We start from the raw sequence: 143,506 nt of genomic DNA, 5'->3' as shown, positions 1-143,506 counted from the left end.
TTCTGATTATTTGGCTGTATGCCTATGTAATACCTTTTACTTAAAATGCCCAAAACAAACATCTGATAACACTTCAGTTGAAAATAGATAATGTGTATGATAAATGTTTGAGGCATACATACCCAAATACAAAACGTTTTACACCGAACAAAAATAAACACAATATACAAATTCAAAGATTTCACTGAGTTAGTTGTTCCGTTCCTCAATAAGAAAACCACAATGTCTGGAAGGATGTACCACAAAAGTGTATTTTGAACTAAAATATCTAGGCACAACAGAGCAGGTGACTAGAGCCACTACCATACTCACAGGAAACAAGATCCCAGAAGAGTCCCCAATTTGTTACATTTCCCAGTAAGAAATCCAAATAATGTCTCAAAACAGAAAGGGTAACAAACAAAGAGTCATTAACAACCAAAACAAGTGATTTTAGGAGGGTTTCTGAAAGACACTCATAGACGTGTCCACTGAAAGTTCACTAGCAACAACTGGAGCGTAAAAGACACCACGAGTGCCCACTAAATTTGTCAAACAAAGGAAAAACCCCACACACCTATGGACAGGAAGAAGACCAAAACCAGGGAAGCTCAGATAAAGGATTGTTGGTCTAGGGCGCACCAACTGAACCCCCCCACATCGCACTGGGCCAGCCAGTCTTAAATATCACCTTGGCCAGCACAGGTGAAACACCTTCCAACTAATGAGACGGACAAGCCAGCACAGGTGTGACACATACTGACTAACGAAGTGACACCAATCAGTGTGTCCGACATGTCAACGTGCTAAAACTCCAACCTCAAAACATAAATGGAAAAAACTAAACCTGTAACACAGTTCTTATAATGAAATCAGTCAATTGAAATAAATTCATTAAATCAAATGTATTTATATAGCCCTTTGTACATCAGCTGATATCTCAAAGTGCTGTACAGAAACATTAGGCCTTAATCTATGGATGTCACATGACTGGGAATACAGATATGCATCTGTTGGTCACGGATATCTTTTTTTTTAAAGGGGAGTGGATCAGAAAACCAGTCAGTATTTGGTGTGACCACCATTTGCCTCATGCTGTGTATCTCCTTCGCATAGAGTTGATCTGGCTGTTGAGTGTGTCCTGTGGAATGTTGTCCCACTCCTCTTCAATGGATCTGAGAAGTTGCTGGATATTGGCAGGAACTGGAACACACTGTCGTACATGTCATTCCAAAGCCTCCCAAACATGCTCAATAGGTGACATGTCTAGTGAATATGCAGGCCATGGAAGAACTGGGACATTTTCAGCTTCCAGGACTTGTGTACAAAAGATCCTTGCTACATGCATTATTATGCTGAAACATGAGGTGATGGTGGTGGATGAATGGCACGACAATGGGCCTCAGGATCTCGTCACGTTATATCTGTGCATTCACATTTCCATTGATAAATTGTGTTTGTTGTCCACAGCTTATGTCTGCCCATACCACTGCCAGCATTGGGGCACTCTATTCACACTGCTCACCTACACGAAACCTGTCATCTGCCCAGTACAGTTGAAACCAGGATTCACCTGTAAAGAGCACACTTCTCCAGCGTGACAGTGGCCATCGAAGGTGAGCATTTGCCCAGTGAAGTCGGTTACACCTCCAAATTGCAGTCAGGTCAGACCCTGGTGAGTACGACGAACACACAGATGAGCTTGTGCAGAAATGACTTGGTTGTGCAAACCCATTTTCATCAGCTGTCCGGGTGAGTGGTCACAGACGATCCCGCAGGTGAAGAAGCCGGATGTCGATGTCCTGGGTTGGTGTGGTTACACATGATCTGCGGTTGTGAGGCCAGTTAGACATACAGCCAAATTCTCTAAAATTACATTGGAGGCAGCTTATGGTAGAGAAATTAACATTCAATTCTCAGGCAACAGCTCTGGTGAACATTCCTGCAGTCAGTATGCCAATTGCATGTTCTTCCTCAAAACTTGAGACATCTGTGGCATTGTGTTGTGTGACAAAACTGCACATTTTAGTGGCCTGTGTAATGATCATGCTGTTTAATCAGCTTCTTGATATCCCACACCTGTCAGGTGGATGGATAATCTTGGCAATGTTCAAATGTGTGCTCCAAATGTGAGAGAAATAAGCTTTTGTCATATGGAATATTTCTGGGATCTTTTATTTAGGCCCATAAAAAATGGAACCAACACTTTACAATTTGGTTCAGTGTATTTAGGATGTTTGAGGGAGTGACTCACGTCACACTAAAAGCCCTTATTGCTTTATAAAGGTTTCATTCAGTCTCCCCATGATCTTAAGTGATTAACATGAACAAGCCTGTCAGATGGACTTTGCTGTCAGTATTACTGGAAAAGTTATAAAAGCGAAAAGTTCATACTCCCTTTCCCATCATGAGCTGTATAAGACTTTGCAATAACCATGAATTGGGGCAAAGGAATGCATGGTTGAGTTGACTCGCAGATAGTGGCACCTATACAAAACGTCCCAAAAACTTTGTCCAAGACCAGATTAAGGTGCTGTTCAGAGCAAAGGTTCAAACTAAAAATTAAGGTACAGATGGAATGTTACATTATCTCAACTGTTTCTGCAAACTATGTAGAAATTAGAACAACCAATTATCTGGATTGTCTCAACTGCTTGATATTCAGTGAGTTGTATGAAATGCAACACTGCTGAAACAAATGTAGATCCATTAGTCGATTTGTAATCACATTTATTAAATGACAGAACATAAAACAAACGGGACTTTGTTTTAAAAAAAACAAAGACATATGCATAACTTCATTACTACACAAGTCAGCTGTTGGTAACTTCAACTGCTTCACAGCAGTAGACTATCATGGTGGAGTACTGTGAAATGAATTATTCAGAATGTATTTGGCACAGCAAGTGGTGAGCATAACTTGATCTCTCATGGCAATACTGTACTGTATGAAAGGGTCTTACACAGAAGACACCTTTTGTCCAGTCACTTATACCCTATACATCGAAGAAGTTAAGATTTGTCTACCACACTGAAACAATAAATGCACAAATTCATACAAAATGAAGTGACTGTAAAAAAAATACACGCAACAGGCCCCAGGGAAGCCTAGGAGTTTCCTAACATGGCAAGCCCAGGGTCAGTCTCCGATTCTGGGCAGGCCTCCAGTCGAGCGAGCCTGTTCTGCTCCAAGGCGATGGCCTCCGCTGAGTGTTTGCATTTCTCTGATCCACACTGGCAGGTGAAGTATTTACTCTTTATGTCCCAGAAGCGGTCTCCATAATCAAACCTGTTTACACAGAAAGAGCATTGATACAATTCTCAGCCTGGAATTACAATGCATGTTAATATCACAATCCTAGTGGAATAAACAATATACTCAGGCCATTTTATTTCTGGTGCAAGAGAAGTGATACACGGAATAGATGCTACGGTTACTGAAAAAGTGGTGCCAAATCATGTTTTAACTTTCCTAAGGCAGTATCAAAGTCACTCCACTGGGCTTCCATTTTGTGTCTGGCGCTCAGATCTACAGTGTGTGTGCGGTGCAGCCTCTCACCCTAGTTCCTGTCCTGTGAGGATGTCTCTGGAACTGAAGAAAGCGATGCGGGGGAAGCGCAGGTCCTGGTGTAGCATGAATACACGCACGGGGATGATGTTAGGGTCGCACAGGTGGTTTATGAAGCGGCTGATGTTACCGTAGTAACGGGCATCGATGCAGTACACCTCCCCATCCTTTAGAGGGAAGGAGAGAGAGATGTATTAAGGTGCATAGGAATATCAGTGTAGTCCATTTTTTTAAACTTCTGTGTCTAAATGACGGTAAAGTCCACACCGGTTGTATTTGGCGCATGTGACAAATCAAATTTGAAATATTTTATTGTTTGTGTAATCCTATGAGAGAAAAAAAACAGATGAGGTACCTTATTGTCCAGGTCAAAGAGGTAGGAGTCATCTTCTCTTACATCTGCCTCTGCATCAGAGATGAGTTCTCCAACATATCTGTGTGGAGAGAAATGTTACTTACATTCATCAACAAGCCAATTAATTAATTAATTGACAAACTGTCAAAACATTAAATTAGCCAATCATACTGTTGGAGCCAAAATCCAATTTTCTTTGTGCTATATTTATTGTTTTGCTCCATTTAGAAACATTTTTGAATATAAGTATACATATTGCATTACAAATGAATGAGTATGGTTGATGAACACGTTTTTTTGGTTTTCATGGGTATTTAAAAGCATTATGGAGCCTTTTTCCCTTTCATGTTCCCCTTCCCTTTACCTATTTAGGTTTTTGGCAGTAGGAGTCAACTTGGCCTCACGTATGGCAGTACTTACAGTTTTTTGACTGCTACGCAAATAGTTGGAACTAAGAAAGCTGTTATTAGTCTATACTTTGTTTACCATTTAAATGGAATATAGCCTATGAAATTACCTTTGTATGGAAAATAAAATGTATGCTCGTTTTTACACTATCGGAGCATACCTGTGGCCTAAAGGCAAGTTTGGAATTGGATTACGAATTGCCTTTATACACACATTTTCTTTGAATAACCAAACGCACACACTTACTCGCAGATGAAGCTACCTTGGGGAATGTCCTGTAGAGCCCGTACTCCCCATCCCATCTTCTCTGTCCGGTACAACTGTAGACGCACCCTGAGAGTGAGAGAACGTATACAAGTGATATTGTACCAGGACACAGACCAGAGTAAGATTAGCATTTTAGTCATTTAGCAAACGCCGTTATCCAGAGTGGCTTACAGTAGTGAGTGCATTCATATTTCTTACCCCCGTGGGAATCACACACAACCCTAGCATTGCAAGCACCATGCTCTACCAACTGAGCCACACAGGACAATGTAAGACGTCAAACACCACCGTCATAAAGACTGACAAGATAAATCAAAGTATGTGTTTGAGTAAGAGATGAGGGTAGTCATACAGTGCCTTCAGTATTCATACCCCTGGAATTATTCCACATTCTGCTGTGCTACAGACTGAATTCAAAACTTATTAAATTGATTTCTCACCCATCAACACCCCATAATGACAGTGAAAATACAGTTTTAGAAATTGTAGCAAACTCATTCAATTATATACAGAAATATCTAATTTATATACAGTGTAGTAAAACGCCAAATGGATCTACCTCCTGGTCCTCTACCCCTGTCTTACCCACCAAGGGTAGAGACAGAGATGACCTCGCCTACTGAATTACCGGATTGGGCAAAGCCACCAGAAGACGACTCAAGCCAACCAACTATTGAACCTGACTGGTGTCAGGAAGAATCACCCTCTGCCTCAATTGACACCTCTGAATGGGAACAGCTGATAGACTCATTGCTGATAGAGTAAGGGCACTGTCATAACCAGAGGCCCATATATGCACTGAAAGAAAAGTATTTCCTCATTGTTGCTAGAGTAATAGGCTCTGTCATAACCAGAGGCCCATATATGCACTGTAAGAAAAGTATTTCCTGTTGTAAGATATGTCATCACCCTCTCTGCTCTGAGGGAACGGGAGGAGCAGTGGATCGGGTGCAGAGAATCAAAAGGTATATAAAGAGACATTTGCCATTACTTTGGCGCTGACTTCTTGAATTCTGAATTCATTTAGACAACCATTTGACTTCGGGTAAATTGACACCTGACTCAAATTACTTAAAAGATTCTGAGTTGTTGGATCTGAGAAGTGACTCTCCGATATACCGTTTAACTATCGATCAGCTGTTTTGTCGCTTTGCGCCAGGTACGTGGGTGCTGATGCAAATATATCCAGAGAGTTCTCTGTAGCCTCTCGATTGAGCTCAGCATCTCGACCTCGTTGCGAGTCACTGACACTGCGGTAGTTCAACGGGGTTGAGAGGCACTCTAGTCTTCAAGGTTATCCCTTGCTTTCTCTTATGGATGTCTGAATTGACCCTGTGGTTTTGCGCCAGGTACGTGGGTGCTGATGCAAATATATCCAGAGAGTTCTCTGTAGCCTCTCGATTGAGCTCAGTATCGCGACCTCGTTGCGGACACAGACTTTTTCGATATTCCATTTGGGGCAGGGAATCACCAGCGGGTTCTCTCATCCAGTCCAAACTTGAATCTCTCAATTTAGTAAAGCACTGACTCCAAGTCAACCTCTCAGCCAGTAGAGGGGAGTCGCTACTAACTCAATTCTAAAAGAACTCTGACCGATTGAAACTCTGCTCCTGATCTTGTGGGTCTCCTCGTCATCTCTCAAAGGTAATTAAATAACTATTATAAGTATTTAATATAGAGATAAGTGTTGTCATTGTACCAGGCATTTTATAAGAGCATTAAGTCAATTGCATGTTCTTGATTAACGCTGTGTGTGACCGAGTAACAAATTCTGTATTTTGAAGTGTGTTTGATTGTAAAAGACAAAAAACAGAGTGTTTTCAAAAATAAACGGTAGTCTTATTTTGTCTCGAGCAAAAGGTTCTCTCAAAGACAGTTAACGGCACGGGAGATAACAACTCTGACACTCGCTACCGGGACACTGGAAACGGGGATCAATGCTCTATGACAGAATGAGTTACTATTAAAAGACAAAGAGGAAGGTGTGTCCAGTAGTGATTCATTTAATTGTCTTATCGATCTAAGTTTTATTTTCCAAGCGATACATAGCCGACGGGCAGAGTAGTGAGACTAAGTTGACTAAAGGTCTTCACACTTTAAACTAGATACATCACAGAGGGGAAACACTCAACCACAGGGAAATCATATAGAGACTGGTAGGACTAGTGCTTAATAATAACTCAAGGACCAATTAGTGGTGAAGCAAAGAGTCTAGAGGATAAAGGTGGGGTTCACACATCCCAGCTAGAGCTAGACCGTTGAGAGTGACAAGGCAAAAGACCTCTCTACGCGGACAACGCTTCGATATAGAAAGAGAGGCAGGGCTACGCGAGCGGTCCTGGTTATACCGAGATAACCTGAAGTATCTATAGTGCCCTGTCCAATCCAGGGAACGGGACGCTAACCACCTCTAGCAACCCCGCTGCCGGCCAAGGGGCGGGGCTGAAGGTTTCGTATCGCGACAACAGTACCAGTCAAAAGTTGACACCTACTCCATTCAAGGGTTTTTCTTTATTTGTATCATTTTCTACATTGTAGAATAATAGTGAAGACGCATGAAATAACACATGGAATCATGTAACCAAAAAAATATATATTTTATGAGATTCTTCAAAGCAGCTTTTCACACGCTTGGCATTCTCTCAACCAGCTTCATGAGGTAGTCACATGGAATGCATTTCAATTAACAGGTGTGCCTTAACTTCGTGTGGGGGGCAGGATTTTCGTTTTTGGCAAAAAATACGTACCCATTTGAAACTGCCGATTTCTCAGGCCCAGAAACTAGAATATGCAAACAATTGTCAGTTTAGGATAGAAAACACTAAAGTTTCCAAAACTGTCAAAATATTGTCTGTGAGTATAACATATCTGATATTGCAGGCGAAAACCTGAGGAAAATCAAACCCGGAAGTGCTGTTTTTCCCGAAAGCTCTCTGTTCCATTGGGATGCCTTGCCTCCATTTAAAGGGATATCAACCATATTCCTTTTCCTACGGCTTCCTCAAGGTGTCAAGTCTTTAGACATAGTTTCAGGCTTTTATATTGAAAAATGAGCGAGAAAGATTACTTCGCGTCAGTGGATAGCTGGGTGTTCGCAGAGTTTTGCTTGTGCAACAGAGTGGGGCTCCCATTGTCTCTCCCTCTCCTATTGAAAAAGTGACAGTCCGGGTTGATATATTATCGATTATATATTTTAAAAACAACCTGAGGATTGATTATAAAAAACATTTGACATGTTTCTGTGGACATTAAGGATACTATTTGGAATTTTAGTCTGCGATGTCGTGACCGCTTGAGCCTGTTGATTTCTGAACATAACGCGCCAAACAAATGGAGGTATTTTGGATATAAAAATAATCTTTATGGAACAAAAGGAACATTTGTGTAACTGGGAGTCTCGTGAGCGCAAACATCTGAAGATAAAAGGTAAGCGATTTAATCTATTGCTTTTCTGACTTTCGTGACCAATCTACTTGGCTGCTTAGTGTTTAATATTGTCTGAGAGAGATGTTCTTACATAAAACACTTATGCTTTCTCCGAAAAGCTTTATCGAAATCTGACACGCCAGGTGGTGTGCTAAACAAGCTAAACTGTGTTTTGCTATATTGCACTTGTGATTTCATGAAAATTAAATATTTTAAGTAATTTAATTAGAATTTGGCGCGCTGCAATTCAGCGGGTGTTGATGAAAATGATCCCGCTAAAGGGATGGGTGCGTCAAGAAGTTAAAAGTACATTTGTGGAATTTCTTTCCTTAATGCGTTTGAGCAAATCAGTTGTGTTGTGACAAGGGGGGTGGGTATACAGAAGATAGTCCATATTATTATGGCAAGAAAAGCTCAAATAACCAAAGAAAAACTACAGCATCATTACTTTAACACATGAAGGTCAGTCAATGTGGAGCATTAAGAACTTTGAACATTTCTTCAAGTGCAGTCGCAAAAACCATCAAGTGCTGTGTTGAAACTGGCTCTCATGAGGACCGCCAGAGGAAAGAAAGACCCAGAGTTACCTCTGCTCCAGAGGATAAATTCATTAGCGTTAACTGCACCTCAGATTCCAGCCCAAATAAATGCTTCAGAGTTCAAGTAACAGACACCTCTCAACAACTGTTCAGAGGAGACTGCATGAATCAGGCCTTCATGGTCAAATTGCTGAAAAGAAACCACTACCAAAGGACACCAATAAGAAGAAGAGACTTGATTGGGCCAAGAAACACCAGCAATGGACATTAGACCGGTGGAAACCACTCCCCATCTAACTTAACAGAGCTTGAGAAAATCTGCAAGGAACATTGGGAGAAAACCCCCAAATCCAGATGTGTAACGCTGATAGACATATACAAGGAGACTCTCAAAGCTGTAATCACAGCCAAATGTGCTTCTACAATGTATTGACTCAGGGGTAGTAATACTTATGTGAATGAGATTTCAGGATATAATTTCTAATAAATTTGCAAAAACTTTCAAAATCATGTTTTCACCTTGTCATTATGGGTATTGTGTGTAGATGGTGAGAATAAAATAAAATAAAATGTTTTACCCACTTCGAATTCAGGCTGAAACAACAAAATGTGGAACAAGTCATGGGGTATGAATACTTTCAGGAAGGCACTGTATATATACACACACAAGTGTTCTAATTTAATTTCAATATGTACAGTCGTGTAGTAACACAGCTCTTACTTGATCCCCGCCTGCACCACTCTGTTCTTGCAGGTGCGGTAGCAGGAGCACGCCAGGTTACACTCAAATATGAGAGGCGGTTCGATCTTATTGAACTCCTGGAGCAACCGGTGGTCCTGGTAAACACAGAAAACACATGTAATCCCCCACGAATGATGCTGCGCCCCCCTTGGGTCAATCAGTGTACATTTGTAAATACCGTAAGATCTCTTACGCCAGACGCAACATTCGTCAAAACAGAACCATCACCCTCTCAAAATCTTGTCTGGTGCATAAAACCAGCAAATTCAGACAAACAAAAAGGTGTAATGGGCTCGTGCTCAAATGTCACAAAGCTTACTTCATTATTTTTTTTTGTTTTATTATTATTATTTTCTCTGCATCAGGGATAGCGTACACAGACGTTTCGGCTTTACAGCCTTCTTCAGTGTGTAGATACAATTATCTTCATTTGAAACAGCATTTGTCAAGAACAACCAATGAGCAGCAGGTGCTTTAAAATCAGGGTTGCCACTCATCTGACAATCAGAGAAGTGGCTTTTCTACCGGTATACAAATTAGTCAAAGAAATGCATATTTATAGGGTACATGAGCAGGCACAAGGACAACTCACCAATCAACTGCACCAGGTGTCTGCTACCCTGAATACATCATATCAATTCATGAGACAGCCCACCACAAAGGACATCAGGCACAGCCGTTCATAAATATGTTGGGCCAACTCAAACGTTACGCAAAATCTGATATACAAGAACACTGTCCATAACAGTTTAAATGTAGCTTATAGGAGGGAGGTGAAATCTAATTCTTCGTTTAAACCGTGCGGAGAAACAGAATTGAATTTATATATCCACATGGCTTCTCTTTGGAATAATTTGTTGTCATGAATCACCTCTACATGGTGGACAAACATTTTAGATCACGACGCAACGCAATTATGTATCTCGCAATTGGCGAGGTGATATCTAGACGTCTAATAGTGGATTTATGTTCTATGGTGTACTTTCAAGGCACAATGTTTTTCCAAAATAAATCTTATTGCAAGAACACTAACATATAAATAACTCCTTTAGTAGTGCAAGTTATACATGACTATGTTTCCTTATGGTGCTACAAGAGGGACATGATATAACGGGGAAGCAACCTTTTAGGAAGGACCCTTTTCTCTCTCTGACCACATCGGATTTAACGTTTGATAGATTTCCTGATCGTTTGTAGGTGAATAAATGTGGATTCTGGAAGTACGAATTTAAAGGAGTCTGATAATATAGTCCAATGTTCATTCTCAATATACTTGATGCCATTACAGCTATTATTGAAAGTAAGTATATAGTTTACAGAAAACTGTTTATTCCGTTTTTGTTAGGATTTATTAAGAAAATGGATTCTGTTCATTTAACTCTTTTTTTAAAGCCAGGTATCATCAAGTGAAAACTCAAGGAGAGAATTTAATTGTTAATGATATTTTTCCTCTGCGTCACAGATGCAACGCAGTCAATGAAGTTGGATTACTGGTAAACCTCATCTTAGGGTGAAGAGGCTGTAAACCTGAAACATCTGTGTACGTTATCCCGGATGCAGTGAAAATCCTTTATTTTATCAAATACAGTAACAGTCAAATGTTTGGACACTTCATTCTAGGGATTTTATTTTTACTATGAAATAACACATATGGAATCATGTAGTAATAAATAAATAAAAAAGTGTTAATTAAAAATATTTTGAGATTTTCAAGTAGCCTGCCTTGAACACAGCTTTGCACACTTGGCATTCTCTCAACCAGCTTCACCTGGAGTTGCTAAGCACTTGTTAGCTGCTTTTCCATCACTCCGCGGCCCAACTCATGCCAAACCATCTCAATTGGGTTGAGGTCAGGAGATTGTGGAGACCAAGTCATCTGATGCATGACTCAATCACTCTCCTTCTTGGTCAAATTGCCCTTAGACAGCCTGGAGGTGTGTTGGGTCATTGTCCTGTTGAAAAACAAATGAGTCCCACAAAGCCCAAACCAGATAGAATGGCGTATCGCTGAGGAATGCTGGGGTAACCATACTGGTTAAGTGTGCCTTGAATTCTAAATAAATCCCTGACAGTGTCACCAGCAAAGCACCCCCACCATCACACCTCCTCCTGCATGCATCAGGGTGGGAACCACATGTGGAGATCAATACGTTCACCTACTCTACATCTTACAAAGATACATGGTTGGAACCCAAAATCTCAAATTTGGACTCATCAGACCAAAAGGACAAATTTCCAGCGGTCTAATGACCATTGCTCGTGTTTCTTGGCACAAGCAACTTTCTTCTTATTGGTGTCCCTTAGTAGTAGTTTCTTTCAGTAATTTGAACATGAATGCTAGATTCACGTAGTCTCCCCTGAACAGTTGATGTTGAGATGTGTCTTACTTGAACTCTGTAAACCATTTATTTGGGCTGCAAATTCTGAGGCTGGTAACTCTAATGAACTTATCCTCTGCAGCAGAGGTAACTCTGGGTCTTTCATTCCTGTGGCGGTCTTCATGAGAGCCAGTTTTATCATAGCGCTTGATGTTTTTTGCGAAGGCACTTGAAGACACTTTCAAAGTTCTTAATTGTTCGTATTGACTGACCTTCATGTCTTAAAGTAATGATGCACTGTCGTTTCTCTATGCTTATTTGAGCTGTTCTTGCCATAATATGGAGTTGGTCTTTTACCAAATAGGGCTATCTTCTGTATACCACCCATACATACCATGTCACAACACAACTGATTTGCCCAAATGCATTAAGGAAATACATTTCAAAAATGTACTTTTAACAAGGCACACCTGTTAATTGAAATGCATTCCAGGAAGCTGGTTGAGAGAATGCCAAGAGTGTGCAAAGCTGTCATCAAGGTAAAGAAAGGGTGGCTACTTTGAAGAATCTCAAATATTTGTTTATCACTTTTTGGGTTAGTACATGAGTCCATGTGTTATTTCATTTAAGTCTTCACGATTCTTCTTCTTCAATGTAGAAAATAGTAAAAAGAAAATAAAAACCCTGGAATGAGTAGGTGTGTCCAGACATGACTGGTACTGTAATTAAGTAAGCTTTATGCAACATTTTGTCAGACGTTTCATCCACCCAAGTTGTCAAAATTGGGCCAGGGATGTCTGAGGTATCACGTGGGTTAGCTAGACTCATATCCCTGAGCATGGGCGACAAATTTCAGCACTCTGATTAAAAAGATCAAGAGAAACAAACATGTGCCTGTTATAGCGCCCCCGTGTGGCCCGATATGAATGCTCTTGCATATGTTGAGTCTTGACAGTGTTCGCATCATGTGTACCAAATTGTTACAATATGAATATCCTTGACTGACTTATATGCATTTGTGTGCAAGATCACACCCACGTGAATGTTTATTGGTCAATAGCAGCCATGTTGTTTCAGGTACTTGTCTGGAAAATATTGCTTTGTCCATAGATGTCGCATATCAAGTTTTGTGCAGATCAGTCAGGGGTGAGGGCGTGACCCTTTCAATGTTACCATTTTCAATCTATGGTTATTGCGCCACCATCTGGCCAATCAGTGTAATTTTGTAAAGTCTGGATCTCTATGGCAAGACTCATCATTCACCCAAGTTGTCAAAATAGGGCCATTGCTGTCTGAGCTATCGTGTGTGTGTGACGAACATACAAACTGATAGACGGAGACAAATCCACAGTCCCCTCCCCAATTTCATCATGGGTGACAAAAAAGGGACATACACAGTTTGTTACACTTTATTTGGAAAGTCCATCACAAATAATCTGTTTAACAAACTATCCACAGTCCAATATGATAATATGTACAATTTGAAGAAGCAAGCTCTCTGAAAACCCAGGATTTTTACAAGGTTCCAGATTTTGTTTCCTTATTCAAATATATTTTAAAAACGACAACATTTACAGCTAGAATGGCTGAATACTTTAAAATCCAAATAAAGTGGGATGTAAAATAAATAATGTGTCACTAACCTTGTCGTACCAGCAGCGGATACTGAGCTGTCCACACAGACAGTTGCTGGAGGAGCAGTCATCTGTGCAGCTGCAGTGCTGAGGGAGAGATACAGACACACGTTTGTAGAAAGGGAAAACACATGCCTGATCAATGATAATAAGTATCATAGTATGGATCATCTACAAGTGTGCGGTGTTACCATATGTATGTACCTGTAAGTGCGTGATGTTGCGGTCGATGTTCATGGCTGAAGTCTCACAGTTCTCGGAGACGTACTTGTAGTCTGAGGGACATCCCTCATCATCCACTGCGTTCACACAGGGGATAGGCACGTTCTCATACCCCTGGGCTACGTCACTGCTGATGATCTTCTCTGTACGAAGCATGCGATTGGCTATCCCTCTCCGCAGCTTCCGGTTTATCTGGAGTGACACCCAGACGGGCGAATCGGAACGCGCCAGAGAAAGAGGAGTGTCCCCCTCCCTGTTCATGATGTCAATGTCTGCCCCCCTAGAGAGGAAAAGCCTGTAGAGAGAAGGAGGTAAGCAATCAAAACAAACAAAGGTGCTAAAGTTGCCCTTAAACACAGATCTAGGATCAGATTAGGGTATGGGGAGGGTAATCTCAGGGGGGTGTAAAATGCTCAACTGGCTTCAGATTAGCATCTACAGACAAATTCCTTCTATTCCAAACTGAGACACTATAGGGGTGACCGATGGATGCAATTGACAGGCCATAGGGCTACTCACGTGACACACTCGAGGAAGCCCTCCCTGGAAGCAATGTGTAGGGGAGTGTCCCCGTGCATGTTGACAGAGGACAGCTGGCAGCCAGCATTCAGCACCATCTCTGCTATCTCCACACAGCCTGCGAAGGACGCCCAGTGGAGACACACATTCATCTCCTAATTGAGAGAGGAGAGATTTTTATCATCCCAGGGGGACTTCAAATCACAAATTAATGGACATTAAAAAAATATATATATATAAGAATTTGAGTCATAACCAAAATGACCCACACCATTAAATAAAGAAGCAAATGTTGTCGTTTCAAGGATTTGTGCCTATAAATCCTACATATCTTCCTTCAAAATCAGTTTGGCCATTGTATGCCAATATGTTGTTATACCAGGACAGAAAGACTAACCTTGTCCTTGAGGGTGACGTCAGCTCCCCTGTTAAGCAGTGCTCTGATGACATTGATGTGCTTATGCTCTGCAGCCCAGATGATAGAAGTCCAGCCTCCACTATCCTGAAAGGGGGATACAGCACATTGACAGAGGGTTAGGGGACTGGACTATACAATAGTATTCAAGCCAATACAGCCAAACACAAGTGCTATGGTTCAGTACATTACACGGAACTGGTAGATTAAACATACAGATTTACTCTGCCGGTAACTGTTAACTCAGAGTCTATTGACTAATTAAGAACTACAGGTACCTAACACTACCAAGTGACACATGATACAGTATCTGTTATTGAGTACATTGAATGATTACTATACCTACAAAGGAAGAAGTTAGTGCTACGCAAAATAAAGAAGTACTACAGTGCAGAGACAAACACAACATACAGTTTGAAATTAGATACAAACTCTGGCATATGTAAAAAAAAAAATAATAAAAAAAAAAAACAATTCAAAAACATTTAAGATATAATTTAAAAAGTTAATATCAAATAAAGATAATCATATTATCAACTGTGCATGAAGCCTGAATCGAGAAATAAATTATTTTAAACAAATTCTCAGAACACAAGACAACGTGGTCAATGAACATGACAGAGTGACACAAACTGATAAAACACACACTGACTTGTTGGTTGTTGCCACCCTGTCTAGAGCCCAAGAGTGTTCCTCTCTCGCTCTTCCCCACCTGTGCGTTGATGTCCACCTGTCCCGTCTCCAACAAAAGGGTGACAATGTCCAGACTTCCCAGTTTGGCTGCGTGGTGGAGACCAGTGTAGCCATCTTCCTCCTGGAGAGAAGAGGGGGAGAAGTGAGGAAAGGGAGATGGAAAGAGAATGGAAAAAAACAATAGTTTGGGGGAAGGAAGACAATAGGAGAGGTGGACGAAGAAATTCTCATTTTAATATTGGTCAAAGTGGATAACTTGATCGCAATCAAGATTGTATTAACATACCGCCTACAGGTCCAAGCTACAATTAGTCTAGAATAGATTCTCCTGTTGACTTCTGAGATGACTCAAGGTGATTATCAAGTTCTTTCAGGTTTAAGTCCTTTACGGCTCATGTTATTAGAGCCACTACTAATGTCAGCGGGTCGGCTTTGGTATAGGGGCTGTTTACCAGACACTCACAGTGTGATAGACGCAGGCTCCACTCTGGACCAGGTACCTGGTCACTTCCACATGGTTGTTGACGATGGCCTCCAGGAGAGGGGTCCTCATGGATTTGTCTTGGACGTCCAGTTTCGCGCCTGCCTGTAAATAGACAAGACATTTATTTGAGCACTCTGGTGAATAAGAACTGTATGAGAGACACTCGGATTCATATTTGTGTGAATAAGTGTAAAGGAGTCACTTATCACTGACCATAACGATAAAAAGCAGGGTTGTATTCATTTGGGCACACCGTAGTAGAACGTTTGCAACAGAAAACTGCCTAATGAATTTCACGCAGTTGTAATTGAAGTGAAAAGATTGTTCACCTGCACCAGCATGTAGCAGACCTCCAGCAGGCCTCTCTGGGCTGCAACGTGGAGAGCACAGCGTCTGTTCTGGGATTCAGCCTGGTAGGCTGGGTCTATGCCCTCCACTGAACCAAACATAGAGAGGACGTGGAGTGGAGGGGTTATTATCAGCAGTAGGAGTCAATGTCATCTCATTCATTCACTTGCATATGACCCTGTATCACCACCGCCTGGTATGGCAACTGCTCCGCCCATAGCCGCAAGGCTCTCCAGAGGGTAGTGAGGTCTGCACAACGGATCACCGGGGGCAAACTACCTGCCCTCCAGGACACCTACACCACCAGATGTCACAGGAAGGCCATAAAGATCATCAAGGACAACAACCACTCGAGCCACTGCCTTTTCACCCCGCTATCATCCAGAAGGCGAGGTCAGTACTGGTGCATCAAAGCAGGGACCGGAGAGACTGAAAAACAGCTTCTATCTCAAGGCCATCAGACTGTTAAACAGCCATCACTAACATTGAGTGGCTGCTGCCTACCTACAGACTCAAATCTCTAGCCACTTTAATAATTGGATGTAATAAATGTACCACTAGTCACTTTAAACAATGTCACTTTATATAATGTTTACATACCCTACATTACTCATCGCATATACTGTACTCTATACCATCTACTGCATCTTGCCTATGCCGTTCTGTACCATCACTCGTTCATATATTTTTATGTACATATTCTTATTCATTCCTTTACACTTGTGTGTATAAGGTAGTTGTTGTGAAATTGTTAGATATTACTGCATGGTCAGAACTAGAAGCATAAGCATTTCGCAACACTCGCATTAACATCTGCTGACCATGTGTAGGTGACAAATAAAATTTGATTTGACTTATGTGAAAGAACAGTGGTAACATGAGTTTCCAGAGCCGATGAAAGAGAGATGAGGAGAGCAAACCCCTTTAGACAAAATATGCAATCAAATCAGGAATGTCTATTTTACCTAACAGTAAAATAGGAACAGATTCCTTATGACACTTACTGAGCATGAGCAGAACTCGCTGCACCTCGCCCTGCTTGGCGGCTGGATAGAGCTGGCGGGGGTGGAACCTCAGCTTCTTCCTCCTGACCAATCACAACCAATAAATCACCAAGTGAGAACAGCTCCTATGTTATGGCTGTCAGGACTCTGTAAAATGCATCTCTCCCACACCTATTCCTTGGACTAACCACCGATCCAACACCATTAAATACATTTCCCCAATTTAGTCAGTTCAGAAAAGGGGAGGAAAGATGGATGTATTTTCAAAGCATCTAAACAGGGCTCAAGTGTAGCTGTAAACAATTCCCATCAATCATTGATTTGCAATAAAGAATTGTTATTCTGAAAGACAGACCATTATTAGTCTATTTCCTTATTTTGTCTCACCTCTCAGTGTCCTGGGTGAGAATAGCCTTCTGCAGCGCTGCCCTACTGGGCCCAGGGGGAAGTGCACTGGGACAGATTGGCTTCCCATTGGGCAGACAGAGGGAGGGTCCCACACTGTCCACTCCCCCCTCCCCTGGGGGAGCTGCGTTGACAGGCCCGGCTGCCACAGCGGCTTGGGGGGGCTGCTGCTCCGGGTCCTTCTTTACCACCCCACGCATCCTCGCACTGACGGATAGAGAAGAGAAAGAGTGTGTAAAAAAAAAAAAGACTGGGACAATTAGGGTAGTGCGAATATCCATAATTTCCACATGAATAGTTATCAAATAATACAGAATCACAGACACAAGCTCAAATCAATCAATTATCCACAAATATGCAACAAGCAGAACAAAAGCACCCAATGATTGAAGTACAGCGTAGAAGAAAATATATCATACTGCATCCTACACTTAGTCATATCCCACATTTTCATTTCCCGCTTTCTGCCTCCATCCTCACCTGATAGGGCCTTCTGGCCTCTTCCCGTTCTTCAGCGCCCCCGTGGAGGCCGCCAGGGAGAGGGCCGAGGGAATGGAGGGTGGGAGGGACGGTGTGGTGGTGGAGGAGGCTGAGGTGGTGACCACAGTGACCGCAGATGCTGAGGGGGGGATGGTGACCTCTTGGGCCTCCGAGGCATCCTCGCCACAGTGGGGGCAGAAGAGCATGCCCGTGCCCAAGCCCCTGCCCCTCCCAGCCCCCAGCACTGTCACACAGCCCCGGTGGAAGCGGTGGGCGATGCGCTGGTCCGGACAGCACTCTAGGAAGGTGCCCTGGGAGATCAGTTAGGGAGGGGTGTGTGGGTTAAGGCCAGGTCAAACATATACTGTACATGCAGACTTATAATGCATCTCAAGTGTCTGCAGTGCCCTCTCTGTCTCCTCTCCATCTTTACAACAGATCTGAAAACACAAGCTATGTTTGAAAAGAATATGGAGGATGTCTACTTGGAATTTTCTTTCACCTAACCAGTTCAGACAGTATGTGTGATTGTGGGGGTGGCACAAAACCTCACCGCGATACAGAAGTATCCACATCCAGGGCAGCAGTGATGTTTGACCATATGTGACCGATGGCTCTCGCACAGCACCATGAGGGAAACTCGACTGGACGGGCGCATGGTCTCCCCCTTCAGAATAATATTGGTACAGCCCACCAGCTGTGAAAGAGAGGGAGAGGGAAAAATTGAAAGGGAAAGTAAGTATTGAAGAGTCATATGTTCATTCTAAATTAGATGAATCGCTTATATTCATTTAGCAGCGACTCCTAAAAATATGATGTAAAAAATAAGTAGACGATAATGGAGATAAATATTTTTTCATAAAGATCATCTTTGAAAATTAACAACCAACAGAATAAAAACTAAACCAACAGAGAATCTAAAATTCCAAAAAAGTAACGGTATGGGGCCCCCATAGATTTAAGTGAATAAAAAAAAAATGTTTGAGTCACTTAGATAGCGTAAGAACACGGCATACGCCATGGTAAAATGTGAAGAATAGCAGGAAATTTGCTTAAAATCTGCAAATTCTCTTCACCCCATGGCAAAATTGCAGGATATTTGTTTTAAACTGCAATTTTCTTTTGTCTGTGCGGCCAAGAGCGCAGCCTCTAAAACGTTCAGTCAGAGACTGCACCATTGGCCACACCCAAAACCAAGCTAACTTTGCCACCGCTGCTGAAAAGAATCCTCGGTGAAACACAGCTTCATGTAGGCAACATGTGCACAGCCAGCCAGCCACACACACACACCTCTCCATTGACGCTCTCTGTGGCCATGCAGAGTCTGTTGGGCCGTCTGCTGGTGCCGTCTACGCGTGGTGCTTCCATCCTGCAGCTGCACAGAGGCAGCTCCTCCAGACGCTCCGTCTCCCCACCATCACTGCCTTCTACACAGGCATGCAGATAACATCATCGGTGTTATATGGTACTGTAGCAGACAATCAGTGCTATTCACTGAGAGCCATATCGTGGCTTTAGTTATGTTCGCAAATCATGTGTTCACAAGACATCAATGGGAGATTTGTGTCAAAGTTACAGAAAGCATACGTCAAGATAGGATTTGACCCAGAGTCCATGGATAAAGACATGCAGATTGTATATTGGGTGTGAACACCATCTACCCACCGTGGTGAGGTGAGCGTGTTAGGCTGTCTGCAGCCGCGATGTCCAGGGAGCCCAAGGCAACCTCTGTGTACTCGCGGGACCCACCTAGAGCAGATGCTGCCGACACTGCTGGGAGTTACAACAGAAAATAAATATTGACCAGCAATAGGGCACTGTGGTGATGATAGTGCCGGTGATAATACTATTTATACAAACTAATGAAGATCTCCCTGTCACCCGCCTCTTCCTGCCTCTACTCCTTCGACTCTTTCTCTCCCTTTTCCCCGCCCTGGGCGAGTCCATGGCGAATCGCTGCTCACTTTGTTCCTCTGGCCCTGCCTCTGTGGGTCCGACTCAGAGCTCTGTGGACAAAGAGGGTTTGGTTGACCGGCAGAGAAACATTGCTTTGCCCAAATAGACATTATAATAAAACTGCCTGGTAAATGATTGTAACTACCAACACAAGACGGGTTCAACTACTCACATGATCTGTCATGTTACCAGACTCCTCTGCCTCTCTTTCATGTAGCCTTTCCTCTATTCTACCATCTTCAGACTGCAAAAGGAACAAATGGAAGATATACATATGGAAAGAGAGCAGCAACAGTGTCCTTGTAACTATTTTAAATCGTGGCTACTCAGCATTAACTCTAACTGGTACGCCAAGCAAAAAATATCTGAAAAATATATTTTCTGTACAATGTGTATTGAGCCTCAGCATAGGCCAATAAATGAAATAAAATGGTTTGCCTGACTTAAAACCTTGATAGGTAAAAGCGTTGCAAACTTCTCAACCAGTTGGTTGAGTTGCCCAATTAGAGTAAACACATTTTTGAATAGGAATTTTCATATACTTTTAAAATAATCAAAAACAACATGATACATGAATTTACATCATGTCTGCTTCATTTACTTTTAATGGGCGATAGGCCCGGTTAAAATGGGGACTGATATCAAATATTAATAAATATCATACACGTGTCAAAATATTAACATTAAAATTAATGTAAATGAATGCATTTACAGTTTAAATGCTTTGAATATCTGTAAAATGACATGTACTGAATGATATTGTGAAACATACTGACGATAACAGTCAGACCGTGATTAATGATACGGATTTGAAATAAGTTGTGTATTTGCACAGACAAAAAAAATCCCAAAATATGCATCCATTGTCCATTTGACTTCATAGCATTCCTTTAATATTCCCCACCTGGTAGAGCATATTTTTCAAGAGTTCCTAAAATTGTAAAACAAAAATTTTAAATGATTTGAATTACTTTTGTTTTAGATGTCAACAACATTTTACAATGTTGTAATTTTCCGTTTTATATACAATTAGTACAGAAAAATGTGTGATAAATAAGGTTCAGTTTTGCTCATGTTCACTTCCTGGTTTTCAACCATCTTTGAATGCGTGTTTAAACAAATATGGGATTTTGATAAAGAAAACTACATGACCATTTTACTAAATGGCATTGATCAAGATGATAAAACATGCCAAAGTAAATTCATGTTTAATTTCATTTAAAAATTGGTTGAGCTGCCTGTTAAAGTGTATATACAAATGGGTTGTGGCCACAATAATCATATTTATTCTGTGGTGGGCATATCAGTTACATTGATATTAGCCTCTGACCTTGCTGTCGGAATAGGCTGCATCCGTGTCGTCTCTTGCATAGGGGTTATAGAGAAGGAACTCGTCCTCATCTGCATCCTCCTCCAAGTCCTCCAGCCAACTATCACGCCGTCTCGCAGCCTCGCGGAGTACACGATCTTCCTGAAATTCAAGTAAGAAAAACTAAACGTTAGGTCAGGGTCACTCCTTAATTAATATCTCAACATGAGACCTATTATGCTGCCAAACATACCCGTGTAAAACTGACCATCCTACCAATCCTCGACTTTGGCGATGTCATTTACAAAATAGCCTCCAATACCCTACTCAACAAATTGGATGCAGCCTATCATAGTGCAATCCGTTGTCACCAAAGCCCCATATACTACCCACCATTGCGACCTGTACGTCGCCAAACCCACTGGCTCCATGTCATCTACAAGACCCTGCTAGGTAAAGTCCCCCCTTATCTCAGCTCGCTGGTCACCATAGCATCTCCCACCTGTAGCACACGCTCCAGCAGGTATATCTCTCTAGTCACCCCCAAAACCAATTCTTTCTTTGGCCGCCTCTCCTTCCCTCTGCCTCTGCTGCCAATGACTGGAACGAACTACAAAAATCTCTGAAACTGGAAACACTTATCTCCCTCACTAGCTTTAAGCACCAACTGTCAGAGCAGCTCACAGATTACTGCACCTGTACATAGCCCACCTATAATTTAGCCCAAACAACGACCTCTTTCCCTACTGTATTTAATTTTATTTATTTTGCTCCTTTGCACCCCATTATTTTTATTTCTACTTTGCACATTCTTCCATTGCAAATCTACCATTCCAGTGTTTTACTTGCTATATTGTATTTACTTTGCCACCATGGCCTTTTTTGCCTTTACCTCCCTTATCTCACCTCATTTGCTCACATCGTATAGAGACTTGTTTATACTGTATTATTGACTGTATGTTTGTTTTACTCCATGTGTAACTCTGTGTCGTTGTATGTGTCGAACTGCTTTGCTTTATCTTGGCCAGGTCGCAATTGTAAATGAGAACTTGTTCTCAACTTGCCTACCTGGTTAAATAAAGGTGAAATAAAAAAAATAAAAAATAAGCAACTATTATTTCACAAAGCTATTAGAAAGCACTGACACACCCCTTCCCCGTCCTTACCCTCTGCTCTGTGCCTATAGCGCTCTCTGCCTTCTCAGGTGTACAGTCAAAACCTTGGCCCAACCTTCTCCTTTTTGCTGCCGCTGAGTAAAAGACACACAATTAATGTGACATAATTCAAACTAAACCGTAAGTAATCTTACACAAACATTAAAGGAAAGATTCACCCATTTTGAATTTTACATTGTGCGTGTGCATCTCTGAGCGACGTTCTATCGATTCCCAGAGGGGAAAAAAAAGTGGTGTACCAGCTATATTTCAGCCTGCTTGAATGGGGAATGGCTCAGAGACATGAAATGACCCCGGGAATCGATAGAACATCGCTCAGAGATGCACAAATAATATAGCACATTCAAAATGGGCTAATCTTTCCTTTAACTCAGTCTAAATGTATGCAATTTTTCAACACTGACCAGTATCGCTGTCTGTCGTGAAGCTGGTCGTGGGGTCTGTGGGGTTAACTGGCACGATTGGAGACTCAATGCACCTCACCTGAAAGGCAAAAACTCTATGGATCAGATGGTCAGGAAGTGGTTAATGTGACAGGAATAGAAAGCTTGAGTGGTAAAATACTCTTCTTGTCAACATACTAACTCAAACATAAGATATGCCCTTTTTGATTGATATCACAATAAAATGGCTATTCTAAAGAATATAGTGCTACTACCAGCCATTATCTTAGGAGACTCACCTGTGTTGGGGGAGGTCTGTTCATGGTCTTGCGAGCACGGTGTATCTTTGCTGTCTGGGGAGAGGAGGATGAGGGATGGGGAGAGGAGGATGAGGGATGGGGAGAGGAGGATGAGGGATGGGGCGGGAGAGCTTTACTTCCAGGACCAAAAACACTCATCTTTGCTCTGCCAGGTGGAGAGGAAGTGGAGGAGAGTGAAGAGGATGTGGATGGAAGGGTCTTCGCTGCATGTCCTGTGAGTGGGGAATAAATAAAGGAATCATAGGTTAAACCAGATTATGAAAACTAAGGAAGAGAGAGAAAACTGACAATAAGATATAAACATGAAATCAATGTTAATTCAGTCTTGTAACCATGGACACTAGATAGATCAATCTTATACCTGCAAGGTTTCTGCTAGACACAGAAGAGGATGTTGTTGATAGTCGTTCGCTCTCCTCCCCATTTTTCGAACCATCCCCCTGAATCTCCTGGAACAGCGACTGTGACAGCATTCCACCCATCGGCTCGGTCTCCTTCGTAACCACTGCTGTGGCAGTACTTGCATCACCTAGGAAACATTCAAAGCCTCTGCATCAACATGCACAGCACAACCCTAATAAAAAGGTGTATATATTTGAGAATCTACAGTAGACAAATATTTACATCCATACCTTCATCTGGCTGGCTTGAGTCTCTCACTTTAGGTACGGTTTCCGATGCATCATTCTCAGAAAACTCCTAACATTGGGAAAATACATGAGCAGCACATGAGGCCCTCACTAGAATAAAAAAAATTGTGCAACAGTTTCAGATCACATTACAAATAATATACTGAATAAATGAATGAATGAATACAACCGTAAGAGAGATTTTAACATCCATAATGGCTGGAAGTGGTATCTCCTGAGGTAATGTTGAAATTGTAGTGAGTGACAATGAAATGCACTCACGCATAGAAATTGAACTTTTCCTATTGTAACGTTGTGCACGAGCCAACTAGATAGCTACTGAAGTTGAAACCTTTCAATAACATTGAAAATATTGGACACTCAAATCTCCACAAAATGTACTGCAAAATATAGGAATATTTGCTATAAATGTTTAATTGTGAACCTTTTCCTAAATTTTCCAGAGCCCTTTTCTACCTGTGTCTGACAAGCTAGTTAGCTACGTTAAATGTTTACGGGGGCTGGCTTCATACTAGCCGAATGCCAGAAACAAGACTATGCAAGCAAAACAACTTGCATTTCGTGTATGGATCTTCGATGTATTGATTAACTGACTAATTTTCAAATCAACATAGCCGTTGTAAATGAGCTAGCTAGGGGGAAAAAAACGAACATTTCTTTACCGTGGTCATTTTCTCAGCTGCCGACATGTTTCCAATGAAATTAGACGAATTTGACGTGGTGCGTGTAAACGTGCATTCTCCGCCCCATTTCTTCGTTGGCCTTTCTCTCGTTTCCGGGTTGGGACATCCGGTTTTGTGCAATTCTATATCCGGTCTAAGGCGTATGAGCTTGCTTGAATTGCGTTTCCACTGGCGCCAGAATATTGCTGATGTCAAATTGCTAACTAGAAATTGTAGAAAGTCATGTGGCTACAACTAGCTAGCGATGCAGATTTTCACCCTCACCACTAACTTGACCCCATACTCCCGATGTTAGCTAGCTAAATTGGCTAAATTCGTCGCTAGGAAAGCTAACTAGCTAGATTCCTGGCATTGGCTACAAACTAGCAGGCTAACCAGACGACAGGTTTGAGAGGGTAACGTTAACTAGCTAGCTTTCAATCCCTGCTAGGTCACGTTAGCTAGCGAGCTTGTTTCAACTCTGCAAGTTAACGCTAGCTGGCATTCAAGGGCTGACTGTTCTTACATGTTCTATTGTGTAACGTTAGTGTAAAAAAAAATGGAAGGATCCAACTATGTCAACAAATCACATTTTATTTTTCACATGCGCCGAATTACAACAGGTTTTGACCTTAGAGTAAAATGCTTACTTACGAGCCTGTAACTAACGCAGTTTTATGAAAAATATCCCAAATAAATAAAAGTAACAATTAAAGAGCAGCAGTAAAATAACAATAGCGAGGCTATATACACATGGTACTGGTACAGAGTAAATGTGCGGGGGCACCGGTTAGTTGAGGTAATACATGTGGGTAGAGTTATTAAAGTGACTCATGCATAGATAATAACAAGAGTAGCGGTAGTGTAGAGTAGTAGGTGGCAATGCAAATACAATAGTCTTGGTAGCCATTTGATTAGATGTTCAGTGGTCTTATGGGTGGCTTGGGGGTAGAAGCTGTTTAGAAGCCTCTTGGACCTAGACTTAGTGCTCCAGTACTGCAGTCTATGGCTAGGGTGACTGCAGTCTTTGACAATGTTTTGGGCCTTCCTCTGACACCGCCTGGTATAGAAGTTCTGGATGGCAGGAAGCTTGGCCCCAGTGATGTGGCCGAGCAGTTACCATACCAGGCAGGATGCTCTCGATGGTGCAGCTGTAGAACCTTTTGAGGATATGAGGACCCATGCCAAATCGTTTCAGTCTCCTGAGGGGGAATAGGTTTTGTCGTGCCCTCTTCACGACTATTGGTGTGCTTGGACCGTGTTAGTTTGTTGGTGAAGTGGACACCAAAGAACTCGAAGCTCTCAACCTCCTCCACTACAGCCCCGTCGATGAGAATGGGGGTGTGCTCTGTCCTCCTTTTCCTGTAGTCCACAATCATCTTCTTAGTCTTGATCACGTTGAGGGAGAGGTTGTTGTCCTGGCACCACAGTCAGGTCTTTGACCTCCTCCCAATATGCTGTCTCATCATTGACGGTGATCAAGCCTATAACTGTTGTGTCATCGGCAAACGTACTGATGGTGTTGGAGTCGTGCCTGGCTGTGCAGGAATGGGAGTACAGGAATGGACTGAGCAGGCACCGCTGAGGGGCCACCGTGTTGAGGATCATCAGCATGGCGGATGTGTTGTTACCTACCCTTACCACCTGGGGCGGCCTGTCAGAAAGTCCAGGATCCAGTTGCAGAGGGAGGAGTTTAGTCCCAGGGTCCTTAGCTTAGTGGTGAGCTTTAAGGGCACTGTGGTGATGAGCTGTTGTCAATGAATAGCATTCTCACATAGATGTTCCCTTTGTCCAGGTGTGAAAGGGCAGTGTGGATCTGTTGGGGCGGTATGCAAATTGGAGTGGGTCTAGGGTTTCTGGGATAATGGTGTTGATGTGAGCCATGACCAGCCTTTCAAAGCACTTCATGGCTACAGATGTGAGTGCTACGGGTCGGTAGTGTTCTTGAGCAGAGGGACTATGGTGGTCTGCTTGAAACATGTTGGTATTACAGATATGTTTGTGAAGACACTTGCCAGTTGGTCAGCACATGCTCTGAGTATGTCCTGGTAAAACCGTCTGGCCCTGCGGCCTTGTGAATGTTGACCTGTTTAAAGGTCTTGCTCACATCGGCTACGGAGAGAGTGATCACAGAGATGTCCGAAACAGCTGGTGCTCTCATGCATGCTTCAGTGTTTCTTGTCTCGAAGTGAGCATAATAGGCATTTAGCTCGTCTGGTAAGCTCGCGGCTTGGTTTCCCTTTGTAGTTCGTAATAGTTTGCAAACCCTGCCACATCCACAAGCCCTGCCAACTAGCAATCTCTTCATTCAAATACTCAATCATGGACACTCTTACTGACAGTTGTGGCTGCTTTATGTGATGTATTGCTGTCTCTACCTTCTTGCCCTTTGTGCTGTTGTCTGTGGCCAATCATTTTTGTACCATGTTTTGTGCTGCTACCATGTTGTGTTTCTACCATGTTCTTATGTTATGTTGCTACCATGCTGTGTTATGTGTTGCTGCCTTGCTATGTTGTTGTCTTAGGTCTTTATTTATGTAGTGTTGTCTCTCTTGTTTTGATGTGTATTTTGTCCTATATTGCCTTTTGGTAGGCAATCATTGTAAATGAAAATTTGTTCTTAACTGACTTGCCTAGTTCAATAAAGGTTAAATAAAATAAAACATTAAAATCTGATGAGTGTCAGAGCCTGTGTAGTAGGATTCAATCTTAGTCCTGTATTGATTATTGACTATACTTTTTGTATTCTGCCATATTCCCAGTCACCTTAAATGTGATGTTTTGCGCTTTCAGTTTTGCACGAATGCTGCCGTCTATCCACAGTTTCTGGTTAGGGTAGGGCTTGTTAGTCACAGTGGGTACAACATCTATACACTGACTAATAAACTCAGTCACTCAGTTTATTCATCTATATTATTCTCGGTGGCAACCGGATCATATCCCAGTCCGCGTGAATAAAAAAAATCTAGAAGCGTGGATTCCGATTGGTCAGACCAGTGTTGAATAGTCCTTAGCACGGGTACTTCCTGTTTGAGTTTCTGCCTATAGGAAGAAAGGAGCAAAATGGAGTCTTTTAGCAGTGAGAGTAATACAGTCAATGTGTTGATAGAACTTCGGTAGAGCTTTTCTCAAATTTGCTTTGTTAAACTTCTTAGGGCTGAGATCCCGCTAACGGGATCGATATGACAACAGCCAGTGAAAGTGCAGGGCACCAAATTCAAAACAACAGAAATCCCATAATTAAAATTCCTCAAACATAGAAGTATTTCACACCATTTTAAAGATACACTTGTTAATCCCACCACAGTGTCCGATTTCAAATAGGCTTTACGGCAAAAGCACCACAAACGATTATGTTAGGTCAGAGCCAAGTCACAGAAAAACACAGACATTTTTCCAGCCAAAGAGAGGAGTCACAAAAATTAGAGATAGTGATTAATCACTAACCTTTGATGATCTTCATCAGATGACACTCATAGGACTTCATGTTACACAATACATGTATGTTTTGTTCGATAAAGTTCATATTTATAGAAAAAAACAGTAGTTCGAAAAACATCCGGGGATTTTGCAGAGAGCCACAATTTACAGAAATACTCATAATAAATGTTGATGAAAATACAAGTGTTATACAGTGTAGATACACTTCTCCTTAATGCAACCACTGTCAGATTTCAAAAAAGCTTTACGGAAAAAGCAAACTATGCAATAATCTTGAGTACGGCGCTCAGAGCCCAAACAAGCCAAAAAGATATCAGTCATATTGTGCAGTCAACAGAAGTCAGAAATAACATAAATACTTACTTACCTTCGATGATCTTCATCAGAATGCACTCCCAGGAATCCCAGTTCCACAATAAATGTTTGTTTTGTTCAATATTGCCCATCAATTTTGATCAAATAGTTACTTTTGTTAGCACGTTTTGTAAACAAATCCAAACTCACGATGCGCGTTCACTAGGAGCAGACGAAATGTCAAAGGTTCCGTTACAGTCTGTAGAAACATGTCAAACGATGTATAGAATCAATCTTTAGGATGTTTTTAACATACATTTTCAATAATGTTCCATCCGGAGAATTCCTTTGTCTGTAGAATTGCGATGGAATAGAGCTTGCTCTCACTGGACAAGCGTCACGAGCTCAAGGCATTCTGGCAAACCTCTGAATCATTCCCCTCTCATGCCCCACTTCACAGTAGAAGCATCCAACAAGGTTCTAAAGACTGTTGACATCTAGTGGAAGCCTTAGGAAGTGCAACATGACCAATATCCCACTGTATCTTCAATAGGGAATGAGTTGAAAAACGACCAACCTCAGATTTCCCACTTCCTGGTTGGATTTTCTTCTCAGGTTTTTGCCTGCCATATGAGTTCTGTTATACTCACAGATATCATTCAAACAGTTTTAGAAACTTCAGAGTGTTAATATGCATAATATACATATATTGCATATATTAGCAACTGGGACTGAGTAGAAGACAGTTTACTCTGGGCACCTTATTCATCCAAGCTACTCAATACTGCCCCCAGCCATAAGAAGTTAAAATCCCCAGCTACAATAAATGCGGCCTCGGGATATGTGGCTTCCAGTTTGCATAAAGTCCATTGAGGTTATTTGACGGCCGTCATGGTATCGGCTTGAGGGAGAATATACACGGCTGTGACCGAAGAGAGTTCTCTTGGGAGGTAATACAGTCAGCATTTGATAGTGATGTATTCTAGGTCGGGTAAACAAAAGAACTTGAGTTCCTGTATGTTATCCCAATCACACCATGAGACGTTAATCATGAAACATACACCTCTGCCCTTGTCATCCTGGAGAGATATGTATTCCTGTCTGCGCGATGAACTGAGAACCCAACTGGCTGGACGGACTCAGACTGTATATCCCGAGAGAGCTATGTTTCCCGTGAAACAGAGTAGGTTACAATTCCTGATGTCTCTCTGGAAGGAAGTACTCTCCCAGAGCTCGTCAACTTTATTATCCAGAGACTGAACATTCGCGAGTAATATACTCAGAAGTGGTGGGTGGTGTGCGCGCCTCCTAAGTCGGACTAGAAGACCACTCCGAGTACCTCTCCTCCTCTGGCGGTGTTTTGGATCAGCCTCTGGAATCAGTTAAATTTCCCTTGGGGGTACAAACAAAGGATCCAATTCAGGAGAGTCATATTCCTGGTCGTAATGCTGGTGAGTTACCGTCGCTCTGATATCCAATAGTTTTTCCCAGCTGTATGTAATAACACAAAATAAAATACTGCAAAGTTTCCTGAGCTAGAAGCACCGCAGCCCTATCTGTCGGCACCATTTTGATTAGTCGTCACTAACGATCTGAAATGGTCCACCCACACAGACAGTGTGGTGAAGAAGGTGCAAAAGCGCCTGTTCAACCTCAGCAGGCTGAAGAAATTTGGATTGGCCCCTAAAACGCTCACAAACTTTTATAGATGCACAATTGAGAGCATTCTGTCGGGCTGTATCACCGCCTGGTACGGCAACTGCAATGCCCGCAACCACAGGGCTCTCCAGAGGGTGGAGCGGTCTGCCCAACGCATCACCGGAGGCAAACTACCTGCCCTCAAGGACACCTACAGCACCCAATGTCACTGGAAGGCCAAAAAGATAATCAAGGACCCGAGCCACAGCCCGTTCACCCGGAATTCGAGGTCAGTACAGGTGCATCAAAACTATGACGAGAGACTGAAAAACAGCTTCTATCTCAAGGCCATCAGACTGTTAAATAGCCATCACTAGCCGGCTTCCACCCAGTTACATAGTCCTGCACCATAGAGGCTGCTGCCCTATATACAAATAAACTGGGAATCACTGGCCACTTTAATAATGGAACACTAGTCACTTTAATAATGTTTACATACTGCTTTACTCATCTCATATGTATATACTGTGTTCTATTCTATTGTATTTTAGTCAATGCATCTCTGATATTGCTAATATTTATATATTTCTTAATTTCATTCTTTTACTTTTAGATTTGTGTATTTTTGTAAATTGTTAGGTATTGCTGCACTGTTGGAGCTAGGAACACAAGCATTTCACTACACCCACAATATAATCTGCTAAATATGTTTGTGACCAATCAAATTTGATTTGATGGCCTTATACAGCTCGTTGAGTGCGGTTTTAGTGCCAGCACCGGTTTGTAGTGGTAAATAGACGGCTACGAAAAATACAGATGAAAACTCTCTTCGTAGATAGTGTGGTCTACAGTTTATCATGAGGTACTCTACCTCAGATGAGCAATACCTCGAAACCTCTTTAATATTACACATTGCGCACCAGCTGTTATTGACAAATAGACACACCACCACCCCAAGTCCTACCAGACATAGCTGTTCTGTCCTGCCAACGCATGGAAAACCCAGCCAACTGTATATTATCCGTGTCATCGTTCAGCCACGACTCGGTGAAACATAAGATATTACATTTTTGAATGTCGTGTTGGTTTAGCGTAGATCATCCCGTTTATTTTTCAGTGATTGCACATTGGCCAAAAGAACAGATGGTAGAGGCGGGTTACCCACTCGCCAACAAATTCTCACAAGGCACCCCTGTATTTCTGTATTTTTTTCACGCTAATTACAGGGATTTGGGCCTGGTCTCGGAGAAGCAGTATATCCTTCACGTTAGAAGGATAAAAAGTGTTTGTCCAGTTTGAGGTGAGTAATTGCTGTTCTGATATCCAGAAGCTCTTTTCGGTCATAAGAGATGGTATCCAGTGGCACTAGAATCAAGGAGAATTGGAGTATTGTCCAAAAGAATGGAAAACGGAGAAAAGTAATGTACAGTGATGAGAATGTAGGAACATATACAATAAACTAAAGCACAAACAACGAGAACCCACATGATAAACAATAACGCACAAAACAGAGACGGAAATCAGTGGGTAAGTCGCTCTGGATAAGAGCGTCTGCTAAATGACTTAAATGTAAATGTTAAATAATGCACATAATTAATGGAATGGAAACCAAGTGTGTAAATAATCAAGGCAAAACAAAACGAAAATGAAACATGGATCGGTGGTGTTTAGAAAGCCTGTGACGTCGACCGCAGAACACCTTCGAAGAAGGAGAGGGACCAACTTCGGCAAAAGTAGTGACAGTGTGTCTCTTCGGACAGGGCACCCCTTAAGGAGGTTAAATCTGGCGACTTGTGGGAAGTTGATTTTGAAGAAATTAAAAATATTCCTGTAGTGATTGATGCATGTCTGATGATTTGTGTGGTGAAAAAGTGAAGAGTCTATCTGTTCTTTCATTTTTTTAAATGGTGTCTCTCCCTACTCAAGTGCAGAGTCAGAGCATTTATCCCAAGACCAATGCAGTGTGGTCATTGTTAAGCTTTTGGTCATGTTTCAAGTGTTTGCAGAAGGGAGAAGCCGAGATATCCAAGTTGTGGAAAAGATCAAATCATGTGTATTAAAAGTGAGGAAAGTGTGACATGTTGCAATTGTGGTGGGAACCATGAAGCTACATCTTTTGATTGCCCGACAAGGGTGAAAGAGAATGAGGTGGCCAAAGTTAGGGCTGTCCAGAGCATGTCATATGCAACAACTGTTAAAAGAGTTGAGGGTTTGTTTGGTGCTCCTGAAGAATCCCTGGTGCTGCATAGGCCTTCACTGCAGGCTGCATATGGGTTGCCTTTTACCAACAGGACCCTGACATTTTAAAAGTTAAGAAGGTGGACTTTGTGGCATTTATAGCTATGGTGATTAATGGCAATGCCAAGGTAGGGAGAAGGTCCAGGAATGTAGATATAATTGTGGATGCAGCAGAGCGAGCGGTTCCTGGGACTGAAAGATTTCTCGGTGGAGGAATTACATGGAGCCTGAGAAGGGAGATTTGAAAGAAGGAAGAAGTGGGAGTTTTGTTTTTGTTAATATACTATTTTTATTTGTGTGGATTAAGTTAGTGTCCCTATATCGTATGGATTTTCTTTTAAAAAAATCTTGTTTTGGTTTTCAACCCGTCCAGTTGGAGGCGACAATGCAACTTTTGGCGTCGTAAGTCCGCCATAAAACCCACAGAAGAAGAAGAAACAGAAGTCTTGATTCTGACGTTTTGTTTCCAGACGAACATATTCAGCTGTTACTCAACCAAGGAAACGTGTGTTTATATTTTCCAAGCAATTGGATTTTATTGGTTATGAATCCGTGTGTACTAGTAAACCGATACTGACGAAAATTTACAGAACATACGTAATGCAATTGCGTCCATTTGAGTGATATTTGTGTGTGATTTTTCAGGAAGTAATTTTTAGTACATTCTTGGGCTAGCGAACTAGTCACAATGACGATCAAACGACAAAAGAAAGCCAAGAAAAACATCAATTTCTACAAACATAACTTCAGTTTTAGAGAGCCCTTTCAAATTCTCATCGACGGGACGTTTTGCCAAGCGGCTCTGAAGAATAAGATTCAAATCAAAGAGCAGATGCCGAAATACCTCATGGGGGAGGTGCAACTTTGTACTACAAAGTGAGTGGTTTGGTGTTGTAGTAAATGTCACACTGTCGTGAGCTTTACCCAATGACAGTTTTTTTTGTAACCTTATGTCCTACAGTTGTGCATTGAAGGAACTCGAATCATTGAAAGACCTCTATGGTGCCAAACTCATCCTGCAGCGGTATCAGGTTAGGAACTGCAAGCATTTCAAGAACCCCGTCTCTGCGTCAGAGTGTCTGCTCTCCATGCTGGAAGGGACCAATCCACACCACTACTTTGTTGCCACACAGGTAAGTGTTATGTCATACCCTTACTTACCTGGGTCAATCAATGGTCCTGTTTCCCTGCTCAGACCTTGCATGCATCAACCGATGGTTGCATTCCACATCATTGACTGCCAAATTGCTGTAACATGGGGTCATGTTCCTCTGCTTAGACATTGCTGATTTATGCCAGATCTTACAACGCCTGGATTGATATCCCGAGTGGCGCAGCGGTCTAAGGCACTGCATCTCAGTGCAAGAGGCGTCACTACAGTTCCTGGTTCGATTCCAGACTATCACATCCAGTCGTGATTGGGAGTTCCATAGGACGGCGCACAATTGGCCCAGCTTCGTCCGGGTTTGGCCAGGGTAGACAGTCATTTGTAAATAAGACACTTGTTCTTAACTGACTTGCCTAGTCAAATAAAAGGTAAATAAAGTAACCATATGTTATAGCAATATGGTGCCCTTGATGACGCAACCATTGTTTGATGCATGCAATGTCTGAGCAGGGGAACACGACCATGTGGTTAGCTGATAGGTATTTTACCTATCTAGGCGTTGTAGGTTTTGGCATGCGTCAGCAACGCTTGTCACCTCAGGATCAACAACCAATAGTGCCGCCCACCTAACTGCATGCATTAAGTCTATACCACATTTTTTGATTCACCTCTTCATGTCGGATGTTCAATTTCTAGGACCAAGAGCTGACAGCAGGCCTGAAGAAGATCCCAGGCGTGCCTCTTATGTATATCATCGTCAACACCATAGTGTTGGACAAGCCCAGCCAATGCTCGGTTAGCCATGTGGAGGCTGTGGCTCTGGGAGAGATGGTCACACCAGCCCAGCAGCAGAGCATCAACAGCCTGAAGGAGGTGCAGGGGATCGGGCAGGATGGAGAGCGCCGGGGCAAGAAGCGTAAGAGGAAAATCTCCAATCCCAACCCACTCAGCTGCCTAAAGAAGAAGAAAAAACAGCCACCGACGCAGCCTCTTATGACTGAGAAGAAGAAACGGAACCGTCAAAGGAAACGCAGCAAGCCAGAGGGAGGCGAGGGTCCATCCCTCAAACCGCTCCCAAACCCTTAGTGTGGTGGGAAGAAGGCTCCCAAAGGTTGAAATTTGAACAGCTGAATGTAAATGTATACCTCTTTTTATAGATAAATTACTGTTTATATCTCTACTAAACAGATTTGCCAGATCAAAGGCATCCAAGAGATCCAACTTCAAATGTCTGGAGAACATATTTTGAAGAAGCACACAATGAATTCAGTCTTTGTATTGCGTTCATGATGTCATGTTTCTAAAAATGTATCCTCAAAACAGTTCAATCTAGTTTTTGACCATCAGAAGGTATTGATATTCTAAGTCATTATTATAGTAAGTCCATAGCCATTATACCCAGTTTGCTGGCTCAATGAACCAGCTATGAAAAGGATCGTCATTGACATGAACCAGTATTCATTTTATTAGAAAACGTACATCAGATGCTGGGGCTCAGGACTACAAGCATGGCATCAAATATCTGATTTAGAACACATTTTAGCAACAGTATCTACAATATATAATTTTGGGTTTTATACAAAAAGGAAAATGCAAGTTTACTGGCACATAGTTTAAAAGGGGATGCACTGAAACATTACATCATATACAATTTCAGAGGGAGTCCATGGATATCAAAACAATGCATTCATTGTAAAGGATGGTCAGAACTACTTGTCCTCTGCAGCTATGAACCATGATAAGACGAGCAATAGCGTATTCAAGAATGACTGTCGCAACGAGTCTAAACACCTATGCAAGTTTCCATCAAAACTGTTTTAATTAATGAATACCAAATTAAAGTTTTCTATATAGAGATTTCTTGACATTCAGCTGCATCAAATTTGAATTAAATGTAGTTTCCTGACACCCACTGGGCTGAGTTGTCTTGAAAGTTAGAGTGATGAAAGATGCAGCATTTAAGTCTAATTCTGACCAAACCATTAACATCTGCATTAGATAGTTGAAACGAGTATTTTCATTGTCACAGTATGTGACTTAAAACAAAGGTAATTATTCAAGAAATACAATTTCAGGAGCAATTAATTGGAATAAAGTATATTTAAAAATGGAGCATGCAATAAAGAGTAGTTATTTTAAAAATCTACATGATCCTCAAATCACCACAACAGAGACATTTTAAATGTCAGACATTTGAAAATATAAAGTACAGTCAAGAAACACAAGCACTTGTAAACACAATTGAAAAACAAACCCATTGGAATGCTTGAAACTACTAAGCTACTGTTGGTCTTCAAGATAAGATTGCTGGTGTGTTTCAGAAACTTGCCCAGTACTACACGCTTCTTTTAGCTAAAGGGTTTAAAACATGATAACTTTTTTTTATGGGAGGGAAATGGAACCTCTGAATGCAACACATGATATCAAAACATAGAGCTTTCATTGGATAACAAAAGCCAAAGACAGGAGGCATACAATAATCCCACCAATCGTGACTTCCCCCACCAACCGCCGCTTGTTCTTTCAATAAAAAAAAAAAAAAAACATCTCAAGACAAAAAAGCACATACTGAACAAAAAATATAAACACAACATGTAAAATGTTGGTCCCATGTTTCACGAGCTGAAAGAGTTCCCAGACATATTTCTCCAATTTTGGGCACAAATTTGTTTACATCGCTGTTGGTGAGAATTTCTACCTGGCAGGCATGGCATATCAAGAAACTGATTAAACAGCATGATCATTACACATGTCCACTGTGTGCTGGGGACAATAAAAGCCCACTAAAATGTGCAGTTTTGTCACATAACACAATGTCTGAAGTTTTGAGGGAGCGTGCAATTGGCATGTTGACTGCAGGAATGTCCACCAAAGCTGTTGCCATTTTTTCTACCATAAGTCGTTTTATGCACATCGTCATTTCAGAGAATTTGGCAGTACTTCCAACCGGCCTCACAACCACAGACCAGGTGGAGCCACACCAGCCCAGGCTTCTTCACCTGCGGGTGGGGGGGGATGTGCTGAGAAGTATTTGTGTCTATAATGAAGCCCTTTTGTGGGGAAAAACTAATTGGCTGGACGTGGCTCCCCAGTGGGTAGGCCTATGCCCTCTCAGGCCCAGTGCCCCTGCTCAGTCGTGTGAAATCCATAGATTTTAAAATGTTGCCGGTTGTATTTATATTTTTGTTCAGCGTCGGTATAAAAACAAAAATGTATATGCACAGTGTTAGAGAACTAAATAACATTCTATACAAAACAACAGGTTTAGAGTAAAAGCAGCCAGTGTCGAGTCTAGATTAGGTGGAAGCGGGCTCCAGGGGTGGCGATGATGTCGCTGTAGTGCTCTGTCTGGTTGAGCTCCACCGCCTGCTGCTTCTTTAGAACCAAGAAGCTGTAGAACTTGGCGGCAGCCTGCTTCTTGTTGTTGTTCCTGCACAGATCCAGCAGGCTAATTTGCTGGGCCCCCGTCTTGGCCATCACCCTCTGTTGAAGGGCGGGAGAGAACAGGTGCGTCACGGTTAAAGACCCGGCTCTGGTTAGAAATGTTGGGGTTGTTCACTTGGTGAGTCACAACAATTAGTACAGTTCTTAGTGCTCTTGTAGAAGCTCTCCTATGACATACCTGTAGGCCGTGGAGCATCTGCTGGGTTCTCTTGTTCCACCTCCTCTCCTCTCGGGCCTGTTCTCCGGCCTGACCTTCCTCATCCTTTCATGGAACACACAACATTAACTCTACATAAATAATACACTTTGGCTAATGTACAAGCAATGGAAGACCGTAAGAGACATGCTTCTGTGTACTCCTAGGCCTACAGTGCCTTCAGAAAGTATTAATACACCATTACTTATTCCACATTTTTTGTTACAACCCGAATTCAACATTTATTAAAATAGATTTCTCACCCATCTACTCACAATTTTATTGAAAATTAAATACACTAAAATCGTAAATGTTGGGCGATTAGGCCTGGCTCACTGAGTTCCAATTTATCCCAAAGGTGTTCGATGGAGTTGAGGTCAGGACTCTGTGCAGGCAAGTAAAGTTCTTCCACACCGATCGACAAACCATTTCTGTATGTACCTCGCTTTGTGCACGGGGGCATTGTCGCACTGAAACAGGAAAGGGCTTTTGCTGGAACTAAGGGGCCTTATTCCTCCTCCGCCAAACTTTACAGTTGGCACTATGCATTTCAGGCAGGTAGCGTTCTCTTGGCAATCGCCAAACGCAGATTCGTCATCGGACTGCCAGATGGTGAAGCGTGATTCATCACTCCAGCGAATGTGTTTCCACTGCTCCAGAGTCCAATGGCGGCAAGCTTTACACCACTCCAGCCAACGCTTGGCATTGCGCACAGTGATCTTAGGCTAGTGTGCGGCTGCTCGGCCATGGAAACCCATTTCACAATGCTCCCGATGAACAGTTATTGTGCTGATGTTGCTTCCCAAGGCAGTTTGGAAGTCGGTAGTGAGTGTTGCAATCGAGGACAGAATTTCCTATGCGCTATGCACTTCAGCACTTGGCGGTCTCGTTCTGTGAGTTTGTGTGGCCTACTACTTGGTAGCTGAGCTGTTGTTGTTCATAGACGTTTCCACTTCACAATAACAAATTACAGTTGACCGGGGCAGCTCTAACAGGACAGAAATTTAACAAATTGACTTGTTGGAAAGGTGGCATCCTGTGACAGAATCACGTTGAAAGTCACTCAGCTCTTCGGTACGGGCCATTCTCCTGCCAATGTTCCCTATGGAGATTGTATGGCTGTGTGCTCGATTTTATACACCTGTCAGCAATGGCTGAAATAGCCAAATCCACTCATTTGAAGGGGTGTCCACATACTTTTAAATATACACTACCGGTGAAAAGTTTGGGGTCACTTAGAAATGTCCTTGTTTTTGAAAGAAAATTAAAAACAATTTTCCATTAAAATAACATCAAATTGATCAGGAATACAGTGTAGGCATTGTTAATGTTGTAAATGACTATTGTAGCTGGAAATGACAGATTTGTTTAATTGAATATCTACACAGGTATACAGAGGCCCATTACCAGCAACCACTTCTGTGTTCCAATGGTACGTTGTATTAGCTAATCAAAGTTTATAATTTTATTTATCTTTTTTTTCTCCCCAATTTTGTGGTATCCAATTGGTAGTAAGTCTTGTCTCATCGCTGAAACTCCCGTACGGACTCGGGAGAGGCAAAGGTTGAGAACCGTGCGTCCCCCGAAACACAACCCAACCAAGCCGCACTGCTTCTTGACACAATGCCCACTTAAGACGGAAGCCAGCCGCACCAATGTGTCAGAGGAAACACCGTACACCTGGTGACCGTGTCAGGGTGCATTGCGCCCGGCCCTCCCCTAACCCGGACAACGCTGGGCCAATTGTGCACCGCCCCATGGTTCTCCCGGTCACGGTCGGCTGCCACAGAGCCTGGACTCGAATCTCTAGTGGCACAGCTAGCACTGCGATGCAGTGTCTTAGACTACTGTTCCCCTCAGGAGGCCCAAGTTTATAATTTTAAAAGGCTAATTGATCATTACAAAACCCTTTTGCAATTATGTTAGTGCAGCTTAAAACTGTTGTTCTGATTAAAGAAGCAATAAAAATGGCCTTCTTTAGACGAGTTGAGTATCTGGAACAGCATTTGTGGGTTCGATTACAGGCTCAAAATGGCCAGAAACAAATCACTTTTTTCTGAAACTCGTCAGTCTATTCTTGTTCTGAGAAATGAAGGCTATTCCATGCGAGAAATTGCCAAGAAACTGAATGAAGAGCTCGTACAACACCGTAACTACTCCCTTCACAGAAGAGCGCAAACTGGCTCTAACCAGACTAGAAAGAGGAGTGGTGTCTAGTTTGAGAAACAGACGCCTCACAAGTCCTCAACTGGCAGCTTCATTAAATAGTACCCGCAAAACACCAGTCTCGACGTCAACAGTGAAGAGGCGACTCCGGGATGCTGGCCTTCTAGGCAGAGTTGCGAAGAAAAACCCATATCTCAGAGTGGCCAATAAAAAGAAAAGATTAAGACGGGCAAAAGAACACAGACACTGAACAGAGGAAGATTGGAAAAAAGTATTATGGACGACGAATCTAAGTTTGAGGTGTTCAGATCACAAAGAAGAACATTCTTGAGACAGAAAAAATGAAAATATGCTGGAAGAGTGCTTGACGCCATCTGTCAAGCATGATGGCGGCAATGTGATGGTCTGGGGTGCTTTGGTGGTGATAAAGTGGGAGATTTGTACAGGGTAAAAGGCATCTTGAAGAAGGAAGGCCATCCCTCTATTTTGCAACGCCATTCAATACCCTGTGGACGGCGCTTAAATTGGAGCCAATTTCCTCCTACAACAGGACAATGATCCAAAGCACAGCTCTAAACTATTCAATAACTATTTGGGGAAAAAGCAGTCAGCTGGTATTCTGTCTATTATAGAGTGGCCAACACAGTCACCGGATCTCAAACCTACTGAGCTGTTGTGGGAGCAGCTTGACCATACGGTATGTAAGAAGTGCCCATCAAGCCAATCTAATTTGTGGGAGGTGCTTCAGGAAGCATGGGGTGAAATCTCTTCAGATTACCTCAACAAATTGACAACTAGAATGCCAAAGGTCTGCAAGGCTGTAATGGCTGCAAATGGAGGATTCTTTGACGAAAGAAAAGTTTGAAAGACACAATTATTATTTCAATTAAAAATCATTATTTATAACCTTGTCAACGTCTTGACTATATTTCTTCATTCACTATATTCATTTTGCAACTCATTTCATGTATGTTTTCATGGAAAACAAGGACATTTCTAAGTGACCCCAAACTTTGAACGGTAGTGTATAAGTCTCAAAGAGCACTCCACACCTGGATTTTGCAACATTTGCAAATAATTATTTTCAAAATTCTTCAAGCTCTGTCAAATTGGTAGTTGATCATTGCTCGACAACCATTTTCAGGGTTTGCCATAGATTTTCAAGCAGATTTAAGTCAAAACTGTAACTCGGCCACTGTCTTCTTGGTAAGCAACTCCAGTGTAGATTTAGCTTTGTGTTTTGGGTTATTGTCCTGCTGAAAGGTGAGTGTCTGGTGGAAAGCAGACAACCAGGTTTTCCTCTAGCATTTTGCCTGTGCTTAGCTCCATTCCGTTTATTTTTTATCCTGAAAAACTCCCCAGTCCTTAACAATTACAAGAATACCCATAACATGATGCAGCCACCACTATGCTTGAAAATATGGAGTGTGGTACTCAGTAATGTGTTGCATTGGATTTGCCGCAAACAACACTTTGTATTCAGCACAAAAAGTGAATTGCTTTGCCACATGTTTTGCAGTATTACTTTAGTACCTTGTTGCAAACAGGATGCACGTTTTGGAATCTTTTTTATTCTATACAGGCTTCCTTCTTCTGACTGTCAATTAGTTAGTATTGTGGAGTAACTACAATTCTGTTGATCGTCTGGCACTGCAGGATTTGAGTCCCTGGCGGCGTAGTGTGTTACTGATGGTAGGCTTTGTTACTTTGGTCCCAGCTCTCTGCAGGTCATTCACTAGGTCCCCCAGTGTGGTTCTGGGATTTTTGCTCACCGGTTTTGTGATCATTTTGACCCCACGGGGTGAGATCTTGCGTGGAGCCCCAGATCGAGGGAGATTATCAGTGGTCTCGTATGTCTTCCATTTCCTAATAATTGCTCCCACAGTTGATTTCTTCAAACCAAGCTGCTTACCTATTGCAGATTCAGTCTTCCCAGCCTGGTTCAGGTCTACAATTTTGTTTCTGGTGTCCTTTGACAGCTCTTTGGTCTTGGCCATAGTGGAGTTTGGAGTGTGACTGTTTGAGGTTGTGGACAGGTGTCTTTTATACTGATAAGTTCAAACATGTGCCATTAATACAGGTAAGGAGTGGAGGACAGAGGAGCCTCTTAAAAGAAGTTACAGGTCTGTGAGAGCCAGAAATCTTGCTCGTTTGTAGGTGACCAAATACTTATTTTCCACCATAATTTGCAAATAAATTCATTAAAAATCCTACAATGTGATTTATCTGGATTTTTTTTTCATTTTGTCTTTCCTAGTTGAAGTGTACCTATGATGAAAATTACAGGCCTCTCTCATCTTTTTAAGTGGGAGAACTTGCACAATTGGTGGCTTACTAAATACTTTTTTGCCCCACTGTATATATTCTTAATTTCATTCCTTTAGATTAGTGTGTATTGTTGTGAAATGGTTTGATATTACTTGATAGATATTACTGCACTGTTGTAGCTAGAAACACAAGCATTTCGCTACACCCGCAATAACATCTGCTAAAAATGGGTATGTGACAAATCAAATGTGATTTAATTTGAATAGGTGCCCTTCTTTGCGAGCCATTGGAAAACCTCCCTGAGTCTGTGGTTGAGGGACCTTACAGATCATTTTATGTGTGTGGTACAGAGATAAGGCAGTCGTTTAAAAATCATGATAAACACTATTATTGCACACAGAGTGAGTCCATGCAACTTATGTGACTTGTTTAGCGAATTTTTACTCCTGAACTTATTTAGGCTTGCCATAACAAAGGGATTAAATACTAATTGACTCAAGACATTACAGCTTTTACTTTAATTTGTCAAATAAATAGAAAACATAATTCCACTTTGACATTATGGGGTATTGTGTGTAGGCCAGTGATAATATTTGTAACAAATGTTTATCTACTGGCTTCCTAAGTTGGCGGGTCATGTTTCTGGAGGAAGCATGACTCAATCGTCACCTCTCCCAAGCCCATTGGGGAGTTGCAGCGATAAGACAAGATCGTAATTGGATATCATAAAATTAATGAGAAATGGGGGGTAAAATACAAAACAATTATAATGTCTATTTTAAATTCAGGCTGTAACACAACAAAATGTGGAAAACGTCAAGGGGTGTGAATACTTTCTGAAATCTCTGTACATATTTAGCTTCCTTTTGCAAGCTAAGACAGAATAGATCAGTGGCCACCCGCCATGGTCCAAGAGAGCCACATTGTCTTTAGGATACGCAATTCCATCAGCTGTTTAGTTCTTACTTGGAACACAAGTCTACACACCCTGTAGCTCTCCAGGACCAGGAGGGTTGGCGGTGACCTCCGGCACATATTTATCTCTATCTCACCTCCTCGTCTGAGTCGTCCTCTCCTTCCTTCTTGTCCTTTTTCTCCTCTATCAGGTCCAGCTCGGGGAACTGGCTGAGGTTGGTGCTGTCCTCAGGGGGCAGCTCCACCGTTATGTCCAATTGCTGGGACACACCTGAATGGTTGGCAGCCTGTTCCAGAGTACCCATCTGGATAGAGAGAGAATAAGAATGTTTGAGTGGTTGAGTATGGGCAAAAGGTAGAAGCAGCTCATACTTCTACTATCAAAAAGCACTAATGAGATCTTCCAGTGGATACAATATCAAACCCCAACAAGCCTTATATGCTTGACAAACTGCCTTTGAAAGTTTCCCTAGCCATAGTTAAAGAGGGCTTGAGCGAAGAGAGGAGGAAAGAGGCACTCACGGGCAATGCTGGCTCTGTGTCCTGGGCCTTGCGTTTCTGGCCGTGCATGGAGGAGGGTGGGGGCATGACTGACTCGTCCAGGGTGGTCCTGCTGCCCTCCATGGCCGATGCCTGCAATACACTGGGCTCCTCCAGGATGGTCTGGTCTGGAGCGCATACAATTACACACAGACAGAACATTAAACTACAGTAATCAAAGAAAGGTGTTGAGTACAAGTACATGAGTGTTATGGATGAGGATCAGATGAAGTGCCTATGTCAGATTGGGAGTCTGTCTGTTCCACTGGAGTTGAAGAAATTCCAATAGTACCACTTTGAGTGTCTACTACTTTAAATGTATCTACTTTGAATACCAGTCTATGTCTTAATGTGACCATGCCGAGAGTTGGCCCTCTAGCCTATAATGGCATCTACTGTAGAGGAATGCACTGTTGACATTCGGTAGTGAGTTAACTGAGTGGAGTATCTCACCGATGATGTCCCTCTGCATGACCTCCTCTCTGGGCACCTCAGGGTTCTCCAGGTCCTTCAAGAACTCATCCAGGCTGTCTGCCTCACCTCCCTTCCGCCTCTTCCTCATCTCATCTGGAACCAGGGGGGTCAGGGTGCGGGTAAACATCTACAGAAAGAGAATGAGAGGGGGAGAAAGAGAGAGAGGATAGAGTCAGTGTTAGGCTAGGTAGAAACAACAATGCACAAAACCCCTAAAAATAGTGGCTACATTATGTCCTCACAAACTGATTGTTGAGAATAGAAACATATAGAAAAGCTCTAATGAAAGAGATTTAGGAATTAACATAAACACATCTGGGGGGGAAACAGAAAAGCCATTGCCAGGTGCTGGATTGAACACAATAACAGTACACAGCCCTGGTTTGTCTAACTACCAGACCAGTTGCTGGGTTACCTTAAGAAGCCTGCTGTTCCAGAGGGGCTGTGCTGGCAGAGAGAAGAGCTTATCCACGCCTCCCGTCTCTTTCCACATCATCAGCTTCTTGGTGGGTGGCGCAAGGTCCAGCGTGGTGACGATGTCAGAGTAGTCGCTGAGCTGGGCACGGATGGTCTTGCTATCCAGCTCCTTCAGGTTGTCCACAATCAGCTTCCTCTTCCTCTTGGCTTTGGTTTCCTTGACTGTGAGGAGTAAAGAGAAAATAACTTGTAAGTGAATAGTGACATTTTGTGGCAGCAGTGGGATCCAGGGTGCTACTAAACTCCAAGACCAGAGCAGTGGTGCTCCTAAGTGAATACATTATGGCATAGATCTATGTGATGTAGAACATACATAACATGACTATCAGAATTTGAGAGATTGTGGGCTGCTGACCTGTGATGTCGATAGGCTCCAGGGCAAAAGCCTCCTCCTCGTTGTGTACCAGCGTGGTCTGCTCTGTCTGGTCCTGCATGGCGGGCAGGGGCTCTGCTGGGCCTGAGTCTGGGCTGTCTGGACCTCCCGCTATACACACAACATTTAGAAAAATATAAAAACATACAATAACTAATGCAAAAGAGTTCGCTTAGACCATGTTGGTCAAAACATTGTTATGGGAACAGCATATGGTAAGTGTTGCAACGTACGTGAGAGGGCATCAAAGTCATCTTCGACATCGTGTTCCTGCAGCCTCAGCACGCTCTCCGTGATGGCGGGAGGGTCATCGAAAATGCCACCCCCATCCTTGTTACTTAGGAGCTTGTCAACTAGAAACAGGCATGAAAGTGGCAATGCTCAGCAGGAATTAAAGCTGTAATATGTAACTTTTTGGGCAAACTGACCGAATTCACATAGAAATTTAAGTTATAGATCTGTGATTCATTGAAAACAAGTCTTAAAAAGTATATATGTTCTAGGTGTGCTATTTCTATGCTTCCTATTTTTAAGTTTTGTTTTTCGATTAAATCCGTATTGCTGAAGTTATTGCATGATTGAAATTTAAACTTAATTTTCGATTGAGCTGACATGAAGCATTTAAGGCGTCCGCATGCTTCCCATCTAAAATATTCCAGAAGAGTTGGTACATATATTCTGACTACATTTTGTGACGTTTTAGGAAACAAAAAGGTAGGAAACAAGATCTCCCCTTCGTTGATCCTCAACACACCCCACAAGGGTGCATGCTCAGCCCCCTCCTGTACTCCCTGTTCATCCATGACTTCGTGGCCATGCACGCCTCCAACTTGATCAAGGTTGCAGACAACACAACATTAGTAGGCTTGATCACCAACAACGACGAGACAGCGTACAGGAAGGAGGTGAGGGCCCTGGGAGTGTGGTGTCAGGATAACAACCTCTCACTCAACGTCAACAAAACAAAGGAGATGATAGTAGACTTCAGGAATCAGCAAAGGGAGCACTCCCCTATCCACATCGAAGGGACAGCAGTGGAGAAGGTATAAAGTTAAGTTCCTCGGCATACACATCACAGACAAACCGAAATGGTCCACCCACACAGACAGTGTGGTGAAGAAGGCGCAACAGCACCACCTCAACCTCAGGAGGCTGAAGAAATTTGTCTTGTCACCTAAAACCCTCACAAACTTTTACAGATGCACAATTGAGCATCATGTCGGGTTGTATCACCGCCTGGTATGGCAACTGCACCACCCACAACCGCAAGGCTCTCCAGAGGGTGGTGCGGTCTGCACAACGCATCACCGGGGGCAAACTACCTGCCCGCCAGGACACCTACAGCACCCGATGTCACAGGAAGTCTAAAAAGATCATCATGGACAACAACCACCCGAGCCACTGCCTGTTCACCCCGCTACCATCCAGAAGGCGAGGTCAGTACAGGTGCATCAAAGCTGGGACTGAGAGACAGCTTCTATCTCAAGGCCATCAGACTGTTAAACAGCCATCACCAGCACAGAGAGGCTGCTGCCTACATACAGACTTGAAATCATTGGCCACTAACAAAGGGATCAGTAGTCATTTTATTAATGATGTTTACATGTCTTGCATTACTCATCCCTTATGTATATACTGTATTTTATACCATCTATTGCATCTCGCCTATGCCGCTCTGATGTTATTCCATCCTTTTATTTAGATTTGTGTGTTATTAGGTAGTTGTTGTGGAATTGTTAGATTACTTGTTAGATATTGCTGCACTGTCGGAACTAGAAGCACAAGCATTTCGCAACACTCGCAATAACATCTGCTAACCATGTGTATATGACCAGTAAAATTTGATTTGAACAGATGGGACTCTTCAATTAAGTGTTTGTTGTAATTCAACGAGAGACTAATCATTTTCATGCACCGTTTTTCACTTGAGAAATACTGCATCTTAGTTAAATGTGAAATTGTGTGACTAAGATCCTCTGCAAAAAAGTATAAATTAATGACAGATTTCTCAAGTTATCTTAGATTAGATCTGGCTACGGCGTCTCAAGATGAACGAACAGTACTATTGGCACTAAGGTCTATTAAGGGAGTCAAACACACTCGTTCAGTTCGTCTAGCTGAGTTCAGCTCGGCACCAGTCGAACTGAATCATACAGAAGGCTTTACCATGAATGCAGTCTCTGACGACACAGGAACAAATTTCTATGGCACTGTATGTAGCGCAGCTCTTCAGCACTACAGATTGAATCAAGCCACAGGGTTTTTACACCAGATACAACCCTTATGTAAACAATAAATTGGCCACATTAGCCATGGAGGAGGCAAGGGCTATGTCCCATTTACATCTCCTTCCTCCCACACCTGTGCACACTTCAGGAGGAAGGAGATATTATTGAAACGCACCCAAGGAGACAAGGAAAGAAAGAATTTGGTCATAGCCCCAACCCAGGTTATCCTTCCTTCCTTCTTACCCAGCATGCCTCCTTCGCTGTCAGCCATGGGGATCTCTCCGAAGTCATCTTTGTACTGGTCGTCATACTCCAGGTGGTTGGACTTGTCTGTGATCTGGGCCTGAGAGGTCTCTGGGTCTAGGAGCAGGTTGGAGGCTGATGCACCATGGATGATGTCCACCTCGAAGGCACTCTCTTCCCGCATCATCTCCCGGTCATCCATCCCAAAGTCAGCTGGAGGGGAGAAAACACTGAATATGTTAGAATGAGTTTTCGGAATGTGTATGTACAGCAGTAATGAGTGGCGGGCTTTGTCACACTGGGAAGGGAGCTTGGAATAGGCTGGAGTATGGGTGCATTTCAATAATCTGCCTGCATATGAAACTATGGTGAAAACATGGAGACCACTACCAAGCATTTGCTATCACCTATCCATATCAGTGCAGATGAGGTGAAGGAGATGAAAAAGGAAGCAACTACAGACTATTGAGATGCAGTCATGGTTTAGTTTGAGGAGTGAGATGGTGAAAGGATTGGACTGGGAGGCCTGGCTACATACCGAAGTCAATCTCCTGCAGCAGGTTCAGGTTGCCCACCTCCTCCCTCATGGTGATCTCTTCCACTCGACTCTGGTTCAATGTGAACTGCTTGGTTACGTCGATGTCACTGCAAATACAACATAAATCACTACCACTGAGCAAAGAAACACCTAGTGCGGAGGGTACAAGCAAACTGTTACCAGTAAGAGCATACAGAACTCCTGCGGGAGACTGAAAAGATTTGGCATGGGTCCTCAGATCCTCAAAAAGTTCTACAGCTGCACCATCGAAATCATCCTGACTGGTTGCATCACTGCCTGGTTTGGCATTTCCTCTATATCCGACTGCAAGGTGCTACAGAGGGTAGCGTGTCCAGCCCAGTACAACACTGGGGCCAAGCTTCCTGCCATCCAGGGACCTCTTTACCAGGTGGTGTCAGAGGAAGGCCCTAAAAATGGGCATACTGTTCTTTCTGCTACCACACGGCAAGCGGTACCGGAGCGCCAAGTCTGGGCCCAAAAGGCTCCTTAACAGCTTTTACCCCCAAGTCATAAGACTGCTGAACAATTAATCAATTGGCTACCCGGACTATATGTATTGACCCCCTTTTTTTTACGCTGCTGCTACTCTGTTTATTATGTATGCATAGTCACTTTACCCCTACCTACATATGACCCCAATTACCTTGACTAACCCGTACCCCCACACATTGACTCAGTACCGGTATCCCCTGTATATAGCCTTGTTATTGTGTTACTTTTTAAACTTTAGTTTATTTCACAAATATTTTCGCACTCTGCACTGTTCGCTAAGGGCTTGTAAGTACGCATTTCACGGTAAGGTCTACTACAGCTTTTGTATTCGGCTCATGTGACAAATCAAATTTGATGCGAACATATACATCAATGGAGACACAGCACTCATCAGAGCTTCATGGCAAATCTCAAAAAACATATTTCAACTTGTTGGGGCTCTGATGACATGCAGGACTCACTCTAGGTCTGGTAGTGGCTGGTCGAAGTCGTGGAACTCTTCTGGCATGGTGATGGCGTTGTAGGCAGCTTCTCTGTTCTCCTCTGGCAGATCCACCACACCTGAGAGGACAGGGATGGAGGCAGGGGTCAGGCCAGCTCAAACCCACATAGTACACAGCCATAACATCTACCAACAATGTTAGTACTGTCTCGCAGCCCAGTGTGCCACTCACAAGTTTCATATTGGGACTCTTTTCAGGAGCCCCAATTACAGTTCATTCAACAATATATGCCAACTAACAGTAAAATTAAGATTTAAAGTAGATGGCTGTTGAGCCAAACTGTAACTCAGAGTCTTGAATGTAAATCAACAAAGAAGATGTTGGACCAGTCCAGCCGCCTAGCCAATATATTACCTGGTCTGAAGGCCATCTTGATCTTGATGAAAGCCTCGTTACAGTCAGCCAACAAGTACTTGGCTTTCCTGTTGTAGATCCTCACCACCCCCAGGAGCAGATGACCTGATGTACGCAGGGCCATTTTCACCTGGATAAATAAATAATAAGAAAGAATGTAATTGAATCTAACACAGTTCAGAAATACATTTACCCCCTGTGGCAAGATAATTCACTTCAAATCTCTCGTACGCTCATCTACCAAGCCCTGACCCACAGCAAGTGTGTTGAAAATTTACACACTTCTACCGGTTCACGCAACACTAGTCTGTCAAAGTACCCTTAGAGCAGCATTAACCTAGTGGAGACTAGAGAGCGCAGCACATGACAGAAACACATAACAGAAGTGCTGTATGGATAATAGCTTGTTTACCTTAGGGCAGATGATGCTCTCCACACTGCTCTCCAGGTTGCATTCAAACACATGAGCCTTGGTGAGCTTCTTATCCCAGTGGGCCGCTAGCCAGATCTTGGCCAGCGGCCCACGCTTGCTGAGTACAAAGTGGGCGTAAAACATTGACCCAGCACCTTCTCACCCAAGGGGGGAGGAGGGGACGGGGACCACCGACTTGCAGGGACAAAGGTTAGAGACTGCTGTTAGAAAAAACTTCCAGTCACAAGAGGTAATACACTTTGATGGTCATATTGAATAAGGAAAGATTGGACTTTCAGAAATACATTTCATATTGCCACGCAGTAACCGTCATTTCTATACTACACTTCATTACTCAATATCTGTCAAAGTAACATTTGAGTGTGTCATCAGTCCTCGGTGCGACACTCTCACACTATATTGCATGACGAAAGTGCGTTGTGGATGAATGTTAATAAAATGAATGAACAACAATGATTGAATACTCAGAAATTAAATTAAGTAATTAAATAACTAACTAAAAATTGCGCAATTTTGTGATTTGTTTACCTGACCGAATAATTTACGGCTACATCTGTCAAACTAACTAGCTTCAAGTAGCGACAGAGGCCCAATCTGATCATTGTCATGATTTTTTGGTACCCTCCATGGAGGTGGAGGATTTGCGTTGGTCTTGGACCGACAAACATATGATACTTATTAAACACATCGATTATTTATTAACAATGCACAACGAGCTCTGTCATAAAAAAAAGTATGAATACAACTAAGTGAGTTAGGAAACCAATCGTTTAGATTGTAAAAAAATGCAAAATAATAACGGGGCCTCGGCGCGAGTCAAACAACAGCCCCGATAGCTATCTTTGGGGGTTTTGCAGGAGACGTGAGCGCATGTGATACATATTTGTACGTTTTGGTACAATATTGAGTTCCAGATTAATAAACAAATGTGAAGCTAGCTAAATACCCACAGTACAACAGGTAAATAGCTAGTATACTAGGCTAGCTAATGTTACCGAGCAGTGTGTGCGACGTAATCAACAACCCCGTGTCATTTCCAAAACAGCGCGTATTCTGATAAGATTTTTGGTTTGTGTATACCATTTTTTTTTTATCTAACATGCAAAACATTTGCTTTATTCCAGTAGTTGAACGTATATTTAAAATGTAAATCAACTCACCAATTACGCTCTAATTTTTCGGGGCGGCTGTACTGTAGTTTACTTTTTCCACCCCTCCTCTTCCTCCTCCCACTGAAAACAAACAAGATGGCAGCAACCATTTTTGGTCTCTTGCACGGAGAAGCCCCTGACTGCAGTGTGCAGTTCTGGGCCGGGCTCAATGTGGGCGGAGTCAAACGTCGGGGCCGGGTTCAATGTGGGCGGAGTCATTCTTCGGGGCCGGGCTCGATGTGGGCGGAGTCAAACGCGTTTAACCAAAACCTTTCCCAGTCTCCTTCAAGGTCACCCAAGTTCTTAATCGAACCTGACCTACATGGATAAAAATATAAACCATGGAAGTAAGTGAGACTGTCATTATGCATAATGTACTTTGTAATATTCATGTTATACCAGTACAGTGGTACATTTTCATATGACCAACTACCGCACCGATGTTAGCATGGGTTAATTAGCGCCCATTTGCACGTGAGGGAATCTGCTCTCAATGAGGGAATCTTATTTGGACAAATTTGCCTACTTGAGCAGTAAGCCTAGGTTTGTAGGCATGTAATCAATTTGTGTTCAATGTATGCCTTGTTGTGTTTGACTGGCTCTAAACGTGTATTGTTGATGCCATTCCCTTAGTTACACATAGCGAGTCTACACAGCCTACACATAGTATATACAATAATGAAATCATTATTATTATTATTTACGATTATCATTATTGTTGTTATCATACCTATCAAACTTAACAACCTACTCTTTAACATTACATTGCAATGGAAGCACAGTGTGATTTCACTGAGGTATGTATAAATTATGAAATATTCATCACTAGTGCATACAATGTTTTTGGGATACCCATCCGATTGTGATTTTCTTTTTCAAAGGAAAACATGCAGCAAATTAGGCCATGGTGGCGCCTAGTTCTCCTGCAGAACTTTCCCATGCCGTAAGTATTGAACATCATAAAAACGTTTCATTTGCATCCTTAAAATCACTTGTTTCACTGTGGCCAGACTGACCTGAATATATTTTATATGTTTGTCATTCACTCACTAAGGTCTGAAGAAGAGAGGTTGAAAGATCGAAAAAGGCTGCAAAAACAAAACGCACTACAGGTAGTAGTCGTATGATGAGTGGTATAGTCTTAAACCAATGTTTAAAGACTTAACCCCCCCCCTCTCCAATATATTTTAGGATGATGTAGAAGATGCCCCCCCCCCCTGAGAAGTCACAGCATGTCACTTCAGCATCCAGCTCTGCAGGATCAGGTACTGTATAGGGTATTAGCTAAAGTAAGGTGCATTCTTGTATACACATCCCTAGAGGTTCCTTTACATTACTTAATGACCACAATCTGTTTTCTTTCTAGGTGATACTGAAAACGAAATGCACGGTGAGCTGTGAACTGGTTATGTAGTCTACTGTGTGTAATGCTGAAGGCTTGATGCATGGCAAGACATAATAGTTGTGATGACTTGAGTAGTTATAGATATCACTGAAAACCCCTTTTAGTAATAGTGGCTTTTGTTTGCATGGTGATATTGTGAAAGTAGGTTGTAATTTGACTTGATCAACCAATTAGGGACTACTCTTAATATTCATTCTTCCTTTTTCTTCAAGGAAGCAGATGTTCTTATAAGGGACACCTTAGAGGCAGCAAGGTAGTGTGAACTCCAAACATTTAAAGGCACTGTTTCCCTCCCCAGTGTAATTGGGATGGACAGGGAAGACTCCATTACAACCCTTAAAGGACTACGGTTGTATGATGGCCTGGATGAAGAGGAAAATATTCTCAAGGAACCATTCATGTTACAGAGAGATTGAGATGTTCTGTGTGGAGGCAGTTGAAAACAAGAACATTACTGTCTTTGCCTCTTGAGGAGCAGGAGTGAAGCCATTTTTGAGGAGTGGTCAAACCTTGTTTTTGTCTGCTGTGTTAATTGTTAATTGTTTTAATTGTGTTAAGTTGTTTAGTAAAGATGACGTTGAAGTCACCCGAGTCTCTGATCTCTGTACTGGAGCTGGTATAACTTCATGTACAAAGCACATTTAGCTTGTCAGTATGTCTATATGGTATAGTCTGTCTCCATTCTCATGAGGAAAGTAAATAGCATTATAAATAAGGATAGGTAGTAACTGTGTATGTGTGTGTGTGTGTGTGTGTGTGTATATATATATGCTCAATGAAATAATATAAGTTATAACATTTATCAACACAATTTTAACAGTACATGACATGCATAACAAGTCTGTTGTTCACTGCAGAAATATCAGTAACTTGTCTTACAGCATGAAGCACAAAGTGTTGCAACACATCTGCTGGTACCACTTTATATAATATTTCTTAAGATCTTCAAAAATGAAATATGTTTGTATTCAACGTGTGTGTTTGTATTCAGTGTGTAACCGTCAAACCTCAGACAACAAAAATGTGGGCGGAATCAAATGTTTGACTCCGCCCACATCGAGCCTGGCCCGAATTGCACACTGCAGTCAGGGGTACTTGGCTTTCACCTGCAAGCAAGTATGGGTAACTGCATACGTGGGTGTGTCATCAGAAGTGGGAGGATCAACAGCGATAGGCGTTACACCAACCATGTGAAACAAGGTTGGGAGTGCTAAGGCACTCTATTCTTAATATTATGAGAATCATACTGTGGCTTTTGAATGTTAACAAAACACAACAAACTCCTAACTAAATATGAAAATAAAAGTAATTTTTAAGTCGGTTATTAGTCTACCAACTCGTGTTTTTTCGACTACCATTGGATGACGATACAATTGTTTTTTTGTGAATAAGGCTCAGGGAAGCAAAGAGCCTACAGGTTTTTCATTTTGCAATAAATCTGTTTGATTGTTATAACCAGGGGTGAAAGTATATTTAATTTCTTCCCGGTACAGGATCTCCTTTGTGAGCGCACGCAGCTGCACCAACATTTTTTATGGTTGGCCGCCGTAAGCGAGACAAAAAATTGCCACCCTCACTCAATTTGAGCCCTGTTTTTATTTTTATTTAAATTCTTATTTACAATGACACCTCCCTGGTCACAAAACCATGTACATTGGTTATATACCTCACATTTCGTCATAAATGTCCCTCCTCCTCTCAGATACAATGGCAATATAGTTCACAACCCTTCTCACATTGTCTGCCACCTGTTAAACAATCTACTACAAGCCCAAGGTCTCTCCCCTTCCTGTAAGGAACACAATATTCCAGCCGGTCTGACGATAGCTCCATTCGTTTCTACCAAGGAACAGAAAGTCCTTGTTCTAATTCTTGACTAAAACTACACGACCTTATATTCAGTATTGTGATTATAATAAGATTCATACAGTAACATAGTAGTATTCTGTTTAGTTATAATTCTAAGCTAAATGTATACATACTTTAGGCATTATTCATAAAAATCAGTACTGTACTATACTGTACTGAAATATACTACTTGACTATACTGTACTGAACTCTACTCTACTTTATTGTTGTGTGCTGTACTCTACTCTACTGAGCTGTACTTTGATGTCCAAATTTGTGAAATATAGTTGTTAATGCTAGGTTCAGTTGTTGCTCGGTACGGACCAACCACATTTGGTCTTGTTTGGTGGCAGAGCTCATTAAAATGATACCCAAATATGCAAAGGAGGATATTTCATATTTTTACCTTTGCATACCTATTTAGGATACATCACCATGAAGAGAAGGACATTCATTTCCATACTTATGCATTTCTGTGTACAGATCAGGGACCCATGATGAAATTCCCTTACCTCAATTACAGTTGAAGTCGGAAGTTCACATACACCTAAGCCAAATACATTTAAACTCAGTTTTTCACAATTCCTGACATTTAATCAGAGTAAAAATTCCCTGTCTTAAGTCAGTTAGGATCACCACTTTATTTTAAGAATGTGAAATGTCATAACAATAGTAGAGAGAATGATTTATTTCAGCTTTTATTTATTCCATCACATTCCCAGTGGTTCAAAAATGTACATACACTCAATTAGTATTTGGTAGCATTGCCTTTAAATTGTTTAACTTGGGTCAAACGTTCTGGGTAACCTTCCACAAGCTTCCCACAATAAGTTGGGTGAATTTTGGCCCATTCCTCCTGATAGAGCTGATGTAACTGAGTCAGGTTTGTAGTCCTCCTTGCTCGAACACAATCTTTCAGTTCTGCCCACAAATTTTCTGTAGGATTGAGGTCAGGGCTTTGTGATGGCCACTCCAATACCTTGACTTTGTTGTCCTTAAGCCATTTCGCCACAACTTTGGAAGTATGTTTGGGGTCATTGTCCATTTGGAAAACCCATTTGTGACCAAGCTTTAACTTCCTGACTGATGTCTTGAGATGTTGCTTCAATATATCCACATCATTTTACATCCACATCATTTTTCATCCTCATGATGCCATCAATTTGATGCTGCCACCCCCGTGCATCACGGTTGGGATGGTGTTCTTCGGCTTGCAAGCCTCCCCTTTTTCCTCCAAACATAATGATGGTCATTATGGAACAACCAGTTCTATTTTTGTTTCATCAGACCAGAGGACATTTCTCCAAAAAGTACACTCTTTGTCCCCATGTTTAGCTGCAAACCGTAGTCTGGCTTTTTTATGGCGGTTTCGGAGCAGTGGCTTCTTCCTTGCTCAACGGACTTTCAGGTTATGTCGATATATGACTTGTTTTACTGTGGATATATATACTTTTGTACCTGTTTCCTCCAGCATCTTCACAAGGTCCTTTACTGTTGTTCTAGGATTGATTTGCACTTTTTGCACCAAAGTACATTCATCTCTAGGACACAGAACACATTTCCTTCCTGAGCGGTATGACGGCTGCATGGTCCCATGGTGTTTATACTTGCATACTATTGTTTGTACAGATGAATGTGGTACCTTGAGGTGTTTGGAAGTTGCTCCCAAGGATGAACCAGACTTGAGGCATACAATTTTTTCTGAGGTCTTGGCTGATTTATTTTGATTTTCCCATGATGTCAGAGCAAAGAGGCACTGAGTTTGAAGGTAGGCCTTGAAATACATCCACAGGTACACCTCCAATTGACTCAAATGATGTCAATTAGCCTATCAGAAGCTTCTAAAGCCCTGACATAATTTTCTGGAATTTTCCAAGCTGTTTAAAGGCACAGTCAACTTAGTGTATGTAAACTTCTGACCCACTGGAATTGTGATACTGTGAATTATAAGTGAAATAGTCTGTCTGTAAACAATTGTTGGAAAAATTACTTGTGTCATGCACAAAGTAGATCCTAACTGACTTGCCAAAACTATAGTTTGTTTACAAGAAATTTGTGGAGTGGTTGAAAAACGAGTTTTAATGACTCCAACCTAAGTGCATGTTAACCTCCGACTTCAACTGTATGTTACACGGTGTACATACACATCACTTACAGTAGTTCAGTAAACAAATATATATATTTTTTAATCAATGTCAAGGTGCCATGTCATAGGTGACACCCCATTCTTTCTGCAGACATCTTTGAATTTTATTTCAGAGCAGATATTTAACCTGAGGGAGATTTTACCGAAATGTTGTTACCAAACTTTGCATCTGCACAGATCCTCCAGTAATTGTGTTTTTGTCAAATGTAAATTGTTGATAGTAGTCCTTGTACATCGAATGGTATGATTTGAGAAACTTTGAAATCAGTGTTTCTTGTTTGGCATACATTTTAAGTCAGACATCTGAGTCTAAATTCATTATTGTGGAATTGCCCGTACGTTTCAATATGGACTGTAAACAGCAAGGCACACGTCCAAAAGTGGAAGTCGTGTCACAGGCTCTCTTGCTTTTTCCTCTGAAAACCATATGTGTCTGATCTTTGCCGATGGCACTGATGGTGGCTAACCAGTGGAGATGGATGACTCATAACTCATCCAAGATGAGTGTCGAAAATTGAACTGCACTTGTCAGAGCACATTGTAAGTCATGTGCCCATTTATGCAGTGTTCTGTGGAGCATAAGAAGAGGTTGGCAGATTGAGCCTTTAAGGTCAAGAAAGCAAAGTAACAGAATGACCACAATGACAGGGACAAATGGCCCACTAGTTGAATTAACAGAGATTTGAGAGTGGAGGGTTTAATATAGTCACGGAGTAGCTCTGATGGACATGTATGTTTGTCGTCCGTCAACTGATGTGTGTGCTACTGTAGGTGTATGTTTCATTCTCTTCCCCACTGCTGAAGTTCTTCGTACATTAGATGAATACAATTTTTTATTTATTGCTGTACAACATTTACATGGCTATAATCTACCAAGGTAACGTTAGCTAACGAAACCTGTTATACTATCATCACCGAGAGTCCTGTTTGCTGTGACCGACTGTTTATCCCAGTGAAAGAAGTGAAGATTTTATCATTTCCCCTGAGACTATGTCAGTTTGTGGGCACACATTGAGCACGGTTACATGCACACAATAATGTGATTATTGTGGATAGTCAGGTTAATATAATAGTTTGTTTAAAACGTTTAAGTTACATGCTTTGCAAGAAGAACAATTTCCCTACTAATCCTGTTTACATGGACAAATCTGAAATCAGGCTACTATTGGTACTTTTGATCAGTGTAAATCTTGGTGGGGAAAAAATAAAAGTAGGACGATGTGAAATGGCTAGCTAGTTAGCGGGGTGCGCGCTAATAACATTTCAATTGGTGACGTCACTCGCTCTGAGACCTTTAAGTAGTTGTTCCCCTTGCTCTGCAAGGGCCATTGTGGAGCGATGAGTAACGATGCTTCAAGGGTGGCTGTTGTCAATGTGTGCAGAGGGTCCCTGGTTTGAGCCCAGGTAGGGGCGAGGAAAGGGACGGAAGCAAAACTGTTACACCAGCAAAGTCATTACACAACACTAAGCAATACATTCATTGCACTATAACGGTGACAAACAATGCACACAAACTGTTAGGGCCAACATAAAGCTGTCCCAACAGCAGTCCCAACACTCGCTACATCTGGCTATCAGTGTAGCCTTGTCTGGAAGCGATACAGTTTATTCTGCCTCATTTACTGGCTTTTCAAAAACATAACTGATATGGCAGACTTGCTTAATAAACAAATGTGGTTTCTACTGACAGTTGACATGTACAAACTATGGCATAAGGGGACAACAAGCGGATAAGAGGCAATCCGTAATTTCGTTTAAGACATTAATGAATGAGCCAGGACGGATGTAGTCAATATAACTATTTGTTCAGCACTTTTGAAATGTACAGCAACAGAATTCAGAACATGGGCCGTACTTACAGTGTTCTCCCTGTACACCAAGTCGGAACCGTAGGATGAATAAAGGGGGCGCATATTCAGCCAATGAAAGCTCTAACAATATTCGATGATTACGTTTATCAAAAACAGGTTATAGACTACATGTGCAACACCGAGTCAGAACTGTAACTTTTGGCAAAATTAAGAGGGGAAAATAGACCAAATTATTAGGGTGAGGCACATTGGCTACTAACAGCTTACTAGACAATGTTGTATTACTTTATTAGCTACAGTATACATATCTCCCTGGCATATTACATAATTTATGCAGCAGCATATAAGACATTTTTGGACTCACCTTGTGATGTGCTCACTTGAACAGGAAGGTGGCACGGCGGTCCCATCATGTGCAAAGAGGCCGGATTTACAATTCCAAGTTGGATGACCTTTCAAAATGTATTTTCCCAGGCTGTGCCTGTTTATTCCCGACTTCCCAGTTGCCATGCTTCCAGTTAGCCACTGTCACGGATTCCTTCCAAACCACTCTTTGTTGAATTTGCGATTTCTAACTTGTGTAATGTTTATGTCCAATGGCTGATGAGCACCGATACGTTTTATCTATAATCTCTCTTCATTATTTATCTTTATATGACAAGGATTAAAAATGATTTGCCAGATCAATAACGGAATCATACGTTATTGATACTCTTCTTTATATTCCTTGTTAATATGCATCGACTCCCTATTCGCCAGTCTCTACTCAACTATCTGCTGCTTTACGCCTTAAATTGGTCTTCTTAATTTGTTTGCAGCTGGTGTGGCTTAAATTGGTCTTCTTTAATATATATGTGTATGTGTGTGTGTGTATATATATATAAAGGATAGAACCTTGCACTTTTTGTATTCTTTCGAGCATGGATTCAAATAAGCCTCCTTGGCTTATTCCTTTTCATGATTTTGAGTGTGAGTACTTTTTGAACTCTACTGAAATAGAAGAGGCCAGACATTTCTCTAAAATGTTGTGCACAAATTTGTTTGCATCGCTGTTGGTGAGTATTTCTCCTTTGCCAAAATAATTCATACACCTGACAAGTGTGACATCAAGAAGCTGATTAAGCACCATTATCATTAGATAGATGCATCTTGTGCTGGGGACAATAAAAGGCTACTCTAAAATGTGCAGTTTTGTCACAACACAATGCCACAAGTTTTGAGGGAGTGTGCAATTGGCATGCTGACAGCATAAATTGACACCAGAGCTGTTGCCAGAGAATTTAATGTTAATTTCGCCACCAAAGTTTTAGAGAATTTGGCAGTGCGTCCAACTGGCCTCACAACCGCAGACAACGTGTGACCACGCCAGCCCAGGACCTCCACATCCGTCTGGCCACTGCCATGCTGGAGAAGTGTGCTCTTCACAGCATTTGCTGATGTCACTGTTTTAAACAGCGTGCCTCGTGGTGGGGTTATGGTATGGGCGGGCATAAGCTAAAGACAAACGCAATTGCATTTTATCTGTGGCAATTTGAAACCACATACCGTGAAGAGACCCTGAGGCCCATTGTCGTGCCATTCAGACGCCGCCATCACCTCATGTTTCAGCATGATAATGAAAGGCCCCATGTCACAAGGATCTGTACACAATTCCTGGAAGCTGAAAATGAACCAATTCTGTTTGCATATTTGCCAGACAGGTCAACCATTGTCACCCAGACATGTCACCCTGGATCGACGTGTATGACAGCATGTTCCAGTTTCTGCCAATAACAAGCAACTTTGCACAGCCATTGAAGAGGAGTGGGACAACATTCCACAGGACACAATCAACAGCCTGATCAACTCTGTGAAGGAGATGTTGCGCTGCATGAGGCAAATGGTGGTCACATCAGAGACGGAATGGTTTTCTGATCCACACCCCTACTTTTTTTTAAGGTATCTGTGACCAACAGATTCTCAGTCATGTGAAATCCATAGATTAAGGCCTAATGTGTCACGTTCTGACCTTTATTTCCTGTGTTTTGTATTTAGTTAGTATGGTCAGGGCGTGAGTTGGGTGGGCAGTCTATGTTTGTTTTTCTAGGTTTTGGGAATTTCTATGTTTCGGCCTGGTGTGGTTCTCAATCAGAGGCAGGTGTCGTTAGTTGTCTCTGATTGAGAATCATACTTAGGTAGCCTGGGTTTCACTGTGTGTTTGTGGGTGATTGTTTCTGTCTCTGTGTTTTGCACCAGATAGGGCTGTTTTTGGTTTTCCACGTTTATTGTTTTGTAGTGTTCATGTTTATCTGTTTTTATTAAACATGAGTCAATATAACCACGCTGCGTTTTGGTCTGCCTCTCGTTCAGATGAAGAAAACCATTACATAATGAATTTATTTAAATGGACTGATTTCCTTATATGAGCTGTATATCAGTAAAATCTTAAATTGTTGCATGTTGGGTTTATATATTTTTTCAGTGTATATATCATAAGGACGTGGTAGCCTAAACCTACACCAAAATCACCACCATATTTCTTATGAGATATTAGGATGGTTAATGTGGCAACTCAAAAGCGGGTGTCACTAGGCAGAATGTACTTTGATTGAAACAAAATACAGGAAGGCTATATAGTTTTAACCTTTATTTACAAGGGAAGACATTAACACCATCTGCTCTACTTCGCTCATGAAACGGTAATTCAAGAAGATCTAAATGCATATTCCCATGACACTGATTGAGATCAAATTATTGGCATGCAGACCAGTGGTCGTCGATGCCGTTTAAGATTTTATGAGTATGGCCTTATTTCTGGAACAGCATATTAGATGACTGTCATTCAAATTCCATTCACCCAGGTCAGTGTAACTGTAACGTTCGTCGTCTTCCTCTGATGAGGAGTAAGAGAGGCCGGTCCAATTTGCAGCGTTGTAAGTGTCCATTTTAATAAGACAAACTGAACACTACAAAAATACAAAATAACAAAGTGAAACAAACGAAGCGGTCCCCTGTGGTAACAAACACTAGCACGGAAAATAATCACCCACAACTCAAAAGTGAAACCAGGCTACCTAAATATGGTTCTCAATCAGGGACAATGATAAACAGCTGCCTCTGATTGAGAACCATACCAGGCCAAACACAGAAATCCCAAAACATAGAAAAAGGAACATAGACAACCCACCCAACTCACGCCCTGACCATACTAAAACAAAGACATAATAAAATAACTAAGGTCAGAACGTGACAGCACCCCCCCCAAAGGTGCGGACTCCGGCCCCAAAACCTAAACCTATAGGGGAGGGTCTGGGTGAGTGTCTGTCCGCGGTGGCGGCTCTGGCACGGGACGTGGACCCCACTTCACCATAGTCCTTCTCCGCCTCTTTACCCGCCTCCATGGCCTCTTTAACGCGGCGACTCTCTCTTGCTTCTCTTTCATTAATGAAGAAATGAAACTGTTCAACTATTGTCTTTCTTACTCTTTAAGCTAACTACTCACCACATGTTATGCACTGTAGTGCTAGCTAGCTGTAGCTTATGCTTTCAGTACTAGATTCATTCTCTGATCCTTTGATTGGGTGGACAACATGTCAGTTCATGCTGTCTATGGAAGGGGGTGAGGTTTTGGATGAGGTTTTGGATTAAAGTCAATGTACCCAGAGGAGGACGGAAACTAGCTGTCCTCCGGCTACACCATGGTGCTACCCTACAAAGTGCTGTTGAGGCTACTGTTGACCTTCATTGCAAAACAGTGAGTTTTAATAGTGATGATGCCATGGCCTGTTTTAACATTAGGTACAGTGCATTCTGAAATATTTAGACTCCCTCCCTTTTCCATATTTTGTTATGTTACAGCCTTATTCTAAAATGGATTAAATCATTTTTTCCCTCATCAATCTACACACAACAAACCATAATGATGAAGCAAAACATTTGTTCATCCTTGAGAAGTTTCTACAACTTGATTGGAGTCCACTGTGGTAAATTCAATTAATTGGACATGATTTGGAAAGGCACACACCTGTCTATATGAGGTCCAACAGCTGACAGTACATGTCAGAGCAAAATCCAAGCCATGAGGTCGAAGGAATTGTCTGTAGAGCATCGAGACGGGATTGTGTCAAGGCACAGATCTAGGGAAGGGTACCAAAACATGTCTGCAGCTTTGAAGGTCCCCAAGAACACAGTGGCCTCCATCGTTCTTAAATGGAATAAGTTTGGAACCACCAACCTCTTCCTAGAGCTGGCCGCCTGGCCAAACTGAGAAATCGGGGGAGAAGAGCCTTGGTCAGGGAAGTGACCAAGAACCCGACGGTCACTTTGACCGAGCTCCAGAGTTCGTCTGTGGAGATTGGAGAACCGTCCAGAAGGACAACCACAGTGGAGAGTGCTGAGGGGAGGACGACTCATAATAATGTCTGAAACGGAGCGAATGGAATGGCATCAAACACATGGAAACCATGTGGTGGGGATGGAAACCATGTGTTTGATCTATTTGATACAATTCCACTAATTCCGCTCCAGCCGATACCACGAACCCATCCTCCCCAATTAAGGTACCACCAACATCATGTGAATAACCATCTCTGCTGCACTCCACCAATCAGGCCTTTGTGGTAGAGTGGCCAGACGGAAGCCAATCCTCAGTAAAAGGCACATGACAGCCCGCTTGGAGTTTGCCAAAAGGCAAAGGACTCTCAGGCCATGACAAACAAGATTTTCTGGTCTGATGAAACCAAGATTGAACTCTTTGGACTGAATGCCAAGCGTCACATCTGGAGGAAACTAGGCACCATCCCTACGGTGAAGCATTGTGGTGGCAGCATCTTGCAGTGGGGATGTTTTTCCGTGGCAGGGACTGGGAGACTAGTTAGGATCGAGGGAAAGATGAACGGATCAATGTACAGACAGATCCTTGATGAAAATCTGCTCCAGAGTGCTCAGGACCTCAGACTGGGGCGAAGGTTTACCTTACAATAGGACAACGACCCTAAGCACACAGCCAAGACAACGCAGGTGTGGCTTCGGGACAAGTCTCTGAATGTCCTTGAGTGACCCAGCTAGACCCTGGACTTGAACCCAATCAAACATCTCTGGAGAGACCTGAAAATAGCTGTGTAGCGACACTCCCCATCCAACCTGATAGAGCTTAAGAGGATCTGCAGAGAAGAATGGAAGAAACACCTGAAATACAGGTGTGCCAAGCTTGTAGCATCATACACTGGAAGACTGGAGGCTGTATTCGTTGCCAAAGGTTTTTCAACAAAGTACTGAGTAAAGTGTCTGAATACTTTGAAAAAAATATGTGTCTGAATACTTTGAAAAAAATACCGTCATTTTAATTAAGAATTTGTTCAAAACCGACTTGCCTAGTTTGTTTAAATTAAACAAAATACATATTGCAATTCGTAACATGTCATATGAAATTGCTGATGAACATCTACAAATTAATACATACCATACCAAATGTAACATATCATATTAAACGGAGTGTTTGAATTTACATACAGAATAATACGAAATGCCCTGCGACCATGTTGAGTGGTGGGGAAGAGAATGTAACATGCCCCTACAGTACAGTTGCACACACATGAGTTGATGGACTACAAACATCCAAGTCCATCAGAGCTACTCTTCATCCACATTAAACCTTTCTGTCTCAAGACTCTGTGTATTCAACAAGTGGATCATTTGCTCCTGTCACTGCGGTAATTTGTTACTTCACTTTATTTACCTTAAAGTCTCAATCCTCCAACCTCTTCTCATGTTCCACAGAAAACTGCACAAATGGGCACTTATTATGTGCTCTGACAAGTGCAATTCAATTTCCAAGACTCATCCTGGACGAGTCATGAATCCTCCATCTCCACTGCTTACCCACCCTCAGCTCCATATGGTTTATAGGGGAAATGCAAGAGAGCCTGTGACATGACTTCCATTTTTGGACGTGTGCCTCGCTGTTTACAGTCCCCGTTGAAACATATGGGACTTTTTTCAACTTAAAATGTATGCCAAACAAGAACCATTGATTTGAAAGTTTTACAAACGATACAACTAGATGCACAAGGACTACTATTAACAATTTACACTGAACATTTGACCAAAATACAATTACTGTGCGGATGCAAAATTTGGTAACAGAATTTCGGTAAAATCACCCTCCATTTATTATGCGACCATATTTTCCAAAAACTATGTTAAATATCTGCTATAAATGAAGTTTCAAAGATGTCTGCAGTGATATGACACCTTGACTTTGATAAAATATATATATATATTTTGGTTATTGAACTAAAGTAAGTGAAGTGTATGTACACTGCGTAATAGAATTGCGGTAAGGGGATTTCGTCATGGGTCCCTGACCTGCACTCCACAGAAATGCATTATTATGGATATGAATGTCATTCTTTTCATGGTGATGTATCCTAAATAGGCACACAAAGGTAAAAATATGACTATCCTCCTCCATATTTGGGTATTGTTCTACACACTGGCTATTATTATATAATGAGCTCCGACAAACAAACAAGACCAAATTTGGTTGGTCCAGACCGGGCCAAATCTGAACCAATAATGTTTCACAAGTTTGGACATCAAATTACAGCACTGTAGCGTTCAGTAAAGTACAGTCAAGTATAGTTCAATATAGTAAAGTAGAGTATAGTTCAGTACAGTATAGTTCCGTACAGTACATTACAGTGTACTCAAATCTAGTGTGATCAACTGTGTACTGTACTGAACTCTACTCCACTCTATTCTACTCTACAGTACTTGAACTATATGCTACTTTTCTTTACTGTACTGTACTGATCTATACTCTACTTTACAGTACTCTACTGTGCTCTACTCTACTGTAATGTACTGTACTGAACTATACTCTACTTTTCTTTACAGTACTGTACTCTACTGTGCTCTACTGTACTGTTATGTACTATGCTGTCCAAACCTGGGCCAAATAAAACAAGGACCAAATGAAGCCCGATCCAAACCTCTATGGATGTTGAGATCAAGGCTTGTCGTGACCGGACCAAAAAAGGATGGCTGTGGATGTTGAGATCAAGGCTTGTCCGGACCGGACCAAAAAACGGATGGCTGTGGATGTTGAGATCAAGGCTTGTCCGGACCGGACCAAAAAACGGTGTCTGTGGATGTTGAGATCAAGGCTTGTCCGGACCGGACCAAAAAACGGTGTCTGTGGATGTTGAGATCAAGGACCAAATGAAGCCCGATCCAAACCTCTGTGGATGTTGAGATCAAGGCTTGTCCGGACCGGACCAAAAAACGGTGTCTGTGGATGTTGAGATCAAGGCCAGGATGGACTGACAACATTTGAACTACTTTTCAAGGTCCATGGACGTCCGGTGTCGGTTGGTGCTCAGTGGGTGAGGATGCTGGTTACAATAAAAAGGAAAGAGAGGGGGCAGATGTCATCGGGAGAGGTGACATCAATTGGAGAGAGAGTAAGGGAGAGAGAGAGGGAGGGGTTGTCCAGACTTTTCACACTAGCTTTGTGACTGGATTAATTCAGGGGCTTTACAGGGAAGCCCCTTGGCCCAAGCCGTAGGGGGTCAGAGAGGCAATATTACGCTATAATAATAATGTATTATGATATGCTATATACCATATATATATACTTTCTTGATTTTTGAATGACTACCTCATCTCTGTATCCCACATATACAATTATCTGTAAGCTCTCTGAGACAAGCAGTGAATTTCAAACACAGATTCAACCACAATGACCAAGGAGGCTTTCCAATGGTAAAAATAAAAAGCAGACATGGTTAAATGGTTCTGTCTCTGATAAAGAGATTGAAGTAAATTATTATAATGTATTTAGATGTGACAGATTACAGTTAAGGGGGAGGAGTGGCAATATATGTCAAATCTAACTTCATGGCATCCCAATCATTAAATATTTCTGTTCCCAAGAAAGTTAAGCTCTTGGTTGTAGATGTGTCCATAAATCAGAATACGCATTTATTTACCGCCCGCACTGCCTCCATGGCGGATGTTATTGGTGCTATATCTGAATGTTTAACTCTTCCTTTCAAGCACGTCTGACTTTCCTGCTGATCCTTCAAAATGTTGGAAAACAGTAAACGTACTGAAGCATACAAGTTCCTCTTCTTCCATGCCAAAGCAAATTCTGAGAATAATTGGATACAGTTGAAGTCAGAAGTTTACATACACTTAGGTTGGAGTCATTCACTCGTTTTTCAACCACTCCACAAACTTCTTGTTTAAGTTTGAGTTTGAGTTTATTTTATTTTTTGCAGGGACCGTGCACATTAATCAACGTTTCAGTAAAAGTGTCGGTTTTAGCCAGATGGCTCATTTTCAACTGCAGTCCCTAGGCAGGTTATTAAAAACAATTACAACTTATTTTTGTTAACAAACTATAGTTTTGGAAAGTCGGTTACGACATCTACTTTGTGCATGACACAAGTCATTTTTCCAACAATTGTTTACAGACAGATTATTTCACTTATAATTCACTGTATCACAATTTCAGTGGGTCAGAAGTTTACATATACTAAGTTGACTGTGCCTTTAAACAGCTTGGAAAATTCCAGAAAATGAAGTCATGACATTAGAAGCTCCTGATAGGCTAATTGACATCATTTTGGAGGTGTACCTGTGAATGTATTCTGTCTCCTTGAGATGAACGTACTTTGGTGCGAAAAGTGCAAGTCAATCCCAGAACAACAGCAAAGGATCTTGTGAAGATGCTGGAGGAAACGGGTACAAAAGTATCTATGTCCACAGTAAAATAACCTGAAAGGCCGCTGAGCAAGGAAGAAGCCACTGCTCCAAAACCGCTATAAAAAAAACAGACTACGGTTTGCAACTGCACATGGGGACAAAGATCGTACTTTTTGGAGAAATGTCCTGTGGTCTGATGAAACAAAAATAGAACTGTTTGGCCATAATGACCACCGTTATGTTTGGAGGAAAAAGGGGGAGACTTGCAAGCTGAAGAACACCGTCCCAACCATGAAGCACGGGGGTGGCAGCATCGTGTTGTGGGGGTGCTTTGTCTGCAGGAGGGACTGGTGCACTTCACAAAATAGATGGCATCATGAGGAGAGAAAATTATGTGGATATATTGAAGCAATCTCTCAAGACATCAGTCAGAAAGTTAAAACTTGGTCGCAAATGGGTCTTCCAAGCGGCCATCACAAAGCCCTGACATCAGTCCTATAAAAAAATGTGTGGACAGAACTGAAAATGCGTGTGCGAGCAAGAAGGCCTACAAACCTAACTCAGGTACACCAGTTCTGTGAGGAGGAATGGGCCAAAATTCACCCAACTCATTGTGGGAAGCTTGTGGAAGGCTGAACCTGAAACATTTGACACAAGTTAAACAATTTAAAGGCAATGCTACCAAATACTAACTGGGAATGTGATGGAAGAAATAAAAGCTGAAATAAATCATTTTCTCTATTATTATTTTGACATTTCACATTCTTAAAATAAAGTGGTGATCCTAATTTACAAGGATTAAATGTCAGGAATTGTGAAAAACTGAGTTTAAATGTATTTGGCTAAGGTGTATGTAAACCAGACATTTTTTTCCAAGGTCTTGGCTGATTTCTTTTGATTTTCCCATGATGTCAAGCAAAGAGGCACTGAGTTTGAAGGTAAGCCTTGAAATACATTCACAGGTACACCTCCAATTGACTCAATTAGCTTTTCAGAAGCGTCTAAAGCCATGACATCATTTTCTGGAATTTTCCAAGCTGTTTAAAGGCACAGTCAACTTAGTGTTTATAAACTTCTGACCCACTGGAATTTTGATACAGTGAATTGTAAGTGAAATAATCTGTCTGTAAACAATTGTTGCAAAAATGACTTGCGTCATGCACAAAGTAGATGTCATAATCGACTGCCAAAACTATAGTTTGTTAACAAGAAGTTTATGTAGTGGTTGAAAAACAAGTTTTAATGACTCCAACCTAAGTGTATGTAAACTTGCGACTTCAACTGTAGGTTGATATATTGCTATGTTTTCATTTGTGAAGCCTTTTTACAAAAAGTCCCACTGTACCTAACATCATTATTAAACTTTAGACATACAAGTTACCACACTCAGTCTTAGGGATGGCTAACTCTTGTAATTCCTTTGACCTCTACTGAGTTAGGTTAGGTAAATCAGCTTTTAGTTTTCTTGCACCTTGTTTGTGGAACAATCTTCAAAATGATCTTAAATTGGATTTTTTTGGTGCCTCCAGGGCAGGGTTCCCCAACTGGCCCCGCACTGTTTTATTTGGCCGCCCTTTCTGAACAGAAATAATATTTATATATATATATATATTTAAATTCATTGTTTGACATAAAAAATACCCCTTATTTGAATTCTTGGAAATGTGTTCCCAAGTATTCACACGCGTAATAGAGAGACGTGATCGTATACAAATGTAAGCAATGTTTGAAATGATCATGTTTCTGTCAAATATTATGTATGTTTGTGATTCTTGCAATCAATTTGTAGTCTACACATTATTTGTAATTATGTTCCAGCCCCTGGGGACCTTAACAGGGATAAATGTGTTTTGTTTTTAATGACAGTGTTTTACTTTATGCTTGCATTTTGAATTTAGGAGACCTTGGTCTCAGTATGACTCCCTGATAAAATAAAGGTTAAATAAATAGGAGAAAACTGAGGATGGATCGACAACACTGTAGATACTCCACAATACTAAATGACAGAGAAAAAAATAATCCAAAACATGCATCCTGTTTACAATAAGGCACTAAAGTAAAACTACAAAAAACGTGGCAAAGAAATTCATGTTATGTCCTGAATACAAGTACCACTCTTCATATTCAAGCATGGTGGTGGCTGCATTGTGTTCGGGGTATGCTTGTCAATTGTTCTTTCTACAGGACAATCACCTAAAACACAAGGCCAAATATACACTGGAGTTGCTTACCAAAACAACATTGAATGTTCCTGAGTGGCCTAATTACAGTTTTGACTTCAATCGGCTTGAAAATCTATGGCAAGACTTGAAAATGGTTTTCTAGCAACGATCAACAACCAACCCGACAGAGCTTGAATAATTAAAAAAATAACGTGCAAATATTGTACAATCCAGGTGTGTAAAGCTCTTCAAGACTTACCCAGAAAGATTCAAAGCTGTAATCGATGCCAAAGGTGATTCTAACATGTATTGACTCGGCGGGTGTGAATACTTATGTAAATGAGATGTTTCTGTAATTTATTTTCAATAAATGTTCAAACAATTCGAAAAACATGTTTTCACTTTGTCGTTATGGGGTATTGTGTGTAAATGGGTGAGAAAATACATCAATATTAATCCATTTTGAATTTAGGCTGTAACGCAATAAAATGTGGAATGAGTCAAGGGGTATGAATACTTTCTGAAAGCACTGTATGTATGTAAATGAATTGGATCAAGCTATGTAGCCTATTGATTCATTCTTGATGAATAAATAAAAGGATAATGTTAGATAGGTAGGTTCCCAATCTCCCAACGTCATCACTAGCTACCAAGCCATTTCAGGCTATCAAGTTAGAGTAAGAAAAGCAAGCAATTACTAAATGCATTGAATAACACTCATTCCTTTCAATATTTTACTTTTTGTTTTGGCAGAGATGCAGAGAAGCATATTTAGTTTATTTAAAATAAGAACCACCAGCCAGGAGGATACATACAGCTCAACGGGTATGCTTAGATATTCAGAAAAATACTTGGTTTAAAGGTAATCTCTCACCTTGTGATAATATCATGATATTTGTGTATTAATTATGATGTCATGATATGTGCTTGTATTGATGATGTGTGTCCCATGTACTGTGTTGTAATTTGGATGTAATATCCAAGGCATGTTAGTGCAGTATATTGAGATGTGATTTACAACAGTCAGAATGACATCTTCATTAAAATGGTAATTGAGCAGGTAAAGAGGTTTGCTTAGATAACCTATGCAGAAAAATATACTTTTTAATTTTTTTTGTTTTTTACATAGAATTAAGCATAATATGGCTCTAGACTGCAGGGAAAAACGGTTTCTCTACAGTATGGCCTGGAATTCAACACTAGTTCAATTTGAAGATGAGCAGAGCTTTGTGAACTAACATTGACTGATGAAATGTTGATGATGTCAGTATGTGCAATGGGAAATGAATATTCATCTGCCTCACTCTCTCTCTCTTCCCATTTCTCTCACAATATGTTGCTCTATCTCTGCATCTCTCCCTCTCTTTCTCTCTCTCTGTATCTCTCTCACTCTCTCTCTCTCTCTCTCTCTCGCTCTATTGCTGTCTCTATCACTGTCTCTCTCAATTCAATTCAATTCAATTCAAGGGCTTTATTGGCATGGGAAACATGTGTTAACATTGCCAAAGCAAGTGAGGTAGATAATATATACAGTGAAATAAACAATAAAAATTAACAGTAGACATCACACATACAGAAGTTTCAAAACAATAAAGACATTACAAATGTCATATTATATATATATATATATATATATATATATATATATATATATATATATACAGTGTTTTAACAATGTACAAATGGTAAAGGACACAAGATAAAATAAATAAGCATAGATATGGGTTGTATTTACAATGGTGCGTGTTCTTCACTGGTTGCCCTTTTCTCGTGGCAACAGGTCACAAATCTTGCTGCTTTGATGGCACACTGTGGAATTTCACCCAGTAGATATGGGAGTTTTTCAAAATTGGATTTGTTTTCGAATTCTTTGTGGATCTGTGTAATCTGAGGGAAATATGTCTCTCTAATATGGTCATACATTGGGCAGGAGGTTAGGAAGTGCAGCTCAGTTTCCACCTCATTTTGTGGGCAGTGAGCCTGTCTTCTCTTGAGAGCCATGTCTGCCTACGGCGGCCTTTCTCAATAGCAAGGCTATGCTCGCTGAGTCTGTACATAGTCAAAGCTTTCCTTAATTTTGGGTCAGTCACAGTGGTCAGGTATTCTGCCGCTGTGTACTCTCTGTGTCGGGCCAAATAGCATTCTGGTTTGCTCTGTTTTTTTGTTAATTCTTTCCAATGTGTCAAGTAATTATCTTTTTGTTTTCTCATGATTTGGTTGGGTCTAATTGTGCTGCTGTCCTGGGACTCTGTAGGGTGTGTTTGTGAACAGAGCCCCAGGACCAGCTTGCTTAGGGGACTCTTATCCAGGTTCATCTCTCTGTAGGTGATGGCTTTGTTGTGGAAGGTTTGGGAATCGCTTCCTTTTAGGTGGTTATAGAATTTAACAGCTCTTTTCTGGATTTTGATAATTAGTGGGTATCGGCCTAATTCTGCTCTGCATGCATTATTTGGTGTTCTACGTTGTACACGGGGGATATTTTTGCAGAATTCTGCGTGCAGAGTCTCAATTTGGTGTTTGTCCCATTTTGTGAAGTCTTGGTTGGTGACCGGACCCCAGACCTCACAACCATAAAGGGCAATGGGCTCTATGACTGATTCAAGTATTTTTAGCCAAATCCTAATTGGTATGTTGAAATGTATGTTCCTTTTGATGGCATAGAATGCCCTTCTTGCCTTGTCTCTCAGATCGTTCCCAGCTTTGTGGAAGTTACCTGTGGCGCTGATGTTTAGGCCAAGGTATGTATAGTTTTTTGTGTGCTCTAGGACAACAGTGTCTAGATGGAATTTGTATTTGTGGTCCTGGTGACTGGACCTTTTTTGGAACACCATTATTTTGGTCTTACTGAGATTTACTGACAGGGCCCAGGTCTGACAGAATCTGTGCATAAGATCTAGGTGCTGCTGTAGGCCCTCCTTGGTTGGTGACAGAAGTACCAGATCATCAGCAAACAGTAGACACTTGACTTCGGATTCTAGTAGGGTGAGGTGCTGCAGACTTTTCTAGTGCCCGCGCCAGTTCGTTGATATATATGTTGAAGAGGGTGGGGCTTAAGCTGCATCCCTGTCTAACTAAACGACCCTGTGTGAAGAAATGTGTGTGTTTTTTGCCAATTTTAACTGCACACTTGTTGTTTGTGTACATGGATTTTATGATGTCGTATGTTTTACCCCCAACACCACTTTCCATCAGTTTGTATAGCAGACCCTCATGCCAAATTGAGTCGAAGGCTTTTTTGAAATCAACAAAGCATGAGAAGACTTTGCCTTTGTTTTGGTTTGTTTGGTTGTCAATTAGGGTGTGCAGGGTGAATACATGGTCTGTTGTACGGTAATTTGGTAAAAAGCCAATTTGACATTTGCTCAGTACATTGTTTTCATTGAGGAAGTGTACGAGTCTGCTGTTAATGATAATGCAGAGGATTTTCCCAAGGTTACTGTTGACGCATATTCCACGGTAGTTATTGGGGTCAAATTTGTCTCCATTTTTGTGAATTGGGGTGATCAGTCCTTGGTTCCAAATATTGGGGAAGATGCCAGAGCTAAGGATGATGTTAAAGAGTTTTAGTATAGCCAATTGGAATTTGTTGTCTGTATATTTGATCATTTCATTGAGGATACCATCAACACCACAGGCCTTCTTGGGTTGGAGGGTTTTTATTTTGTCCTGTACTCTCTCTCTCTCTGTCTCTCTCTTTCTCTCTCTCTCTCTCTCTCTCTCTCTCTCTCTCTCTCTCTCTGTCTCTCTGTCTGTCTGTCTCTCTCTCGCTCTGTCTCTGTCTCTGTCTGTCTGTCTGTCTGTCTGTCTGTCTGTCTGTCTGTCTGTCTGTCTGTCTGTCTGTCTGTCTGTCTGTCTGTCTGTCTGTCTGTCTGTCTGTCTCTCTCGCTCTCTCTCTCTCTCTCTCTCTCTTGCTCTCTCTCTCTCTCTGTCTCTCTCTCTCTGTCTGTCTCTCTCTCTCTCAATGTCTCTCTCTGTCTCTCTCGCTCTCTCTCTCTTCTCTCTCTCTGTCTCCATCTCTCTCTGTCTCTCTCTCTCTCTCTCTCTCTCTCTCTCTCTCTCTCTCTCTCTCTCTCTCGCTCTCTCTCTCTGTCTCTCTGTCTGTCTTTCTCTCTCTCTCGCTCTGTCTCGCTCTCTTTGTGTCTCTCTCTCTGTCTCCCTCTCCTCCCTCTCTCTCTGTCTGTCTCTCTCTCTCTGTCTCTCTGTCTGTCTCTCTCTCTCTCTCTCTCTTGCTCACTTGCTCTCCCTCTCTCTCTTTATTTCTTTTTTCACCTCTCACCCTCTTCGAGAAACACTTGTTGTGCACAATCATTTGCAATACTTCGTCAAACTGGCGAGCCATTTAACTACTCTGGGAAATTGCTGCAGAGTTACATATGTCAGGGAGGAGCGGACACTAGACTTCTGTGTTATCTCTATAGAAAAGTCAGAATGACTGTAGTCTGTGCCAACAACCAATCCAGAAAACCCACAGGGAATGGACACAAAAGACCTGGATATATTTCACCACTGGACGGCCTTTGTGCCTCTCAATCGGCTACACCAAGCCTATGTCCTTCCCCGGTCCCACCCAACCTGTCTCTTAAGCTGACAAGCAGGTCTTTTAGATGGGTGAGCAACACTGACACTGAAAAGGTTTAACAGATTTGACAACAAGCACACACACAGGTCTACACATAGACACTGCACACAAGTTAGAGCTCCCCCACACAGCATTTCTCACACTGAAATTGTATAGAGGCGGGAGTGAGGGCGAGTGAGAGAGAAAGGGGGTGGGTGGGGTTAGGGGAGTCCTTTCAGTTCTTTTTGAGGCAACAATGGTCTTTGTCCAAGATCTTCCACCATTCTTATTGGGGTTACCAAAAGGGGGGCGGAGGGAGGGCTGGTTTTCCATAGTAACGGGGACAAAACAAGCCGGTCCCACACAAAGCGGGGAATGGGATGAGTGAGGCAGCTGAACAGAAGCACAGTAACTTCTGCTGAGAAACAGAGGGAGGAATCCTGCTCCTGCAGCGAGGGAAGACAAGGAGGAGGACGACTAGACAGGACAAGGAAAACTGAGAGGACAGTGGGTCCAGTCGATTGAGACAAGTGAAGGAGCAAAGGGGGAAAAAAGGAGAAAAAACAACAAAAGTAGGACAAAAAAATATATATATTGGAGACTGGCGGTGCTGGAAGAGAGTGCTTGACACGCGGGGAAAAGATACACACACACACATACTCACATCCACATTTGTGCCTCCTTGGAAGTCAGCATGAATCGAGACAGTCAAAGTGAGGACACTTTGTCAACCATGGTTCTGGAGAACATCAAGAACAAACTGATTCACGCATTCAGGACCACTGGTGAACCACGGGATGCCCCAGAGTCTACTACTGGGCCCTTTAGCATTGGCAGGAGTTACCAAGCCAATGAGGAACTGCGGAGAGCTAAGATAGATGGAGCCATAACCTGGCTAAGATCTGAACTGGTGAGTTATCTGCACCTTGTAGAATACTGTTGACTCTTTGACAGTGTAGTATGTTGCTGTGCAGCATTGTAGAGTTTGGCATTATTGGATTGTATAGATGTGTAACCCAAAGTTAAGAATTCATTAGTGTTTTATTTATTGTTGCTGTGATTGTGCACTGTTCAGTCATAGTCCCCATGAGTCATCTAGCCCTCAATGAATCAAATAATTAAACATTTACCTGAAATGTCTGTGTTGCAAAGGTGTGATTCCTCACGAAACCAGGACAAAAATGTTCACAGGATTTAATCCATAGAAGGGTCCTTCAGAGGAAGATGGACATATATTTGACATTTGTATCTAAAATCATAATTCAGAAATAATGAATCAAAGTTGGCATATTTAGGACATTTTGCCCTTACCCCGACCTCTTTCAAGACTACATCATGTTTAATCTGTTGGTGAGAAAAAATAATTGGTATCATATGGAGATTTAACACTTGCTTTGTAATAGTAGTATTTTGATGTATATGACCATTTTCTTACATTCATTTATGAATATTGAAAAATATAAACATGAATAAAGAAAATATACAATATTTTATTTCGAAATGTTTCAAAATATTATTGAACATAATATTATCTACGGGCATATCAAAGTGGGGCCAAAGACAGTACAGTATGAAGGCTAAAACTGCTTCTCCAATAGAAATCCCTGATAACACTTGTAGGCGATGTCATGGCGGCGTTGGCTAGCTAAGCTCATGTGTAGAACACATCATCGGGTCTACCGGTCGTCTCGCGCTGAACTGTGCATGTGTAGGCCATCAAATCAAAGGCACTCCTTCGATATAAAGTTGTTTTTGACAAAAATAAAAACGTTGCAGTTTGTCGCTTTCATAAGATTGGAGTAATAACATGTTCTACCAGGTTGGAATCTAGGTTGTGCCTTTAGATTATGAGAAAATTAAAAACTAAGGATGAATTTTTACTTTTCTCATTGACTTCTCAAACCCCAAACCCCAGCCTGGTTTGTTTGGTCTGTTTCACAAGCGTTCCTGGAAGTCTAGCAATGTTGCGCCTGTGGGTTTAGAAGCTCTGTGGTGGTTATGATGCAATTCATAAGAGTTATGATGCAATTCATAAGCATTACCAACAGAGTGAATGTGAAAATGGATTCAAAATGGTCGCCCTCTGCTGGTAATTTGCACAATGTAGAGGAAAAAGAAACGCACACCTATTTAGGCGAGGTGCTGGCTAGCGGAGTGGAAAACTTGAAAATAAAGGAGAGCCGCACACTCCAAGAGCTCAGATGCAAAAATGTAATGTTCAACATTTCGACAGGCAAGCTGTCATCATACCCTGAAGACAGCTTGCCTGTCGAAATGTTGAACATGACATTTTTGCATCTGAGCTCTTAGTGTGCAGCTCTCTTCTATTTTCAAATTTGCACAATGTCCTATGATACAAGTACAAGGAGGGATGTGATTTGTTACATTGCCTACTATGCCAATGTATCTGTAAGAAATATGCCAAAACTATAAAACTAGCAGAGATCCCACTCTACCCATAGAGTATATTATGTTCAGCAATATATATATATATATATATATATATATATATAAAAACTGACAAATCAAATTTCAATATTCATGTTTCTACTTGTCAATATTCATAAATAAATGTAAGAAAATGCTTATTGAAATCAAAATAAGACTCAAATACGTCTCACTTACAGAGCAAGTGGTAACTCTTGATATGACATACATGTTTGCTTTTTAGCCCCTACAGATAAAACGTTACAGAGTTTCAAAGGAGGCCTTTACAAGGCCACAATTGATTAAATATGCCAACTTGGATGAATTATTTCTCAATTATGCTCTTACAAACGTCAAATATATGTCAACAATCGATCCTCCAAAGTACCATTCGATGGATTAAATCTGATGATAATCCCAAAAGTCACGGGAGGAATCACTCAAAAGCCTTGTTAAGGTGTTCCAATGTAGTGCAAATAAAGAAACCACATACAAATGAACGAAAGTCTGCCAATTTGATCAGAATGGACTATTCTTCACCTGCATGAATGTGTGTGTGTTTGATCGGAAAATATGATCTATTCTCCCATCATTACCATGCAGCTGGAAATGCGCTCTCAGGACCAACAGCTGGCCCAGACCCTGCTGGGACTCAACAATGAGATCCAGAGACTGAGGCGGGAGAGTATGTCTGGGGCTCTGGAGCCGGAGGGGGGTGAACACCACTAACCAACCCAAACCAGTGCACCTCCCCTGGGGGAAACAGAGAGTGAGGGTGGAGGTTTCCTGCTGGAATTACCTGGAACCCTGTCTGAATCCATGACCAGACTATGTCCTTTGGCATTTCTAAAACAGATACGTGGAAGTGTTACACAAACGAGACCCTTGGAATGAGGATTCCCTTGTAAAGGTCACATGGCATGTTTGATGTTGGCTGTGAGGGACCCAATGGACTGGATAGGATTCGATGAGTCATAGACATAAGGATGTTTCAAACTTGTGAGGTAGTGTTCAATGTCGCATGCATACATTTTCAGTCCTGTGTCATTCACCAAGTGAGATCCAAAGCGAATATGTTATCATTAAAATTCTATTATTTAAGACAAAACAATCCGTATTTCATAAGGCCTTATTTTGAGGGCCTAGCTTTACCTTAATACAGTGGCCTGAAACTAAGGTTTTTACAGGTCACATCAGACCTATAAATCGCATTATGCTGGTTTGCAAAGTGATGCGTTACTCCTATTGGAATTCTACCAGAATCCAACATTCAGAATTTTTAGTCACCCACAAACTGCATTCAGAATGATTGCCAGTGTTAGGAAGACTAAGGGGGTATCACACTGAATTGGCTTGGAGCAGTTTTTCCCGAACTCTGGTGCGTTTACCCCCTTTGTTTGGTTTGTTTTGTTTGTTCTGGTGTGAACACTCTATCTGCACTAACGCACCGTGGTTCGCTCAAAAATGTTGGTCTCTAATGCGATTAATTTCGTACCATGGTGCAGTTTGCTGCCGGTGAGAACGCAGTTGATGAAATTCCCGCAAGATCATAACATGAAATATCTGACACATTCTGTGTGTAGCAGCGCATCCGATGCAGATTAGTGGAGACTGGAGCTATACTGGAGATAGATGCTACTGAATATAGTCTATTCATTTAGCCTATTCAGTCACAGTCGGAGCGGCTATTGTGCTGTTTCCTCCCGCATGTTGTTGGAAGACCAAAACAAAAGTAATATGAAGATTGGGACACATACAGTGGGGCAAAAAAGTATTTAGACAGGACCAATTGTGCAAGTTCTCCCACTTAAAAAGATGAGAGAGGCCTGTAGTTTTCATCATAGGTACACTTCAACTATGACAGACAAAATTATTTAAAAAATCCAGAAAATCACATTGTAGGATTTTTAACGAATTTATTTGCAAATGATGGTGGAAAATAAGTATTTGGTCACCTACAAACAAGCAAGATTTCTGGCTCTCACAGACCTATAACTTCTTCTTTAAGATGCTCCTCTGTCCTCCACTCGTTACCTGTATTAATGGCACCTGGTTGAACTTGTTATCAGTATAAAAGACACCTGTCCACAACCTCAAACAGTCACACTCCAAACTCCACTATGGCCAAGACCAAAGAGCTGTCAAAGGACAGGCCTCTCTCATCTTTTTAAGTGGGAGAACTTGCACAATTGATGGCTGACTCAATACTTTTTTTGCCCCATTGTAAGTGATGCTTCATGATAATCATAGATGGATATAACGTGAGCATTTTTTGGCCTATGAACAATTGACTTCAATGGACACATCCCACTGAGCACACAGTGCTTGAATCAACGTTGTTTCCACATAATTACATTTAACCAACTTGGTATAGACGTTGAATTTACGTCTGTGGCTAGTGGGGTGGTTTTGTTTAGGAATTATAGTTAATTTGACATTTGGAAACGTTAAACCAACTGTACAAAGAAAATACAAAAAATACAATGTAACAAATAATCAAACTCTGATTCGAACTAAAGCTCAAAACAAAGTGTGAAAATACCCAAAGATATGAGACTACTTACATCATCTAAACTGGAACAACCGTTTAAGTAACGGGTGCAATGAGTAACAGATTGGATTAGTTTAGAAACATTTATGTAATTTATATTTGAGTAGCATAAGATTAATTAATCAATTAGAAAACATAGGTATTGAAAGAAACTATAAAAAAAAATCTAGCTGCAATAGAGCATGCTGGGAAATGTGATAATAATGGCAGTGGTTTTGGTTTAATGCTGGTTATTAACACCAACACTGGGTTATTTTACACCAATAACTGTTCATGTAACACTTACAGTGGTAATTTAACTCCCTAATCAACACTAGAACTGTGACACTGAAAAATGTAAAACTAAGTTACAGTAGCCAATTTGCTGTGCAGAAGCAACAGATAAAAAAGAAAAAAATAATAAATCATGAATCTTAAAGTCTCAGTAACAGTTGTGTTTTTGACTTTGATGTTTTCTGTTATGACAGAAATATATGTACAGTACATTTCAATTTGGAGTTCTTTATTGTTCTGGCATACTATGTACAGTACCTGTCCCAAATGCAGTTACAGTAGCAAGGATAAACACATCCACTTGTCCACTAAACATTAACATAATAAGTGTTGTCACTTTATCACAGATGAACTCCTTTTGAACTCAGTTGAATTGGGAAATTGGGGGAGTATCCTATCTTGTTCACTTTGATGCCCTTTTTTCGAGATTTTTTTGTTAACTTGAACATTCATTTATGTTGTATGAGTCTGCTGGGTCGGCCAACTTGAACTACTGCAAAAGGCCAGCTCAATCTAAGGTGTGTTGTCATTAATTATAATAAGTACATACACTGTATGTTAGTGACATTCATGTTTTAGTCTATTGACATCGGTGTTCAATTACAGTGTTGTACAACAAATCAATATATACGGTATGTGAGTGGATGATAACTGCATATTAATTAGGCCTTCGAAAATACTGTATTTCAGTAATGACAGACATTTTCCAAGTAATATGGAAGATCGTGAATTGTCGTGATATTTAAAATCGCTTTTATAGTCACTATTACATGAGTTTTTACAAATCTATTGTTGAGACATCACAGTCGATATACTACTGTAAGTAATGGATATTCTCTCTTAAATGTACTATTATACTGTTATGAACTTTGTACAGTGATAGCAGCTGCTGTTGTTTCTTCCATCTAGTTAGAGTTGAAAAGTTACACAGCTTACTTAGTAAGTGTAAGCTCTGCAGTCTGTCAATTGTCTCATGAAAATATATTTTTCTCTCACATGCAAACACGCGTGCACACAGACACACACACCCACACACACACGAGCGCGCACACAGACAGACAGACAGACAGACAGACAGACAGACAGACAGACAGACAGACACACACAATCCATTTTTCAACTTCCTAACACAATAAGGCATTAGGCAAATATGATTGCCGTAGGTCAATCTAAGCCTTAAATCTATATATTATCTTTAGGTTCTATATGGAATCTATTGCAGCCTATTCAAAATATGCTTGTGTGATTTTCTTTGCAAACACGGTGACAAAAGAACAGATGATACTGTGGTATATGACGGTGACATTGACCTACACATTGACCACGGTTGGTCCATAAGAGACTACTGTTTGTTGTTTTTTTTAAGGCAAGGAGCTTCTTCTGCTGGAAGTCCTTCTAGGTAGAGATGACCCCAGAGGAGGTGGAGTCATTCTAGTGGACAGGCAAGATATGGAAAAGCCCACTTCCCCTGAGCTGGAGTAAACACTACTACCACTGCCCCCTGCCTCACTACCAAAGTCCCAGCTCCCTTCCTCCTCTGTCTCGTCATCCTCCTCTTCCTCCTCCTCTGCTTCGGCACACTCCAGCTTGAGCTCTTGTATTCCAGCGTGAAGGTCCATCAGCTGTCGTATCAAGGCCTGGTCCTGAGATCGCATCTCCATCTGTGAAAAAAAGTTAGGATTGTTCAATTAAACAGAGTGACACAGACATAACAAATAAACAAACAAAAAGAGACGTAGACAGACATGTAGATACAGACATAACAATATGGGCACATAAAAGAGGCAGACAGACGTAACAGACACTGAAACAGACACAACACCATTTCAAAAACAGTTGGTTTGGTTGTGACATACGGTATTCATAAGCAAATACCAACTGTTACAAAGAAACAAATGGCTATCAAAAATAAGACTAGACAGCAGTTACAGCTGTCAAGTAGTATAGAAAAAATAGCTCAAAACACAGAACCAAATGTCATGTAATGAAAAGAACCAGTGCAGGCTACTCTAGGCTACTGAGTTCTAGGCCTAAATCTCTCTTTTGGAACTGCGCTGCAGCTTCCTTTAGTCTCTTTTAGATGATGAAGTTCACGTCCTTTCCCTGACATAACCTGGTTAAACCATTTCAGTTGAGCGCTGCCTCTTTCAGATGCAAATGCTTTTTTTTCTTTCTTTCTTTCTTTCTCTCTCTCTCTCTCTTCTCTATTTATGAGAGCCGGTCTAATTGCCCTCATTTTGAGAATAGAATACACAGAATTCCACCAAATTCGCCAAGTCCAAGTTTGTCCCAGGGAGAGGAATGTTCAAACAAAAACCAATCATGACCAGATCTGCATTTCTTTCTCTGTTAATTACAGCCTCAGACTGGGATTGGGCTCCGACTGAAAGGATGCGATGTGGCTTTAAAAGCTTTGTTTCAAAGAGGGATAAAAGAAGAAACATCAACTTTCCTTTGAGTAAAGTTTGAGCAGTGGGCTTCCTGGGGGGTGATATCACCTCTCGACATGTGTTTGTGTGTGTGCTCTGTCTGTATGTCTCTCGACGTGTGTTTGTTCTGTCTGTATGTCCTTTGCCCAGCCGTTGCAACAGATCAAACTATGTCTAATGTACCATGGTGGACAGTAAACAAGCACTTGTTCTTGCTGGAGTTCTTGCTTTCTCTTTTAAGAGAACAACTGAGTACTGGGCCATGAGACTTGATAAAAGGCGATGGTTCTAATTGGTGGAAGTCACTTCTATTTGGGCTGGTTTGTGGCTATGTTTGTCTGAATACTGGACAAAGAGACTGGACCTGGGAAGGTTCCCACTGCATCTGCACAAACCCACGTCTCATGACATCAAAGGCCAGCAATCATTGGTCACTGGGAAGTGTAATAATTGGATAGAGTTTACATGGGTGTCTTTTGTGTTGGAGGTTTGAGAATGAAAGAGGACGGAGGGCTGATAGTGTAGATGGTTTAATAACATGTCTCTTATGGACCAGTGGATCTATATGAAACATTTTGGCCATAGGGCAGCAGGTACAGTACCAGTCCAAATTTTAGACACACCAAACTGTTAGTCCTACCAAGCGCAAATCAGATGGGATGGGTATGTCTGCAGAATGCTGTGGTAGCCATGATGGTTAAGTGTGCCTTGAACTCTAATTAAAATCACTGGCAGTGTCACCAGCAAAGCCCCCTTACACCATCACACCTCCTCCTCCATGCTTCACGGTGGGAACCACACATGCGGAGATCATCCGTTCACCTACTCTGAGTCGCACAAAGACACGGTCTAATGTCTCTTATTATTGGTGTCCTTTAGTAGTGCTTTCTTTGTAGCAATTCGACCACAAAGGCCTGATTCACGCAGTCTCCTCTGAACAGTTGATGTTGAGATGTGTCTGTTACTTGAACTCCATGAAGAATTTATTTGGGCTGCAAATTCTGAGGCTGGTAACTCTAATGAACTTATCCTCTGCAGCAGAGGTAACTCTGGGCCTTCTTTTCCTATGGCGGTCATCATTTATCATAGCACTTGAAGAAACTTTTACCACGCCTACCCGATCACAACACAACTGATTGACTCAAACGCCTAAGAACAAAATACATTTCACAACTTAACATTTAACAAGGCACACCTGTTGATTGAAATACATTCCAGGTGACTACCTCATGAAGCTGGTTGAGAGAATGCCAAGAGTGTGCAAAGCTGTCATCAAGGTAAAGGGTGGCTACTTTGAAGAATTTCAAATATAAAATATATTTTGATTTGTTTAACACTTTTTTGCTTACTAGATGATTCCATATGTGTTATTTCATAGTTTTGATGTCTTCATTATTACATAGTAAAGAATCAAGTAAAAACCCTGGAATGAGTAGGTGTGTCCAAACTTTAGACTGGTACAGTAGCATAGCGGTTAAGAGCATTGGGCCAGTAGCCGAAAGGTTGACGGTTTGAATCCCAGAGCCAACTAGGTGAAAAACCTGTCCATGTGCCCTTGATCAAGGCACTTAACCCGAATTGCTCATGTAAGTCGCTCTGGATACAGTACTGTAAAGTTTCAAGGGTTCCCCCATCTAGTCCAATGCCTATAGTGTATGACTTAGATTACTTTAGTTGTTGTTGTTGGTTTGACAATGAACATGTCTCTCTGAACTACTATTAGCTTACACAGCATTCTCTAAGTTATGCCAAAATTAGATACCGTTCAACTATGCGATTCTATTGAACCAACTAAACCAGAGCCATACCAGTAAAGTAACCAACAGTCTCCAGTTTGCCTCTGTATCTCTGTCCCATCTGAGATTTGGTGGGTTTTGTGTGCTCATGACACTTGGTTTCCATGACGAGGCGCCGGGCGAAGACTAAATGCCAAGCGATATATTAATCATTGACAATAGGCCCTCTTTGAATTTCTAACCAACTCGTCCAATAAGGAAAAGATGTAGAATAAGTTAACAATGTGTTCTACCTGTAATTTGTAAGTGAGACATATAACAGCAAATAAACTGACAGGATTCATGGAATATTCTTGTAACGTCTGACTTATATGGGTGATTAACATTTAGACCTAACAGAGATGTTGCATCCTATAATTATATAGAAAACATACAAGAGACATGTCAGCTCAGCCTTGTGAGGTTCTCACATACCTGTTCATAGGACAAATTCATTTCAAACAAGCTGTTGTATGTATTGTATAAAAAAAACAAACGTATGAGAGACATGTAAGCTGAGCCTTCTACGGTCTCACATACATGGGCCATACAAATGTCAAAAGGTATCGCGTACCACTGTCTGACGTTATTGACACATGCAATGTGACACACGAGAATCAAAGTCCGCCGCAAGGAGGAGCAGGAAGAGAATTTTGTACATATAATCTTCTTCTGCCATACAAGATTCTTATTTGATTTTCATGATTATTTTCCATATGGGAAGGGGGGGGGGTTGAATGGAAGCTGGAAAGGTGACATCGTAACATCGCCTGCCCATCTCAATTGTAAGAATGCAATAACGTGACAGTCCCACGCACTAACGATTTGAATGGCCAAGAAGGTAATTTCATTGGGTGACAGATGGCTTGACCTTAACCCTAATAGCCAACAAAAATGTCCCCATTTCCACAGAGCCCCACAGAGCCAGAAGACCACACACAGGTCATTATTTTGGGGGCTTGAGTAGTCCTATATCTAGCACAGAATAATTTGAGCATGTCATCTTTCTCTACAAATATAAAGTAATGAAAGACAAGACCACCCTGGAGTCTCACAGTAACTCACAGTAAAAGTGATGAATAATTGCAATCCAATTTCCATTATCATCTGTTAACATACAGGAAAGATCAAATTGTCCTCTACAATTTTCAAATATAAATGTGTATTTCTGTTGCAAATACAAAACACATCAATACATTCAAATACAGTACATTTAGCTGAGTATATTTTTACTCAAGCCCATAGACAGATTACAAATTTGATCAGTTCTAGAGAGACTCTATCACAACCAAAGACTTCAGTCATTTGTCCAGTCTTACCAGTTCCCTGCGCAGCCAGGCCAGTGCACTCTCAATGTCCAGTTTGTAGGTGCTGCTGCTTTGTACTCCGGCCATGCAGCCCGCCATCCGGAGCCCTTCCTCTGGGCAGGGGTCTCTAATGGTCCGTGGGTCGCCGGACACAACGGGCCCAGTTGACTTACAGGCATCAAAGGTGGCGTCCTTAGAGGAGAAGTCTCTCAGTCTAGTCAGGACCACTTCCATCATGATAGGCTTCAAGTTCTACAATCTGGGCTGAAAATCAATCAGTATTCTTATAGAATCTATGTTTGGTCTAAGCTTCTCTCGGCTGTAGCAAGATACAGCGTTGTCTGGACAACTCTTCTCTTTCTGCTTCACTACTCCCACTTCCTCCTGTCCTCTCTCGTGTCAGTGGTAGTTCTGCACAGGATTGGAAACTTAAAGAGGTTCTCCTCTGTTTTCCTCAACCCCCTCCTCTGTGGGACAGTGGAGTGGCTTCAGTCATGTGTTAGTGTGATGCAGCAGGAGTGATGTCAGCTCTTTGCCATTGTCTGAATGCCCGACCCGTGCTTGTTTACCATTTTGGAGTCTCTTTTTAACACACACACACACACACACACACTCCCCCTATGGAGAAGGAAGAGGGAGGAGGAGGAAAAGAAGGAACAGAGAAGAATGACAGTTGCCCAGGTTACCTCCATTGTGCTCTTGAGGATAACGGGGTAGTCTGTGGAATGTCCTTGGCTCGTTGTCATGTCACCCCTGTTAACAAGGACATAATTTAGTGTGGACTGCTTGTTCCTCAAAGCCCTAAAGCTGTCCCCCTTCAATACTTAGACAGACAGACAGACAGACTCTGTCTTAGTTGTCTGAGCTGCACCTAGCAACCCCTACAAACAAAGCTGCAGATCCAGACAAATTGACTAAAATAGCTTTGACACGTTTGCATCTACATTTAGAATTGCAGAAACAAAGGCATCTCCAGACTGAAACAATAAATACAAATATTGTGAGTAACATGAGGCAAATGTGCTTTTTTTGTATACGAGATGATAGACCATCCCACTCCTGACACATGTACCTGTGCCTGTGTGTAGATGTGTACATGTGTAGCCACATGTAGCCTGACCGGGTTCGAACTCAGGATACCTGTGACTCTTAGTCTAACATATTTTAGTCATTACACCAAGAGGCAACAACCTCTTGATAAGGATGGTAGGTTTTGTACTAATGTCACTGCAATGTGAATGTGAGATAACCAGTCACATATTGCGTAATATGAGGAACTAAGCTATTGCAAGTCACTGAACCACATTGAAACCCACCCCCATGCCCTCAAATGAGTGGAATGTGTTAGGACACACGAGTTGCCAACATCATTTGTTGCTTCACTCCGTTCTGGACTCTTACAGAACAAATACAGTTTAACGTGATAGCCTACAGTTTTACAGGACATAAGGGGTTTCTGTTACATTAAACTAAAGCTGTGGTCCTGCACTTGGTGAACAAGATCTAGTGAACTGTTAAGAAGACGCCAGTTCTCCAGCTGATTTGACAGAAATGAACCAGGATCCTGAGGAGCAGAGTCCTGCTGCAGACAGCCAAATGCTGGCTTGGTGAGAGTGCCGAAGAGTCTTATCACCACCTTTTGGTCATTTCCTGCTTTACACGCCGGGAAAGAAAAGTTCTGGTCCCACTTCATTAAACTAACGTCAATTTATAAAGGCTTTATATATCATACATTACCAATAACAGGGTAGGTTAGCATGTCTTGGGAGAATGACCTTTGACCCTGTAACTTTGTCACTCATCATTATTTATGATTAATTAAGAATGATCTGTAATCGTGGTAGCATCCACATTAAAGTGTTTGGTAACATATTCTATAAAAGTGTCTTCAAAATGGCAAAATACTGTATTTGCCATTAATTTATTAAAGGCACAAAATCATCTTAAACACAAGCAAAATGAACTGCAATGCATCCAACAAGTCTGTGGTCACAAGCTTCATGTAGTCATTGCCTGCTAGGAATGTGGGACCAAAATACTAAACGTTTGACTAATTTACCTTTTTGAGATTTTTTGTTGTTGTAATTGTTAAACAAAATGTATTTCTCTGAGCAATTGCATTAGTACAAAATTTTAACATTTCCTAATGTTTTCTTTTGCATACTATATAGCTCATTATTTGATTTATTAATTTTATATAGTCATTATTGCTCGTCTTTATCAAGGGTGTCAATCATTTCCGACCCTACAGTGTATACGGATGCTTTGAAAATGATCTATAAGCTTATGTCATGCTTTCTTGTTTGTAATGACTCATTATTATTACACTGTACTTACAGCAGTAATCTTAACCCTAGCTTCGTGTCTGTGACCCAGTTCAACCCTAACCCTAACTCTAACTCTATCCCTAACCCTGGCTTCATGTCCACATCCCTGTGCGACCCTAACCCATGCATTAAGGAAGGAACTCTGGAGCTCTGTCAGAGTGACCATCGGGTTATTGGTCACCTCACTGACCAAGGCCCTTCTCCCCCGATTGCTCAGTTTGTCCGGACAGCCAACTCTCGGAAGTGTCTTGGTGGTTGGAAAATGTCAGTGAGGACATTTGCTAGCTGGTCAGCGCATGCTCTATGTACGCATCCTGGTAATCCGTCTGGCCCTGCTGCCTTGTGAATGTTAACTTCTTTAAAGGTCTTACTCACATCAGCTACGGAGAAAGAGATCACACAGTTGGCCGGAACAGCTGGTGCTCTCATACATGGTTCAGTGTTGCTTACCTCGAAGTGAACAAAGAAGGAATTTCGCTGGCCTGAAAGGCTTGTGTCACTGGGCAGCTTGCGGCTGGGTTATCCCTTCGCAATCCGTGATAGTTTGCAAGCCCTGCCACATCTGACAAGCTTCAGAGCCGGCTTAGTAAAATTCAATCTTAGTCCTGTATTGACGTTTTGACTGTGATTGCTCGTCAGAGGTCGTAGCAGGATTTCTTATAAGTGTCCGGGTTAGTGTCTTGCTCTTTGGAAGCGGCAACTCTAGCCTTTAGTTCATTTCAGATGTTGCCTGTAATCCATGGCTTCTGATTGGCATATGTACGTACGGTCACTGTGAGGACGATGTCGTTGATGCACTTATTAATGAAGCCAGTGACTGATGTGGTAAACTCCTCAATGTTATCGGATGAATCCGGGAACATATTCCAGTCTGTGCTAGCGGAACGCTCCTGTGGTTAAGCATCCACTTAATCGGACCACTTCCATATTGAGTGCGTCACAGGTGCTTCCTGTTTGAGTTTTTGCTTGTAAGCAAGAATCAGGGGGATGGAGATAATTATGGTCAGACTTGCCAAATGGAGGGTGAGTATTGTTTTTGTTTAGTACTTTTTACCCTTTTTTTCTCCCAAATTTCATGATATCCAATTGGTCATTACAGTCTTGTCCCATTGCTGCAACTACTGTACGGACTCGGTAAAGGCAAAGGTCAAGAGCCATATGTCCTCTGAAACATGTCTCTGCCAAGCCCTTAACCAGCCACACCAATGTGTCGAGGAACCACCATACAACTGGTGACCGAAGTCAGCGTGCATGCGCCCGGCACACCACAAGGAGTCGCTAGAGCGCAATGGGACAAGGACATCCCATAGTGATGCCTCTAGCACAGTGCCTTAGAACGCTGTGCCACTCGGAAGGCTAAATGCGAAAGCTGAGGATTCGGTTGTAATAAAATAATCCATATTTTCCTTCATGTTTAATTTTGGCGGCCTACATTCCTAAGATTAGAAGCAAATCTTATTTTAAGGAATATGACTTTTTCGAAACAGAAGCTCTCTTATTAAAATTCCCACCCTCTCCCTGAATAAAAAACTTTTGCCCAAAGGTGCTGCAAGCGGCTAAATTTGCACACGGTGCGTGGTCACAAGGCTTCGAATACAAACACTGCTTGCATAGTCACTCAACCAATGATGCGTGGAACTTACCCTCTTTTGTGAGAGGATATCTATTTAGATGATGATAACGCTGAAAACATATAGTTTACATTAGTCCATTTAAAAATATAGATATTTTTGAGGGCATTTAAATTTTGTCTTCTGTTTTAATTTCTCCGTCTACATATATTGGCTGGGTTAATAGTGTTAATAGTGTACCTAGTTATATTTTTTTACGGTCATCCCTGAAGCACGAAATCATGTTCAGAAATGACACAGAGAAAACTCAACTGGTCACGGAGAAAGGCACCATGTATAGCATCACCATGGAAAGGTAAAGTATCCCGTTTATTTATTGTGTATTTAAAGTGTCAGGCTGTTGTTTTCAATGTTGTCATTTACATTTATGATATCTGAAAACAACTTGAGCAACTTGATGATGAGTTGATGTTTCTGTCACTTGAACCATATCCACATGTATAGGACGATATTATTATTTTATTGTGCTAATGAACGATTAGTCCTAGTTATCACATTTCATATGCAGTCACATTTATTTTGACAGTTTGTTTTAATAATGTTTTATATACAGCAGACAGCCATGAGTTCACCTTTTTAGGCGTTCTCTGTACTCAAACTCAGCCTGGGCTCCTGCTAGGCTGGCTGATTTATAGTCTACAAACTTTTACACACGGTTCTAGTTCTGTGCTAGCTTTCGGGGTGAACAAAATTGGAGGGTCAAGAACACGAGAATCCCCCTCTCTTGAAACTTGTGACGTTGGAAAATAAAGTTTGGCTGATGTCAATGCTGAACGAGGGGGGTGTTGAGCGCCCATGGTGAGTTTCGTTGACATATTATTTGAATTGCCATTGTTCATTTATTGAATAAAACGCCGTTTTTAAATCATCTAAGACAGCCTATTACCCTTGCTCCAGCCATGCGTAAAAAACTTTTTGCGCACGGGTTCCAATTTTAGGTTTGCAATTGCTCTGCAGTAAGTATGACAGGAGTTCAGCAGTCAGTTCACGCTCCTTCTGCGATGTTAAACTTAATTTAGGGCTAATTGTCATGCTTAGAGTGCACGGTATCTTTAGTTATTTAATAGCATCCACACCAAATCTGGCGTTATCACTCCCACAGTGTTGATTATTGAAGAATATAATTTATAAATGCATAATGAGTTTAGTTAAACTGTCATACCCCATCATAATCCAATATATACGCTTGTTTTACGCCAATGTTTGTAAACAAAGTCAATGTAAACAAACACTACATAGCCTCAAATCATGGTTAAAGCTATAATTTTGATATCATTGATGGTCAGTCCTGAATTTGAGTGTTTACATTTCTCCAGCCTCAACCCTCAGCTTTTTACCATATCAGGAGTGAGGAAGAAGCTTTAAAAAAAATGTGTCTACTGCTGGTCGCTAAAGTAACTTTGAAAAGGTAGTTCACCACATCCAAACTAATTTGTGATAAATGATCATATCTAAATCTGAAATGTCATAGACTAAAACTGGCAAAAACAGGTTAATGGGGAGTCAGATGTTAACAGAATGTGTAATTTGGCCTATTAAACACAAAAACGATGTTTCAAGTGAAAATTGGGCAGGTCTGTTTCCCAAAAAGAAAGGCAATTCTTACCTACTTCACACATTTTTTTGCACATTTTGGCAAAAAAAAAACAGTGTCTAGTTCCGGTAATTAGCTAGACTGCTACATGGAAAATAAGTAATTTACTACTTAAAACACTACCAAGATTTGAATTAAGTTCAACTACTGCCAAGCTACTGCAAAATGTATTTCAATCACTAGTTGAACTACATGTACTGTAGTTCACTCCTCCCCAACACTACTCTCCCATTACATCCATTATCTGGTCCCTGGGTGGGGGATTTAAAGGAAGGATAGTCCTTCTACAAGGCTACAAGGTTGAACACAGTCAGTTAGCCTAACAGATGCAACTGGTTCAGTGTTCAGTAGTTTGTGGTGCAACGGGTCACAAAACTCACAGTTCGGATCACGGTTTTGAGTCACGGATCGGATCATTTTTCAGATTAGCAAAAAAAAAAAAAAAAGGGAAACAAATATAACTCTGCTTTCCATTTTTATTACTTAAAGAACACTTAAAGCAAGGAACTTTTAAATTTTTAAATAAAATCTTAAAATAAATTATTCAATACTCAATTGTTAAATTAAAGTGCAATATAATGCATGATACCTTCTTCCTTTAAACAATAGTGAATTTAAAAAAATGGCCGTGTCCACATCATCAAAAAGAAATGTAAAAAAAAAGAAAGAAAGCAAAGCAGACCTGAGCTTATAACTTCAAATTATTTTCCAAAAAGATGAGGGTGTCTACATTATCTGGGGAGAGGGTAGACCTCTGCAGTCACTATGTCCCCTGCCGTGGAGAACACCCTCTCGCTAGGAACTGCTGTGCCAGGCACAGCCAGGTAGCATCTTGCCATCATGGCAATGTGAGGGTATTCACACTCATTGTTTTTCCACCATGCCAGTGGATCACCATCCACTGGAATGCAGCTTGCTACCTTGTAGGATGCCATCTCCTCTTTGATGGTGTTGGCAAACTTTTGTCCCCGAAAAGCTTCTTCATGGACAAATTATTTTGTGGAGGAGATGCCTCTGAGTCTGCCCCCTGTCGGCTCTGTGGCTTGACATTACAGAAAAAAAATAACTTGATCAATTAAACAAAATTATTATTTATTTTCATATTTCATAGAACTATAATTGTGGCAATAACATTTAATAAAATCCATTATTATTCCAAATAAAAAATGGATGATTCTAATTGCATAGACTAAGATTAGACTGCACTATATTTATTATTTAAGTAATTCACTCTTTTTTTGACCTCTTCAGTGGCCACAGTCTCAGTGGTGAGATCACTGTATGTCCTCGGGTGTTGGGCAGTGTCTAGGTGAGACAGGGACTTGAACCTTGGATGCAGTGCAGTACCTCTATGAAGCTAGTCCTGTACATTAGGGGGGTATCTGGGGTTCAGGTCCTCTCTAATGGCAACCTTGACATCTCTTGTGATGGTGCTGTCTTCCTCACTTGGGGCCATGGATTGTAGAATCCTTGTTTTCAGAGGTAGGATCATGGACACAGACGGTGCAGTTTCAGTGCTCAATAGAATTGCAACCGTTTTGAGGGGTTTGAGCACCTGGAGGACCTCCTCTGCCACTTTCGCGTCATCATCAGACAAGGTGACGATGTCTTTATATATTTTTTTCAGGGTCTTGTCTGTCAGTGCAGAGTATACAGCTACCTGCTGCTCAAGATGGTGCTCCAACATGTCATAAGTGGAGTTCCATCTTGTTGTGACATCGTGTATGAGCTTGTGGGTTGGTAGTTGTAGCATTTCGTGCTTGGTCTTAAGCACACGAGCGGCTGTTGTGCTTCAGGGGGAAAAGGAAACCACCTTCCTGATCCTCCCAAGGAGGCGGTTCATCTGGTTACCTGAGATTCCCATTTGGGATGCTAAATTGACCACACGTGCAAAGCAAGCTATCAGTGGCCCCAGTCCATCTTCTATCACTGCATTTACTTGGCTCTTGGCATTATCTGCGGTGATTTGGATATTGCTATTGGGCAATAGTGGCTGCGCCAGGGGATTTCGTAGCGTGGCTCAAGCACTTTCACCATATTTTTAAACCCTTTGTTTTCTACAACAGAGTATGGCCTCATCTCTGCAGCGATAAACATTCCAATAGATTTGGTGATGGCTTCAGCCCGGTCTGATTCTGTAGCAAAGGGCTGCTTTAATGCCGCGGTGAGAAGTTGTTGTCTCTTGGCTGAGTTGTCTCCCGTCACTGACACACCAGGGTGATGGCGCTTTAAATGTGTGGCCATGCTCAATGTATTTCCATGATCATATTGCTTTCTTGTGGCACTAAGCCTATACACCGTAATGGTGTTGTCCACCACCCTTCTTCCGTCATCATATTTGACAGGGAAGCCAAAATGCTCCCATACATGAGACTTAAATGAAGCGGGAGGCTTTTCCAGTTCGTCAGCTCCTCCGCTAGCTCCGTGGCTGTCACTGCTCTTTTTTCTTCTTTGCTTATTGCAACGCGAGCATCCGGGACTGATTCGTTGAGATTCAACATTCTCCGTTCACGTGAACAGTACACACAACTGCTTTAAAACTAATAATAAAATCAACCTTCAGGCTTCAGAGTAAAACACAGCACGCAATCTGTCTTGTCTTTATCTTTCCACTGCGACTCTGCATCGAGATTTAGGGAATTATTACTTTGAAAAGTAACAGTGTCAGTTTCCTGAGGGGTGTCCTTTCATGTACCAAACAGGCTTTGAAATGGAGGTGGACTGTATATGCTACTGACTGTATTTGGTGACCGTATTCGGTGACTCAATTTGGGTAGTATTCGCCCTGGGGTGTTGGAAAGAGGGGGTCAACAGTTGACTTTATGGCAGACAGTAAAAACACTTGAGGCACTGGGAATGCTACGGATTGTAACCACAACATACAACATTATTACAGCTTTAACGACGCTCACTAACTTAAAAATACTACAGACAGAAACATATTACTAAAAGATAAGTATGTCATGCTTAATGCATACTATTTAATTAACATCACAGACAATGTCATTAACATAATGGATGTAGAATTTCTATTTTGAGAAAGAAAACACTACACTGTTAATGAACAAACTGGCGTTTTTTCCCGCTCTGCCTCATGGCAATGTGTGGAATAGCAGGAAATTAGCTTTAAATCAGCAAAATTTTCTCTCAGCCTCATGGCAAAATGTGTAGAATAGCATGAGATTAAGTATAAAGCTGCATATGTTTCTCTTTGCCCCAATGGCAAAATGTGTAGAATTGTAAGACGTTTTTCTTTGCCACTGCCTGAGTGCCGATACTGAGAATTCATTTTGGGCTGTGGAAGTGCCTGAATGCGCAGCTGAGTGCAACAAGTAACGGCACACAAGGTGGGCACAACACGAGAGAGCCATCCTTTCATACAAACTCTGCTCAGCCTCAGTCTTTCTCTCTTCTTTCCATTCCCCCTCCTCCTCCTCCTCCTCCTCCTCCTAATTCTTGGACGACTTTCATGACATCCATCTCACTTGTCTGGTCTTTCTGGGCACAACACGAGAGAGACAACCATTCTTACAGGCTCTACCTCAGTCTCTGCGTTCTGTCCCCCCTTCTCCTCCTCCCTCTTGGATGAATTTCATGACATCCATCTCTCTTGTCTTCCCACCCATTCCCCTTTTCATCCCCCTCTCCTCCTCAATTTTTGGATAATCCATATGCCTGTTGTCTTCTTTTCCTGTCCCCCCCCACAGTGTGTCCACAGATGGGATAATGCAGAAGGAGAAGGACAGCAACATCAAGCATTGCCATGACAACAGCCAAGCTACGGAAGACAGGGAGCGGGAGAAGCAGTTGGCCAGGAAGAGGCTCTACGTGGTCTCGGCTGTCTGCTTGGTCTTCATGATCGGAGAGATCCTGGGTGAGGGGTCAAATGATACATGACTATTGGCTAGCCTGTCAATTAGTTAGTCAGTGAGTCTGTGTCTCTCAGTCAGGCAGTCAACAGTCAGTCAGTTCGTTGGTTAGTCGTTAGTGACATACTCCTCGCGCTCTCTCGCTCTCTCTCACCCCTCTCTCGCTCTCCCTTTCTCTGCCTGTAGGTGGTTACTTTGCGGGGAGTCTGGCGGTGATGACAGACGCCGCCCACCTGCTGGTAGACTTCGCCAGCTTCATCATCAGCCTGGTGTCTCTGTGGCTCTCGTCCAGACCCGCCACACGCACACTCAGCTATGGCTGGCATCGTGCAGGTGAGATCATCAGCCTCATCATCATCATCGTCATTATGTCTTTATCATCGTCATCATCACCTTCATCTTAATCATGATCATCATTATCATAAAATGCTCACCCTCATCATCACTGCCATCTTCATCAATAATCAATACATGCTGTATCCCAATCTCATGAGCCACTTAATGTGTGTGCTTTATACTCTTTCAGGAACAAGTAAGTTGAAGTGGAGTAATTTAATGTGTTTCTAGAATATCATTCCTACGGTTGTTTGTAGCATTGTGATTTATGTATCATGGCCTTTACAATAGGAACCGGACAGTAGATACTTAAAAAAATCAGATACCATTAGATGCATCGATTCCCGTTCAGGCGAATATTTGTGCATAGGACAATGATTCACGTCTCAACTAGAGTTTTGTAAAACTAGGCTACCTGTGTCTCTAATTGGAGACCTTTTCCTCTTGGCTCTCACTATGTGGTACGTTTGGCACTGCATGGTTGTGCCGGGCACTGCTGGCAATATGAAATGGGTTTTTCTGCAGCTCTTTACTGTAATATATCTGTCCCATCACATTTCTCTCACTATGGTCTCTGATTAAAACGTCACGTGTTCTCTTTCTCTCCTCTCCTGTGTGTCCCCTCTCCCTCTATCCTCTAGAGATCTTGGGTGCTCTCCTCTCGGTGGTGACCATCTGGCTGGTGACAGGTGTGCTGGTTTACCTGGCTGTGCAGCGCCTCATCAGCGATAATTATGAGATCGAGGGGACCATCATGCTCATTACTTCAGGCTGCGCTGTGCTGGCAAACATCATGTGAGTCCACCGACGCCAAAACGCAGCCCATTCGTTCAGGCTGTCACGGTCAACAGGGCTGGGGTCACTTCCTTTTCAATTCAGTGGCTTAGCTGAAATTCACTTCCTGAATTGAAGTTCACAATATCTGAATTGAAATGTAATTTCGTTTGAATTGAATTTTAAATTAAATTAAATTCCATTCATGAATTGACTTCATCTTTGGAATTGACATAGTCTGCTGTGACCATGACTAATGTAGTGTTTACGATTGACGACTACGGATGACAGACAAGCTGAGAAAGTGACGTGGATTTCCGTGGGCTTTAGTCCCTGTAAGTAGTATTTCTGGGTTGTTAATGGTTCCCCGTTAGGGCTAGATATTGGTGATTCACAAGTGAAAATCAAACCACAGTAGGTCACACTTTATTTGGATAGTTTAGATTTTCCATCTGTAGATGCTCTAAAGATGGTCATACTATCAGCAAACTGTCTGTTAATAAGCAACTGCTTGCTAAGGTTACTGTTAGGGTTTGGTTTAGAATAAGGTCAAGGGTTAACATTAGGGTTAGAGCTAGAGCTAGGGTTATGGTTAGTAGATAGTTAGTTGAAATGTTACTGACAGTCTGTAGAGCAGTGTTACTCAACAGCAGCAAGTAGATATACAGGTATTGTCACGTAAACAGCCTACAGACATCTTCAACAGCAGGAAGCATCCATGTATAATGTTTTATAACGTGTTGTAAGCATATATGAGCATTTATAATGCCTAATAACAAGGCTTTTAATATGTTATGTCTTTCTGAATGTCCTGTGGGCAGTATGGCTTTCACCCTGCACCAGTCTGGGCATGGGCACAGCCACGGGGGCCTCAGCAGTGGGCACGGCCACAGCCACAGCACTAACGACAAGAGCAAGCATGGGCACAGCCACGCGGCGGGCAATGGGCATGGGCACAGCCACAAGAGCAGCCACTCGCACAGTAACGGTAACCAAGAAAACCATTCCCATGGAAATGGCGACGTGGAGCAGCACAATGGGGTGGACGGTCAGCAGCAGAAGTCGGCGGGGTCACGACCTCAGGCCAATGCCAGCGTGCGCGCTGCCTTCGTGCATGTTGTGGGAGACCTGCTCCAGAGCATCAGCGTGCTGGTCAGCGCCATCATCATCTTCTTTAAGGTCAGTGGTCAGAGGTCAACTGGGGTGACGTGGGAGATGGTGATCAACTGGGGTGACGGGGGAGTTAGTGGTCAACTGGGGTCATGTGGGAGGTAGTGGTCAACTGGGGTCATGGAGGTAGTGGTCAACTGGGGTGATGGGGGAGGTCGTGGTCAACTGGGGTGATGGGGAGGTAGTGGTCAATTGGGGTGACGTGGGAGGTAGTGGTCAACTGGGGTGATGGGAAGGTAGTGGCCAACTGGGGTGATGGGGAGGTCGTGGTCAACTGGGGTGATGGGGAGGTCGTGGTCAACTGGGGTGATGGGGAGGTCGTGGTCAACTGGGGTGATGGGGAGGTAGTGGTCAATTGGGGTGACATGGGGAGGTAGTGGTCAACTGGGGTGACGTGGGAGATGGTGATCAACTGGGGTGATGTGGAAGATGGTGATCAACTGGGGTGACGGGGGAGGTAGTGGTCAACTGGGGTCATGTGGGAGGTAGTGGTCAACTGGGGTGACGGGGGAGGTAGTGGTCAACTGGTGTCATGTGGGAGGAAGTAGTCAACTGGGGTGATGGGGGAGGTAGTGGTCATTTGGGAGGTAGTAGCCAACTGGGGTGATGGAGGGGTAGTGGTCAACTGGTGTGACGGGGGAGGTAGTAGTCAACTGGGGTGACGGGGGAGGTAGTGGTCAACTGGGGTGACGGGGGAGGTAGTGGTCAACTGGTGTCATGTGGGAGGAAGTAGCCAACTGGGGTGATGGAGGGGTAGTGGTCAACTGGGGTGATGGGGAGGTAGTAGTCAACTGGGGTGATGGGGAGGTAGTGGTCAACTGGGGAGATGGGGGAGGTAGTGGTCAACTGGGGTGATGGGGGAGGTAGTGGTCAACTGGGGTGATGGGGAGGTAGTAGTCAACTGGGGTGATGGGGAGGTAGTGGTCAACTGGGGAGATGGGGGAGGTAGTGGTCAACTGGGGAGATGGGGAGGTAGTGGTCAACTGGGGTGATGGGGGAGGTAGTGGTCAACTGGGGTGATGGGGAGGTAGTGGTCAACTGGAGTGATGGGAAGGTAGTGGCCAACTGGGGTGATGGGGAGGTCGTGGTCAACTGGGGTGATGGGGAGGTAGTGGTCAACTGGGGTGATGGGGAGGTAGTGGTCAACTGGAGTGATGGGGAAGTAGTGGTCAACTGGGGTGGAGAGGGCGATGGGGTGAGAAGATTAGGACTGAGGCACAATGGGCATGTTAGATAAGGATGAGGCGGATGTTCGTGTTGACACACTCTTCCTGGCTTTCGTAAGATGTCCTTTTGATCTGGTCATTTAGATAGCTGAATACTCATTGCATTAGAATGAAACATACAATATGTCACATACTCAAAGAGTGGCCCAAATAGAGCCCCGACAACGTTAGGTTATTAGTCTAATTTCATAGATTAAGTTAGTATTTTTGAATTTGCATAAATTGTACATAAATAATATTAAAAACTCTCAGCAAAACACAATGGGATTTAAATAATTGAAAGAATCAATCAGTAATTGATGGAAGATCATATAACTTCTAGTTAGCGGCAATTTACTGTATTATAAATTGTTGACTTTATCCACTTTGGGATTTATTGCCTTGTGCCCCATGCAGAGGCTGCAAAAATGACACTCTCGACAAATTAATTAAGTATCATTGCAGTACACAATGGACCGCTCTGTTACAGTAGTTTACTGTTAATTTCACAGTAAGTCCAGTGTGACTTTTAGACTCCCCCTCTTCCTTCCTGTGTGTGATAATCTCTCAAAATCTTCATGTGCTGAGCATGCACCTCCGTAGGCACTGAAATCTACTGCGTCATGTTCTCAAAGGTAACTCCAAAACTAGAGATTGATGTATTTTTTTCAACTGATATTGCTAGCAGGCAATCCTCAATAGAATGATCCCTTTTGTGATGCTGTACAAGCACAAACGTTCATGTGTTTCTAACGTGAGATCGAAATGTCCCCTGTATGTTTTACCACAAGTATGTCTTAACTAAAGTTAAATATATTGGGTGGAAAATAGATCATGCAATCACAATGTAATGATTACGGTCCTTACTCTCGCTTTCTCTTTGTTTCCCACAGCCTGAGTATAAGATAGCTGACCCGATCTGTACGTTCCTGTTTTCCATGTTTGTCCTGGGAACCACCATCACCATTATGAGAGACATCCTGCTTGTCCTCATGGAAGGTAATACAGGGAGTTCTCTCTATCGTCCCTGTTTCGGGATTATGGCAAAGTAGACGTCTTATTGTAGACGAGGAATGATTTATAGGGACGACAGCCATAAGGATATGATTTGTGCAAGAGTTGACGATTGCAACATGTCTAAAACTTTTATGATCACAAGTGTTGCCCAAGATCTTTTGTGCCCAGTCCCCCCTCTCTGTGTGTGCGTTTGCGTGTAATGAAATCCATCTCTCTCTCTCTCTTTCCCTCCCTCCCTCTCTTACTTCTCCCCAGGTACCCCAGCTGGAGTGAAGCACGGTGAGGTGAGGGATCGGCTGCTGGCAGTGAAGGGGGTGAAGTCTGTCCATAGCCTCCATATCTGGGCCCTGACTATGAACCAGACGGTGCTCTCAGCGCACGTGGCTATAGGTGAGTGTAGCTGGACTAGGCTGTCAGTAATCTCCTGTTATGTTACAACTCCCATATGTGATGATGATGGCTTTATTGTGTCCCTGACCCTTTTTTTCGATTGTCATGCACCCGAGAATGAAACATTCTGCGGAAATGCCACTGCTGTTTCCACTATATGTGTGCACTGCTTGTGACTTGACTTGATCAGACCGTAGTGACTTGCGATATTGTCAGTTGGTCAGTGTCATCATAGTTGCATTTCCTTTCCCTCCACAGATGACATAGTGGATGCCCAGCCAGTCCTAAGGGAGATGACCCAAACCTGCTTCTCCAACTACAACTTTCATTCAGTCACCTTACAGCTGGAACAGCAGGCCGACCAGAAGCCTGGGTGTAGTCTGTGTGAGGACCCCAAAATGTAGACACCTGTTTAAGCCCATGGGAGAGGCCAGGAGCCCAGAGGAATAAGGCTAAGTTAAGCTACCTAACCAGGATTTAGTTGTAGCCTGACACAGTCTTTTGGCGAGTGCTTGACTTGACCAGGAACATATTGGAACTGATTTCTCACACCTCACATTTGTACCGCTAGAGTTCCTACACCTTTTATAGAATGCGGCCTAAAATATTGCGGCGTTGTGGCACCTTAATATAAACAGCACTCCAAATAGAATAGAACACAACTTTTTTTGACTATATGTTACAGCGAACAACTTGCAGTGCAGTATCTCTCTGGAGGAGTACCGGCACATATTTCAGTCCACTTCAGGCTCTGCTTTTGGCTGATCAATCATGGATATTGGACCAGAGGGGTATACTACAAAGCAGGTTCAATGTTTTAGGGCTCTATTTTCAGCTGGTGTTAAGGAGGTGCTAGTGTCATACGCAAGTTAGTTTGCAATTTCATCACGTAAAAACTGTCAGACTGGCATTTTCCCACCTTTAACGCCAGGTTTGGCAATTTATCCATCTAACATCAGCATGCTTACGCTCAGATGGGAGGAGTGTAAATATTTTAGGCGTGCCCTTAAAAACATGATCCAAAGTACTAATTTCAGCCGGCACTGGCAGGGATATTTAAGACCGATCAAAAGCTGGTTTTAATGTTAACGCAGTTGGTTATGGTATGAATTTTGACAGCTGAAACACAGCCTATCCAGCCGTGACGCGCACACTGCCCACATGAACATGGAACAAGATGTGATTTGGTACCTGTATACTTTGTATTTAGAAACATAAAACATCCATTTTATTTGATTAAAAACCAAGCATAGTCTTCCCTCTCAATGAAGGCTGTTTTCTTTTTGTCCTGTCCAATGTAATCAAGTAGGCTAGACAAGACCGTCGATAAAGGGCTTGGCTCGTGAGACCGCTTGGAAATAAATCTTAATCACCCAAGCTTTATTAAAATACTGTATCAAGTTTGAAAGGAGCAAAACAGTGAGCTGACATTCCCTTTTTATCTGTGCATTGTAGGCAGGCCTACAGTATTTTAGCCATGCTTTGGACATACTCCCTCCATGATATAGGTTACATGTCTCCGTGCCCATCGTGACAAGAGAGATGAGATCCTCGGGGAATACCGGTGAACCTCGTATTTAGAAGTTATTTTCATGTAACAATTGCTTGTTTTCCATTTCAACTTTCAAAACAAATCCAAGCCCTCCACAGACTACCTTTACCCTAGGACTACTATAGCGAAGGCTGGTTCAACAGCAATGCGTTGTTTTTTTTTCATGATGGTGATTTTATGATATCATTACATTCGACATGCATTTATTGTTGTTGAAAAAGAATAAAACAGATTTCTTGCTTTTTGTTTAATTTTATTAAAACAAACTCAAACACAAATTTTCAGTGTGAATTTAATCTTGCTTATTGACAACATTTGGCATGTCCATGCTCAGCCATAATGCAATTTACAGTAGGCCCAGCCCCTAAATCAGTGCGAATGCTATTGAAGCAATTACTTAGAACAATGTGGACTGCAAACAGGTTCAAGTTTAGCAAATATGGGATCTATATTTAGTTATTTTCTTTCTGTAAGCTGTTTAACAAACTATAGTGGACTAACATTGGAATTTGAGTTGATCCCAAGGTAATATATACAAGACTGTATATACACAAATTGAAGCAACCACATATTTAGCCATGGAGCACGTTCTGATTGGCCAGTGAGGGGTCAAGCCTCAACACACCCACAACTTATTTATTCATCAAATCCCAGCCCTTTCGAGCCACCGCCAGCAACTGCGCAGATAATTGTGGTTGTAAAAATAGCAAAAATATTTTGGACACACCCTCGAACCTATAGCGCTACTGCCAATGCTTAGATTGACGATTGCGTTAGGTTTGTTAAGATAGAGCCCTTAGAGTTAATTTCCCGCAATTCTACACATTCTGCCATGGGGTGTAGAGAAGATTTAGGAATTTTATAACACATTTCTTGCAATTCTACTCATTTTGTCATGGGGTGGAGAGGAAATGTAGCAGTTTTACAGCGACACATTTTGCCATAGGTTGGAGAGTTTTTAATAATTCGACCATGATCACAGGTTTAGATCATTTACCCCCCCCCTCCAAATGACTCAACAACCAAAAACACATATCTAAATTGACATTTCTTAATGAACCAGGAAAATCAACAAGTTATTTGGGGTTGTTTATCAAAAATAGCTGGCTAACTCACTGATCCTGCTTTGTATTTGACCCCTTTTGTTGTGTGGTTAGTTTGTTTATCTCTGAAAGCTGAGGTGGTCATTCTATAGTCACAAGAAAGTGCCTCTGTGCCAACATTCCCAAAGAAGTAAAGATTGAAGAGATCAGGGATGGGGTGCCATAGCTGATCACAGGCTTGAAAGTGTTGCACCATGAATTATATTTATATATGTTTTTGTCTTACTGTAAGTCCACATATTAAAATGTCATTTGAGTGCTTAATGGTTTAAGTGTCTATATTGAAATGCTGGTCACTGTATCGTTTAAAGAACATTAGATGAAACCGCACGGTGTGAGATGCTAATAATTAAGAGAACAAAACCGTCCTTATATTTAAAATGCTGATTTGAATAAAATCTACTGTTGAAAATAATCATGTTTGCCCTTTTGCCTTCTGCTATAGTTCCTGATAAGGATACGGGTTGCTCAGCAACACAGCACTCAGTGGGTCCATTGTCTCTTTGCACACCTTGATCCCTTTTCATTTCCCTGTCCCCTCCTCGACCTTCAGCCAGTCTGGTGCAGCTGTAGGCCGTCAATGCAATGGATCAGCCATCTTGGGTCTCAAGGGTCCCTTAGTGTTACTGACCCATTACATTTACATTTAAGTCATTTAGCAGACGCTCTTATCCAGAGCGACTTACAAATTGGTGCATTCACCTTATGACATCCAGTGGAACAGCCACTTTACAATAGTGCATCTAAATCTTTTAAGGGGGGTGAGAAGGATTACTTTATCCTATCCTAGGTATTCCTTAAAGAGGTGGGGTTTCAGGTGTCTCCGGAAGGTGGTGATTGACTCCGCTGTCCTGGCGTCGTGGGGGAGTTTGTTCCACCATTGGGGGGCCAGAGCAGCGAACAGTTTTGACTGGGCTGAGCGGGAACTGTACTTCCTCAGTGGTAGGGAGGCGAGCAGGCCAGAGGTGGATGAATGCAGTGCCCTTGTTTGGGTGTAGGGCCTGATCAGAGCCTGGAGGTACTGAGGTGCCGTTCCCCTCACAGCTCCGTAGCTTATATGACCCAGTATCATATACACATCTCTGGTTTGGCCTCACCCTCCCTTAAAGGGAGACTTCAATCAGTCTGTCGAAAATCAGACCCTGATAACATGAATTGATCAAATGTGCACAGGGGGAAGGTTCAGTTTGTGTACTGAAAGCTATTAGGGGCTATTTGAAACATGTAGAATAAGTCAATTAAGGAAGGGAGAGTCAGTGATTAAGTATGCATTTTGTTTTTGAAGTCTTTGTTGTTTTTTTAAGGCTAAGTTATTTTGTGTAATAATGATTTCACAGCTAACTTGTTTTGTTGTAGCAAACCATTTCAGCAAGGCTATCACAAGCTCTCTAGAATGTGTGAGTGGATCAAGATTTTAACCTCTGCATTTGCACTCCACTCTGTGGGCTGTGTGAGCATGACTCGGCAGATTAGAGCAGCGTGTGTGTGTTTAACATCTGATTGATGGATTGTGTTTCCCTGAAATCAGCTGACCCCTGGCAGTATCCCATCTCCTGTGCACCCCATCCTCTTTGCACCCTGCTTTTGTCTGCTCTACATTACTCTCTCTCTCACACACACACACTCTTTGCACCCCACTCTACTCAGCTCACACACACACAGAGACAAACACACAGAGAAAGTTAAGCCCTTTATCCAACTGCTGCTCTGGCAGCCACTGTTGGGCTGAAATTCACACAGGATTCCACATGAGGCAGAGGGGCACAGAACCGTGCAATTTAGCCCTACTCCTATATTATCTCTCTCCTTGTCTGTAGCTTGGTCCATTCTCTCTTTTAATCCTCTTCAACGTGAGACACTGTCCTGGTTGAAGTGGGAGAGCAGACTATTGTGCACGGTGCCCCTCCCGAACCTAACCCTGGAGAAACAAGATCAGAGTGTTTTTAATTAAAGCACGAGACGGCTGAGTATGATAGATAATCCGATTTAGCCTGATATCCCTCAGCAGTCATTATATGGTTCACGTTTCCTCTCCTCTCACTGGGCGTTTTCCCTTCCAACACTCTGGGGCCTTCAATCTGGCCATTGTTGAGGCTCTCTGCTGGTTTGGTGTAGGTGATATGGTCCAATACTGTACTGTACACCCTGAAATCACACCAAGGTCATCAATGTCAGCCTATCTTATATTTAAGAAGTTTCTAAGTGGTTAGAATATGTGTCCTAGAGCAAATCTCTCTTCTTAAATATAGTTGCCTATTTATTCAATGTTTGTATAATTCATGGTAATTGAACAGTATTTGAGAACACTTCTCTATCAACTATGTGCTTTATCTCTGTCTGTGCTTGAGGGTGTTAAGGTAAGGTATGGTCATTGGAAACATATGTTAAGTATAGATTCTGTATCAGATGCGAAATTTGTCTTCATCTTTATGGACTTTGAATATTCATAAGTTTGTTATAAAATACTTAAAACACTAAAGACACGACACAACAGATCCCAGAATTGTGTCTACATATTTTGTGCAAATGCCTCAAAATAGAGCCACGTGTCACACCAAGCCTCAGTTATTCAATATTCATATGTGGGAAACAAATTATAACCTAGGAAATTAGGATCTAACAACCTGTGACGAGCCAGATTTGAACTCATTCATCGTGGCGAACTAAACGGCACTCTTTTTCGCAAATTAAGAAGTTGTCAGCAGCCAAGTGAACTGACATGGCGTTTCTGTGCCCGTTTCTGTTTCAGTAGCTTACACAGAGAGCTTTAGAGAGAAGAAAATAAAACCTGTCTCAAGGTTTACAATTACCCAACTCAGCCTCCCTCACTAGATAAATTGACATTTAAATCCATCCTGTAGCCGTATAACCCCACATTTGAAGGAATAATGGAAATTAAGTTACAGGCATTATTTTCAAACTTCAGCTTCACTCAAGCCTGAAGCCTGAAGAAGTCTTTCATTTTTTCAATAAAACCCTCTCTTATTCTCCTTGTCACTCAGAGCAGCAATTTAGCACGGCAGGGCGCACAGGATGAGTAAGTATCTATTTCAGGCACATCTTGTGTTTGATACTTTAATTTAAATAAAGATAACTCGTAACAGATTGCTTTGTGAGCTATGAATGGAAACCTAGCAGAGAATTATAGTTTTTGTCCATTCTACCATTAATAACATAGGATTAGGGGCTCACACAAGTTTGAATGGTGTTTTTTTAATACAAAGAGGAAGATTATGATGACACATGACACGTTAGGGATGATCCCAGCTAAATCGTATACAAATACAGTAAGTCACTTCACCAAAAAGTTTAAATAGACCAGAGGGTTGAAAGATAAATTACACAGGGCAGTGTTGATCGCAGAATGACCACCAGGTGTCGCTTTTATACAGGTGAACTTGCAGTGGAGCTCTGCTCTACAGTAACATCATTAGTGGGGTATTAAACACATATATTTGATATACATACCGTATCTGCTGTAAGATAATGCTAATGCATTTTTTTGTATTAGAGTTGGTATTTTTTCATAGTCATCAATATATTTCAGTGCAATCAATGGCAGCAACAATAATCCACATTTTAAAGCTGGAATCCTTAATTGAAACAATAACAAAGTGTCACCATGTGTTTTGATAGAAATCTGATGGATATGGGCCTTGTATTTTAGAGCTCTGTTTGCAAGGACTGACCATCGATCATCTCAAAAGTACAGTTTTAACCATGTTGAGGCTATACAGTGTTTGTTTACAAACATTGGAGTATAACAAGCGTATTATATTTCGGGTTATGATGGGGTACGATAGGGTACGACAGTTAAACTAAGCTCATTAGGCATGTATAAGTTACAGTCTTCAAGAACCAATGGGTATGAGTAATGTTGCTAGCAACCAAAGAGTAAAGCTTTAATAAACGCTCATATTTCATGTTTTACGGTTAAGATACTCAATGTAAGGTCTCGCGATGTTTGACACTTTCGATATCCCGAAGAAAAGGAACTTGACACACATGTCAACAAAAAATATACATTAATACTAGCTAGCACAGGTAAGTTTACGTATTGCGTTTTTAGTCAGTTGGACAATATGAAAAGCGCCAAAGTCCACTTTTTGTTTTGTATAGCAAGAGGACAAATGCATGTTAAAGCTATTTGAAATAACTACCGTCTCGTTTGCTAACAGCTTGCTGTCTGTAGCCAGCAACGTTAGCCATCTAGCTAAATAAACCGTTATTACGTCAACTGTGGCGTGTGAAGTTGGGGTGCAACGTTGCAGATACAATGCATAGAGCTGTCCGTTTACACTGATGTAAGTGTCCATGCCTTCCAGAAATGTACTGTATACAGTTAATTTGCCAGGCTATTCTAGTGCATGTGAATTGCTATGTTATTGAAGGGTGGAGCCTTTTTATATTGTTTTTTTACAAAGGCTTCAAAAACACCGAAATACGTCCTTTTAGAAATGGCAAAGCTCTCGGTATAGTGATCCGGGGCTTTAGATGTTGTGCACATGAAATTATGTCTTTCCGAACTTTATCTGCAACGTTATATTCCCTTTTGTGCGACTCGAGCCGTTTCCCCGGTCACTATACGGAGAGCGTAGCCATTTCTAAAAAGACGTAACGTTAGTGTTTGAGCCGTGGTTATTATTATTATTTTTTTAAATGGAGATTTGGTTTTAAAAACCAGAACGTGTCCTTCAACTTCAGTTGCACCTTCTGCACCTTGATTGTTATTATTCATCTCATCATCATGACTTACAGTTCACTAGAGCCTCAGCTTGTAGACTATGCCATAGACCAATGGTCACTAAAAAGTGATGGGTCTCTTCTACCCCTACCCAAGTTTGCACGTGGAAAGGAGGAGGCTGATCCGTACTCTGATAGTAGAGTCTACTGGCCCTTTGCTATTTTCCCCATGTCAGAAGAAAAGTTGTTGCGCCCTACCTTCAGCACCATGGGGAGTAGCAAAGACGAGGCACAGACAGGAACTGGGGCCTCCCCCTGAGGAATGAACTTGACAGTGTCAAAGAGGCTGCTGCAAAGCTTAGACTGACAAAGTTCTCAGCCTGGAAGAGGTTTCACAGCTACCTGAGTAAGGTGAGATCTTCAGTGAACCTCCAGGGTGGAGGCCTGGGAAAACTGTTGCCTGCCTAAAATTTCAATAAAAAAAATAATAAATAATGACCGCTCCTGTGTTTCTTTTACCTTAGTTAAGATAAGAAATAAATAGATATACAGTACCTTTGGGAAAGTATTCAGACCCCTTCACTTTTTTTCACATTTTGTTATGTTAAAACCTTATTAAAAATGGGTTAAAACAATTAAAATCCTCAGCAATCTACACACTACCCCATAATGACAAAGTGAAAATGTAGAAAAGATAAAAGTATTTAGACCCTTTTCTATGCTCAGGTGCATCCTGTTTCCATTGTTCTTACTTGATGTTTCTACAACTTGATTGGAGTCCACCTGTGGTAAATTCAACTGATTGGACATGATTTGGAAAGGCACACACCTGTCTATATAGGTCCCACAATTGACAGTGTATGCCAGGGCCAAAACCAAGCCCGAGGTGGAAGGAATTGTCCGTAGAGCGCCGAGACAAGATTGTGTCAAGACACAGATCTAGGGAAGGGTACCAAAAAATATCTGCAGCATTGAAGGTTCCCAAGATTAGTGTAGTGTAGTGTCGTGGTGTGTATTTTGTCCTATATTTGTATTTAATTTTTTAATCCCAGCCCCTGTCCCCCCAGGAAGTCTTTTACCTTCTGGTAGGCCATAATTGAAAATAAGAATTTGTTCTTAACTGACTTGCCTAGTTAAATAAAGGTAAAATAGAAAACCACAGTGGGTTCCATTCTTCAATGAAAGAAGTTTGGTACCACCAAGACAATTCTTAGAGCTGGCCGCCTGAGCAAATCGGGAGAATGGCCTTGGTCACTCTGACAGAGCTCTAGAGTTCCTCTGTGGAGATGGGAGAACCTTCCAGAAGGACAACCATCTCTGCAGCACTCCACCAATCAGGCCTTTATGGTAAAGTGGCCAGATGGAATGACAGCCCGCTTGTAGTTTGCCAAAAGCCACCTTAAGTCTCTCAGACCATGATGAAACCAAGATTGAACTCTTTAGGCTGATTGCCAAGCGTCACTTCTGGAGGAAACCTAGCACCATCCCTGCGGTGAAGCATAGTGGTGGTGGCAGCATCATGCTGTGGGGATGTTTTTGAGTGGCAGGGACTGGGAGACTTGTCAGGATTGAGCCAAAGATGAACAGAGCAAAGTACAGAGAGATCCTTGATGAAAACCTGCTCCAGAGCGCTCAGGACCTCAGACTAGGGCGAAGGTTCATCTTCCAACAGGACAATGACCCTAAGCACACAGCCAAGAAAATGCAGGAGTGGCTTTGGGACAAGTCTCAATGTCCTTGAGTGACCCAGCTTGAGCCCAGACTTGAACCCAGTCGAACATCTCGGGAGAGACCCTAAAATAGCTGTGCAGCACCACTCCCCATCCAACCTGTCAGAGCTTGAGAGGATCTGCAGAGAAGAATGGGAGAAACTCCAAATACAGGTGTGCCAAGCTTGTAGCGTCACCCAAGAAGACTCCAGGCTGCAATCGCTGCCGAAAGTGCCTCAAAGTACTGAGTAAAGGGTCTGAAAACTTATGTAAATGTGATGTTTCAGTTTTTTCCAAAAATGTCTAAAATCCTGTTTTTCTTTGTCATTATTGGGTATTGTGTGTAGATCGATGAGGAAATAAAACACATTTAATCCATTTTAGAGTAAGGTTGTAACCTACCAAAATATGGAAAATGTCAAGGGGTCTGACTACTTTCCAAAGGCACTGTAGATAGGTAAGTTCTAGGGTTTCAGCAGGTGATCACACACAAACCATTAACTTACACACAAAAAACATTAGGAAAAATCAAAGAGACAGAGATGCAAAAATATTTCTAGTTTAGTTCCATACATAAAAATAAAATAAATTTTGTTTAGCACATTATTTCACTCTATACTGCCACTTTTTTTCCCCTTTGAGTATGGAACGGGCTGATGGACTAAAGGGTTAAGGGGAAGCTTGGAGATAAATAGCTTGCAATTATTTTTGGATAAATGAATTAATTATTGTCCCATAAGGAAATTTGTCTGGCAACAATAGTTTATTTATTTATATATTCATTAATTCATCAACTCATCATTGGGAATGTAACATCAAGAAATTAACCAGTCTGTTTCTTTTTCCCTGTCTCTCTCCCCAACCCTTCCCTTTCCCATCCTTCCAATATCATACGACCAGGCATGCCAAGGTGTGCCAGTGTAGAATAAGCTGACCCATCACTGCACCTACAGGTCCTCTGCTGTCCACATGACCACCCCTCCCATGGTGGCGTTCGCTGGGCAGCAGGCTCAGGCTGCCCGTGATGTCAACACGGCGTCGCTCTGTCGCATCGGCCAGGAGACGGTGCAGGATATTGTCTTACGCACCATGGAGATCTTCCAGCTGTTGAGGAACATGCAGGTGAGTGTTTGTGACTTTTTGTATTGGGGCGGTGTAAAAGCTGAATGAAGTTCATGGGTTGCCTTTGATTATGGATGGTGCTGGTCTGTCAACCACCTTTATTACACGCAAAGCATTCAGCCTTATTTGACCTCAAACCGACAGCATTACATAAGCTGAGAGCACAACATTGACATGTATTGTCCCTGTTTTATGATGAAAATGGATGGATATGGGCCTACGAGCAGAAAGCTAGGCCAACTAAGCCAGCTTTTATTATTGCCCTAGAAAGGCATGTCTCCCGAGTGGCGCAGTGGTCTAAGGCACTGCGTTTCAGTGCTAGAGGCGTCACTACAGACCCTGGTTCGATTCCAGGCTGTATCACAACCGGCTGTGATCCCATAGGGCGGCGCACAATTGGCCAAGCGTCGTTAGGGTTTGGCCGAGGTAGGCAGTCATTGTAAATCAGAATTTGTTCTTAACTGACTTGCCTAGTTAAATACAAATAAATGTCCCAATCCTGTTTCACACTAGTTTTAAAACATGGGTGATATAATTGGGTATGAAAAGGTCTCCATTTTATCATTAGACAGTCACCATCTGTTTATACCTCTTCTCGTCCTTCTGTTGACACATTGGAAAGATCAGACGGTGCCCTGGAGATGAGTTCAGGACAGGTTGTCTCTGTCCTAAATGGCACATTATTCCCTATATAGTTCACTACTTTTGACCAGGGCCCATACTAGGACCCTGGTCAAAAGTAGTGCACTATATAAGGAATAGGGTGCCATTTGGGACATTATCAGACATTGTCTCTCTCTCTCTGTGTCTCAAAGAAGATCCTTCTGCAGCTCATTAAAACAACGACGAGAAAGTCAAAGACAAAATAAGAAGAATGCATTACCACCACAACACAAGCTGCGCTTCCTCGCCACAGAATGCACAAACAGCACTGTTGTGACTTGTTTCACAGATCACAGACTGTGTGAAAAAAGATCACTCTGGTAGGCATGTATACAGGTATACACCTCACCTACCCTCATGCAGGGAATCATTTCAGGCTGCACAGGATGATTACGATCGGTTAAAAGCACCTACAGCTAGTTAGCATTAAACCTCAGTTGAAATGATCAGTTAAAAGTGCCTAAAGCTAAAGTTAGTTAGCATAAAGCTCAGGTTAAAAAGTCATACACATATCATATGTAACTTCTCCTGGTGGAATGCCATGTAACAGCACAGTAAAATTAATTTTATTTATTTATTTGGTCTACATTGCAAAAAAAAAAAAAAAAAAGTCCTTATTTTACAAAACTTCTACACTTCAGTTACCACCATAAACATTTGAGTAATCACACTCTGATTACCAGTAGTCAAGAAGGTACTAGTCAAGGAGTAAATAGGAGGCCTTGTATTGGCCCGTAGCAATTATTAAAATGTTATTACATTACTAAAAGAGAAAAACACTTCCTTCCTATGTCTTCTCCCCCAGCTGCCAAATGGAGTGACGTACCACCCCAGCACCCACCAGGACAGGCTGGGCAAACTGCAGGAGCACCTGCGTATGCTCTCTGTACTCTTCCGCAAGCTGCGCCTCGTCTATGACAAATGCAATGAAAACTGCACCGGTCTGGACCCCGTAACCCCAGAGGTGAGTGACCACTGTCCCAGGACCACTCTGTCGATCACAATCAATATCTAACTAGTTTGAACTGGACATCATTTACTTGGTGCCTCTCCCACTCTGTCCCGGTCTACCTCGGCACACCCTATTCCCTATATAGTGCACTACTTTTGACAAGGCTCTGGTCAAAAGTAGTGCGCTGTACAAGGAATTTGTATCCATTTGGGACACAGACCCTTGGCTCAGCTCCACATTCAATTACATTTCTCTCTGTGTTTGTCCCTAGGGCCTCCTTAGTGGCTGTTATGGACACCCACCCACCACTTTATTTTACTGAGTTACTGGGGCGGTTGTTGTTTCAGACCTCATGCTGGGCGATTCCATTGTTTTTATTTGTAGTTTTATTGTTGCAGTCTTTTCTCCTATTGGTTTGGAGCCAATTGGTTTTAAACCAATGTTTTAGAACGGACTGCATGCACACGTTTAATGAGGCTATTCTTACATCTGATAGAGGCATTTTGCATTAAACATGTACATTACCACTCAAGTTTGGATACAGCTACTCATTCAAGGGTTTTTACTTCATTTTTTAAAACATTGTGGAATAATAGTGAAGACATCAAAACTATGAAATAACACCTCCTCAGCAGTAACCCCAAAAAATGTTAAACAAATCTAAATATATTTTAGATTCTTTACAGTAGCCACCCTTTCGCAGTGGTCTAGGGCACTGCATCGCAGTGCTAGCTGTGCCACCAGAGACTCTGGGTTCGAGCCCAGGCTCTGTCGCAGCCGGCCGCGACCGGGAGGTCTGTGGGGCGACGCACAATTGGCCTAGCGTCGTCCGGGTTAGGGAGGGTTTGGCCGGTAGGGATAACCTTGTCTCATCGCGCACTAGCGACTCCGGTGGCGGGCCGGGCGCAGTGCGCGCTAACCAGGTCGCTAGGTGCACTGTGTTTCCTCCGACACATTGGTGCGGCTGGCTTCCGGGTTGGATGCGTGCTGTGTTAAGAATCAGTGCGGCTTGGTTGGGTTGTGTTTCGGAGGACGCATGGCTTTCGAACTTTCCCGAGCCCATACGAGAGTTGTAGCGATGAGACAAGATAGTAGCTACTAACAATTGGATACCACGAAATTGGGGAGAAAAGGGGGTAAAATTCAAAAAGAAAAAAAAGTAGCCACCCTTTGCCTTGATGACAGCTTTGTACACGCTTGGGATTCTCTCAACCAGCTTCACCCGGAAAGCTTTTCCAACAGTCTTGAAAGAGTTCTCATATATGCTGAGCACTTATTGGGTGCTTTTCCTTCACTCTGCAGTCCAACTCATCCCAAACCATCTCATTTGGGTTGAGTTCGGGGGATTGTGGAGGCCAGGTCATTTGATGCAGCATTCCATCACTCTTCTTCTTGGTCAAATAGCCCTTACACTGCCTGGAGGTGTGTTGGGTCATTGTCCTGTTGAAAAACAAATGATAGTGGGACTAACTGCAAACCAGATGGGATGGCGTATCGCTGCAGAATGCTGTGGTAGCCATGCTGGTTAAGTGTGCTTGAATTCTAAATCAGCGACAGTGTCACCAGCAAAGCACCCCCACACCTCCTCCCCCATGCTTCATGGTGGGAACCACACATGCAGAGATCATCCGTTCACCTACTCTGCATCTCACAAAGACACGGTTGGAACCAAAAATCTCAAATGTGGACTCATCAGACTAAAGGACAGATTTCCACCGGTCTAATGTCCATTTCCACCAGTCCTCATGTTTCTTGGCCCAAGCAAGTCTCTTCTTCTTATTGGTGTCCTTTTAGTAGTGGTTTCTTTGCAACATTTCAACCATGAAGGCCTGATTCACTCAGTCCCTCTGAACAGTTGATGTTGATGTATCTGTTACTTGAACTCTGTGAAGCATTTATTTGGGCTGCAATCTGTGGTGCAGTTAACTCTAATGAACTTGTCTTCTGCAGCAGAGGTAACTCTGGGTCTTCCTTTCCTGTGGCGGTCCTCATGAGAGTCAGTTTCATCATAGCACTTGATGGTTTTTGCGACTGCACTTGAAGAAACTTTCAAAGTAATGATGGACTGTCGTTTCTCTTTGCCTCAGGAGGCTGAAGAAATTTGTCTTGTCACCTAAAACCCTCACAAACTTTTACAGATGCACAATTGAGAGCATCCTCTAGGGCTGTATCACTGCCTGGTACGGCAACCACCCACAACCGCAGGGCTCTCCAGAATGTGGTGTGGTCTGCACAACGCATCACCGGGGGCAAACGTTTGACTGGTACTGTACATTACATTTGTTTGTTTTATACATGGGCAATTCCATGGTAACGGAATTACGGTGAGACTCAGATTTTTCACTCAAATGTATATCAAACAAAAACTATTTAGAACAAAAACACATTTATAGGAAGATCTGTGCAGATACAATTTTGTTTCTAAACTTTGCATCTGCACAGTTTTTACAGTAAATGTTTTATTTAGTAAATTATTCAAAGTGGTCCTTGTGAATAGAGTTGTATGGTTTGTTAAACTTTGAAGTCAATGGTTTTTCTTTGGCATACATTTTCATGTGAAAAATATGCGTCTCAGCATAATTCCATGAAGGTGGAATTTCCCATATGGCATACCGGCGTGCTGTATTTCTCTCCCTCTGAAAAGTTACACTTTTTATATAAACCTCACTGTCCATTTACACTCCCCAGTTGTACCACTTCATTTAAAATGTTTACATATTCCCAGAAGCTATGAAAATGACTTATTGTGCTGACCAACCAGTACCTCACCATACCATGTTGGTTGGAGGAAGTTGATGGTGGCCTTCCACACACCGCTATTTATCATCCCCTAAAACTCAAGTGGCTGACAAGCCTGCTATTGGCCGGCCACAGTCCTGACAGTCGTGCTATTGGCTGACTGGGCTTTCCCCAAACAGGAAGTGGAATCAATGACTCGGCCAGCATGACCTCATCACGTTCCTAATTAGCAGCGGGCCTGGTAATGAACAGCTGGCGAAGGCTGCCCACGTCAGCGGTTTTCTGTTTTCTCCCCAAGCCAGGCAATCAACTGAGCTCTTGTCGTTCTTTGGCATTTCCTGCACTGTGAGCGGCCATGTCATTTAATTTACTTATCCTCCACGGCAATTCTCTCCTTTCTTCTCCCTATTTCGTTCCCCCTTTCTAAGTAAGGCAACCTGGATAACTTAATTACCCCCATTCTTCTCTGTCAACAGGCAAACCACATCCGTCCTAGTGTGGCGGAGAGAGACGGGTTATGACTCACACACACACACAGTCACAGAGACACACACACAAGCTTTCTCTCTCGCCCTCGCCTTCTCTCTCTAACCCCGCACATTTTCCCCCTTCCGACTGCCAAAAACAGCTCTTACCTTTAAATTCAAAATGCGTTTGGCTTATAGCTGGAAGTAGACGTTTTTTCCTCTCTGATTCTACAGCCCTAACAATTACAGAGCTGGCCTAATATAATATCCAGCATGTCTTCTGTCTTCTCTCTTATACGAATCAGACAGCTTTGGGTTTGGCATCGGTCTCTGACTGACTAGAGAACTGCCATAGCTGTCTCGTGTTTCTCATTTGATTCTCTCTCCCTGCTTTTGTCTCTGTCTGTCTTTTGGCCCTATCCAGCCCCGTTCAGCCCTGCAGTAATGCTTTGGTCACAGCCTGCATCAATCACTGTCTACTCTTGGCCTCTGCCAGTTGCTAAACTTCAGGTCACTGACTGCAATGAAATGCAATCAACTACTAGGCTTTTCAGAATGTAGAATAGCACTCAGCCTCAGATTTGTTTTGGACTTCGCTGTGTTTTCACACCTGGTAAGGCTTTTGGTTGGCCGGTAATCGTTATTCCCCTTGTACCTAATCTTATGCTTTTCTCAAATCATTACCTCGTTCCTACATAACCGTTTAAGCAATCTCACATCACACAGCCATGTATGATAATAGGAACCCAGTAGACGATAGTGTAACGCTAGTATAATGGTACTATTTAAGATAAGCCCGTTGCTCTTGATGCAGTGCAATAAATAACCATGTGTTCCATACGGCACTGCTCGTTATCCTGCAGACCAGCAGGTGTCAGTGTGATTTAAAACAGGAGGAACAGCCAGGCAGAGCGAAAAGGAGGGAGGGAGGAAGGGAAAGACCTCAGCATTCTGAGAGGGTTTTCATCACAACAGTCGGTATAGTGTCAGCCAGACAACGTCAAGCACAGAGAGTGCTTATAAATGAATTAAGAGCTTGGGTATGGACTGTGGAGAAGTCCTAATTCAGAAATGTCGGTGGTGGTATGGAACGGTTTGTAGATTAGAGTGTTTTGGTGTTCTACACACAATCCCTATTTATTTATTTTGTTTGAGAGACAAGCCAATGAACCTTATTTATTTGTTCATGTTTTATGTATCCTTTATATAACCAGGCGAGACCCATTTGAAATGGTAATCTCTTTTGCAACAGAGCCACAGACGAGACAATAAATGTATTTTCCAAGCCAACGTACCAAACTACTATCAATTTAACATCCCCCTCACTGAACACCGGTGGACATTGTATATTTTGATATACCCTCCCCCCACACAGCAACTCATCCCGTATGTGGAGGAGGACGGCAGCTCCAGACACAATGAACGCTCGGCCAGCCAGGCCCGCCCGGAAACAGAAGAGAGGGGGGAGATCCTGGAGGTTAACAAGGTGAGCTGCCCACTGGGGCTTTAGCGATGTAAATGTACAGTAGGCTGGGCTTTAGAGTGCACAGCCCTGTATATAAAAAGGTAACCTCAATAGGGATTCCAGGGGGAGAGAACAGATTCTACGAAGAGAAAAAAAGAAATGGAAAAATAGTGTGAAGACACAAGCTACATATTGTGCACAATACTCTCAGTACTCTAATGTAATTATCCTGAAGTAGTAATAGTCTCTCTTTGACTGTTGAAAATAGTTTTAGATAAACCGCAACATGCATTATTTGGCAGTGTTGCAGCTTTTATTAGCTCCCCAGTCACGGTGTGTGCGCTCCTGTGTGCGTTCTTGTCTGTCTTGAGTGTGCTGAATCATAATGGAGCAAGGTCACAGATGTCATGGATGAGTATTGGTTATTTTTAAGAGCACTAGCTCCCTCGCTGCTGCTAAAGGTAACTACTACTGTAAAACATGGGCGTGAGCGCTGAGCTTACCTCAACTCCGGCAGATACCAAACAAATTGTGTATCCACTGCAAGTACACAAACCCTCCATAAGCATCAATATCAGCATTCTAGCTGACCATATCGCTATGAAGCATACCATACCCCGAAAGGAGAGCAAACAGGCACATCCAAACAATAACACCTACTCAAACTCTACGGAACAAAAATATAAAGTTAAAATGTAATGTGCTGGTCCCATGTTTCATGAGCTGAAACAAAAGATCTCAGAAGTTTTCCATTTTCATCCCTGTTAGTGAGCATTTCTCCATTGCCAAGATAATCCATCCACCTGACAGGTTTTCAGTTTTGTCACACAACACAATGCCACAGATGTCTCCCACGTTTTGAGGGAGCGTGCAATTGGCATGCTGACCGCAGGAATGTCCACCAGAGCTGATGCCAGAGAATGTAATGTTCATTTCTCTACCATAAGGCCCCTGCTCCAGAGTTGCGCAGTGGTCTAAGGCACTGCATCTCAGTACTAGAGGCTTCACTACAGTCCCTGATTCAAATCCAGGCTGCATCACATCCAGCCGTGATTGGGAGTCCCATAGGGCGGCACACGATTGACCCAGCATCGCCCGGGTTTGGCCGGGGTAGGCCGTCATTGTAAATACGAATTTGTTCTTAACTGACTTGCCTAGTTAAACTAAAATGTTTTTTAAAATTTCTACGTAATTTTTAAGAATTTGGCAGTACGCCCGACCGTCTCACAACTGCAGACCACACCATCCCAGGATCTCCACATCAGGATTTTTCACCTGCGGTATCGTCTGAGACCAGCCACCCGAACAGCTGATGAAACTGAGTATTTTTTAACCCACATTTCTCCACAATTTTGATCGTGCAGCAATGAGACAACTCCTCAACGGGCTCGGGAGGCAAAGGTTGAGTCATGCGTCCACTGACAAGTATTTTTGTCTTTAATAAAGCCTTTTTGTGGGGAAAAACTCATTCTGATTGGCTGGGCCTATGCCCTCCCAGGCCCACCCATGGCTGCACTCCTGCCCAGTCATGTGAAATCCATAAATTAGGGCCTAAGGAATTTATTTAAATTGACTGATTTTCCTTATATGAACTGCAAAATTGTTGAAATTGTTGCATGTTGTGTTTATACATTGAATGCAGAGTAACTACTAATGTCCAAATGTAGCCCAAGAGCTGGATGAAAATATAGCAAAGAAAAGAATGAAAAGACTCATTTAAATTTGGGAGCACTGAGCAAACAGTGAAGTGGACAATCAAACATTTACCATCTTAGCTGCCCATACCACAAAGTTACTACCCAAAACACCAGGGGGGAAAAAAGGATAACGAAAAGGTAGGCTTCACTTGCATGTCTGCAGCAGCCATCCCCTTTCCACTCCACACTGCCCTGCCCAGAGCCCAAATGCCCAGCTGAATATTAAAGCTGCGATGAGAAGAACATGTTTTGGGGAGTTAGAGGTTAACTCATCAGGACGGGAGGGATGCGGCAGAATGCGGAAAACAGATGTTTAGGAGGCTCAGCTGCATCTGCCTCAACGACCTGAGCCGGATGGATACACCAGATTCCACAAGGAAAAGAGATTGAGGGAAAGAGATGGGAAACGAGAGTTGACATGTAACCGGATGGGATAGATGGGAAGATTTGAGTGTGAAGACGGGCCACATATTGAGCCAAATACCGGATTCCACAGGACGAGAGAGAAAAGAGAGGCTACAGAGAGAGAGAAGATAAAGATGGATGGATAACCGGACTGCATGGATAAAGAGGAGATTTTAGTGTGAAGACATACTGTGCATGTTGAGCCAGATAACATTCCAGAGAAAGTGAAACGGGCTGAAGATTTTAATGGAGATTTTAGTGGGTAGACATATTGAGACGGATAGGATTTCCGTCATTCCAGAGGAGGAGAGAAAGAAGGGAAAATAAAGAATACTGAGAGTAAAAACAAATATAGAAGACTAATAGATGACCGGATGGACAGATATGTGGACAAAGGGAAGATGTTGGAGGGAAGGTCTCCATATGGAGCCAGAGAGGATTTTCAATTAGAAGAGAGGAAAAAGACGAGACACTTGAAGGAGAAAGAGAGAAGACCAATAGATGGAAGACTAGAACAGACCGATACTTTTGTATATATAGTGTATGTGGACACCCCTTCAAATGAGTGGATTTGGTTCTCAGCCACACCCGTTGCTGACAGGTGTATAACATCTAGCACACAGCCATGCAATCCCCATAGACCAACATTGACATTAGGAAGGCATTAATGAAGAGCTCAGTGACTTTCAACATGGCAAAGTGAGTTTGTCAAATTTCTGCCCTGCTAGAGCTGCCCCGGTCAACTGAAGTGTTGGTATGGTGAAGTGGAAATGTGTAGGAGCATGTCGTGACTTTACTTTCATTCATCCGATGACTGTTATTTATCTAATCAACTATGTTTAATTGTTACCCAATTTAAATGAATCATGTAACGATTAACTCATTAGGATTTGGGACACTACGAGAGCAGTTTTTTAAAAAGGAGTTACCATCTCCCTAATTAAACTCTAAAGCTCTACCTATTACATCCATAAACAGTCAACTTATTAATCATAACCTCGTATCATATAATCATTCTGAACAGACGTAACCGCCTTGCATCTGCAAAAACCAGAGCCTTATGATTCAATACTACACATTGGTTTAATTATTTATTCACTAGCTAACTAAATGGTAACACAGGACAAACATCCAAACTTAATACCTTAGAAACAGGTCCCTAGCGGAGAGAGACAGAGACACTAAACCTTGGTACATTTTGAAACTACTCTCACTTGTACTTCGCACATGAACCACCTCCTGCTTGGAGTAAGAAATCATGAATGTATTTATGTGGAAATGTCTTGGTTCTTTGTGTATTTCTGTCAGAACCAGGTCTTCTTGGAAAGCGTGTTGGGCCTTTTTTGCAGCACACTCGTAAGGCTCTGATTGTCCAAAAGTGCTCCCCATCCGTCTTCTACTGTTGTTCTCCACTGCTGTCGTCTGGTATCCGGTGACTTGTGAAGTCCTGAACAGAACTACAGAGTTTATTCTTCCTCCATTCACTCTGGAAGATGCTTATTCGAAGATAGGCTAGCCAGCCTTGTCAATGGTTCTCAGTGGGGTGATGAGAGTAGCATACTACAGTGATTTGAGAAGCGTGGTAGAATGGTCCCACTTAAATTTGCTTTCCTAGAGACTTTACTTGGGACAGCTAATCAGCCGTACCAATGATTGTCCGGGAGGTGACTTTATCATCTGTACCTCGTGTTGAGATTTCAGAGTTCGACTCACTTTGGACGTGAGCTGCAGCTTAATGTCTCTCTGGTCTGATATGTTAATTCTTAACCCCTCATTTTATACAGTTTGTTCAAAAGGGGCGGTTCCGTCAGGCTTACATGCTTTCTGACCTCACTCAAGGGAGCGGTGACTACTTACTTGTACAAAGTTATAGAAACAATTTTCTCTTATAGTTTTTAAGATTTACATCCCTCTCTTAACAAAAACTCATAATTTTTCATATTTCATGCACAATGCATCGGATGGACACTTCACACATATAGTGGGTATACTTTCCAAGTTACAGTATTTCCTTTATAAAAATGTTTAATGACATCACAAAATAGCAACCAAACTGACATTAGTGTTCTTTTAGGTCACCTCCGCCCATTCCCCATGCTCGGTTAGAAATATTGTTCAAGTATTTGCTTTAGAACGTGTTAGTGTCGGCAGGAAAAGTGTGTTGAAGCAAAGGCACATTCCTTGGGTGAATTTGGAGAGGGAGATAGCTGAATGTTCTGTCCTTGATTCACAACAGGGCATGAGCGATCAGCCCCCATCCAGTGCCATTCAACCCCCTCTGCGGGTGAGAAGGGGTCTGGTTGAAGTTATTTATTGCAAAGCTGATTTGAACTATTCAGACTCATCCTCCCAGGACAGTCATGACAAGCAACAACGGGATGGCCGAAGCGCGTAGCGTGTAAAAATCATCTGTCCTCGGTTGCACTCACTACTGCGTTCCAAACTGCCCCTGAAAGTAAAATCAGCATAAAACCTGTTCGTCGGGAGCTTCATGAAATGGGTTTCAATGGCGGAGCAGCCGCACACAATGCCAAGCGTCGCTGGAGTGGTGTAAAGCTTGCCGTCATTGGACTTTGGAGCAGTGGAAACGCATTCTCTGGAGTGATGAATCACGCTTGACCATCTAGCAGTCCAACGGACTAATCTGCGTTTGGTGGATGCCAGGAGAACGCTACCAGCCCCAATGCATAGGGCCAACTGTAAAGTTTGGTTGAGGAGTAATAATGGTCTGGGGCTGTCTTTCATGGTTCGGGCTAGGCCCCGTAGTTCCAGTATCGGTGTGGAAGAACTCAATTGGCCTGCACAGTGCCCTGACCTCAACCCCATCAAACACCTTTGGGATGAATTGGAACGCCGACTGCGATCCTGGCCTAATCGCCCACCATTAGTGCCCGACCTCATTAATGCTCTTGTGGCTGATGGCAAGCAAGTCCTCTCAGCAATGTTCCAACATCTAGTGGGAAGCCTGAGATGTTCGACGCAGTAGGAAAGATAGGTAAAGAGTAGAGTATTTTAGGGTATAGGAGGTACACTGGAGGAGCTCCAAAATAAATGACTCCTCCATGGTAATATCTTGCTGCTTTATGGGCCGTCCTGTGTGTGAGTGATAGCCTGCTCTCGTTATGTTGATTGGGGGAGAGCGAGAGAGATGCATTAGCCATAATTCATTGCCACCTAATGGTCTGCGATTGCTCAATCTCTGAGCAGCAGACCTTTTGTACAGCAGATTGTGATTGTACATATCAATTCCGCTTTCCTCTCCTCTGCTCCAACGAGACACACAAACTATGAAGCGCCCAAGTGACCACAAATTAGATCCTTAATGAATGCCTTGCATTAGTGCTTGCACGCCAATTAATGAGAGGAAACAATGAATAGGAAAACAGACCAATTGAAATGTATCAAATTGAAATTCTGAAGATGTCTGGCAGACAGGCATTTTCGTCCCATCTGTCTCCTTTTACGTCCAAGAAGGACCCCTGAATGACTGCGTTTTCTGCAGAATGGATAATGATTCACTGGGCTCTCAAGAGTACTTGATAATCATTCCATCTGGGATATGAGGCTGCTGCCCTGTCATCTCTCCATCACTCTTTCCCTTCCCTCCTCCTGCTTCACCCTCCTCTACCCTCATTCCTTTCCTCCATCTTTCCTTCTCTTCTCCCCCCCACAGATCCTAACTGATGACCAGTTCCTACGGGGGTGTCACAGTTAGTACCCGGGACCATCCCCAGTGCCTCTCCATTGCAGCCCAGCCATCACCACTCGGCCAGCCTTTGATTTAATACCAGCCTAAGTGTGAATAAATTCCTGTCATAGCCCATTAAGGGGGCCTTGGAGAGATCTGGCCTGTTATTAATTCTCCACAGCTCCTCTCTTTCTCTCTCCATCTCTCCTCCTCTCTCGCCTTCCTCCTTCCCTCACTCTGTCCCTCGTTCGTACACACTCCCTTGTTTTTCTTAATATCCTGTTAATTACAGCGTCCGTCCTCTTTATTCAAATGAGAAGGTGAGAAATTAAATGCAATGGATATTTGTAATTCCAAATAGGGGAAGGGGGGGGGGGTAGCTGTTGTGGATAATGAATTCCAGTGGTATTGGCAGGCTAGCAACGTTATCTGAAGAGCAGGCCAGGATCTGTGGAGGCCTGATGATAAACAAACAGAGACCTGGATGGTAATGAGACTCACTCGAAGAGAGGTACAGTTGAAGTCGGTAGTTTACATACACCTTAGCCAAATACATTTAAACTCGGTTTTTCACAATTCCTGACATTTAATCAGAGTAAAACCATCCCTGTTTTAGGTCAGTTAGGATCACCACTTTATTTTATAATGTGAAACGTCAGAATAATAGTAGAGAGAATGATTTATTTCAGCTTTAATTTCTTTCATCCCATTCCTAGTGGGTCAGACGTTTACATACACTGAATTAGTATTTGGTAGCATTGCCTTTAAATTGTTTAACTTGCGTCAAACGTTTCAGGTAGCCTTCCACAAGCTTCCCACAATAAGTTGGGTGAATTTTGGCCCATTCCTCCTGACAGAGCTGGTGTAACTTAGTCAGGTTTGTAGGCCTCCTTGCTCGCACACGCTTTTTCAGTTCTGTCCACAAATTTTCTATCGGATTGAGGTCAGGGCTTTGTGATGGCCACAACTTTGGAAGTATGCTTGGGGTCATTGTCCATTTGGAAGACCCATTTGCGACCAAGCTTTAACTTCCTGACTGATGTCTTGAGATGTTGCTTCAATATATCCACATAATTTTCCTTTCTCAGGATGCCATCTATTTTGTGAAGCGCACTAGTCCCTCCTGCAGCAAAGCATCACCGCGGCATGATGCTGCCACCCCGTGCTTCACGGTTGGGATGGTGTTCTTCTGCTTGCAAGCCTCCCCCTTTTTCCTCCAAACATAGCAATGGTCATTATGGCCAAATAGTTATATTATTGTTTCATCAGACCAGAGGACATTTCTCCAAAAAGTACTATCTTTGTCCCCATGTGCAGTTGCCAACCATAGTCTGGCTTTTTTAATGGTGATTTTGGAGCAGTGGCTTCTTCCTTGCTGAGTGGCCTTTCAGGTTATGTTGACGTAGGACTAGTTTTTATTGTGGATATAGATACATTTGTACCTGTTTCCTCCAGCATCTTCACAAGGTGCGGGGCGGCAGCGGAGCCTAGTGGTTAGAGCGTTGGACTAGTAACCGGAAGGTTGCGAGTTCAAACCCCCGAGCTGACAAGGTACAAATCTGTCGTTCTGCCCCTGAACAGGCAGTTAACCCACTGTTCCCAGGCCGTCATTGAAAATAAGAATGTGTTCTTAACTGACTTGCCTGGTTAAATAAAGGTAAAAAAAAGGTCCTTTGCTGTTGTTCTGGGATTGATTTGCACTTTTCGCACCAAAGGACATTAATCTCTAGGAGACAGAACGCGTCTTCTTCCTGAGCGGTATGACGGTCATAGTGTTTATACCTGCGTACTATTGTTTGTACAGATGAACGTGGTACCTTCAGGCGTTTGGAAATTGCTCCCAAAGATGAACCAGACTTGTGGAGGTCTACAATTTTTTTTCTGAGGTCTTGGCTGATTTCTTTTGATTTTCCTATGATGTCAAGCAAAGAGGCACTGAGTTTGAATGTAGGCCTTGAAATACATCCACAGGTACATCTCCAATTGTGTATTAGTTATTTGATTATTTGAATTAGCCATGACAATTTTTTGGAATTTTCCATGCTGTTTAAAGGCAAGGTCAACTTAGTGTATGTAAACTTCTGACCCACTGGAATTGCGATACAGTGAATTATAAGTTAAATAATCTGTCTGTAAACAATTGTTGGAAAAATTACTTGTGTCAGGCACATAGTAGATGTCCTAACCGACTTGCCAAAACTATAGTTTTTTAACAACAAATTTGTGGAGTGGTTGAAAAACTAGTTTTAATGACTCCAACTGTATATGGATGGCTTATGACTCTCTCTCTCTCAACTACTCTCAACTATTCTCTCTCTCTCTCTCTCAACTACTCTCTCTCTCTCAGCTACTCTCTCTACAATTCAAATTCAAGCTGCTTTATTGGCATGAAAAACATTGTGTCAATATTGCCAAAGCAACAATGTATACAATATACATTGTAATAACAATTAATAATAATGGTAGTAAATAATAATACAAAATGAAATACAAAAATAACAATAGTAGAAATGTAATAAATATACAAGCTAAATATGCTAAATGAAACTAACTAACTTATAGCTAAATAACTGTCATCTTCACCATTACATCACTACTACAACTACCATCATCATTACCACTACTCCTACTACCACCACCATCATTAAACTGCTATCATTACCATCACCCTACTACCCATACCACTACTATTTGGAATGATAAACAACAATGATAATAATAGAAATAATAGTAATAGCAATAATACTAATAATAAGTAAGTTACTATTTACTATGCAGATGTTATTATTCTGTGTCCCTCAGGCAAATACATATTTGGCTGCAAGAGGAGCCATTGCTCCTCTGCCCATGAGTATATTTAGTCTTTCCTCTGTGTTTAGTAAGTTAACATTTGGAATAAATGTAGTCATTTCTGTGAATAATGAATCTATTGGTGAGGAATATTTCTCACAGTAAAGGAGAAAGGGCATCTCTGTTTCTACCTCCCCTGTCGTGCAGTCACCACATACATGCTCCTCTTTGGGTAGCCATGTCTTCTCATGTCCGCCGGTTTCTATTGCCAATTGGTGATCACTCAGCCTGTACTTGGAAAGGATCTGTCTCTGCTCCGTATCTCTGACAGAGTAGAGATAATCAGCCCAATTCATATTCTCTGTTTAGGGTCAGATAGCAATTCAGTCAGCTTTTGGATATTGTTTCGTTTTTCCAATGTTGTAAATATGAGTCCTTTTGATTGGTTCATAATTGTGTTTATTGGAATTCTTTCTTTTGAAGCAGTGCTGGTGTCAGCTTGGTTGGTGATGTCCAACACCAGCTGACTGAGAGGGCTCAGCTCTGGGGTTTGAAGTGCTTTAAATTGCAGACTTGAATTTGGACTTGAATTTAGATGTAGCAAAAATATGTACGATCTTTTCTGTATTTTCATTACGGCCCAATTCTGCCCTACATGCATTGGTTTCTGGCATAAATCTGCATGTAGGGCTTCAATTGGATTGCCCCCAAACCTCACTTCCGTACACTGTCAAATATTTTGGTCCAAATTCCAATTGGGATGTTCTGCAGGCTTTTTCTTTGAGTGCATTCACTGCCATATTAAAGTTTCCTGATGCAGATATGGTCAGACCAAGGTATGTGTACTTTTAGCGTGTTCAATTATGGTGTTGTTCAGGGTGAATTTATATTTGTGTTTCTGACATATGATTCCCCCAAAAAAACAGGATTTTCATATTATTATTTTTTTATGTACTGCCAGGGCCCAATTATGGCAATATTGCTCTAGAATATTAAGGTTCTGTTGAAGACGTTCTTTGGTTGGTGATAGAAGTACCAAGTCATTAGCATATAGCAGGTATTTTACCTCTGTGTCAAATAGTGTGAGTCCTGGGGCTGGAGAATGGTCAATAACGCAAGCAAAGATTTTGCCCTCTTTTTTTTGTTGGTGTGTATATATTTTTTGATGGTGTATTAATTAGTGTGTATAGTGTATATACGGTGCCTTGCAAAAATATTCGGCCCCCTTGAACTTTGCGACCTTTTGCCAGATTTCAGGCTTCAAACATAAAGATATAAAACTGTATTTTTTTGTGAAGAATCAACAACAAGTGGGACACAATCATGAAGTGGAACGACATTTATTGGATATTTCAAACTTTTTTAACAAATCAAAAACTGAAAAATTGGGCGTGCAAAATTATTCAGCCCCCTTAAGTTAATACTTTGTAGTGCCACCTTTTGCTGCGATTACAGCTGTAAGTCGCTTGGGGTATGTCTCTATCAGTTTTGCACATCGAGAGACTGACATTTTTTCCCATTCCTCCTTGCAAAACAGCTCGAGCTCAGTGAGGTTGGATGGAGAGCATTTGTGAACAGCAGTTTTCCGTTCTTTCCACAGATTCTCGATTGGATTCAGGTCTGGACTTTGACTTTGCCATTCTAACACCTGGATATGTTTATTTTTGAACCATTCCTGGTGGTTCTTCTGTAGCTCAGTCGGTAGAGCATGGCGCTTGTAACGCCAGGGTAGTGGGTTCGATCCCCGGGATCACCCATACGTAGAATGTATGCACACGACTGTAAGTCGCTTTGGATAAAAGCGTCAGCTAAATGCCATATATTATTTATTATTATTATTATTATTATATTATTCCATTGTAGATTTTGCTTTATGTTTTGGATCATTGTCTTGTTGGAAGACAAATCTCCGTCCCAGTCTCAGGTCTTTTGCAGACTCCATCAGGTTTTCTTCCAGAATGGTCCTGTATTTGGCTCCATCCATCTTCCCATCAATTTGAACCATCTTCCCTGTCCCTGCTGAAGAAAAGCAGGCCCAAACCATGATGCTGCCACCACCATGTTTGACAGTGGGGATGTGTGTTCAGGGTGATGAGCTGTGTTTCTTTTACGACAAACATAACGTTTTGCATTGTTGCCAAAAAGTTCCATTTTGGTTTCATTTGACCAGAGCACCTTCTTCCACATGTTTGGTGTGTCTCCCAGGTGGCTTGTGGCAAACTTTAAACAACACTTTTTATGGATATCTTTAAGAAATGGCTTTCTTCTTGCCACTCTTCCATAAAGGCCAGATTTGTGCAATATACGACTGATTGTTGTTGGGCCTCTTGGCTGCATCTCTGATCAGTCTTCTCCTTGTATGAGCTGAAAGTTTAGAGGGACGGCCAGGTCTTGGTAGATTTGCAGTGGTCTGATACTCCTTCCATTTCAATATTATCGCTTGCACAGTGCTCCTTGGGATGTTTAAACTTGGGAAATCTTTTTGTATCCAAATCAGGCTTTAAACTTCTCCACAACAGTATCTCGAACCTGCCTGGTGTGTTTCTTGTTCTTCATGATGCTCTCTGCGCTTTTAACGGACCTCTGAGACTATCACAGTGCAGGTGCATTTATACGGAGACTTGATTTACACACAGGTGGATTGTATTTATCATCATTAGTCATTTAGGTCAACATTGGATCATTCAGAGATCCTCCCTGAACTTCTGGAGAGAGTTTGCTGCACTGAAAGTAAAGGGGCTGAATAATTTTGCACGCCCAATTTTTCAGTTTTTGATTTGTTAAAAATATATATATAAATATATATACATATCCAATAAATGTCGTTCCACTTCATGATTGTGTCCTACTTGTTGTTGATTCTTAACAAAAAAATACAGTTTTATATCTTTATGTTTGAAGCCTGAAATGTGGCAAAAGGTCGCAAAGTTCAAGGGGGCCGAATACTTTCGCACGGCACTGTATGGTCAGTAGTACGACGGTTGGGGAGAAAGCCAATTTGACATTTACTAATTACATTTTTTTCGTCAAGAAAGGTTTGAATTCTTGAATTCAAAATGCCACAGAAAACCTTTCCAAGTTGCTGTTTAAGCAAATTCTCCTGTAATTATTGGAGTCTGATTTGTCTCCACTTTTGTCCTTAATGTAAAAATAATGATTTTTTTACCCCCCTTTTCTCCCCAATTTCGTGGTATCCAATTGTTAGTAGTTACTATCTTGTCTCATTGCTCGGGAGAGATGAAGGTCGAAAGCTATGCGTCCTCGAAACACAACCCAACCAAGCCGCGCTGCTTCTTAACACAGCGCGCATCCAACCCGGAAGCCAGCCACACCAATGTGTCGGAAGAAACACCGTGTACCTGGCGACCTGGTCAGCATGCGCTAGTGTGCGATGAGACAAGCATATCCCTACCGGCCAAACCCTCCCTAACCCGGACGACGACAGAGGCGCGAACCCAGAGTCTCTGGGGGCACAGCGATGCAGTGCCTCAGACCACTGAGCCAACCGGGAGGCCCCCACATGTTGAACAATTTAAGCACAGCATTTTGAAACTCGGTTGTGCTGTTTTTCAGCATTTCATTGCTGATGTTATCTAGACCACAAGCCGCCTTTGATTTAATAGATTTGAGCTTTTCATTTAGTTCTTATTGGGTAATCTAATAGATTTTAGTTGTTTTTGATTCAAGGATGTTCAATTTATCTCTGAGCTTTTCATTTAGTTCTTATTGGGTAATCTAATGGATTTTAGTTGTTTTTGATTCAAGGATGTTCAATTTATCTCTGAGCTTTTCATTTAGTTCTTATTGGGTAATCTAATGGATTTGAGTTGTTTTTGATTCAAGGATGTTCAATGTATCTCTGAGCTTTTCATTTAGTTCTTATTGGGTAATCTAATGGATTTTAGTTGTTTTTGATTCAAGGATGTTTTCAGTAGGCAAATTGACACCATCTTTATTATTTTGGTATTGTGAGTTATTGAACAACTGTATATTTCAGTTCAATGTTTCAATGAATCTCTGCACTGTTTGGAGCCCATCTGTACCATTGGTTTATGTTTTAGGGTTTATTGGGCTGTTTTTTTAATGAATATTGGCGGTTAATTTCTTCAGAAACACGTGGATCTGACTGTGATCTGACAGTGAATGCACTAATGGAGGAGGGGTCAATGTCAGTGTCTCTCAACTACTTCCTCTCTCTCTCGACTACTTCCTCTGTCAACTACTTCCTCTCAACTACTCCCTCTGTCAACTACTTCCTCTGTCAACTACTCCGCCTCTCTCTCAACTACTCCCTTCAATTTACTTTTTTTGGCTTGATGTAACAATGTACATATTGCCAAAGCTTTCTTTGGATATTTACAATGTTAAGATAAGAATCAAAATTGACAACAGTAACAACAATAACCAAGGGTCACAATAAGCATACAGTCTAGGACATATGCAGGTTCTCTACCCCTCTCTCTGAACCTCAACCTCTCCCTCTCTCTCAACTACTCCCTCTCTCGCTCAACTACGCTCTACGTCTCTCAACTACTCTACCTCTCTACTACTCCCTCCCTCTCAACCACTGTCTCTCTCTCTCTCAACTTCTCTCTCTCAACTACTCTCTCTCTCGCTCTCTCAATTTCTCTCTCTCTCTCTCTCTTGGGCCAGCAACCGAAATGCAGTTAATCCCCAACAGCAACTGCTCCCGGGCTCTGATGATATGGCTGTTGGGTTAAATGCGGAAGACACGTTTCAGTTGAATGCATTCAGTTGTACGACTGACTAGGCATCCCCCTTTCTATCTCTCTCTCGCTACATGCATTAGCAGGCTGTTCACAGGAGGTGCACAAACCTCCATGTTATTATCAGGCTCATATGTAGCCCATTAGAGCAGCCAGGGGCTTTTTAATTGGTGAACAGGAGGTCAGAGGGGAAACGCGGTGCATCGCTTGTTGTTGAAGGATCAGAGTGCTGTGTTTGGAATGAGAAGGTTTTCCAGCAGTTTCTAGTGCTATTAATCTCGAGTGAATTCCCCAATTTTATTTTCAATTTTGTTAAACTGTTTAAGGAATTTGTAACCAAGTTGACTGGAGTTTTTTTTCTTCTTCTCAAAGTGGGTTTGGATTCGTTAACTACAACAAGGCTGGCTGAAAGTCTTACTGGTTAGAAAGAGGAAGGACTAGGCGTACAACTGTTTGTCTATCTTGACCTTGGTTACGCCACCAGGTTGACAGGTTCGGCTGCCAGAACACCGTGATTCCCACCTGTTAATAAATGGATCCTGTGAACTTTAGATCTGTTGTTGCGAAGAGTAAATCGGGCCAACGACTGGAACCTTCTGGGCCGACAAAAACAAAAAGGGACTCTTTGCCACCACTCTCCCCAAACCCTGTTCTCGTTCCCCTTTACATAAGAGGAGCTAAAATAACATCTCCAGTCGGTTGAGACTTTAAAGTAGAATTACACCGCCTTTTCATCCTCCCAGATTTCCGCCTGCCTCCTTTTTTTTCTCTTCACGGTTGCGTATAAGATCTAGCCCAGATGCTGTAAGCCCCTGACAGCTGAGGCAAAGATGAAAGAGCCCGGCTCGTTGGCACTGAGATGGGGGGGGCATTACCGAGCAAATGCCAGCCTAAATCCCCTTACACCTGCGAGCTCTCCAAGCTAACCCTCTACATTTTTACTTTTTAGTCATTTAGCAGATGCTGTTATTGTCATGCAAAAGTCTGTCGGTCTCGCGGTAATTGACACATTTTACATCTCCAGGCCTCCACTCATACTAATCAATTTAATATACACCATCACAATAAATCCATTGTTTATTTTAGACAGGACTAAAGGAGAATGATGATATGAAGAAAATGTATTTCAGAAGAACAGAATATGACTTGGCCTACTGCATGTTATCTGGCTAAGAGCCGTGCCATAGGCTGTAGGCTCGTTTATTTAACAGACAAGATATGCTAATAAGCCACATGCCATTATTTTATAATAAGAATAATGTAATTTAACTCACTGCTCTTGTGGCTGAATGGAAGGAAGCCCCCACAGCAATGTTCCAACATCTAGTGGAAAGCCTTCCCGGAACAGTGGAGGCTGTTATAGCAGCAGAGAGGTGACCAACTCCATATTAATGCCCATGATTTTGGAATGAGATGATCGTTGAGCAAGTGTCCACATACTCTTGTTCATGTTGTGTATGTTCTTTTGCAACTCTGACTCTGCCGTAAGAGGGTTAACTCCAGATGGGCAAGTTCCTTCCCTTTTGTTCTTATTGTTTCCCTACTGGATTCTTCTAAACCTATGATCTCTCTCTACTCTTCTCCCAATATCATTCGAAGAGATGATGGGGGGGACTATTAAGTTGTTATCTAATGAGACTGGATGTTTAATTCTCCTCGTAGGCTCTGAATTAAAAAATAAAAAAAACTTTGTTTTGAAGGCATCATCTGTATCATCGAAAGTTTTCCCTTCCCTCATCTGCTCCCTCATGTCTCCACTGTCCTGCCTATATACTTTTCTGCCTGATCACTGTGCAAATGCTTTTATTTGAAGGAACTTGTCGTGGGCGCTTGGTATTGAACCCACAACTTTTGGAGTTTCTAGTTTCCTAGCAAAATTCTCAGACCATTTGCACCATCTGAACCCTATATACAAGCTAATCATCTCACAGGCCCCCAATCGCACCAGGGCAGGTTTCTTCTTGTGCTTCTAATTTAATTATTGCTTATCAATTCATGCCCCGGGCACACAATCTACACTCTACCCTCATCAGCCTACTCTGGCTTCGAATCCTAAACACTGCTTTCAAGATGGGATGAACTTTTCAACTCTGAGATTACACATTTTCTGTACTGAAAATACATGTATGCCCCTTTGACTGTAAAGTAACTTAAACGCTGATGTGAGAGTGGATCCCCTGGTTTTAAAGCGAATATTTAACGTATTCCAAAGAACGCATTTGTAGTACAAGTGCTTAGGTCAGACGAAATGGGCCTACTCGCTGTTGTTCTGCGAGTCACGTTATCCAGCACAAAAACAGTTATACATCATATGCAATGGGCTGTGTTTGGCCCCGCCATTTGGTTTTAAAGAGAGGGTGTGAAATAGCAGTTTAGCCTTTGTGGCCCTCATATATAATCACAAAGCAGAGCCCAGTCAATACCGCTACCTGGCGGCAGGTCAAGTGCTGCAGAGAGCCGGGCAGGGTGAAGAAGGAGAAGAAAAGCAGCAGAATCAATGGGAACTGTTCTGCCACAGTCAGCTGACACTGCATGCTTTCCAGCTCAGGGCTGAGGACATATTGAAAGGCGTGGTGTATGCAGAGGATGACAACATGGCCATTGTATTTCTGCCAGTGAGCAGTGGAAGGCGTTATCTTCCCCACCATACCTTGGGCCCTTGTCCTCCTGGGAGGCCCATGTCAGCTAGTGTACACTTGGGCAGTTAAACTTTCTGGCTTTTTTTTAAAGGGAGAGTTTATCAATTCAATGAAGGAAATTAACCCTTTACACTCGTGGAAATTGGCCTATATGGATAGGGCAAAGTGTAAATATTTATTACGGAAGAAATAATAACCATGGTACCAATGGGCTCCCGAGTGGCGCAGCGGTCTAAGGCACTGCATCTCAGTGCTTGAGGCGTCACAACAGACACCCTGTTGCGAATCCAGTCTGTATCATAACCGGCCCTGATTGGGAGTCCCATAGGGCGGCACACAATTGGCCCAGCGTTGTCCGGGTCTGGCCGGTGTAGGCCATCATTGTAAATAGGAATTTGTTCTTAACTGACTTGCCTAGTTAAATAAAGGTGTAAAAAAATAAAAAATCCATTATTGCACCATATCAAGCTCTGGAAACACTTAATTGATGACATTCCTTCGATTTTAGGGCACAGCAAACTTTATAAATTCCACTCCATCAATACTGAACCTCTGAAATTCAACCTCACCTTTGGTGTGCATGAAACAAGTTTTCTGGACATTTTGATATAGAGGGAGAGAGGGTGGTTTTAATGCGGACCTATACGGGAAGCCAAACAGTAGGAATTCCCTGTTACGCGAAGATAGCTTCCACCCTGTACCCCTGAAAAAGAGTCTCCCCATAAGCCAATACAGTCTCACATATGCGGGATCTGTAGTACAGAGTGACAGAGCACCTACCTAGACAATGAGACGAATGGTAATTAGAGATGTGGCTGATCTACCCAGTGTAACTTTACGAACAAAATGCACAACGTTCAATCACCCCATCGCGGGCAGGGCCATTAAGATTAAAGGGCGTCATTACTTATTCTCCAACAAATGTGGTATACCTGATCAAGTGTATTTGTGGTCTATGCTGTGTAGGAAAAACTAACTGAGCTCTGAAAACAAGGATAGCAGAATTCAGGAGTAGTATCGGGACTCTTGATCAGAGAAGCCCTGTGGCTGTGCATTTCATGGAAGCTCGTCACGACATCAGCTCTCTGACATACATTTAACATTTACATGGTATCGATACATTGGTATCGAACATGTTAAGGCTCCTAGGTGGGGTGCAGACACTAAAAACAGACCCGCAGTCATGAGTCATGACCACACTAAAATTCCATGTGACCATTGAGTCACGGTAATCTCCTTTTATATACTCTGGACATGCGTCAGTAGTACCCAACTTGCTAACTACCATTAGGGCCGAATGGCCTGGTACTCAGGGTTCTATTGTCCGTCGAACTACTCTGGCATCAATATAAATGCTATCGAAAATCACATCAAACAATTGTAATTCAAACAGTAGACCTATCATACTTTTAAAACTCACCTCACTGTGATGGTCAATTTGGAGAAAGAAGTTGAACAGCAGGTTGAAACAGTGTAAAACATGGTTGTTTGTGGATGTTGTTTCAACACCTAACAACAAAATGGACAGCGCTTTCCAAGGTGACAATTCATTCAAAACACCTATATGCATATTAGAACTTATGCATATGCATAGCCTTGAGCCCAAACCCAAGAGAAAAAATATATATATATATTTATCCTACTATTGCATATTATGCATGCCAAAAAAACCCAACTAATTTAAGATGTCTTTGGTACATAATTGGTCTAGCCTATACACCAAAATTAAACATTTGAGTAATCGCCTTTGAGTGTGGACTGTATTATGTTGCATACTGGATGGACTGATTACCTTATGCTACACTCCAAAATCCACGAGTCTGGTAGAGAATGTATAGTCGACGCTGTCGGTTCATTGATTGTGCATGGCGGATTACAGTTAGTTTACAATAACTGAATTTGTATTTGATTTTGAATAGCCTAGTATTTAAAAAAAAATATTTTCAGAATGAATTGAGTGACACTTTACCTTCAGCTATACAGAATCTCACCACCACCCATCTCCCATTTTCTGTCCATTATTATTTTCTTGGGCGCGCAGAAAGGCTCTCAACAGTTTAGTGAAATATCTTTCGTTGCGAAAGCATGTCACTATTGATATTCCCAAACAGCTTTCACTTGGTTTCCCAAGTGAAGCACTGGGTAGCTGCAGGAACAAGGTTTGAGAGCCCATGGCATACAGAGTTTGGGCAGAATATCACCTGTCGGGCAGTGAGAGCGTACTCCTCAAACAGTGGTTGATGTGGGGAGGGAAATAAGTGTTCTTTATATTTATTTATCAGCTGCTCATGTTAAACACAGCTCCGCTATAAAACCGAAGTAGCCTATGAAACAGACTGGCGGGGGAAGCGCACGGCCTCCATTCCATATTTGAGTGCACACAGATGACATGTATTTTCCATCCCTGCCCCTGTTCCTGCCCATTTGATGATGGCCATTCTAAATGAAAACTAATTTGACATATTAGTAAAGATTCTATTGAGAATAGTCTGTTGGGTGATAATAGGATCATTTGATGAGAGAACAGCTGTGCAGCCCGAGACAAGCAACTGAGCTTTTCTTTTTTGCCACTTATTCAAACGATCAATAGCCTATCGTCGCACCATGCAGCCCATATATGTTTTGATTTCTAAACACATTCTAAGGTGTGTATCATTCACAACTAAAGTCGCCAAATAACTCTACATCTAGCATATAGGACCCGTTTCAAAACCACTTTTACACTCTAACATAGCCACTTCATATGCGCACTCACTCTGAAAAAATATCGAGTTCAATTATATTCTTAGTTTAAAATCAGATCAAATAAATAATGGAACGGGACATGCCGACGGTTTATGGTAGGTGCAGCATAAGAACGAAAAAAAAGGACAAGGGTTTGAGTGAGAGGACTACATGATGTCTCCATGTGGCCACACACCTCTCCAAAGTGTGCACAGTTCTTAAGTAGGCTGCTGTCAACTCCAAAGCACACTTGCTATCAGAAGGCTGCTGGTTTACCACCTCAGTTCAGTTCTTACTGCTTACTGAGGGACCTGCCTAACTCACTACACAATAGACCTCTACAAAAGTATGTGGTGGCACTAGATAGTCCACGCAGCATAAAGATGAACCCGTAAAGAAAGTGTCATGAGTTCAACTCACACTTTTTTTTTCATGACCAACCCCTTTCTTGACAATGGCACGCCCACCCAACAGCACGCCCAAAAGAACACCGACGACGACTGAAGATTGTAGCTATGTTTGGTGGAAATGTGATATGGCGTTTGAGCGGGTCTTTGACAAACTCAGAACTGACTCATCCTCGGCTGCCAATGAAAGCGAGGAAGCACTGATAGATTATGGAGGAGGGTGCTCTCGCAGCAATATGAGAACACTCTTCTCCTTTTCTTTCCTCTCTCCTCTGTCCTCTCCAACTGCCTAATCCCCTCGCCTCACTCACAGACACTTACACTTGTAATTCCCAGCCAGAGCCAACCGGAGTGAAAGCAGCGATTTTGAATAGCCAGCGACAGGGCGGATTAGCCAAGCGAAATCCAGACTGAAGGCACGTTTTTTTTTATTTTTAGCATGACTCTCTATTCTTGACTTTGGCCGGCAACTTTAAAGCCGTTGGTCAGTTATCGTCAAAATCCGATCAATTATAAAGCTGCCGGGTTCTGAAAGGGTGGCGGTTGTATTTTTAATTGTAGAAGAAACAGAAAAAGGAGGAATCTCATCTATTGGTATGATATCATAACAAGATTAGTTTTGTCTAATCATTCAAAACCCTGAATGTCTCTAATGGGACAAATTCCAACAATCAATGAACAAAGAAATGTCAATTATGTAAGATAATAGACTCTCTGTACTTTCGGGACTATACCGGACTGTTTGAAAGTAATAGAAATGACAGTGTAGGGGTGGCTGAGATGTTGTTTCCAAAATTTGCTCTCCATCACTCAGCCGAGAGAGAAATCTTTGGCGTATTTGAATGAACCAGCATTTTTACAAGAAGACTGTTTGATCAAAAAGCCTTACGTCTCTCACCACATTATTGAGGACGGCTCCTTTTGATATAATTTCCAGATGAGGGTTGAAGAGAATCGGATGAAGTGAACGGAGCGAGAGAGAGGAACATCCCCAACGCTTCGGCCTCTACGTTCACTCAGTCCACATAGTTCTATATGATAAGCCATCGCCGTTCCGATAGCTCTCGCACTTCTTCCAATTGTTCTCCTTTAAAGGTGTGACTAATGACGAAGTCATTCCATTTCAAATCTAACCGTCCCTCAGATATGCATATCTCCTTTGTCTGTTTGCTTTTTTTTTTTTTTACACACTGATTCGACTTGAGAGGAACCCTTTCAAGTCAGACTAAGAAAGGAGAAGATCACGGAAGCTGTCAAGATAAAAGTTCTGGGTATTAATGAGTAATGGGTATCGCTCTTCTCTCACTCAGCAGATTTGGAAGGACAAAGATAAAGTACATATGAGAGGAGATATGCTGACATGAGTATTGCCGGTGCCCTGGAGCATTCCAACATCTGCCCGAGCGAAACCGCCTCTCTGTCCTCTGCCCAGGTGTGCCATGAAAGCAGGATCTTCTCGGCAGTTGGCTGTCACTCGTCACGTTCACCTCACAGCCCTGAAAACACTTTCACCCCCCCATCTCATCTTCCCCCATACCACAGCTGGCTGTCATGGGAAAGAGGAAACAACTATAACAGTAACCTGCGTGCACGTACACTCGTCTGTCAGCTCACTGTAGTGTACTGTATCAAGCTGTGCCTATGCTAGCTTAGGTAGGCCTATTGTCTGTGGAAGGCCTCTACAGACAGCAGCTGAAAACACAATTCTGTGTTTACTTTCATGATTTGTTGACCACCCTGCTGCGGCTTACACAATGTCAAAAGGAATGAATGTGGATGAAAACGGTCTTGAGTGGCAGGCAAGGAAATGAGAGAGCGCATCCCCAGGATCCCTGAAGTGAGGGAGGGAGTTGGACCCTGTGGTGGAAGGCAGGCTCGGCTGTCAGAGGAGCGGAAGGCATGGCTGTTCTCTCTCAGATTTGACCAGTCAGAACCATCACTTTCCATCAGCAGTGGGATCGTTCGTAGACCTGCAGCTCTGAAATATGAGTGTTAAAAACATATTCCACTGTCTTCCGTTTTTCTCCCAACGGAAGACTTGCTGTGTGAGTCTCATGACTGAACTGAAATTCCAAAGATTTACTGATAAATCTCTCAACTCAGAGAATAAAGAACAGCTTTTATTTAGTCACTGGTGGGGTTAATGAGGTACATCCCATATAGTACAGTACACACTCCTCCCTCCCAGTGACTCATAGTGAAAGGCTGGTGGCAAAAGAGAGAGAAGAGACGCACTGGAACTGTTCCAAATGTTCCACTCCGGAATATCTTCCAAGGACAATCAGATAAATAGTTTATATTAAGAGGGGCTGTGTGAAATCGATTGCTGAAGGTGTTATCTGCGCTCGCAAAAAATGGCTGGTAATTAGTCACGGCTAAAGGAGCATTAGAGAGCGCAAAATGGATTTCATCTTAATATACAGTGCCGTGAAAAAGTATTGCCCTCTTTCTGATTTTCTCTATTTTTGCTTATGTTTGATACTGAATGTTATCCGATCTTCAACCCAAAACCTAATATTAAATAAAAGAGAACCTGAGTTTATAAATAACAAAAAGTGACATAACTTTGTTAATTAAATAAATAACGTAAGTAATTGCCCACTTGCACTCAATTACTGGTTGTGCCATCTTTTAGCTCCAATGACTGCCACCAAATGCTTCCTGTAGTTGTAAATCAGTCTCTCTCATCGCTGTGGAGGAATTTTGGCCAACTCTTGCATGCAGAACTGCTTTAACTCAGCGACATTTGTGGGTTTTGAATTATGAACTGCTCGTTTTAAGTCTTGCCACAACATCTCAATTGGGATTAGGTCTGGACTTTGACTAAGCCATTCCAAAACTTGTTGCTTTTTAACCATTTTCATTTAGACTTTGATTGTATGTTTTGGATCATGACCCAGCTGCGCTTCAGTTTCAGCTCACAGTCGGATTCCCTGACATACTCCAATACAGAGCAGAATTTATTGTTCCTTCTATTAAGGCAATTCGTCCAGTTCCTGTGGCAGTAAAGCATCCCCATATCATCACACTACTACCACCATGCTTGACCGTTGGAATGAGGTTCTTACTGTGAAATGCTGTGTTTTGGTTTTTCACAAGGCATAAATGGGACCCATGTTATCCAAAAAGTGATACTTTTGACTCATCTGTCCATAGAACATTCTTCCAAGAGTCTTGATGATCATCCAGGTTAATTCTGTTCTGCATCAGAGAATTCTACAGGAGAATGTCAGACCATCCGTCTGTGAGCTGAAGCGCAGTTGGGTCATGCAGAAAGACAATGATCCAAAACATACAATCAAGTCTAAATGAAAATGGTTAAAAAGCAAGACATTTTAAGTTTTGGAATGGCCTAGTCAAAGTCCAGACCTAATCCCAATTGAGATGTTGTGGCAAGACTTGAAACGAGCAGTTCCTGCTTCAAAACCCGCAAATGTCACTGAGGTAAAGCAGTTCTGCATGCAAGAGTGGGCCACAATTCCTCCACAGTGACGTGAGAGACTGATTTACAACGACAGGAAGCATTTGGTTGCAGTCATTGCCGCTAAAGGTGGCACAACCAGTTATTTAGTGTAAGGGGGTAATTACTTTTTCACACAGGGGAATTGGGTGTTGCATAACTTAAAATACAAAAATATGCAAAAAATCACAAAGGGGCAATACTTTTTCACAGCACTGTATTGGCACTGAACTGCAGATACAGTAGCTCCTGAGTGTATCTCTCCACATGCTATCTTCTGATAGCTAGTCAGACCACTATGGCTAGGTAGACTTCTCCAACGCTGGTGCTAGGGCCTGACTTAAGTCCTATAAGGACACTGTTTGCAGGTGTGCTTTTGGAGCAGCTTAGGCTCTGCCATTATTTGTTTGTGCCTAAACCTCAGCAATAAGGCACTTGAGTAAACCGCAGCTGTTGACTAAGATTGGACTTGTGTATTCAAAGGTAATCTTCAGTCAACTGTCTGAGTGATTGCCTTTGCCCTGTTGGGTTGTGTACTATACCTGTGAGTTAGGGCCAGAGGTGTTAGTTTAGAGATTAAACTACTGCAGGGATTGATCATGTCAGCCAATCAACTCTCCTGGTTGAAAAACAAACAGAAAATCCTCCCATGAAAAACGACCGTATGTTCTTTCAGTTGAGGCTCTTGAACCTAATGCCCCTTCCAAAGCTTTTCAAAGGCATCTTATCAACCAACCACCACTGTGTAAATACTTATGTGGCTACGGCTTGTTTGATCGACTCTGACAATGTGATTTCATGTGCTTTATTACAGAAGCTCAAACAGAAGAACCAACAGCTGAAGCAGATAATGGACCAGCTCCGAAACCTCATCTGGGAGATAAACTCCATGCTGGCTGTTAGGAATTGAATGCCAAACACGGCGACACAGAGGGCGTGCATACACACACACACACCACCGACTGGAAGATATGGCTATTAACTGGATAAGTGACAGGGTCCCTCTAAGGTGGCACTTAAGAAATACAGGCTTTCACAATATACTACTCTTTCCCACAAGACGAGTTGGGAGAGAAGAAGAGGGGGAAGAAAGCAAAGAAGAATGAAAATAAGTCATGCAATGGGGAAATGCTGATATACACTAACCGGCCAATTTATTAGGCACACCCATTTAGTACTGGGATCAGACTGGTCATCTGCTGCAATAGCCCCATGCATGACAAGGACCAACGAGTTGTGTGTCCTGAGATGCCATTCTGCGCCATTATTTGTTTGTGGCCCACTTGTTAACTTGCATGAGTCTTGCCATTCTCCTTCGACCTCTCTCATCAACGAGCTGTTTTCGCCCACAGGACTGGATGTTTTTTTTATTTGTCGCACCGTTCTCGGTAAACCCTAGACACGGTCATTTGTGAAAATCCCAGGAGAGCGGCCGTTTCTAAGATACTGGATCCGGCGTGCCTGGCACCTGACGATCATACCATGCTCAAAGTTGATTAGGTCACTCCTTTTGCCCATTCTAACATTCAATCGCACAGTAATCGAATGCCTCGATGCCCCTCTGCATGCTTTATACAGCAAGCCACGTGGCTCACTCTCTTTCGGAGCGATCCATGTGTGTGAACGGGATGTTGTACCTAATACACTGGCCGGTGAGTGTAGTTATCGCCTACAATATTGTGGAGGACTTTCATAGTTTTGGTTTGAAAGACTATAGTCATGGCTTTCAGTAGAATTCAAATCAACTGTTTTTATTATTTAAAAAAAAACTTTATTTACCCAGGCAAGTCAGTTAAGAACAAATTCTTATTTTCAATGACGGCCTAGGAACAGTGGGTTAACTGCCTGTTCAGGGGCAGAACGACAGATTTGTACCTTGTCAGCTCGGGGGTTTGAACTCGCAACCTTCCGGTTACTAGTCCAACGCTCTAACCACTAGGCTACCCTAAATGCAGGACAATATGTAGTCAATCGTACAACATTTTATATATTTAATCTCTATCCCAAAATATGACAAATACTCAGATTACCCATTTAAAGGGGTTTTGATGTTCTGGACTTTTTATGATCATCACAATGTCTCGTTAACTTTTGTAATTCTATGGCGCTATAAATCCTGCTGTGATTTAGGCCACTGTTTCTTTCTGTTCTATTTTTAGATCTGTGTTCTCACTGCTCACGAGGACCGTCAGATCAGGTCTCTTTGTGGTCTTTTTGGATTGTCCCCAGGCTTTAAAAGTAAAAATAAAAAAATGTACAGCCAGAAACAGTGCCCAGCCAATAAGCGACATAAACAACTTAGTAGAGCCCCGCGGCCACTGGGGCCCCCTGACCCTTTGATTGAATCCTGGTGTTATTATACTGATGATTTGTCGGAACAGAGGGTTTCTTTACGTACAGTGCATTCGGAACGTATTGAGACCCCTTCACTTGTTCCACATTTTGTTACAACCTTATTCTAAAATGAATTAAAATGTTTTTCCCTTCAATCTACACACAATACCCCATAATGACAAAGCAAAAACAGGTTTAGAAATTTTAGCAATATTACAAAGAAAAAAACAATCACATTCAGACCCTTTACTCAGTACTTTGTTGAAGCACCTTTCTGCAGATCCTCTCAAGCTCTGTCAGGTTGGATGGGGAGCGTCACTGCACAGCTATTTTCAGGTCAGATATGTTGGATCGGGTTCAAGTCCGGGCTCTGGCTGGGCCACTCAAGGACATTGACTTTTACCGAAGCCACCCCTATGTTGTCTTGGCTGTGTGCTTTGGGTCATTGTCCTGGTGAACATTCGCCCCAGTCTGAGGTCCTGAACGCTATGGAGCAGGTTTTCATCAAGGATCTCTGTACTTTGCTCCGTTCATCTTTTCCTCGATCCTGACTAGTCTCTCAGTCCCTGCCTCTGAAAAACATCCCACAGCATGATACTGCCACCACCAAGCTTCACCGTATGGATGGTCTTGGCCAAGTGATGAGTGGTGCCTGGTTTCCTCCAGATGTGACACTTGGCATTTAGGCCAAAGAGTTCAATCTTAGTTTCATCAGACCAGAGAATCTTGTTTGTCATGGCACCTAAAGGACTTTCAGACTTCGTGACAAACTCAAAGCAGGCTGTCATGTGCCTTTTACTGAGCTGTGGCTTCCGCCTACAATAAAGGCCTGATTGGCGGAGTGCTGCAGAGATGGTTGTTCTCCCATCTCCTCAGAGGAACTCTGGAACTCTGTCAGGGTGACCATCGGGTTCTTGGTCACCTCCCTCACCAAGGCCCTTCTCCTCCAGTTGCTCAGTTTGGCCAGGCGGCCAGCTCTAGGAAGAGTCTTGGTGGTTCCAAACTTCTAACATTCATGAGTGATGGATGCCACTGTGTTCTTGAGGACCTTCAATTCTAAACACATTTTTTGGTACCCTTCCGCATGTCTGTGCCTCGACACAATCTTGTCTTAGAGCTCTACGGACAATTCCTTCAACCTCATGGCTTGGATTTTGCTCTGACAACTGTGGGACCTTGTATAGACAGGTGTGTGCCTTTCCAAATCATGTCCAATCAATTTAATTTACCGCAGGTGGACTCCAATTACATTGTAGAAACATCTCAAGGATGATCCATGGAAACAGGATGCACCTGAGCTCAATTTCAAGTGTTTTTGTTTTGTCATTATGGGTATTGTGTGTAGATTGATGAGGAAAATGTTTTATTCAATCAATTTTAGAATAAGGCTGTAACATAAAATTGTGGAGAAAGTCAAGGGGTCTGAATACATTTCCAAATGCAGTGTAGGTGATTGGTTCTACGGTTGTAGCTGGACGGAGTAGGCCTACAGTTCCATCTGGTTGTTGACAACTATCATTTTAGCTAAGCCTAACCCTTTTTCTAACCTTAACCACAGATTGGATTCAATCTGTATCATGGAAGATCTGCGTTACAATGTAAAGGTAATATCCAATTAGGTCGACATATGCAGCATTTACCGTGAATGCACTCCCTGCGAACGCTATAACACAGATCTCCCGCAATAGAGATTAAATCCAACCCCTCATTCTCCTAACCTGCTACGTAAACAAACCATCAGTCTCGACAAATCATTAGCATCACATCGGCCTCAATCATGTTGAGGGAAGCTCCGCCTTGAGCAGAACTAATGTGATTGGTTGGATGAAAGTAGGTGGTTAAAAATAGGTTGGAGGCATTACATGCGTGTTGCGACCCACTTGGTTGCCAGTTCAAATCAAGATTACTTTTGTTTTCCAACCTTACCGAACATTCTTAACTAATTACATTTCTAATCTATTAACTTTCAACATTTGACTGAATAGCTTTAAATATGTGAAAACACATTTACATTTACATTTAAGTCATTTAGCAGACGCTCTTATCCAGAGCGACTTACAAAGTTGGTGCATTCACCTTATGACATCCAGTGGAACAGCCACTTTACAATAGTGCATATAAATCTTTTAAGGGGGGTGAGAAGGATTACTTTATCCTATCCTAGGTATTCCTTAAAGAGGTGGGGTTTCAGGTGTCTCCGGAAGGTGGTGATTGACTCCGCTGTCCTGGCGTCGTGAGGGAGTTTGTTCCACCATTGGGGGGCCAGAGCAGCGAACAGTTTTGACTGGGCTGAGCGGGAACTGTACTTCCTCAGTGGTAGGGAGGCGAGCAGGACAGAGGTGGATGAACGCAGTGCCCTTGTTTGGGTGTAGGGCCTGATCAGAGCCTGGAGGTACTAACGGTGCCGTTCCCCTCACAGCTCCGTAGGCAAGCACCATGGTCTTGTAGCGGATGCGAGCTTCAACTGGAAGCCAGTGGAGAGAGCGGAGGAGCGGGGTGACGTGAGAGAACTTGGGAAGGTTGAACACCAGACGGGCTGCGGCGTTCTGGATGAGTTGTAGGGGTTTAATGGCACAGGCAGGGAGCCCAGCCAACAGCGAGTTACAGTAATCCAGACGGGAGATGACAAGTGCCTGGATTAGGACCTGCGCCGCTTCCTGTGTGAGGCAGGGTCGTACTCTGCGGATGTTGTAGAGCAGGGGTGTCAAAGTCAAATGGACGGAGGGCCAAATAAAAAATTTAGCTACAAGCCGAGGGCCGGACTGTTCGAATGTTCATTGAACATTTTTTAAATGACGCATATAGTCTAGTGAACCTAATTGAACCTACTGAAAACCTAACAAATATATTCCAATATGATCAGATAAATAAAGCAATATTTTCTTATGGCTCTGTCAGTAATCTTTAATTTTCAACAGACACAAAAGACACATTTCCTTTATATAAAAATCCCCATAACATGAACATTAAATGAAAGAAACCGGTATTCAAGGCACCATCAGTAGCCTATATTTTCTATTTTAGCAAAAGTGGGCTAAATTTACTTCAAAGAAAAAAACAATAATAGCAATTTTCTATCATCCACTCAACTGAAATATTTTTAAAATATAATTGGATTGAAATACAATAAAATAAAGTGCAAAAATCTATTAATCAAAAACAACACTTTGTTTAAGGAGAAGTAACATGCAGTGAAAACAAATATTAAACTTTAACTTTTAAACTTGAACTGAGTAAAAACTCTAAATATGTGATTGCACAGTAATGTTCACTTGTTTGAGGTTGAGGGTGATACTTGGTGGTGTCCCATCTTTTCCACAAGTTCATCAATGTTCGGGGTAAGGCTCTGAGCTGAGGAAATCCTCAGAATTGAGTGGAGGTGTTCAGCAGTAAGTCGACTTCTGTGTGATGTTTTGTTCAAGTTCATCAAAGAAAACAGTTGTTCACACAGGTATGTGCTGCCAAACATAGACAACGTTTGAGCAGCCTGGATGCGCAGCTGGGGCATTGTGTCGGGAGGAAACGGGCGAACTCCGCAGCACCCACTGCCGCATATTTTGCCCTCAGTGCATCATTGCATTGGAGGTCAATCAACTCCATTTGGAGGTTTGGTGGTGAGCTTTCCACGTCAACAGCAAATGGGTTACCGAGCAGTTCCAACCTGCTTTTTGTGCTTCAAAGTCAGCAAATCGGCGTCGAAAGTCAGCGGCAAGCATACCTATTTTATCAGCCAACTGTGCGCTCGGGAACGCACTGGTAGAGAGCTTCTCTTTCATGGTCTGGCAGCTGGGAAAGTGGCTCAAATTTTCTTTCCGCATCTGCGTCTCCCACAGAGTCAGTTTGGTTTTAAATGCCTTCACTGTACTGTACATATCAGAGATGACACGATCCCGACCCTGCAGCTGCAAGTTCATTGCATTCAGATGACTCGTAATGTCACACAGAAAAGCCATTTCACACAGAAACATTTCGTCTCGGAGTTGTGTTGTGTCTTTCCCTTTGCTGTCCAAGAACAGACAAATCTCCTCACGAAGCTCGAAACATCTTTGAAGCACCTTTCCCTGGCTTAGCCATCGCACCTCTGTGTGATAAGGCAAATCACCATGCTCCGTTTCTAACTCCGTCAGAAATGCCTTGAACTGGCGGTGATTCAAACCTTTGGCTCTGATAAAGTTAACTGTGCGCGTGATGATGCTCATTACATGCTCCATTTTCAAGGCTTTACCGCACAACGCTTCCTGGTGTATGATACAATGATAAGCTGTCAGCTCACCTGTCGCGTTTTCCTCTTGCATCTTTTCCCGTATCTTCGCCACCAGTCCGCTCCTGTGTCCACACATCGCAGGTGCTCCGTCGGTTGTCAAACCCACGAGTTTTTCCCAAGGCAGCTCCATCTCATTTACACATCTTGACACCTCTTCATACAAATCATGCCCCGTAGTTGTGCCATGCATAGGACGTAAAGCCAAAAACTCCTCTGTCACGCTTAGGCTGGAGTCCACTCCGCGGATGAAAATTGACAACTGGGCAATGTCAGAAATGTCGGTGCTCTCATCCACAGCCAAGGAATATGCAATGAAATCTTTTCCCTTTTTCACAAGCTGCTCTTTTAGATTGATGGACAACTGGTCTACTCTCTCGGCAATGGTGTTTCTGCTCAGACTCACATTTAAAAAGAGTTGCCTTTTTTC

At 42.2% G+C, this 143,506-nt stretch overlaps 7 protein-coding genes and 2 long non-coding RNA genes across 20 annotated transcripts in view; 5 read left to right on the top strand and 4 right to left on the bottom strand.

The window, feature by feature from the left end:
- LOC118398294 (choline transporter-like protein 4) overlaps nt 1–646 on the bottom strand; it is a 23,984-nt gene extending 23,338 nt beyond the window's left edge. The window contains exon 1 of the mRNA XM_035793492.2: nt 557–646. The gene's annotated coding sequence lies outside the window, so the exon portion shown is untranslated. The remainder of the gene's footprint in view (nt 1–556) is intronic.
- A 2,046-nt stretch (nt 647–2,692) lies between these two features.
- LOC118398293 (histone-lysine N-methyltransferase EHMT2-like) lies at nt 2,693–24,413 on the bottom strand. 5 transcript variants are annotated; one of them, XM_035793486.1, is made up of 28 exons: nt 24,262–24,303; nt 23,769–23,813; nt 23,582–23,648; nt 23,311–23,478; nt 22,929–23,161; nt 22,651–22,729; nt 22,238–22,320; nt 21,093–21,233; nt 19,935–20,006; nt 19,692–19,812; nt 19,472–19,579; nt 19,097–19,233; nt 18,360–18,503; nt 17,807–18,117; nt 17,309–17,533; nt 16,922–17,004; nt 15,899–16,005; nt 15,549–15,671; nt 15,045–15,206; nt 14,375–14,479; nt 13,978–14,132; nt 13,441–13,753; nt 13,246–13,323; nt 9,264–9,379; nt 4,557–4,643; nt 3,903–3,981; nt 3,539–3,714; nt 2,693–3,268 (listed from the first exon to the last, which is right to left on the bottom strand). In XM_035793486.1, exons 1-28 carry the CDS (start codon nt 24,286–24,288, stop codon nt 3,088–3,090), a joined length of 3,726 nt encoding a protein of 1,241 aa, XP_035649379.1. In that variant the 5' UTR covers nt 24,289–24,303; the 3' UTR covers nt 2,693–3,087. The 5 variants fall into 5 exon arrangements, 4 of the variants coding, with proteins under 4 accessions (XP_035649379.1, XP_035649382.1, XP_035649380.1 ...); XM_035793489.1 differs by having other exon boundaries at nt 15,105–15,206; XM_035793487.1 differs by having other exon boundaries at nt 19,472–19,576.
- Nucleotides 24,414–32,301: 7,888 nt separating this feature from the next.
- Nucleotides 32,302–35,092, top strand: utp23 (UTP23 small subunit processome component). Its single transcript, XM_035793484.2, has 3 exons — nt 32,302–32,748; nt 32,834–33,005; nt 33,677–35,092. The coding sequence occupies exons 1-3, from the start codon at nt 32,561–32,563 to the stop codon at nt 34,064–34,066; spliced, it is 750 nt and encodes a 249-aa protein (XP_035649377.1). The 5' UTR covers nt 32,302–32,560; the 3' UTR covers nt 34,067–35,092.
- On the bottom strand, nt 34,422–49,955 carry LOC118398289 (double-strand-break repair protein rad21 homolog A-like). Of its 2 annotated transcripts, none has more exons than XM_035793482.2 (14): nt 49,806–49,955; nt 48,625–48,819; nt 48,213–48,342; nt 47,817–47,916; nt 46,843–46,949; nt 46,305–46,517; nt 44,067–44,186; nt 43,816–43,944; nt 43,399–43,622; nt 42,963–43,110; nt 42,492–42,637; nt 42,107–42,274; nt 36,603–36,686; nt 34,422–36,463 (listed from the first exon to the last, which is right to left on the bottom strand). In XM_035793482.2, the coding sequence occupies exons 2-14, from the start codon at nt 48,766–48,768 to the stop codon at nt 36,272–36,274; spliced, it is 1,905 nt and encodes a 634-aa protein (XP_035649375.1). In that variant the 5' UTR covers nt 48,769–48,819; nt 49,806–49,955; the 3' UTR covers nt 34,422–36,271. The 2 variants fall into 2 exon arrangements, with proteins under 2 accessions (XP_035649375.1, XP_035649376.1); XM_035793483.2 differs by having other exon boundaries at nt 48,625–48,845; nt 49,806–49,930.
- Nucleotides 49,956–50,059: 104 nt separating this feature from the next.
- On the top strand, nt 50,060–51,787 carry LOC118398291 (uncharacterized). Its single transcript, XR_004828597.2, has 6 exons — nt 50,060–50,143; nt 50,678–50,739; nt 50,851–50,908; nt 50,988–51,061; nt 51,163–51,186; nt 51,414–51,787. It is a non-coding gene; the product is annotated as an uncharacterized LOC118398291 (long non-coding RNA).
- A 20,974-nt stretch (nt 51,788–72,761) lies between these two features.
- si:ch211-153f2.3 (protein FAM167A) lies at nt 72,762–76,608 on the top strand. The gene is made up of 2 exons (XM_035792649.2): nt 72,762–73,324; nt 75,445–76,608. The coding sequence occupies exons 1-2, from the start codon at nt 73,109–73,111 to the stop codon at nt 75,568–75,570; spliced, it is 342 nt and encodes a 113-aa protein (XP_035648542.1). The 5' UTR covers nt 72,762–73,108; the 3' UTR covers nt 75,571–76,608.
- A 7,968-nt stretch (nt 76,609–84,576) lies between these two features.
- Nucleotides 84,577–100,559, top strand: LOC118398288 (zinc transporter 8-like). Of its 3 annotated transcripts, none has more exons than XM_035793480.2 (8): nt 84,577–84,783; nt 92,436–92,602; nt 92,784–92,930; nt 93,575–93,728; nt 94,529–94,886; nt 96,976–97,081; nt 97,355–97,489; nt 97,748–100,559. In XM_035793480.2, exons 1-8 carry the CDS (start codon nt 84,728–84,730, stop codon nt 97,891–97,893), a joined length of 1,269 nt encoding a protein of 422 aa, XP_035649373.1. In that variant the 5' UTR covers nt 84,577–84,727; the 3' UTR covers nt 97,894–100,559. The 3 variants fall into 3 exon arrangements, with proteins under 3 accessions (XP_035649373.1, XP_035649372.1, XP_035649374.1); XM_035793479.2 differs by lacking the exon at nt 84,577–84,783 and adding an exon at nt 87,070–87,429; XM_035793481.1 differs by lacking the exon at nt 84,577–84,783 and adding an exon at nt 87,812–87,932.
- A 1,262-nt stretch (nt 100,560–101,821) lies between these two features.
- LOC118398287 (uncharacterized) lies at nt 101,822–105,569 on the bottom strand. 2 transcript variants are annotated; one of them, XR_004828596.2, is made up of 4 exons: nt 105,383–105,569; nt 105,086–105,291; nt 102,186–102,289; nt 101,822–102,062 (listed from the first exon to the last, which is right to left on the bottom strand). It is a non-coding gene; the product is annotated as an uncharacterized LOC118398287 (long non-coding RNA). The 2 variants fall into 2 exon arrangements; XR_008071021.1 differs by lacking the exon at nt 102,186–102,289.
- LOC118398286 (mediator of RNA polymerase II transcription subunit 30-like) lies at nt 104,092–140,941 on the top strand. 4 transcript variants are annotated; one of them, XM_052470579.1, is made up of 6 exons: nt 104,123–104,188; nt 104,323–104,448; nt 107,437–107,658; nt 109,127–109,285; nt 113,855–113,965; nt 137,296–140,941. In XM_052470579.1, the coding sequence occupies exons 3-6, from the start codon at nt 107,506–107,508 to the stop codon at nt 137,389–137,391; spliced, it is 519 nt and encodes a 172-aa protein (XP_052326539.1). In that variant the 5' UTR covers nt 104,123–104,188; nt 104,323–104,448; nt 107,437–107,505; the 3' UTR covers nt 137,392–140,941. The 4 variants fall into 4 exon arrangements, with proteins under 4 accessions (XP_052326538.1, XP_052326539.1, XP_035649369.1 ...); XM_052470578.1 differs by lacking the exon at nt 104,323–104,448 and having other exon boundaries at nt 104,092–104,188; XM_035793476.2 differs by lacking the exon at nt 104,323–104,448 and having other exon boundaries at nt 104,126–104,188; nt 107,490–107,658.
- Nucleotides 140,942–143,506: the final 2,565 nt, after the last annotated feature.

The sequence above is a fragment of the Oncorhynchus keta genome, chromosome 19 (assembly GCF_023373465.1).
Source record: "Oncorhynchus keta strain PuntledgeMale-10-30-2019 chromosome 19, Oket_V2, whole genome shotgun sequence".
In the NCBI taxonomy this organism is placed as follows: Eukaryota; Metazoa; Chordata; class Actinopteri; order Salmoniformes; family Salmonidae; genus Oncorhynchus; species Oncorhynchus keta.
This window is presented reverse-complemented; position numbering and strand designations above follow the sequence as displayed.

What these genes read in the sequence shown, in the direction of transcription:
- LOC118398289 (XM_035793482.2), bottom strand. Translation starts at nt 48,768, where the DNA reads ATGTTTTACGCCCACTTTGTACTCAGCAAGCGTGGGCCGCTGGCCAAG. An exon ending in AGAGCATCATCTGCCCTAAG is followed by an intron (nt 48,343 to 48,624) that starts GTAAACAAGCTA and finishes TTATTTATCCAG; the next exon opens with GTGAAAATGGCCCTGCGTAC. An exon ending in CAAGATGGCCTTCAGACCAG is followed by an intron (nt 47,917 to 48,212) that starts GTAATATATTGG and finishes CTGTCCTCTCAG; the next exon opens with GTGTGGTGGATCTGCCAGAG.
- LOC118398288 (XM_035793479.2), top strand. Translation starts at nt 87,356, where the DNA reads ATGTTCAGAAATGACACAGAGAAAACTCAACTGGTCACGGAGAAAGGC. An exon ending in TATAGCATCACCATGGAAAG is followed by an intron (nt 87,430 to 92,435) that starts GTAAAGTATCCC and finishes CCCCCCCCACAG; the next exon opens with TGTGTCCACAGATGGGATAA. An exon ending in GCTGTGCTGGCAAACATCAT is followed by an intron (nt 93,729 to 94,528) that starts GTGAGTCCACCG and finishes TCCTGTGGGCAG; the next exon opens with TATGGCTTTCACCCTGCACC.
- si:ch211-153f2.3 (XM_035792649.2), top strand. Translation starts at nt 73,109, where the DNA reads ATGAATCGAGACAGTCAAAGTGAGGACACTTTGTCAACCATGGTTCTG. An exon ending in CCTGGCTAAGATCTGAACTG is followed by an intron (nt 73,325 to 75,444) that starts GTGAGTTATCTG and finishes ATTACCATGCAG; the next exon opens with CTGGAAATGCGCTCTCAGGA.
- LOC118398286 (XM_052470578.1), top strand. Translation starts at nt 107,506, where the DNA reads ATGACCACCCCTCCCATGGTGGCGTTCGCTGGGCAGCAGGCTCAGGCT. An exon ending in AGCTGTTGAGGAACATGCAG is followed by an intron (nt 107,659 to 109,126) that starts GTGAGTGTTTGT and finishes CTTCTCCCCCAG; the next exon opens with CTGCCAAATGGAGTGACGTA. An exon ending in AGATCCTGGAGGTTAACAAG is followed by an intron (nt 113,966 to 137,295) that starts GTGAGCTGCCCA and finishes GCTTTATTACAG; the next exon opens with AAGCTCAAACAGAAGAACCA.
- utp23 (XM_035793484.2), top strand. Translation starts at nt 32,561, where the DNA reads ATGACGATCAAACGACAAAAGAAAGCCAAGAAAAACATCAATTTCTAC. An exon ending in GTGCAACTTTGTACTACAAA is followed by an intron (nt 32,749 to 32,833) that starts GTGAGTGGTTTG and finishes TATGTCCTACAG; the next exon opens with TTGTGCATTGAAGGAACTCG. An exon ending in ACTACTTTGTTGCCACACAG is followed by an intron (nt 33,006 to 33,676) that starts GTAAGTGTTATG and finishes TTCAATTTCTAG; the next exon opens with GACCAAGAGCTGACAGCAGG.
- LOC118398293 (XM_035793486.1), bottom strand. Translation starts at nt 24,288, where the DNA reads ATGTCGGCAGCTGAGAAAATGACCACG. An exon ending in ACAGACCTCCCCCAACACAG is followed by an intron (nt 22,730 to 22,928) that starts GTGAGTCTCCTA and finishes TTTGCCTTTCAG; the next exon opens with GTGAGGTGCATTGAGTCTCC. An exon ending in AGGAGTAGAGGCAGGAAGAG is followed by an intron (nt 19,580 to 19,691) that starts GCGGGTGACAGG and finishes TGTAACTCCCAG; the next exon opens with CAGTGTCGGCAGCATCTGCT.